The following is a 144,179-nucleotide window of genomic DNA, read 5'->3' as shown; positions in this document are numbered from 1 at the left end:
TTCTATCATATATCTGGAATCCCAGTTTCACTGCTTTTCAAAGAATGACTTATAACAATAAAATGACACCACAGGGTTACAATGTAGAAATCCATCTCCTTATTATCAAACTGATAGAAATCCTATTTATGAATGCTTAACAATGACAGGATATCTCATCCCTAGAAAATCCAGAAATATTCCAGGGGCTTCTAGAATAGTGGTGAGAGACTAATTTGCAGAAAAATTGAAAGACCCATTGTTGGGACAATTGTGAATTATTCTCAAGGAAAAGAACAAAACTAACTACTAATGAAAGAGGTCAAAAGAGAAATGATAAATTTTCGAACAGGAGTTCAAAGATGCGTTGAGTATATTTAATCCAACAGACCATTGCTACAGCAAGAATCTTTATAGAGATAACCCAAGTGTGACCTCTATCCTCTAGCACTATGTTTCTGGGGAAGTGAAGTGAAGCGAAAATCACTCAGCTGTTTCTGTTTGCGACCGCATGGACTATACTGTCCTTGGAATTCTCCAGGCCAGAATACTGGAGTGGGTAGCCTTTCCCTTCTCCAGGGGATCTTCCCAACCCAGGGATCAAACCCAGGTCTCCTGCAATGCAGGCAGATTCTTTACCAACTGAGCTATGAGGGAAGCCATGTGTCTGAGGGATGGGGTCAATTCTTCTCAAGAAGCAGATACCATTGTGGAACAAGTCTCACAGTTACAAAGATCTTAGCACTGCATTCAATGTTATATTCAGAGGATTTTTTCCACCCAGCCTATGTTTTGCCCTAAGTTTGTTCAAGTTTTCTTTAAAATGAATTATGATTTACTGTACAATATATTCTCTGTAATTCTAATTTCTCAGTTTGAAACAGACCATCATCAACAAGCTTATTTATCAGTTATTTGTACCTGGAATTTTGCCAAAAAACAATGAAATATACCAAGGCCACGTGGTCACTGGATTACACAAAGAAATGCACACCTAACATATACACAGACATGCACGCATGCATACATAAAAAAAGTGAATAAGTAAGATTGTGCCAAGAATTTCACTCTGTAGAAACTTATATATTCATTCACCAAATATTTTTGTTTTTTATAATGCAAGGCACAATGATAGACAATAGTATCAACAAACTTTATAAGTTTGTATACGGAAGAAAACGCACCTGAATATTATGGGTATTCTGTATTCGAGTGTGCGTGCTTAGTCGCTTAGTCATGTCTGACTCTTTGTAATGCTGTGGACTGTAGCCTGCCAGGTTCCTCTGTCCATGGGAGTTTTCAGACAAGAATATTGGAGTGGTTTGCTATTTCCTCCTCCAGGGGATCTTCCCAAACCAGGGATCAAACCCACTTCTCCCCTATCTCCTGCATTGCAGGTGGATTCTTTGCCCGCTGAGCCATTAGAGAAGCCCATTCTGTACTATATATGTATTATTATATCATGTTATATGTATTATGTCAGTCTGGAAAAAATGTACTCAAATTGCTAAATTCTGGATATTAAGATAATTTACTATAGAAAAGTAGATTTTTTTCTACTTAAAAAAAAAATTTTGATTCCCAGAATCAAATCAAAAATAAGACGAAGGACTGGAAACTTCAAGATACATGAGTAGTTGCACCAGGCAACTCCCCAAAGTGGGCACATGTTTGCCCATGTGAAGGGCACCTTTGGTAGCTGTGCAGTCAGCATGCATCGGGGGTGTCATGCACAGTGGCTCTGAGACACATCCTGAAGAACTATCAAGAAAAGTGGGAGTGTGTAAGGACAACATCCTCCCAAGGACACAACGTAGGCTTTGGGAATAGACGTGCCTTTGTTAGAATCTTGGCTGCAGTACGACTGACAATATGAAACCAAACGAGTCAATTAACAGTTCGAGAATTTCTGTTTAAAGCACACAATAAAACATCCCTGGACGAGTGGGTTGAATTGATGGTCTGCGTGGTCCCAGTCCTCCTCCAGTGCCGGTGGATGTTGGAGGAAGTCATGGAGAGAGATGTGACTACTGAGGGACCCACTCGCTGGACCTGGGCAATCAGAGGCTCCTCACTCTCTCCCCTGTCCTTGGAGTGTATGCTCTGCCCCCTGGCCCTGCACAAGGAGACATTTCCAAGGCCACGTCCTTAAGAGAGCAATGTGTCCTGGAGGTCTCTGGGTGGTAGACATGACTGAACACAGTTAAGGCCTCTCTGTGTGTCAACACTGCATATTCTTGTGGGTGAGTGCAGAGATCTCCTTACCTTAGGGTGAGTGCAGAGATCTCCTTACCTTGGGGTGAGTGCAGAGATCTCCTTATCTTAGGGTGAGTGCAGAGATCTCCTTATCTTGGGGTGAGTGCAGAGATCTCCTTATCTTGGGGTGAGTGCAGAGATCTCCTTATCTTGGGGTGAGTGCAGAGATCTCCTTATCTTGGGGAGAGTGCAGAGATCTCCTTATCTTGGGGTGAGTGCAGAGATCTCCTTATCTTGGGGTGAGTGCAGAGATCTCCTTATCTTGGGGTGAGTGCAGAGATCTCCTTATCTTAGGGGTCTCTCATATGTAAGTTCCCTCCTTACTTGGTGGCATAAGTTACATTTGTCACCATATGTAAGTGGTAATTTATTAAACCACCTGCCACCTACCACCTAGAGTGGTCAGCCTCTTTCTTGGATTTATCCTTGCCCTCTGAGTATGGAGCCAGTGTGCAAACCAACAGCAGATGAGGAAGGTCGATGCCAACTCTAAGAAGCAGACAACTGGACACACACATTCATAGCAGAAAGGAACCCTCTAGAAGTGGAGGACTCCCTACACTGTTGGTTCCTTAGAATACTAAAAGTAGAGCTACCATATGACTCAGCAGTCCGATGCCTGATACATATCCAAACAAAACGATAACTCAAAATGACACATGTGCCCCGTGTTCACAGCAGCACTATCCACAGCAGTCAATACATGGAACAACCTGAATGTCCACTGACAGATGAATGGGTGAAGATGTGGTCCATGCGATGGGATAGCACTCAGCCATCAAAGGAACAAAACAATGCCATTTGCAGGAACACGGATGGAACTATGCCAAGCAAAGTAAGTCAGACACAATAATCATGGTATTGCTTGTATGTGGAATCTAAAATATGATACAAATGAACCTGTCTACCTGTTTATGAAATGGAAACAGACACACAGACATGGAGAACACACTTGTGGTGGCCAAGGGGGTGGGGTGAAGGAGGGAGGGAACGGGAGGCTTGGGTTAGCAAATATAAGCTATTACATATAAAACGGATAAGAAAGGTCCTACTTTGTTTCTATAGCATAGGGAACTACATTCACTATCCTGTGATAAGCCATAATGGAAAAGACTATAATTGAACACGCACATATAATTGAATCACTTTGCTATACAGCAAAAATTAACAAAAGATTGTAACTCAATTATACTTCATTAAAAAAAGAGAAAGAACTGGAGGACTAACCCTGCTGTATAAGTAGATGAATGTGCCTAAACAATCAGTGAGGTGGTACTGGAAATTCCCTCAGTGGGGATCTGCCATGCTGACATGCAGTTCTACGAATGCAGACATTTTCTCGTTATTTTTTTTTATTTTTTTTATTTTTTTATTTTTATTTATTTTTATTTTTTAAATTTTAAAATCTTTAATTCTTACATGCATTCCCAAACATGAATCCCCCTCCCACCTCCTTCCCCATAACATCTTTCTGGGTCATCCCCATGCACCAGCCCCAAGCATGCTGCATCCTGCGTCAGACATAGACTGGCGATTCAATTCACATGATAGTATACATGTTAGAATGTCATTCTCCCAAATCATCCCACCCTCTCCCTCTCCCTCTGAGTCCAAAAGTCCGTTATACACATCTGTGTCTCTCTCCCTGTCTTGCATACAGGGTCGTCATTGCCATCTTCCTAAATTCCATATATATGTGTTAGTATACTGTATTGGTGTTTTTCTTTCTGGCTTACTTCACTCTGTATAATCGGCTCCAGTTTCATCCATCTCATCAGAAATGATTCAAATGAATTCTTTTTAACGGCTGAGTAATACTCCATTGTGTATATGTACCAAAGCTTGCTTATCCATTCATCTGCTGATGGACATCTAGGTTGTTTCCATGTCCTGGCTATTATAAACAGTGCTGCGATGAACATTGGGGTACATGTGTCTCTTTCAATTCTGGTTTCCTCGGTGTGTATGCCCAGAAGTGGGATTGCTGGGTCATAAGGTAGTTCTATTTGCAATTTTTTAAGGAATCTCCACACTGTTCTCCATAGTGGCTGTACTAGTTTGCATTCCCACCAACAGTGTAGGAGGGTTCCCTTTTCTCCACACCTTCTCCAGCATTTATTGCTTGCAGATTTTTGGATCGCAGCCATTCTGACTGGTGTGAAGTGGTACCTCATTGTGGTTTTGATTTGCATTTCTCTAATAATGAGTGATGTTGAGCATCTTTTCATGTGTTTGTTAGCCATCCGTATGTCTTCTTTGGAGAAATGTCTATTTAGTTCTTTGGCCCATTTTTTGATTGGGTCGTTTATTTTTCTGGAGTTGAGCTGCATAAGTTGCTTGTATATTTTTGAGATTAGTTGTTTGTCAGTTGCTTCATTTGCTATTATTTTCTCCCATTCAGAAGGCTGTCTTTTCACCTTGCTTATATTTTCCTTTGTTGTGCAGAAGCTTTTAATTTTAATTAGATCCCATTTGTTTATTTTTGCTTTTATTTCCAGCATTCTGGGAGGTGGATCATAGAGGATCCTGCTGTGATTTATGTCTGAGAGTGTTTTGCCTATGTTCTCCTCTAGGAGTTTTATAGTTTCTGATCTTACATTTAGATCTTTAATCCATTTTGAGTTTATTTTTGTGTGCGGTGTTAGAAAGTGATCTAGTTTCATTCTTTTACAAGTGGTTGACCAGTTTTCCCAGCACCACTTGTTAAAGAGATTGTCTTTACTCCATTGTATATTCTTGCCTCCTTTGTCAAAGATAAGGTGTCCATATGTGTGTGGATTTATCTCTGGGCTTTCTATTTTGTTCCATTGATCTATATGTCTGTCTTTGTGCCAGTACCATACTGTCTTGATGACTGTGGCTTTGTAGTAGAGCCTGAAGTCAGGCAAGTTGATTCCTCCAGTTCCATTCTTCTTTCTCAAGATTGCTTTGGCTATTCGAGGTTTTTTGTATTTCCATACAAATCTTGAAATTATTTGTTCTAGTTCTGTGAAAAATGTGGCTGGTAGCTTGATAGGGATTGCATTGAATTTGTAAATTGCTTTGGGTAGTATACTCATTTTCACTATATTGATTCTTCCAATCCATGAACATGGTATATTTCTCCATCTATTAGTGTCCTCTTTGATTTCTTTCATCAGCGTCTTATAGTTTTCTATATATAGGTCTTTAGTTTCTTTAGGTAGATATATTCCTAAGTATTTTATTCTTTTCATTGCAATGGTGAATGGAATTGTTTCCTTAATTTCTTTTTCTACTTTCTCATTATTCGTGTATAGGAATGCAAGGGATTTCTGTGTGTTGATTTTATATCCTGCAACTTTACTATAGTCATTGATTAGCTCTAGTAATTTTCTGGTGGAGTCTTTAGGGTTTTCCATGTAGAGGATCATGTCATCTGCAAACAGTGAGAGTTTTACTTCTTCTTTTCCAATTTGGATTCCTTTTATTTCTTTTTCTGCTCTGATTGCTGTGGCCAAAACTTCCAGAACTATGCTGAATAGTAGCGGTGAAAGTGGACACCCTTGTCTTGTTCCTGACTTTAGGGGAAATGCTTTCAATTTTTCACCATTGAGGATAATGTTTGCTGTGGGTTTGTCATAGATAGCTTTTATTATGTTGAGATATGTTCCTTCTATTCCTGCTTTCTGGAGAGTTTTTATCATAAATGGATGTTGAATTTTGTCAAAGGCCTTCTCTGCATCTATTGAGATAATCATATGGTTTTTATTTTTCAATTTGTTAATGTGGTGAATTACATTGATTGATTTGCGGATATTGAAGAATCCTTGCATCCCACCCCAAAACAACGAATTTCACCTTTTTTTCAAGTGCTCATGGAACCTTCTCCAGGATAGATCACATCCTGGGCCATAAATCTAAACTTGATAAATTCAAAAAAATCGAAATCATTCCAAGCATTTTTTCTGACCATAATGCATTAAGATTAGATCTCAATTATAGGAGAAAAACTATTAAAAATTCCAACATATGGAGGTTGAACAACACACTTCTGAATAACCAACAAATCACAGAAGAAATCCAAAAAGAAATCAAAATATGCATAGAAACTAATGAAAATGAAAACACAACAACCCAAAACCTGTGGGACACTATAAAAGCAGTGCTAAGAGGAAAGTTCATAGCAATACAGGCATACCTCAAGAAACAAGAAAAAAGTCAAATAAATAACCTAACTCTACAACTAAAGCAACTAGAAAAGGAAGAGTTGGAGAACCCCAGAGTTAGTAGAAGGAAAGAAATCTTAAAAATTAGGGCAGAAATAAATGCAAAAGAAACAAAAGAGACCATAGCAAAAATCAACAAAGCCAAGAGCTGGTTCTTTGAAAGGATAAATAAAATTGACAAACCATTAGCCAGACTCATCAAGAAGCAAAGAGAGAAAAATCAAATCAATAAAATTAGAAATGAAAATGGAGAGATCACAACAGACAACACAGAAATACAAAGGATCATAAGAGACTACTATCAGCAGTTGTATGCCAATAAAATGGACAACGTGGAAGAAATGGACAAATTCTTAGAAAAGTACAATTTTCCAAAACTGAACCAGGAAGAAATAGAAAATCTTAACAGACCCATCACAAGCACGGAAATTGATACTGTAATCAGAAATCTTCCAGCAAACAAAAGCCCAGGTCCAGATGGCTTCACAGCTGAATTCTACCAAAAATTTCGAGAAGAGCTAACACCTATCCTCCTCAAACTCTTCCAGAAAATTGCAGAGGAAGGTAAACTTCCAAACTCATTCTATGAGGCCACCATCACCCTAATACCAAAACCTGACAAAGATGTCACAAAAAAAGAAAACTACAGGCCAATATCTCTGATGAACATAGATGCAAAAATCCTCAACAAAATTCTAGCAATCAGAATCCAACAACACATTAAAAAGATCATACACCATGACCAAGTGGGCTTTCTCGTTATTTTTTGTGTAGTTTACAGAAGTATTAATATATTTTTAATAAGCAAATATTTTAGTTTACAAATAAACTATTTTACAAATATTTTATTTTATTTTACAAATATTTTAACAAAATATTTACAAATATTTAGTTTCAAATAAACTAAAACTAGTTCTCATCTTTATATAATTAAAATATAAAAATTCTGAATTGAAGAAAACAGTAAAAGGATACATATTTGGAGACGGTATAAAATTAACTATGCACACTCTAATTGGAGTTGCTTAAGCCAACCTATAGAAGCTGAAGGCGACGTTTCACTGTGACCCTGGAATGCTCTAACAGGTTTCCCAGGTGGCTCAATGGTAAAGAACCTGCCCGCGATGCAGGAGACATGGGTTCAATCACTGGGTTGGGAAGATCCCTTGAAGGAGGAAATGGCAATCCACTTCAGTATTCTTGCCTGGAAAATGCTATGGACCAAGGAGCCTGGCAGGCTATAGTCTACGGGATCAGAAACAGTCAGACACGACTGAGCATGCAGCAAAGCTTCAAGAAAAGGAATCCATTGGTTATCAGAATTTTAGGTGTTTCGTTTTCATTTATATTCAATATAAATGACTCAATATTTTAGTCACCTGTTTCTTTGTTCTCTAAACCTTTCCATCAATTACTTTAAAAATTTTTCCAAATCATTTAAGTGTATTAATGCAATTTTTTAAAGTTTTAAGTAAAAAAAAAAAAAAAAAAAAACAGTGTCCTTTGTTAATTCAAGTGCATTTGAACTTAACCTTCTAGTAAATTTGGATGGTTTTATTGGATTATTTTATGAAGGGTAGGTTTGTAATTAGCAACAGCTGTGAATTTCCATTTTGTAAATCGGGGAGGATAAGTCATCAAATTAATCACATTTGGACAAATCTCAAGTTTTTAAAAGAGGAGAGATTTGTGTAGACTTTTTGGCAACATTTTGAAAACACTCAATTAAAGAGGTACAAGTATTTTAGCTAACCTTGTTCTAAAGACAAAATATGAGTTATCTTTCCTTCCAGCCCCAAGTTAATTAGGCCACTCACCTCTTTACCTCATACAGAGATTCCTCATTTTCTGAACTAGTCTAAACATTTATTTTATCACCTCTGCACATCTTTAGATGCATACTCACTGTTGCAAGGGAAACTCTAACTAGATCACCCATCGTCTGCAGAGACGTGGGATTTCAGACCAGCCCTGGAAAATCATCTCACTATCAGGCTATAAGCAATTTTGAAAATGAAAGTACAGCGTATTTACTACACCTGGTGAGTCTCTAATTACAATGGTCTATATTCATTATTTACACACATTTGTCATTTTAATTAATTACTCTGGGCTCAATTCAATCCCTTTGCTGCATTCTAAAATTCCCATTGATTTAAAACGGTATGATTGTTGCCATGGAGTATAGACTTTTGGGAACCTTTTTTTTGTTTATATAGTCAAGAACTTTTCTATCATCTAATGTGGAGTTCAGGTTCCTACCACATAAAATCATTTTGCCTTTCTTTCTCTTACGACTATGAATACAAAGAATCCGAATATTTTAGAAAGTCACTTAAATTGTCTTCAGTCTTAAAAGTCTCATGTTCAACGGCACTGTAAGTATGCATAATGGTTATTTCATTATATATTGTTAATAACTGCTTCAAGCAAATGTTAGAGGCGTATTTGACAGGTTAAATGTTTGCTTGTGAACAAGTTCATTCATAGGAATCAAGATTATGTTCAAATGCCATATAACATTCTCAATTATTTATATATCTTTCACTCTGAACTTTTTTTTTTCAAATTCTGTTATAAGTACATTCTTGGTTCTTAATGTATTTGGTAACTTTAGAGATATAATCCATGTTATGAAAAAAGTGAAAGTGAAAACGTTAGTCACTCAGTCACGTCAGACTCTTTGCAACCTCACTGACTGTAGCCTGCTATGTTCCTGTCCCATGGAATTTTCCAGGTAAGAATACTGGAGTGGTTTGCCATTCCCTTTACAAGGGATCTTCCCAATCCAGGGATCAAAACCAGGTCTCCCACACTGCAAGCAGATTCTTTACTGTCTGAGCCACCAGGGAAACCACATCATGAAAAAGTCATTCACAACCACATGGTGGAATTCCTTAGGTTTGGGGTAATATGAAATTCAGGAGAAAAAAAACATTCTTCAGGGTCCTGAATTAACTAAATCAGTATCTACATTAAAACCAAATTAATTGAAGTTGGCTATATGTGCATTTCCTTTATGAATTACTTCTTGATATTAGCTAAAGTCAAGTATGCATGTTATCATAGATGACTCCTTACAAGCACCACATTTATTGTTTACGTTTAGCCAGTATTACTAGGTTTTTCTAAAATATCATGTTTCCTGCAACATGCCATCTTGTCTCATCTTTTCACTTAGCATATTTTGCAATGATCCACAGGATTATATGTGTCAACTGTGTTCGCTCCTTCTCACTGCAACATGCATTCAACAGCACAGATGTACCAAAATTTTGTTAGAATCAGTGGATGAAAATTTAGATTATTTGGATTATTTCTATGATACTACCGAGATTTGTGTACAGGTGACTATGTGCATAAGTATTTCATTCCACCTGGACAAAGTTCTAGAACTGAGATTATGGGGTCCTATGTGGTATTTTTTCCTTTATTTTTATTGGAGTATAATTGCTCTACAATGTTGTTAGTTTCTGGTCTACAATGAAATGAATCAACCATACGTATACATATATCCCTTCCCTCCTGAATCCCCCTTCCATCCCTCCCCCCACCCCTCAAGTCCATCACAGAGCACCGAGCTGTGCTTCCTCTGCTCTGTAGCAGCTTCCCACTAGCCATCTATTTCACATGATGGTGTAAAAGGAGTCCGTCAAGACTGTATATGGTCACCCTGCTTATTTAACTTATACGAAGAGTACATCTTGAGAAATGCTGGGCTGGATGAAGCACAAGCTGGAATCAAGATTGCCAGGAGAAATATCAATAACACCACCCTTATGGGAGGAAGAGAAGAGGAATTACAGAGCCTCTTGATGAAAGTGAAAGAGGAGAGTGGAAAAGTTGGCTTTAAATTTTACATTAAAAAAAAAAAAACTAAGATTATGGCATCTCGTCCCATTACTTCAAGGCAAACAGATTGGGAAAAAATAGAAAGAGTGACAGACTTTATTTTCTTGGGCTCCAAATTCACTGTGGACAGTGACTACAGCCATGAAATTAAAAGACACTTGCTGCTTGGAAGAAAAGCTATGACAAACCCACACAGCATATAAAAAGCAGAGACAAAACTTTGCCAACAAAAGTCTGTATAGTCAAAGTGATGGTTTTCCAGTAGTCATGTATGGATGTGAGAGTTGGACCATAAAGAAAGCAGAGCACTGAAGAATGGATTCTTTTGAACTGTGGTGTTAGAGAAGATTTTTGAGAGTCCCTTGGACTGCAAGGAGATCCAACCAGTCCATCCTAAAGATCAACCTTGAATATTCACTGGAAGGACTGATGCTGAAGCTGAAGCTCCAATATACTTTGGTCACCTGATACAAAGACCCAACTCATTGGAAAAGACCCTGATGCTGGGAAAGATTGAGAGCAAGAGGAGAAGGGGACGACGGAGGATGAGATGGTTGGATGGCATCACCGACTTAACAGACATGAGTTTGAGTAAGCTCTGGGAGACAGTGAAGGACAAGGAAGCACGGTATGCTGTAGTCCATGGGGTGGCAAAGAGCTGGACATGACTTAGTGACTGAACAGCAAGAGTATATCTGTGTCTACACTGCTCTCTCAATTCCTCTCACCCTCCTCTTTCCCCACATGCCACACACACATCCATTTTCTGCATCTGCATCTCTTTCCTGCTCTGGAACTAGGTTCATCTGTACCAATTTTTAGATTCACAGACATGCATTAATATATATTTGTTCTGCTTCAGACTTCACTCTGTAGGACAATCTGTCATATATACTTTTACATTTAACTTTATCTCTGATGCTATTTTCCAAAATGACTGCAATTTTACATTCCCACCAAAGTATGGAGAGTTCCAGTTGCTCCACATTCTCATCAATGTATGTTTTAAATTTCAAAGTGTCACTAGAGCTTTAATTCGAATTTCCCTGGTGACTTTTGATTATCTTTTTATATGCTTATTGACCATTAAGATGTCTCCTTTTATAAAGTAATTATTAAAAATGTCTACCCATGTTGGGGTTGTTTTATTATTGACTTGACACAGACTTCTAGATATTTAAAATAAAAATCCTTTAAAGGTTCATGGAATTCATCAGGGAAGTCATCTCTTAGCTAAGTTATTTTTTGCAGGGAAGATGTTAATTATGAATTTAATTCCTTTCACTAAGAAAGGTTATTTCTATTAACTTTTTTTTTCCTTATGTTGCTTATGGAAACTTGGACTCTTTAAGGATAATGTTGATCTTGGAATTAGGTTGCTCACAATAGACCCTTATTACTTTATTTTCCCCAGGACCTATAGTAACATTTCTTTATTTTTTTTACAGATTCTGTTCATCCATGTGTTCTCTACTTGTTTGTAACCAGTTTCAGCAGAGGTTTATCAATTTTAATAAACATTTCCAAGAATCGGTATTTGATTTTACTGATTTTTCTCTTTTTTTTAAATTTCATTGAGTTCTGCTCTTACACTGTTTCTTCTTACTGTTTGAATAATTAGCTTTTTTCCTGTGTTTATTAAGACACTTAGATCACTGAATTATGATCTTTCATCTTTCCTAATTTAATCATCTAAAATATTACCTTTAAGAACTGTGTTGGTTGTGCCTCCATAATTTTTAAAGCTGTGCTTACATTTCCATTTAGTTCAAAATATATTGTCATTTTCTATGATTCCTTTCTAGTCTTTTGGGTTATTTGGATATCTTTGTTTAATTTCAAGTGCTTGGGAGGTTTGTAAATGCTTGTCTTACTGTTTTTCAATGTAATTATGTTGGGGGAATTTCAACATATTTTAGTTTATTGATAATTTATATCCCAGCATTGATCTGTCCTGGTGAATATATCATGTATACTTGAAAAGAATGTGTTCAGATTTTTTTAATTGGGGTATAACTGCTTCACAAGGTTGTGTTATGTGTTCATTCCTGCTGTATGACAGTGTGAATAAGTTATTGATAAATATATATAAAAAGCAAGAGAATTAAAACACCTACTTCTGCTTCATTGACTATGCTAAAGCCTTTGACTGCATGGATCTCAACAAACTGTGGAAAATTCTTAAAGAGACAGGGAAATCAGACCACCTTACCTGCCTCCTGAGAAACCTGTATGCAGCTCAGAAAGCAACATTTAGAACCAAACATGGAACAATAGACTGGTTCCAAATTAAGAAAGGAGTACAGCAAGGCTGTATATGTCATCCTGCTTATTTAATTTATATGCAGAGTACATCATGCCAAATGCCGGGCTGGATGGAGCACAAGCTGGAATCAAGATTGCTGAGAGAAATATCAATAACCTCAGATATGCAGATGTCACAACCCTTTTGGAAGAAAGTGAAGAGGAACTGAAGAGCCACTTGATGAATGTGGAAAAGGAGAGTGAAAAGCTGGCTTAAAACTCAACATTTAAAAAGCTAAGATCATGGCATCCAGTCCCATGGCTTCAAGGCAAATCGATGGAGAAACAGAGGAATAGTGACAGACTTAATTTTCCAGGGCTCCTAAACCACTGTGGAATGTGACTACAGCCATGAAATTAAAAGATGCTTGCTCCTTTGAAGAAAAGCTATGACAAACCTGGACAGCATATTTAAAAGCAGAGACATTACTTTGCCAACAAAGCTCCATCTAGTCAAAGCTATGGTTTTCCTAGTAGTCACGTATGGATGTGAGAAATGGACCATAAAGAAGAGTAAGCACCAAAGAATTGATGCTTTTGAACTGCGGTGTTGAAGACTCCAGAGAGTCACTTGGACTGCAAGGAGATCAAACCAGTCAATCCTAAAAGAAACCAACCCTGAATATTCATTGGAAGGACTGATGCTGAAGCTCCAATACTCTGGCCACGTGATGCAAAGAGCTGACTCATTGGAAAGACCCTGATGCTGGGAAAGATTGAAGGTGGGAGAAGGGGATGACAGAGAACTAGGCTTGATGCAATCACCGACTCAATGCACATGAGTCTGAACAAACTCCGGGAGATGGGGAAGGACAGGGACGTTTGGTGTGCTGCAGTCCATCGGGTCCCAAAGAGTTGGACATGACTGAGCCACCGAACAACAACAATATGCATACACGCACATGCACACTCACACACCCCTTCCCTTCTGAGCCTCCCTCCCCCTGCCTCCCACCCCATAGGTCATCACCGAGCACCGAGCTGAGCCAAACAGCAGGTTTCCATCTGCCATTTTACACCTGGTAGTATATATATTTCAGTGCTACTCTCTGAATTCTCCCCACCCACCCCTTCCCCATATTATCCACATGTCTGTGTCTCTTTTCCCAACCTGAAAATTAGTTCATCTGTACCATTTTTTAGACTCCATATATATGCATTAATATATGAAATTTGTATTCCTCTTGAGTGTAGTCTCCAAATATCAAATAGATCAAAGTGGTTGGGTTGTTCACATCTTCTATATTTTTACTGATTTTTAACCTCATTATTATATTAGTTGCTGAAATAGTTGTTAAAATGCCCCAGCTATCATTGTGGACTCGTGTAATTTGTCCTTTAATTATGTGAATATTTCATAGTTTAAAGCTACATGGTTTATCATGACAGTTATTGACAGTTGAGAGTCAATTGACAGTTGGAATTGACACATTAACAGTTATGAATTCAAGGTGAATTGACATTTTCATCATTAGGAAATGTCCCACTTTTTTGACAATAATAATTTTTTAAAATTTAAATCTATTTTATCAAATACTGATAGATCAATTAAAGGCCTGTTACTCTACAGTTCGTATAGCATATATTTCCCAGCCATTTGTTTTCAAACTACGGCTGTCATTGTATATAAGACATGTCTTCTTTTTCATAGCAACTTAATGCCTTTTCATTGAAGGTAGTCTATTACAGTTTAATGTAATTAGTAGTATTGTATCATGTTAGTATAATACTGCATTATTTGTTTCTCTTTGCCAACTCTGTTTATTATGACTCTGACATTTCCTGACTTTTATTGAAATATTTTCATATGTTCTTATTTTCATTATATTTTTAGTAATTTTTCAAGGGACTCCACAGTCTATTTCAAGTTTATGCCACTTTACATAAAATCTGGGAAATGTTAGATCATAAAGGTTAACTTATCCTCAGACTCATTTTTTCACCACAGTAGAAATCGCTTATCATTTGAAAAAAATTAACCCATTACTTTTTCAAATGTTCTTTCTGCTTTCTTTCTGCATTCATTTGCTGGGCAGCCATAACAAGGGATCACAGACTGAGTGGACAGAAATAACAGAAATTTTGATTCTCATAGTTTTGAAGGAAACTTAAATCATTAGCAGGCTGAGTGGTATTTCATTCTCTTTATCTGCCCATCTTCTTTACCCATTCCTCTGTCAGGGGACATCTAGGTTGCTTCCATGTCCTGACTATTGTGAGTAGTGCTGTGATGAACATTGGGGTGCATTTATCTTTCTGAATTATTGTTTTCTCTGGACAGATATGGGCTTCCCAGGTGGTGCTAGTGGTAAAGAATCAGCCTGCCAATGAAGGAGACGTATAAGAGGCAGGTTCAATCCCTGGATTGGGAGGCTCCCCTGGAGGAGGGCATGGCGACCCCCTCCATCTTGCCTGGAGAATCCTATGGACAGAGGAGCCTGGCGGGCTACACTCCAGGGTCACAAAGAGTCGGACACGACTGAAGCGACTTAACACACACACACTGGACAGATACACACTATTGAAACTGTGTATAAATAGATAATTAATGACAATATACATATACCACAGGGAACTCTACTTCAGCACAGCGGGGACCTGAATGGGAAGGAAATCACCTGCAGTGATCCTAATTTCAAAAAAGGGTCATATTCTGAAACACTTGGAGTTAGGGCATCAACATATAAATTTGGGGAAGATAATTCAACCCATAATACTCCTTCTGGGAATCAACTTTGATCTATTTGATATGATCTAACAGGTCCCCAAGACTGCTTTCTTTTTAAATATTTTTTCTAGGAAATAATTTTAACTGGTATATCTCCAAGGTCACTGTCTCATTTCTCACGAATTTTCCCCTGGATATCAGATACTTTTTTTCAAATTTCAGGTATTGTGTATTTTTATAAATTTGATTTCCCTTGTGACTTTTATTGTTTTTATCCTCTCTAGTAATGCTTCCTATATTTTCAACCTTTCAAAGTACAGAGGAGTCTGGTGGGCCACAGTTCTTGGGGTCACAAAGATTAGGACATGACTGAGCAATTAAAACACACACATATTTTATGTTTTAGAAATATATTTTATAAACATATGCGGGGCTTCCCAGGTGGCACAGTGGTAAAGAATCCACCTGCCAATGCGGAAGACATGGTTTCAGTCCCTGGAACAGGAAGATCCCCTGAAGAAGGAAAGGGCCACCCACTCCAGTATTCTTGCTGGGAAATGCCACAGACAGAGGAGCTTGGCGGGCTACAGTCTACTGGGCCACAAGACAGTTGGACATGACTCAGTGACTAGACAGCAGCAACAAATAGACATATATATCTATACATGTAGTTTTCAAATTCTTCTCTGTGAATATCATCATCTATCTTAGATTAGTTCTCAATTAATTGTCTTTATTCTTAAAAATGGTTACCAAGTTACAGATTCTATCAGGTATTTTGGAATTATGCATGCGTGGCTCTGGTGATGTTGAATATATTTGTTGTTCCTAAAAGTGTTTTAAGCAAACATTTATTTTAGCAAAATCTTATTTGTTTAGATGCAAACTGCACACAGTTTTCTGAGGGAGCCACTCATGATCTTCATGTTGGTCTTTACTCTTTAGCTAAGTGCCTTTATTCTGGTCTATAAATGCATGGTTCAGGGATCACCCAGATAAACAGACAGACATGATTGGAGTACTGCGTTCCTGGCTCTTTCTGGTCACAGTTTCTGCCTTCTCTCTCCTGCAGTCATTGTTGTCTTCACTCAAGTCCCTGGATTTTCAAGCCTTAAGGTTTGAGTTTTCTACCGACAGCCTCACTGTTCTATGCAACTGTGCCTACCTCCAGTCTAAAATTAGCAAAACTGGGGGAATCACCCCATTACTCTCTCCTCTGAGTATGATTATCTAACCAGAATCTGCTCTTTCTGGTCCCTCTCCAATGCCTTCAGTGTCAGCTTCATATGTTATTTACAGAGTTTATTACGTGAGCTGTACAAGGGTCAGGCCAGTTGACTCTTACTCCAGCATGACCCAAAGGAAAGCCCTGCCTGACTGTTCTTACTGCACACGCAACCATTTCTCTAAAACTAGTGGTCCTCTGAAATGGGAAATTCCCTGAAAGTTTACCACGTGGATTGTTTTATAGTGATAATTAGAGTAGGGAGTGAGAGATTTAACTGTAATTACAGTAGTAACAGAAGTAATATTAGCACTAATAAAATAGAAATCAGTGAATACTTTGGAAGAGGCACTGCACTGTGTGTTTTTCATACATTCTTTCATTTAATCCTGACATTAGTATTGTAAATATATATTTATAATGACATATATAATAAAGTTATAATTTATCCAAAGTTACATAGCTTCTAAGATACATATTTTGAAACCACATCAGTCTGACTTGATGTGCTCTTAAGTTCTACCTTCTATAGTGGTTTTCACATGTTTTATCAATACTGATTCCCTGGTGACTCAGATGGTAAAGAATCTGCCTGCAGTGCGGGAGACGTGGGTTCAATCCCTGGGCTGGGAAAATCCCCTGGAGGAGGGCATGGCAACCCACTCCAGCATTCTTGCTTGGAGAATCCCCATGGACAGAGGAGCCTGGTGGGCTACAGTCCGTGGGGTTGCACAGAATCAGATATGATTGAGCGACTAAGCACACATCCAAGCTGATTCTATACATTTACAGTTACGGCATAGCAAATATTGTTGGAACAACTTAAAATGCTCAGCAAAGCAAGGTGCTGTTACTGTTCAGTTGCTAAGACTATTTCGTGACCCCATCACTGTAACCCACCAGAGTCCTCTGTCCGTGGAGTTTTCCAGGCAAGAATACTGGAGTGGGCTGCCATTTCCTTCTCCAGGGGATCTTCCCAACCCAGGGATCAAAGCAGTGTCTCCTGCATTGACAAGTGAATTCTTGACCACTGAGCCCCCAGGGAAGTCCCGCAAAGCCAGTACTCACACGTGTCTCATTTATAGTATAAGAAAACACTGAGAATTTCAGAAGTTGTCGGGAAGAACTCTTAAATGTTCACTCAAAAGGGGCGGTTGCGCGGCTGCGGGGGTGGGTGGCGGGTCGTGGGGTGGAACTAGCCTATTACTCTAGGCAAGGAACACACTACTTGAAAGGCCTGAGTTTGGGATCCAATTGAAAACCGACAAAAATGATTCCCACTTTGGTGAGGCAATTTGAGACAGGGTTTAGGGATTCAGGACAGAGAATTTTATTAATTATTTCCTCTTACCTTTTTCATATTTTTCTCTGAATATATTCCCCAAAATTTCAGAATGTAGATACTTAAGCTATTAAAAGCTATTTGCCAGTTAATTAACAATTATTTCAATATTCAAGTATTAAATAAAGCTGTGTTTCATAATAACCTGAGTAATCTGATCAAAACTCTAATTAAGTTCAGAAATTCAGACTGGGCAACAAATATTTAGTTAAAGAGGAAACCAGCCATTTCAATTTGGCCCAGTTGTGTAAATTGGCAAGACTTAGATATATTTTGGATATTTATTACCAATTTTACATAGGAAATTTGGTGTTTATCCATAGTAATCATATATGAGGAAATAAACTTTCATCCTGTTTGAAATAAATATTAAGTTCATTATAAAAAGTTAAAAGCCCAAATATGACAGGGATAAAGCTTTCTATTAATTTTTGTACACTGTACCCTGCTTTACTCTAAGTATTCAATAAGTATATTCACCTTAGAAATTCAGTATAAAAGGATCAGTGACTCCACTGATTTAAATGATTGATGTACATGATTTATGGAATTATATTTATTGTTATTAGATATAAAATATTATATATGAAAGTTCAGAAAAATTCATCTTTCAGATATATTCCATGAGTTATCCCAAATAATCAACACATTCAAGCAGTTTTATATTTTAAAACTTTCTAACGTCATGAAGGAAACCAAATTCAGATTTCCAACTCTACGACCAGGTCAAAATGAGGGCAAATGTACCAACAGAGCAGGAGCCAGAATGTTCCACTCAGCTTCTCATGATAAAGTATAAATGTCCTCAGGGTTGAGAAGCATCAGCCATTGCAGTAAAAAGGAAGAGGAAAATGAGATAGCTGTCAAATGAAACACAAGCCCTGAGGCTAAAAATATTTTAAATAGTGGATTGAAAGGTATTATAGCTGTTGAATCCAAATATTCTCTCAGAATTGAGATTTCTTCTCAACAAACTTTAAGAAGTACTATAAATGCCAGTTTTACCCAGCCTTTGAGAACAAATGTGACCCTGCGTAAATAATCAGGCTTTACATAAAAACTATGTTTTCTTTTTCTTAGCAAATAAATAAATATGTAAAGAATACCTGTTCAAGTTAACAGCTGAATTTCCTTGGAGAAATAAGAGTTCCAAATTCTATTTGCTCTGAAACAGTTATACACACTCAAGAATATATATATATATATATATATATATATATATATATATATATATATATACTTTAAAAAAAAATTGGACATATATACAATAAACTACGGCTTCCCAGGTGATGCAGTAAAGAATTCTCTTAATGCAGGAGAGGCCGGAGACGCAAGAAACACTGGTTTGACCCCTGGGTCAGGAAGATCCCCTGGAGGAGGAAATGTCAACCCACTCCCGTATTCCTGCCTGAAGAATCCCATGGACAGAGGAGCTCGGTGGACTACAGTTTATGAGGTTTCAAAGAGTCAGATACTACTGGATGACTGACTATACACACACGCACAATTAAACTGCTTATCACCAACTGATTTCTCTTTTTTTCTTAATGACCTAAATTCATTTTTGAAACCACATATTTATCTTTGCTGAGAATTTTACATAAACATATTTTTTATTGGCACATAATTGCTTTCTTTGCAATGTTGTTAGTTTCTGCTGTATGTGAGTCACACACAAGTATACATATGTCCCCCTCTTTCTTGAGCCTCCATCGAACCACCTCCATCCCACCCCTCTAGGTCATCACACAGCACCGAGCTGAGCTCCCTGTGTTACACAGCAGCTTCCCACTAGCTATTTGTTTTATACATGGAAGTGCATTCATGTCAATGCAACTCTCCCCATGCGTCCCACCCTCCCATTCCCCTGTGTCCCCAAGTTCATTTTCTAAGTCTGTGTCTCTATTCCTGCCCTGCAAATAGCTCTATCTGTACTATTTTTCTAGAGTCCATATATTTGCATAATATGCAATATCCGCTTTTCTCTTTCTGACTTACGTCACTGCACATGATAGACTCTAGGTTCATCCACATCACTACAAATGACACAATTTCATTCCTTCCTATGGCTGAGTAATACTCCACTGTATGTATACACTACATCTTCTTTGTGCATTCACATTAATGGACATTCAGCTTACTTCCACGTCCTGGCTATTGTAAATAGTGCTGCTCTGAACTTTGGGGTGCACACGTCTTTTTGAATTATGGTTTTCTCAAGGTCTATGCCCAGTAGTGGGATTGCCGGGTTACAGGGAATCCTCTTGCACTGTTGAAACCACATATTTAGACATATCACATCAATGGTCAAGTCCCTTGGCAGACAATCTCTAAGGAGGACCCAGTGGTCCTACCTTGTCTGCCTGGATGATGTTTCATTCCCACCCCTTGGGGTAGGGAAGACATGACTGACTTTAACCAAGAAAGTGCGGTGAAGGTGATGGGCGGTCCCTGCTGTGATTTGTTCCTGCAGATAGATGCCGCCTTGCCGTCTGGTTCACTCACTTGATTTTCTCTTGCCCTTGAGGAAGGAAGCTGTGAATTGCTTATATCCAGAGAGGACGTCAAAGGAGGGGACTGTGGACAGCTTTTAGGAACTGACCTAAGCTTCCAGATGAAAGACAGCAAAAATCAAGAGTTTGGTCAGTCTCGCAGCCATGAGGAAAGGAATTCTGCCAAAAATCTGATCAAGTCTGGGGAGAAGAGAGGCTATACTCTTCCTCAGTCAAGACACCATATGAGGCCACAGCCTGGCTGATCCCTTGAAGGCAGCCTTTTGAGACTCTGAGTAGGGGAAAGATCTAAGAAGACTTAGACTCAACCAGCAGAATCAAGTGAGATAATAAATGTGTGGCTTTTAAAATCACTACATCTGTGGTATGCTAATTTTCTGCACAACATAGGTAACTTATACAGCACTATTTAAAAATCATATTGCTATCCTTAAAAACCCCAGGCTTAACAATTTTACTTATTTCTAGCTACCAATCAATTGGGAGGATACACTAAATTTTTGTTGGGATGTTTGTCCTAAGATGACAGGTAATCATTATTGAATTAATTTATTACTTAAAACTCCATACGTATAGCTTGTTTTCTACAAAGATTTACTGCCTTATCTTGATTCAAGCATGGTCGAGGAGGCCAAAAAACATGTAACTGAATGTATAGTTGTAGGTTTATTTATACACAGGGAGGCCTGGCGTGCTGCGATTCATGGGGTCGCAAAGAGTCGGACACGACTGAGTGACTGGACTGAACTGAACTGAACTGAACTGAACTGACTGATGAAGGAAATGGCAACCCACTCCAGTATTCTTGCCTGGAGAATCCCATGGACGGAGGATCCTGGTGGGCTGCAGTCCACGGACTCACAAAGAGTCGGACACGACTGACTGACTTCACTTTCACTTTCATATACCTGTACATATATATATATATATATATATATATATATGTATGTATAGATATATTTTTATCATTCAAAATTACATGTATTTTCATTGTCATATATATGTATACATAGGTAAACATATATAGATACACATATATAGAAATGTGCATAATACTCATTTTGATAAATTAACCCTCCTTCTAGAGGGTTTATTACCTGAAATTCATGTAATACAAGTGGAGTGTTTCAAATTCAGTTTAATTGACCCTGAAACATGTATCATCTTCTGGATCTGTAAATTAGCTGCTCATACATGTAGGTTTATTTGTACTCAAAATGTTAATGAGATCTGCTTCTGTGAAGTGCAGATGATCAGGGGTCACTATCTCACTATCAACTACTAACAAGGCAAGATAAAGTTATAAAATCACATTTTTTAAACCATTAGAGAGATTTCAAACCAATAATCACCATATTAATTCAATTTATATAGGTGACAGACTGTACAGGTATGAGCTAAGAAAATCAAGAAAAATAGGCTAAACAGAAAACATAAAATACTCTGAAAACCTAAAATGCATTGCCAGTAGTCTTTCAGAGCTAAGGATCCAAAGTCCAACCAGGCTGTCTATTGAAAGTTCTTGAGGAACATTCTGGAAACAGGAGTCAACCACAGGTACTACAAACGCTGAAACACAGCCAGGACACAACCTGGCCCCAAGCTGGGCTATGGTGATATGTCTCTGACTCTCTATGTTAACAGGAGAAGGTATAGGAGGAAGTCTAACCCTTTCATCAGAATGACAACAAAATCTGAAACTTCTAAGGTTCTTTTATACACAGAGTTCAGCATATATCAAAAACATATTGGGTTGTCCAAAAACTATGTTCGGGGTTTTGGGAGAAAACTATATATAAAAGAAAGCAATATCTACATAATAAATTTTAATAAAAGAAACTCCAGATGGCAGAAGTGAACAAACAGGTGACCCAGACAGGAAGAAAGCAAACAACTCTGATAAATTTGTTACAAAAATAAGAAAAATATGGATGAAGTCAATTGATGAAAGGATGAAAAATTTCCTGTAGAATTTTAATTTATGGGAAAAAATTAAATTATTTTCCAGAGCAAATATGTATTATAAACAAATTAAGTCCTCAAAGGATGTATTAGCAAAAGGTTGGATAGCGAAACACAGACTATAAATGGAAGCTCTGTCATGAATAAGTCAATCTGAAGCACAGAAGGAAAATAAAGAGTGGAAATGTGGATAAAAGCTTGGAAGATTAACAGAACACACAAAAATCCTATATGCAATTTAAATAATGGAAGGAGAAGACAAAATGGGTTATCAAAATCAAACTTTGATGTCATCAGTTCATTTCAGTTGCTCAGTCATGTCCGACTGTTTGCAACCCCATGGACTGCAGCATGCCAGGCTTCCCTGTCTATCACCAACTCCTGGAGCTTGCTCAAACTCATATCTATTGACTCAGTGATGCCATCCAACCATCTCATCCTCTGTCATCCCCTTCTCCTCCTGCCTTCAATCTTTCCCACCATCAGGGTCTTTTCCAATGAGTCAGTTCTTTGCATCAGGGGCTCAAAGTATTGGAGTCTCAGCTTCAGCATCAGTCCTTCCAATAAGTATTAAGGACTGATTTTCTTCAGGATGGACTGGTTTGATCTCCTTGCAGTCCAAGAGATTCTCAAGAGTCTTCTCCAACACAACAGCTCAAAAGCATCAATTCTTTGGTGCTCAGTTTTCTTTATAATCCACCTCTCATATCCCTACATGACTACTAGAAAAACCATAGCTTTGACTAGATGGACCTTTGTTGGCAAAGTAATGTCTCTGCTTTTTAGTGTGCTGTCTAGGTTGGTCATAGGTTTTCTTCCAATTAGCAAGCGGCCTTTAATTTCACGGCCTCAGTCACCATCTGCAGTGATTTTGGAGCCCCCCAAAATAAAGGCCCCACCCTAATGCTCTCAAATGTTGCCAAATGAAGGATATGTAAAAATTTAAGAATCCCAACATACCCCAAAAAAAGACAAAATGAAAACAACACTTAGATGGACACCCACTGAGAACCAAATAAAGAGAATATCTTAAAATCATTATATAGATACTGTTATGGGCTGGATTGTGTCTTTCCAAAATTCATGTGGTGAAGCTCTAAGTCTTAGTACCACAGAATGTGACTGTATTTGAAGGTGAGGTCTTTTAAAAGGGGATTAAGTTAAAGTGATGCCATGAGGGTGGGACTTAATTGAAACGTTATGACGACCTCATAAGAGGAGGAAATATGGACACACGACAGATCTGCAAAGGTAAAAGATCACTGGTGAGTGCTGCAGTGATCACTTTTAGTTTGCTAAGTCTTTGCTATTCCTTCTCTTCCTTGGGGATGTCTTTGTTTGGCTTTGTTTGCATAAGTACATGTTTTATTATTGTCTACCTGTGAATCTGTTGCATATTCAGAATATAGTCACACAACTTATAAGTGGTTCTGACCATCTGTAAGTGCATTTAAGAATTTCTATTATTTCACATACTTCAGTAACACCTGTGTCAAAAATAGAGCCACGGTAACAAGACGCTGAAAATCTGTTTGGCTATTTAATCACAATTTTTACAACCTTGAAGGATTAAGTGAAGCTTAGAGTCTTTGGGTTTGTGTTGCTATAGTTGTTTTTTAATTAACCAAGATCACCTTGAAAATAGCGTAAATGTGAAATATGTTATTTTCTTGGACACAATAAATGAGTTGGATTTTACTTTCTTGCTATTTAAATTGATCAACAATTGTATCTTGCCAAGGATAGGTACTTTAACTTGCCTTTTTCTTTAATTATGGTTTAGTTTATTCCTTTAAATCATATTTGAGAAGAGTCAAAGTCAGGGTCATTCCAATTTCATGTGATGAAAAATAACACAAAAACTAGCTAAACATGATTCTCCTTTAACTTGGGGTATAAGTGCTTCATGAACGTTATTTCATGAACGTGAGGAATAACAGAATATAGTTGGACTAAAAACATTTTCTTAAATATCATAACTTTCCATCCACTAGATTCCTTTGTAGAACAAACAGTGATATGATTTCAAGTCAAAGATTTTTGTAATACAATTTTCCTCTTAGTGTTTTCTTTTCCTTTTTTTTTTTTTTTCAGTCAAATCAAAGATTGAATCAGTATTCTTGGCTTTGTATCCCAAAGAAAGTCAGAGTATTAGAATTAAAAAAAGTTTGCAAGGGCTAGCATACATGACTACATTAAGTCTGGGAATCTGGTGAAAACCAGAGATGTGTTCTTTTTGTTTGACACCATATTAGATTTTACAACCAACCACCAAGTCAGTGATGACAGAGTCTGTCCTTAGAAGAAGAAAATAAAGTAACTTGCCTTAGACCATCAGTGTGTCAGTGATACGCCCACACAGTATCACCAGTTTCAAAGAACACTGTTCCCACGTGGTAGTAACTCTAATATAAATCATCTAAATCAGTAAAGAATCAGCCAGTCCTTATTATATTTCTTAATATGAATAACCATTTATTTCTAGTAATTTTTATATGTTGTCAAAATGTCACTTTTCACTAAATTATGTGCCTTTAATCTTACTCTTACTATTTTAAATTCATATTAAAACTGCACTCGTCCTAGTAATTATAAAGTATAATTCACTTGAATTGTAATTAACTTTTACAATACTGGAAAGCTCTGACCACTCAAGAAGGAGTGATTTTTCTATTTTCATAACCTCTAGATTAAAGTATCAAATATTACTTCATTCTGTGAAGCAACAACACACAATCCTTTAAAGCACCATGAATTTCATGTTTATTTTATATTAGCTCATGAAATTTCAATCAGATGAATATCTATTCTTATTTTAGAAAAAAATAATAGAGAAGATGAGTCAGTTGCTTAAAGTTTTGAGCCAGAGAAAGTCAGAGATATCTTCCTAAAGCTGGAGTCATCAGAACATTTTAAATAGATTCACTCTGCATGTGCAGTGGATTAACTGAGAATTAAAAGCTGGAGATAGTCTCATTTCTAAACTTTCTCACTTTTTCTCTTCCTAAACTCTGTTTTCTATTATCTCACACTTAACCAGGACTGCTCCCAAATCAATGTTCATTTTCATAGCTGTCATCTTTAACACATGCTCTTGTTGCCATTAAAAATGCCCCATCTCCTTTCTCCACTTTCACAAGCCCTACTCACCCATGAAATTTCCATGAAAATTACCATCTTCCCAACAATGCACCTTCTCGGTATTCTTCCAAAGAAGGCTGAGCACCAAAGAATTGATGCTTTTGAACTCTGGGGCTGGAGAAGACTCTTGAGAGTCTCTTGGACAGCAAGGAGATCAAACCAGTAAATCCTAAAGGAAATTAACCCTGAATATTCATTGGAAGGACTGAAGCTGAAGCTCCAATAGTTTGACTACCTGATGCGAAGAGCTGACTCATTGGAAAAGACCCTGATGCTCCACAAGAGTGAGGGCAGGAGGAGAATTGAGCAACAGAGGATGAGATGGTTGGATGGCATCACTGACAACGCAAATGAATTTGAGCAAACTCCAGGAGATCCTGAAGGACAGGGAAGCCTGGCATGCTGCCTCCTTGGGATCACAAAGAGTTAGACATGACTGAGTGACTGATCAATGAACAATAACCATTCCTTCTAACCACAGTTGTACTTAGACATTTTTTTGTTATGCCTCCCTTACTGGTGTAACCTTTATAGCATCATATTCACTTTTTTCTCTTTTATTACCCAGCAAGTAAAATCTACCACTATACTACATTTTTCATCAGGTGGAGAAAGGCATTTCTCTGGATTTAGAAAAAAAAAGGAACTCAACAAACACTGATTCAAGTCAAACCTCTGTATTAGTAATCATCAGACCAAAGTGAGTATAGGGCTGTTCTGAACAATGAAAATTAAAAGAATGTCTCTTGGGTGACTAGCATGTAAGGAGCACTCAGTTGAGTTTAGTTCAATCGCTCAGTCATGTCTGACTCTTTGCGACCCTATAAATCACAGCACGCCAGGCCTCCCCGTCAATCACCAACTCCCGGAGTTCACTCAAACTCACGTCCATCAAGTCGGTGATGCCATCCAGCCATCTCATCCTCTGTCGTCCCCTTCTCCTCCTGCCCCCAATCCCTCCCAGCATCAGAGTCTTTTCCAATGAGTCAACTCTTCGCATGAGGTGGCCAAAGTACTGGAGTTTCAGCTTTAGCATCATTCCTTCCAAAGAACACACAGGACTGATCTCCTATAGAAGGGACTTGTGGGTTCTCCTTGCAGTCCAAGGGACTTTCAAGAGTTTTCTCCAACACCACAGTTCAAAAGCATCAATTCTTCTGTGCTCAGCTTTCTTCACAGTCCAACTCTACATCCATACATGACTACTGGAAAAATCACTGGGTTAATACAGGTTCTATCTCACAGATGCTTAAGATTTCAGTGCAGTGAGACCAACCCCATGTCCTAAATGTTGGGTCACACTACCCAAGTCAGTATTGACTTATCGGTCTGGCCAAAGATAACATCTTATAGAAAACCCAATGAATTCTTTGACCAACCCAATACTTCCTCTTCTCTCAAAACTACTGTGCTTAATGGGTTGAAATCTAGAGGAAAGCTTCTACCTTAGATTGCACAAATTTGAATACAAAATAGAACCTTGGGTCAGAAATAGAACCATGGGTCTCCCAGCATAAAGAATTATGAAGCATATCTCTTTAGGGCACTCGGTATTTTAGAAAATGGGCAACTCAGGTAGTGCAACAGCATTCTAATTACCTCATAATAACCTTTATCTTTTACCCATTTTTATAAGTAAACTTCATCTTTAGAACATGTTTATGTTTACAGAAAAATTGATTTCCACAACCCTGCACCCAGTTTCTCCTGATCCAAATGTTTTACATTAGTAAAGACATTTGTTGCAATTAGTCAATCAATACCAATACATATTCATTAACTAAAGTCCAGACTTTATTAACTAAAATCCAGATTTCACTAGTTTTTACTTACTGTCCCTTTTCTGTTAAAGGATCACAACCAGGATAGGTTTAAATTTAAACATCATCTTTCTTGATATCACCTCTTGGCTATGACAAATTTTCAGACTTTCCTTGTTTCTGATGACCTTGACAGCTTTGAGGACTAATGGTCAAGTATTTTGTCAGATGCCCCTCTATTGGAATTTGTTTTTGTCACGATTGCTGTGAGGTTATGAGCTTTGGGGAGGAAGATCACAGAAATAAAATGCCATATTCATCACCTCATACCAAGGGTACAAACTAGCAACATGATTTATGACTGTTAATGTTGACCTTTATCGCCTGGCTGAGGGAGTGTTTGTCATATTTCTTCACTGTAAAGTTGCTCTTTTTTTTTTTTAATCTCGTTTCTGTAACATCCTCCCTGGCAGGAAGTCACTCTGTGCCGCCCACACGTAATGAGTGTGGAGGTGGGCTTCGGGGCTTCAAGGGTGGGTGATCAACATCTAACACTTAGAACGCTCCTGCATGAGACACCGGCTCTGCTGCCCATTTATTAACTGTATTCAGTCATCCACTTACAATCAGATGGGCTCACAGCCATTTGTATCACATGTTGGGTTATAATCGAACACTGTTTACTTTATTTTATTTTGACCCTGGCTGCCTCCTGCGTCTCTCTGACATACTCCAGAGAGAGAAACAAAGTGTGTGTGTGAGACAGAGACCGAGACAGAGAGAGAAAGACAGACAGTTGGGTGGGTGTATGTGTGTGTAGAGCACTTTTCTTATCTTCTGAAACTACAAGATGCTCAGGCACATCTTGTGTGCTTGCTATCCCAGCCCTATAATCAACCATTCATCCTAGATGCCAGAGTTCACTTCATAGGAGAATAAGAACCTAAGATCTGGGTGCTAGGTATTTCTGTTGCTACTTGGGTGTCACTTTATCAGGTTCTCTCAACTAAGCGCAAAAAATCTGTGTGTGTGTGTGTGTGTGTGTGCGTGCACACACTCGTGCTAACCTGTGTGTATACACATATCTATGCATGAGTGCTTAGTAGCTCAGTTGTGTCTAAGTCTTTGCAACCCTATGGGTTGCAGTCCACCAGGCTCCTCTGTCCATAGAATTCTCCAGGCAAGAATACTGGAGTGGGTTGCCATTCCCTTCTCCAGGGGATCTTCCCAACCCAGGGATCAAATCTGAGTCTGCTGCATTGCAGGCAGATACGTCACTGCCTGAGTCACCAGGGAAGCCCCCGATACATATACCTGTAAGTATTTTTATATGCATACCAATAAGTATTCTTATATGTACCCATCTGTATTAGACTAAGCATGGGTTCTTACTTAGCTCTCCAAGTCACTTTCACCACCACATAGCTCATTCCAGCCCCCTCTTCTCATCTGTGAATTCATAGTCCAGCAGTGAGTTTGCTGGCTCCCACCATCTGCCCTGCAGATCTTTTGCACGCTTTCAATTGGTTTGTTTACTTTCTTATTGTTGCGCTTTAAATGCCCATTGTATATTTTGGCTATCCAAAATACTTTCTTTTCAACTGTAGGAATAAAGCTGTCATACCCTTAAAATTTTAGTCCAGGGAGATGGCCATACTAGTTCAGAATCTGGTGATAAACTAATAATTCATTCGATCCACTATTTATACTAGTATTGTTTCACTGTTTTTGTAGAATCTGTGTCATTTTTGCACACGTTACCTTTCATTCTTTTTTTTTTTAAACAGGAGAACCAGCTGACTAGGTAATGTTTCTTCTGCAGCCCTCTTTCCCAGGAATAAACACTGCACTCTCTGCTGTTTCCTTTACTATTTGTATGGCCCACTTCATCACCTGGTTTTACCTCTTTGGGGAATAGAACACATCATATATCTTTCTGAGGCCTTGCTAAATTCTACATTATTTCTTCAAAATGTAAGAAGATATATATAGCCCTTCTAGGTTATTTACACACACCTATAATATATAAAAATTAAAATAATAAATAGCACATAAAATGGATATTTCATTATAGCCTCAGACATCAAAGCAGCAATATACAGTTTAGAAAAATTCCAGAGACAGAAATTATGAAATAATTCTTTTTTTGTGATTTAATATTTACTTATCCCTACATGGCAGACATTCTTCTAATCATTACAGACAGAGCAAATAAACGGACAGAAAATGTCCAAAGTCACAGAACAGCGTTCTCCAAAAGGAGACAATGAGAAAATTAGTGAGTAAGAAAATGTCAATTAGTGACAAGTAGTATCAAAAAATAAAGCAGAAAAAAAATGTAGTAGTTTCTAGTCTGTGATTCCAAATAATAGTAACTTTAATTACCCTTACAACTAAAGCAATTCATAGGCTAAAGACAGCACTGTTTTAATATTCTTGAATTTATCTTCCCTAAGCTATATTTTTTTATACTCAAACCTTAATATGCAGGATGTTTCCAGCATACAATTGAACCTAGTCCTTCTGTATAAAGACTAGAAATTCTCAGGCAATGCCATGTGTGAATATGAGTATATCCATTATCATAGTTACAATTTGCATAGTTTTCCAGAGAGCATCAGAATATTAGAAAAATATATTTCCTATGTAAAAATGTGCTATGCTGTATTTTGTTATTCTGGAGTCAAAGAACAGAGACAAAACTTTTTCTTGGCATGTACAGGGGCTTCCCTGGTGATTCAGACAGTAAAGAATCTGTCTGCAATGCAGGAGACCCAGGTTCAGTCCCTGGGTCACGAAGATCCCCTGGAGAAGGGAATGGCTACCCACTCCAGTAATCTTTGCCTGGAGAATCCCATGGCTAGAGAAGCCTGTGGGCTACATGTAGTCCATGGAGTCGCAAAAGAGTCAGACATGACTGAGCAACTACCTACCACTTTCACTTTCACGTAAGATTGGAATCCCATTTTCTGATCTGAGGGCTCTGCTTTTCATAGCCTTTGAAATAGGGTGTCATGTCACACAATAATTATATGTATTTATACCTCCCCAAATAATGATTTAGGATGTCATCTATGGAGCTGTGTGTACAGCCTGTGGCCTCCGTCAAGAACACTCCTAAGGATTTAGAGCTGAGTGTGTACTTGAATGCACTTACAGCTGAATCATGCCCCTCGACAGAGCCAAATACATTCGAGCAGCCTGCCAAAGTGCTGGTTTATCACCAGTTACATGAATCAAGTGAATGCCTGCCTGATTTTAAAATAATGGGTGGTGGAAATGCTTGGCAGGAAAAACTTAGCTACACCTGGATATTTCTAAGGAATAAGTAAATATATAAACAAACCGCATGTGTATATGAATAACAAATTAATTTGTAAGGAAACCACAACCCAGAGAAATACAGGCCAATCACAAACAAGTGTCACCATGACATGACATAAAAATGTTACCTATAAATTTGAAGAGATGGTATTGCCACACCACAGGGACCTGGAAAATGAGGAGGAAAAATATGGCTTCCAATGCACATTTCTTTCTAGACCTGATTGTAAAGGCCTCATGTTTTCAGTAGAATCCATTAAAATGTATGACAGTTTTAATGGTTCTAAGGAGACATTCCTTGTATTGAAATCAGTAAACGAAAGAATTCACACCAAAGGCCCCAGATCAGGTCTAAATCACATACCAACACGGTGTGATACACTGAAACTTAAAAACACTTTGGCAGAAGCTCAAGTTTTGTGGGTCATCTGTCACCATAATATGGACATATGATTGTGAAGTGGTGATAAATTTGTTTTTTAGGGAATCTCAATGATTTGGATAGTTGACATCTCACCTCCAAAATGCTTCAGCAGGGCCGTATCACTTACATAAAAGTCAATATTAGAAAAAATTGCTTTTCTAAGGATTTCATATCCAATTGCTTTAGGATTTTCTGTTGGGGGCAGAAATGAGAATCCCTCAGACAGTGAGGGGGAAGGTAGGGTAAGATTCCAGGGACATATTTCTGCTGAGGAGTTGGTGCTGGTCATTAATTAGACTAGGTAATCCAATACTCTAAAATAACGCCTTTTCAAAATCTTATGTTCATATAATATTTTACATATTATCTAACTAAGTTCTGTGACTGAGGCAAGAAAATGATATTGCTTTTGTAAATGTCAGTAAACTGGTCTCAAAGAGGTTTTGTGTCTGGCTTCAAATCAAACCTCCAGTCAGTGATCCCCAGACACACGGACACTCATCTCTTACCAGGCCCATCAGTATCACGCCACACACTGCCTTGTTACAAGAGGGAGGGTAGAGCTGGTGCATTCTCTGTCCCAGACACTGTACCCAAATCAAACAACACATCTGTGATTTAATCAAACTATATAGTAGGTTGGCCAAAAAAGTTCTTCTGGGTCTTCTATAAGATGTTATAGAAAAACTGAGCAAACATTTTGGCCAACCCAACGTTAACTACGAGAGAAGGAAAGTCAGATTTTTCCTTTATTATTGACATTTTAAGTATTTTCCTAGGTATAATCTTCCTTTTACAGTCACTTTTATTTTTAAAAGGTACAACCTAGTACAGCAGAAATAGTATTAGAATAGATCTGAAGATGACTCTAACTGGACCAATAACATAATAAATATTCTTGAAACATTTTTCAATTTATTTAGCTTCAGCTATACAGACTGAGAAAAAAACATTAGCTGTTAACTGGTGCTATTCAAAAAGAGAGCAATCACTTCCTTGTATAAATCACCTAAAAATACAAACCCAAAACATTAGCACAAATGCCATCCCTTTGTTTTTTAATTCAGAAAGATTTCATTATCCCAGTCTCTGGTATTCTGCAGGATGCTGCAAAGTCTGAACATGGTGGTTTACAGAAAAACATCCATGATCCATATGTGGATGAGAAGCCCACTCTAGGGCTTTCGTCAGTGCAGTGAAGGGAGTGCCCTGGCTGGAGTGAACTGCCCAGGCACCTCCGTCTAAAGCTACACCCCACGCTTCCTGGGTTCCATCATCTGACAGGAAAGAGTGCAGAACCTCTTATGGTTTTAATGTCATAATTTCAGTCAAAGTGCAGAAATAGAGTAAAATCACAAAATTTTGCCTCTTAGGACATTGGTTTAAAATTCCCTGGAGAACAAGAAATTTTCCACTAGTAATAAAGGATCCTTTCTGAGGGAGGGTATGGCAGTGAAGGATGTGGGAGACCTCAGAATCACAATGCTCCCTAATAAGGGGAGTCGTGCACCTCAGACTCCAAAACAATCTATGAATATCTGTCACCCAAGGAATAGCAACCACATACCGTTACCTGGGGAAGGTGCTAATTAAATGCTTAATAAGATAAATATCCAATTAAAAACCTCTACATGTTTTCGCATTTTTATAAGAAAAAGCAAGACCTGAAACTAGCAAAAAGAATGTTGGTCAAAGACCGAATTCATCAAAGTTTAAGTTTGCCTTTTTCTCCTTAGGACCTAAAGAATATCAATATCCCATCTACTTGGTAGATCTTTTTTAGTATTGCTCTACCGAACAATGATTATTTGAAAAACCCTTTAGAAAATTAGCCTTTTTTTTCCCAACATCCTTAGTCTGAGTCCCACAAGACATGTTTTGTAGATAATAGGAAGAGTTCCAAAACTCACACTGACTTTTTATTTAATGAGAGATACATCTGATTTCCTCCTGCCACTTAAAGAGGAGATTTATTCCAATACTCTCTTTGAATCTGAACAAAAGTCAACCCAGGCTCATTTTAGGGATACAAAGAGTCATTGTAAAAGAGTAAGCCATCAAGTCAGTGAACTATCTAACCCACACGAGCATGGTGTGAGTTGCTTGCTTCCTTGGGAGTGTCAAGAGCTGTATTGTTGCCAGGAATTCTGGAAGGGGAAAAATAAGGAAATCCCAGCAAATAGAAATTTGCTATCTAGAAGGCAACCAGATCTTCTCCATGGAAGATTTTACCAAAAATACACATTTTGCAAATTTCATGTTCCTTATCTGCATATGAGACCTCACCTGGCTAGAGGATAAAATAAATATTTTTGAATTTCATTTGTCCTCTAAGAAATAACAACAATTTACATTCTTGAGACATATTTTTGTCTTAAGAGATGGTGGATTTAATGATTTCTCAAGGTTCATATTTTAGCGATGTTTCCAGGATATTGTATCTATTAGAAATACATTTAGAAGCAGTTCATATAACTTTACCCTGGAATAGGAAATGGCAACCCACTCCAATATTATCGCCTAGAAAATTCTATGGAATGAGGAGCCCGGCAGGCTACAGTCCATGGGGTCGCAAAGAGTCGGACACAACTGAGCAAAGACATCCTGTAATAAATACAAATGTATGAAGAAAAATTTGCAGTATCTCTATATGTATGTGTGTGTATATACCTGTGTGTGTATATATATATGTGCCGCTGCTGCTGCTGAGTCGCTTCATATCATGTCAATTGTTATTTTTATTTTGTTGGACTTTATTAACAGGAAAGAAAAATAAATATTACTTATCAGAGAAAGATAAGTCCAAAAGTTGAAAATTTTAGTTGTAAAACTCTTGATTTATTATAGTGGGGCAAGACAACACATACTGGATCACATTTGGTTTAATGACATGGGCATTGGGAGAAGAAAAGTCTGACTCAAAAATTTATTCTTTCCCAGGCAATTGCTGTCAGCAAACAATAATTAGATTTAATATAAAACCATGTTTTCAGTTCACTTCTATAACTCTCTAGTGTTGCTCTGTCTTTAAGTAATAGGTAATTGGAAAAGGCATGATGCATTTTATAAATGTTTTCCCTTGGACTGTTGAAAAGGTGACTTTTTCAAAAAATAAAAGCCAAAGCATTTCTTAGAGAAATCTCATATAATTAAAGCCTCCAGCTGCATGCATTTATAATACCACAGACAACATAGTAATTGACATATGTGATTCTGGATCACACTTCAGATTTTAAATTATTTTAGCCTGCTGAAATGTGTTTAAGTGTACTATCCAGATATACTTTCAGTCATTCAGCTGTTAATGACTATCCTTCACTTCAGAGCTACTTTGATGTTAAAATAGTCTAAGAAATAATGTAATTTCCCCACATGCTGGTTAGGTTATAGTCAGATGTTTCTTAAATATTTCATGTAAGCACTCTCCCTGACCCCTACCACTGTGAAAATGTGAGGAGATTTTACTTAGAATAATTTTATATCTTGTAGTTCACTAAATTAACTGGAATGATCAGGACCTCAACCAAATTGATTGCTGAACCAAAAATAAGATCAAAGCAATAAATCAGAAGGACACAGCACATGTAAAAATATAAATTACAATAATAAGTTCAGAATAATTAATATCTGCAAAGCTTCTCTGCTAAAGATCTTAGAAGGTATAAAGCTCATAGAACATTAAAAATCGAAATTTTTAAATAGGCTTCTGAACCCAAAAAAGACTACTAATTCCTACTTATTTGCTGAAAAGCTAATAGACGTGATATCATAGAGCCTTATTAACAATTATACTATCTACTTTCTCTAGTGCTGTAAACCTCTTGCTGCCAGTCTATTCAGACATATGAGATTATTCAAAAGATTTCCAATCGCTTATTGTATATATCAGCCAAGATTATAATTTCTACATTCTTCTCTTTAAATTCTTTAGACAAAAATTTATATATAAAAGAAAAGCATAGAGTACATTACTTAATTAGTTAAATTTAATAAGCATCCAATAACTCTCATTATTAGGGAACTATCAAATTGTTTATGTATATGAAGAGATAAAATCAAAACTATCATCGTCAGACATCAAGAGAATGGTTATTTGTGTTAATAGAAAAGATCAGCAAAGGAAAGAAAGGATATTGTGAGATATCTGGATGTTTTTGACCTAATATAAGGACCGTAGTCATTACATAAAAAGAAAATTCTTATACATTTGTAGTCCCAGGAAAAATTAGCTCTTAGTGTTGAAAGATATTTGATGAAAAAAAAATTGAATTTAATGTATTTTAGTTGATCATTAAATACTGATACTAAAAGACGGACATTGGTATGCAAAAAGTTCACTGAGTTGTAACCTCAGGATAAGTCTATTGGAAATTCCTACAGAATTTCAAGGGGTTCTGAATAGCCAAAACAATCCAAAAGAAGATCATATTTGAAGGACTCACATCTCTTGATTTCAAAACTCACTCCAAAGTTACAGTAATCAGGACAGTGTAGTCTGATGTATTGACAGACACTTAGACCAATGAAACAGAAATAATGAGCCCATATATCAACTCTCGCATGAACAGTCAAATGATTTTTGACAGGAGTGCCAAAAAATTCAACTGGGGAAAGGATAATCATTTCAACAAATAGTGGGAAAACCGGATATCACATCCAAAAGAATGAAGCTGGACTTTATCTTATACTGTATGCAAACACTACATACTCAAACTGGATCAAAAATCTCAGTGTAGAAACTAAATTAACAGTTTCATGACATAGATTTTGGCAATGATATATTGAACACAACAGCAAAATAAAAGAAAAAATTAGCAAACCAAACTACATCAAAATTCAAAACTTTTGTCTGAAAGATACTGTGAAGAGAGGGTCTGTGGGCAACCCCCAAAATAAAAAATTATTTGAAAATCATATTTAATAAGGATTTTATATCTAGGATATGCAAACTACCACTGAAAATCAACAACAAAATACCCAACAATTCAATTTAAAAATGAAAAAAGATTTTAATAGACATTTCTCCAGAAAAGATATACAGATGGCCAATAAGGACATCGGATGATACCAAGTATTACCAATTTTTAGGGAAATGCAGATCAAAATGACAATGAGATATCCCTTCACACCCATTAGGAAAATAAGTAGTAATGAAGGAACCGTTAGAACCATTAGGGCTTAAACCATTAGGAATGTAAACTGGTACAGCCACTTCTGAAAATATTGTGGAAGTTTCTCAAAATATTAAACATATCATATGTTTAATTATCATATGATCTAACAATTCCACTCCCAGGTTTATACCCCAGAGAATTAGAAATAGGGAGATACCTTTGTATACCAATATTTATAACAGCATTATTCACAATGGTCAAAAACAACTCAAGTGTCCATCAACAGATGTATGTTTGCAAAACGTTGCATATACATACAATGGAGTATTATTTAGTCTTAAAAAGGAAGGGAATTCTTTATTTTACTGCAACATGATGAACCATGAAAACATTAGGCTAAGTGAAAGAAACCCAACATCAAAACACAAATGTCACATGATTCTGCACATATGAGTTGCTTAGGGTGGCCATGAGACAGAAAATACTCATGTTTACTAGGGTTGGAATGAGAGGGAGTTGGGTAGGTAATGTTCAATGGTCAGAGTTTCAGTTCAGGATGATGAAAAAATCTTGGAGATGGAGATGTTTGCGTAATAATGTGAATGTGTTTAATCCTACTGGATCGTATGTGTAAAAAGGTTAAGATGGAAAATATTATGTATCGTTTACCATAAAAAAAAAATCTAAAAGAGGAAAAAAAGAATGTGCTGTGGAGAAGGAGGAGGATGAGCCGAGGGGCGCTCACTACAGGGAGGGCAGAAGGAAGACCCAGCACCTCCACAGTGAGTGCTGGGCCCGGGATGTCCCTTCAGAACTGACTCATCTTGAGGACAAGGTAGGGAGCTTTATATCAACTACGCCTAAGAGGCATGGGTAGGGGCTGCATTCAGAAAATGAAGCATGTCTACCGTGGCTACTCCATTCATCAAGATTCCAGTGCATGAATTTAAGTGCTCATCATCCGCCACCAGCACTCCCGGCAGCTGAGGGGGCTGCCCCAGACCTTTAGGAGGGATTTGGCCAACAAACCACACCACTCATTACCATCCCCAATTGGGTCCCTGGATTAACCCTCCACCCTAACAGGGGCATCGCTCCTTCACTTACTGGTGGCTTTTCCCAGCACTATGAGAGCTATCCTGGATGGTGATTCGTAAAAGGGAGTGATTCCCTGCCGCTAACCTACTTCACATACACTCTGAGATTTCTGCCCATCTTAACCCAGCACACTCAGAACCCCACTCCTTTCATACACCCTCCAACTCCTCTTGTTACATGTTGAATAAATCCTATAGCTCCATCAGTCCTGAAATATAATATTACCTCCTAGCATAAACTCATAACATTTGTATAATAATAATTCTGATGACTTTTTAACCCATTCCTTATTTCTCTTTCGGAACAACTCTCCTAATTACCCAATTAACCTCCACTCCCTGAAGACTGCCTCCTTTGTTGATAAGAAAACAAGGGCAACATTTTTTTTTTTTTTTTTACTTTCACCATGGGGTTGCAGAGTCAGACACAACTGAGTGACTTTTACTTTAGATGTTTTACCCTACAAATATTGTTCTTATATGGGCTTCCCAGGCGGTTCAGCAATGTGAAGAATCTGCCTGCAATGCAGGAGATACAGGAAATGCAGATTCAACACCTGGCTGGGGAAGATCCCCTAGAGGAGGAAATGGCAATGCATTCCAGTATCCTTGCCTGGGAAAGCCCATGGACAGAGGGGCCTGGTGGGCTGTAGTCCATGGGATGGCAAAGAGCTGGACACAACTGAGTGACTACGCACACACATTGTCCTAATAACTGTGAAGAAAATTTTATCTCAACTTTACAGAATAAGAACCTGAGACTCAGAGAAATTAACTGACTTGAAAAGGATAAATAGCTAATAAGTAGTAGAGGAATAATTTGACTGCTGAACCATTACCAACTACTTTCTTATTAGTAATAACAAAGATATTTATTGAGCATCTATTAATGTTTATACAAAGTGAAATTTACTCATGTTTTAAATTTAACATTTAGAGCCACCATAGAGGAAATAAGGATAAATAATGTCATAAATAATATTATTCCAATGTTTATAGCTGGAAACATGAACCTCAAATAGGCAAAATCCTTAACAAGTTCACTCCATCTACCATCTTTATCCCAAGATGCTCTGTTTTATGGACATGCCATATGAATCCCTTAGAAACTTAGGTGTGTTCAGAAGCATCAAAGAACTTATATCTGTCTCTCTATATATATACAGATAATTATATATGTATGGAATTGTTTGGGCTTCCCTGGTGGCTCACATGGTAAAAAAAAACCTGCCTAGGATGCAGGGAACCTGGGTTCAATCCCTGGGTCAAGAAGATCAGCTGGGAAGGGAATGGCTAACCCCTCCAGTATTCTTCCCTGGTGAGTTCCATGGACAGAGGAGCCTGGCAGGCTACAGCCCATGGGGTCACAGAAAGTTGGACACAATTGGAGCAGCTAACACACACACATACGGAACTATTCAGTTATAAAGCATTCCTTTTATGGATGTATAGCATCAATTTCATTGAAAGTATTTTGGCTTAGAAAAAAGTTCACAGAATAACTAGCTGGCAAATTTAAACAGCTTTTTCTCCACCACAAAACAGTTGATTTGTGTCACGTCCTATTTAATATGAAATATAAAGTACACAAAACAGTATGTGCTTAGAAACTAATATATAGAATATTCTATGCTAGTTTTATGCTACTCAGAAAAATATCTCCATCTCCTTTATAGGGTTACTAAATGCATTATTTTTCTCCCTCACAGATAAAATGGAAGTTTACTATGATTTTAATCAGGCTTGAATGATTTAAATTGGTAAGGCCAAATCACTTTATCACGGCTAGGACTGAAAACGTCATTGAGTTTTGTGTAATTAGTGTGTGTGCTAGTCACTCAGTCATGGCTGACTCCTTGAGACCCCGTGAACTGTAGCCAGCCAGGCTCCTCTGTCCATGGTATTCTCTAGGCAAGATTCCTGGAGTTGGCTGCCATTCCCTTCTCCAGGGGAACTTCCCAACCCAGGGACTGAAGCCAGGTCTCCAGCATTACAGGCAGATTTTTCAAGGTCTGAACCACCAGGGCCAGGGTTGTTAGCAGTACAATCTAATGGATTAAGCTCTTCTCCTGAGGGTTCCCAGAAGCAGGGGTGAACCACAGTGGTCCCTGCCTTCCAGGGTTAATGGAGTAAGAGCAGTGTGTGAAGATGACCTACCTATGCCTCTGGTTAAAATCAGTATGATCCCCAACGTTATATTAACTTGCAGGTGGGAAAGCAAAACCGTAAAGAATCACCAAAACTGAAATAAAATCTGAACACATTATCTAAAAAATAGTCTATATGCCAGCATACTATTTCAGATAATGAATAACAACTAGAAAATCTTGAGGAGGTCAGTTCAATGTGTGGTGCCAAAAGCCTTGATTAGAAAAACTTTCCAGTGACAAACTCCCCCCATGAGAAGGTGGGTACACTGTAAATGCACTCTTCATTTAGAAATACATGAACTAGAGATTATATTTCCTGTAATACAGGTTCAACTTCAGATGTGTTAATTTTATGAAGTTCTTCCTAAAATGGCCTTGATAACTCTTACCTGTATAATCATGCTTTATTTAGCCTATAAATATTCACTTGGAGATAACAAGTGGTAACTGCCACATATTGGATTTAGTCCTTTCAATCCTGTGCAGAAAAGACCAGGAATATTAGAAGTAAAATGTGATAAAGCCGCATAATCACTGAAGTTTTTCAACGAGAGTGAACAACACTTGCAAAACTTCCCTATCTGAATCATTGTAACTCAAAAGTTTTAATAAACAAACTGAAACAACAAGAGTTCTAAACAGAATATATGACATCATGGAATTGATTACACAATTACAGAATCTGGGGAAATGAAACCATCTATTCACTGAACTGTTAATGTTTTGGGTTTTATTTTTTAATAATATGACATTTTCTACATTTTAGCAGAGAAATCAATCAGAAGGGAAAGGAATTGAACAGAATGAATTTTCCCTTGCCAGGGAAGAATGAAGTTGAATATGACCATTGGTAGAAAGTAGTAATCTCTCTTAAATATGACTTTGTTCATGTTTCTCATTTTACACTGCAAATATGAGACTTTTCCAAATCTTAGAGTTTTTTCTACCAAAAAAAAAAAAAAAATTAAAGTAGTAGTTTAAAACAAGGATAATGTTTTCTCTACATTATCCATATAAATGTCTTTAGTTGCTAATTATATCAATCCTGGAAAAAACATAAAGTGAATTAGACTGCAATCGAAAAATAGTCTAAGCCATATAGTTGATTTAAAAAAATTATGAATGTGGCTAATTTTCCCAACAAGTCAGGAAGGGCATGTGTAAGAAAACCCTGAGAAAAAAGCAGGGAATGCAACCACAGGCTCAGGCGGAATTTGTATAGCTCCACCAAGCAACAGACAAGCTATTCTGACTTGATTGTTTCGGGATATAAGCCTATTATACTCGGCAAATGAAGACACTGACATTTTGCTGTATTGGTTGACAAGATTAACAGTTCACAAAGAATAGGACCAACTGTGCCAAATTAAAATATTAAACTCTGAAGGCTTTACATTCAATATGCCCTCCACTGTAAATGCACACACTGCTGCTGCTGCTACTGCTGCTAAGTCGCTTCAGTCGTGTCCGACTTTGTGCGACCCCATAGACGGCAGCCCATCAGGCTCCCCCATCCCTGGGATTCTCCAGGCAAGAACACTCGAGTGGGTTGCCATTTCCTTCTCCACTGCATGAAAGTGAAAAGTGAAAGTGAAGTCTCTCAGTCGTGTCCAACTCCTAGCGACCCCATGGACTGCAGCCCACCAGGCTCCTCCGTCCGTGGCATTTTCCAGGCAAGAGTACTGGAGTGGGGTGCCAATGCACACACTGTATACTTTAAATGTGCTTGGCAGCTCCCTGAGTGATGCAGTGGTGTGTCAGCTTTGAAGATGCGTTTAAATCTTTGCTATTCTGTAATAAAATATGGCAGGGTGTGTTTCTGCACCATTTCTGAGTATGCCTAGTGAAGGTCTTCCCAGGTGGCTCTGATAGTAAAAAAATCCTCCTACAAGGCGAGAGACCTGAATTCAATCCCTGAGTTGGGAAGATCTCCTGGAGGAGGGCATGGCAACCCACTCTTGTATTCTTGCTGGAGAATCCCATGGACAGAGGCGCCTGGTGGGCTACAGACCATGGGGTCGCAAAGTCGGATACAACTGAACGACTAAGCACACAACACAGTGATGGGCAAAGAGTGAAGCAGGATATGTTTAGAAATGCACACACACACACACATTATACATACAGACACACTTACTAGGTCACTCCTGCCCTGGCACACCTGAACAGACTCAGGAAGCAAAAATAGTTATATAATAAATATTTAAATTTTCATACACAGTTAATACATTTTTAATCCATCTTAAAAGTCTTGATGACTTTAGTTTTTACTCCTTTCAATTCAAAGTTCCCTTTAGTTATTCATTTCTTTTTAAAGAATTTGTCTCCTTTCATATGAAATAGATTCCATGGAATCCTAAGTTATTTTATCTGCTTCCACTTCATTCTCCTCGTATGTCAGGTACTGACATTCACACCAAATCTACAGATTTGAAGTGGGGATTAAATCATGTAATATTTTAAAGCATTTGTTAAATATTATAATGTCTAGCATAGAGGAGGAGTCCAAACACGTTATATAATAATGCTAATGATAATAATCAGTATCTCACACGTATATTGCATGATCATCTGGTATTTATTTTAAAAAACCTTAGAGAATTGAAAAACTTGTCTAGACTCTGGAAAATATACCCTGCTTTGCCCACCTCACTTCAGGTGCTCCCGATAAATCATTCGAACTAACCTCACTGCTTCCTCTCCTGTAAGACAAAATTCAGCACTGTGTTATATTTTCTCCACTAGAAATACATAATATCCCAAAAGGCTTTTCCTGCCTGCCTTGATGAATAACACAAAGCATGAGAAAACCAGGTTTCCTACTCACATGCAATCAAACCACACCTCCCATTATAGCTATAGGCAGACTTTCTATGCAATTCCACATGTGTTAGAGAATTCTGCATCATTTTTAAATGCAAAACTGCATCCAGCCCCATGCTTTTATGCATGTATATATCAAAAGCCACATTTGCATATTATTCAATATGATGGCTTGTCTTAATAAAACTTCATGGTTGATATTTTCAGAGTCCTGAAAACTAGCTTAAAATGGGCTACTTCCAGTGGTTAGTGAAGTTGCTCAGTCGTGTCCAACTCAGCAACCCCATGGAGTGTAGCCTACCAGGCTCCTCCATCCGTTAGATTTTCCAGCCAAGAGTATCGGAGTGGGTTGCCATTTCTTTCTCCAGGGGATCTTCCCGACCCAGAGATCAAACCCAGGTCTCCTGAATTATAGGCAGACGTGTTACTGCCTGAGCCACCAGGGAAGTCCTAATTTACAGAGGTTAGGAAGACACTTAAACTGATTTGGTAAATCTGTAGACCCCAAACTTCTTGCAACTGCCAATTATAATGAAATAAAAAATGAAACAGGATGAAGACAATCCTGGACATCATTTAGTAGGAATTTGCTAGCACCTTCCTAGATTGGCATCAGATCCTATCATGCATCAGATAACTTCCTAAACTTCCCCACAAAAAGACGCGTGCACCCCAATGTTCACAGCAGCACTATTTATAATAGCCAGGACATGGAAGCAACCTAGATGTCCACTGACAGATGAATGGATAAAGATGCGGTACACACACACCAGGAAGTATTACTCAACCGTGAAAAAGAATGAAACTAGGCCATTTTTAGAAATGTGGATGGACCTAGAGAATGTCATAAAAGTGAAATCAGAAAGAGAAAATAAAATATGGTATATTAACACATATATGTAGAATCCAGGAAAAAAGGTACAGATGAACCTATGTGCAAAGCATAAACAGAGGCACAGATACAGAGAATGGACGTGTGTACAGAGGAGGGGAAGGGGAGGGTGGGATGAATTGGGAGGGTAACACTGACATATATACACTGGTGCTGCTGCTGCTGCTGCTGCTGCTGCTGCTGCTGCTGCTGCTGCTGCTGCTGCTGCTGCTAAGTCGCTTCAGTCATGTCCAACTCTGTGCGACCCCATAGACAGCAGCCCACCAGGCTCCCCCGTCCCTGGGATTCTCCAGGCAAGAACACTGGAGTGGGTTGCCATTTCCTTCTCCAATGCATGAAAGGGAAAAGTGAAAGGGAAGTCACTTAGTTGTGTCTGACTCCTGGCGACCCCATGGATTGTAGCCCACCAGGCTCCTCCGTCCATGGGATTTTCCACATATATACACTACCATGTGTAAACTACCTAGCTACCATGTATAAAATAGCTAGCTGTTGTATAACAGAGGGAGCTTAGCATGGTGTGCTGTGATGACCTCAAGGGTTTGATTTTATTTGAAAATGCAAACTACTTAAAAATGTGACTCAGGTCATTAAAGAATTAATGTGTGTGTGCGCGTGCATATGTATATTGAGAATACCAAGCAGAAGCAGATTTTTAAGCCACCAAATCAAAGCTTTAATACCTATCCTAATATCCCAAAGGCTGAATACCAGGATTTAACTTTTTATATTTTTATATCATCTTTCTTCCTGCCCCTCTACATAAAGAGAATCAAACAGTGCTGATTATAGAATCTTTATATTGCATATTCTCAAGGATGTTGATAAGACCCTTGGGGAAAAAAGTAATTACTGAGAAGGCATGGCTTGAACCATCACTAGCTTGCCTTTTTTTGTCTTTTTTTTTTTTTGGAATATAATTGTTTCACAAAGATCTCAGTGTGTGGAATATGTAGAAAAACTAAAGTCTGTTTTCCACCCAATTCACAGTACTTTAAATTCTGAATAATCATTAATATTAGCTGATGAATTTCAAAGGGCTAGATTTAAAAGTGACAAAAAGTAAAAAGCCAGAATATGGATGGCAAATACTTCTTCAAAAGACTTTGAAATGTCCTTCCTGACTCTAGACAATCATTTATAAAGTAATATGTTTCATGTCAATTATTTCAAAACACTTAAAATTATTACATATGACTGAAAACTGAAGAAATTCTCTATGCTGGTGACCTTCTAAATATACATCTCTCAAGACATAATTATTTCAGCATTTTTCAAATAACCATTTCAGCTTGAAATATAATATTTACCTCCCTTACCTATATCAAGTAGGTTATAATATTTTAACATTTTAAAGAGATTGGGTTGTTTGCATTTAATGATTTTATAAGATATGTTTTAATACTTTTTTGAAAAATATGTTTTTGAAAAATGCTGTAGAACAGAACTGAATCATTTTGATAGGATTTTCTGTGAGAGAAGTTATTTCCCTTTCTAAGATGTAAGATGGTGCTAAGTCTTTTATGATATTTATATTTTTTAAATGTCTGACCAAGACAGCCATAATAAACTGCATAAAGACATAAAAGATATAGGTGCCTAGATATATAGATATGACTCTTAATATGCATTATTTATAAGTTTACTTTCTGGATCAGATTTTTAAAACATACATAGAAATATTAGCTTTAAATATTCATAGTTTTATACATATTCTGATACTTTTCTTGGACAAATGTGAATTTCTCTTTACAAAGCTACTGACATCATTAGAAATCTTGCCAAAAGAATCACCTCTTATCAAATTTGGCTTGCTGCTTCATAATTTCATGTCATCTAAGCAAGAACTGTTTACAGAAGATGCTCCATAGATATCTCACAAATACTGTCTCCAGCAAGGCCAACACCCATGGCAGACAGAGCCTGAAGCTCTGTACAAAAGATCAGGCCCAGCTAGGCCACTCATGAAATCCAGTGTTGTGATGCTGTATGAAAGCGCAAGTCACTCAGTCGTGTTCAGCTCTTTATGACCCCAAGGACTGTAGCCTGCCAGGTTCCTCTATCCGTGGGATTCTCCAGGCCAGAATACTGGAGTGGGTAGCCCTTCCCTTCTCCAGGGAATCTTCCCAACCCACGGATTGAGCCCAGGTCTCGAACCCAGGTCTCCCACATTGCAGCATTCTTTACCAGCTGAGCCACCAGGGTGATGCTATATATCCTAACTATAAGCTGACTAGACTTTAAACAAACCACATATAATGAAAGATGCATTATGTAACCACCTGTAAGAGTATATTTGCATATAAACAACCGAAGGGAAATATTTAAGTCAGAACAAAGCAGTGATTATGAATTTGTGATTTAAGAATCAAACATTGAGTGGCAAACTGATCGATTCTATTGCTAAATAACAAACCTCTCATTTCTGTGTTAGATATCAATTTCACCTTTGCTTCCCCCACAGACAATCAGAAAGCTACGCATTATTACATCAGCTTAGTCATTCAAAATATTGCTGTCGTTTAGTCGTGCAGTCGTATCTGACTCTTTCACGATCCCACGGACCATAGCCTGCCGGGTTCCTCTGTCCATGGGATTTCCCAGGCTAGAATACTGGAGTGGGTTTCCATTTCATCCTCCAGGTTATTTTCCTGACCCAGGAATTGACCCCGTGGCTTCTGCACTATAGGCAGATTCTTTACCACTGAGTCACCATGGAAGTCCGTTCAAGACATTAGCAAGCAACAATAAGGAGAGTAATATTAGTTATATATTTTGATTCACGAATTCACTAAGCTTTGAACACAAAATCTGAATATATCTCATTCTACATTTAATAAGCTTGCCATCTAAACGTAGTATCAACACAAAGGAGTTAGAAAAAAAAGTTTTGACAATCTTCGAATATGTTATCAAAATTATGAGTGGCTTTTAGTAAGCTGGTCATGTTTGTTTTATCATTTAGAAAATCTTTCACAGGATACCATAAATACTTTTAAATGTATCTCAAAAACCAGATCGAATAAAATTTGAAAATACTCCTTTGAAAACTACTCTTTGGGAAAACCATAGCAATTCTCTCCCTCAAGTAGAAGAGATCAATTATACTGACATTCAGATCCATGGAGGAGTCAACCCTGAGGTCTTACAACGACCAGTTCTCTTAGAGGAGGTCAGAGTGTCTTGGGGTTGATAAAATTTCATCTTCCAGTAAAACAAAAAACAAATCCTTTCTACGAGAGAGTATCTCTCTCCAATTAAACCCTGGTTCATGCAAATTAAAATCCAGAAGGATTTTTTATCCAGCAAAGCAATTATTCAAGACTGAAAAAACAAACAAATGTGCTTTCAAATGTACAAAATTGATTTTTTTTTTATCACCACAAACACAGTCATACTGAAGGAGCCCCTAAAATCCTACCTTCAGAGAGAAGGAAATCAATCTGAAAAAAGGCTTTGTTGATTTTTGCTATGGTCTCGAAAAAAGGGCTGCAATGCACGAAGGAAAGGTAAACAAATAAACAAACAAACAAAAAAAAAAAACCTGTTGAACCTACAGGAAAATCCAAAATATTGTCCCTGTATATCATATTTTATGGAATTAAGAAAAAACAAAACTGAAATACACGATCACAAGAGCCCACTAGCAGGCATTGTCTCCAAGTGCTTAATGCAAAATAGGCAGCAGCAGTAAAATGCTGCCAAGCGAAAACAACGGTCATTATAAGATGCATGCAGTGTGAGAAAAAATGCCTATTTTTAAAAAATAAACTAATATAACTGTCCCTCAAGCCATGTGGAGATTTATCAGACATATTTTTGCAGTTTCACATTCTTAAGAATAATGTAGGAAGAAGAGATTTTCCTCTTGGTTCAGTTACTCAAGTTATTCAAGGCTTATGTCCCATCCTCCTAGTAACCCTCACTCTCCCTGCAGACTCTGGGGTGGATGTTTTCTTGTGATGCCCTTTTCCATCTTTATGAATTACTTTCCTCAGCAAAGAAGATCAGAGGTCCTACAAACACAATGTCTCATTCCCGCTAGTGCAGCCCCTGCAGTGAAGTATCAGCTTTATCTTCCAGATCAGCAGGATAAATATGAACAGAACAAGCTGTGTATTGTCTGAGCAATATCGCTAGATAACTCAACACTGCCAAAAAATTTCTGTTCAAAATAGCTTTGGTGGATTTCTTTGTCTTATCACCTGTTACTTAATATTCTACGTCAAAATTGAAAATCACCACAAAAACCAAGTTAACAAGACGCTTTATGTATTTTATATACATAGATCAAGATGTATAAATAATCATTAGAAATCATAAAACCACCCCTTTGTTTCATCTGCAGCATAATGTTACAAATATAGATTTGTGTCCTCCTCGTTGTTTTAATTACGGCCTCACATTGCCATTATTTGGGCAAAACATTATTGAAGATGTGAATAAGCATCTAACCATCTCAGAGTTACTTGTACACTGTTTACATTTTTAGTTAGTAGGAACACTCAGGAGTAAAGTGGTATCAACAGGGTTTTACTTATTTTCCCAATATTATGAAATTTGGGGTCATGAGCAAATATTATTTTAATTCTTCCAGTAATCAGAATTAGTAACTTAGAAGTTTTGACTCAGTTTCCAACTGGCAATAAATATCCATCAAGTAAATGTAGATCCTAACAAGGCGCAGGTTTTCGAAGTAGCTAAGCTTATCAGCACCTTAGGAAGGAGACTGAAAGAGACGCCTGTGGACAGAGTCGCTGCTGTGCTGAGTCCCAGCACTGTACGGGAACTGTCCAATGGACAGTTTGGGAAGTGCGCTCTCCTCCTGAGCCCTAGAGAGAGGTAACACTCCTGGACAGCCCTGAAGTTGTCTGTATCCACAGAGTTTGGAAGGGGGAGCAGACTCTTGTCCTGATTCCCAAGTAAGCAAGAGAAATGTGATGTTGAAATTCTTTGGTAGTGAACTGAGCCTTCACTGGAGAACTGGTCAAGGTAAATGATAGGTGAGTCATTTCAGTCAGGTAAACAACAGAACCAGATATTCTGTCACGTGGGAGGAGGGGAGGCAGTCTGGAGTCTGTGTGACTTGTGCTCAAGAGCATTGTCTGGGTTATAATGAAACTCAAGCAAAGAGTTTTCCATGAAGGAAAGCCCTGAAAAACTGGGGTCTTAGAGGGAGTCATATGCAGCAGGAAGGTATCCACAACCTATGACAGAAGAGAGTCCAAGTGAAGGATCCCCAAAGACACCATTTTTTCCCAAAATGACAAGCAGTTTAATGAAAAATGACATAGAAGTACAGCCTATCACAGGGGTTTATAAAGAGGCCAAAACTATGATAATTTTATAAAATAACAAATTAATAGCTGGGTTACAAAATGGGAAATTAGAGCACCTAAGGTCAGTAGGCCATCTTTCTGAACAGTTTGTTGGACCGTGAAATAAACTATTTTTTTAAGGGAAGCAAATATGGTCACCAGGCATCTGAAAGGATGTTTTCAACACACCACTGTCATCTCTTTGAGCACCCACTTCCTGTTAACTCTTTACTTTCTTGTCCTCAGAATGGAGAGGGAGAAACAGTGTAATTTTTTTCCCTTTGAAAAAATAGGAAAAGATTAGGAAAATAAATTCTCCAGTTACTCAGGAAGACAGATCACAGACTGGGAAAGTTCCCCAGTCCCTCTAAGGAAAGGTGAGACTAGACTAGTAACTAGTGAAAGTCAACTGTAACCATCTGCCAGGCTTAGAGAACATCGATTCATCTTAGAGAAGTGTTGGCTTTAAGTAAGCACTTTGCTGTATGAAACTCTAGCCCTTTGCCACGCCCCCTTCCCACTCCTACTTGGTGGGTTTTGGGAGAAAAGTGAGCATCAGAGAGAGAAATAGGTCGCCACTCCTATTCCCGAGTAGCAGGTGACCTGCCTGAAGCTGGTGCCATTGTCACAGTGAAGACCTAAATTCATATCTTTGTGTATTATAAAGGACTGGGCATTTTAATTGCTGACTTCATACTGTGTACAATCTAACATCAACACGGACTCCCCTAAACTGACCAGAAGAGTTACAGGAACCACCCAAACCTTCATGTAATGGCAAAACAACCCTTCCTCATTTAACAGCATTAAACGCATACCAGGGGCAAATAATTTGCAGGTATATTAAGAAATAAAAAATCTCACCAGTCACGTTCATTCAGTATCTGTGTGCCATTGGCATCAATGATCTTTTTTTTTTTTTTTCTGCTCAAAGAAGGACAAACTATATTTCAACCATTAGATCAATTTAGCCTATAAAGACAGTGAAGTGGGAAAGAAAACATTATCGGAGTCCTCTTTGTTCTGTGCTGTCCTTCTTAGTATCACCATCTGGCAGTTATCCTGTGACAATTACTGTAGAAACAAGTGGCTCTTATCCCAGTCGTCATTGAGACACACAATAGACATTTAGAAGAAAGAGAAGCTCCAATCACACGCAACACAGATGTCAGAAATGTAAACTGGGTGGATGGAGTTTTCTTTCTCTTCTCTCAAAGTTGTACAAGGCAAACAACAGATTTCAATCACCCTTTCCACCGGAGGGCAGTGATTCATCAAAAAGTGGAACTCGGTTTCTTCGCAGTAATCACATTCAGGGCCAGCCAACACTTTGTTTCACAGGGCTGTGTGTATCGGCAGCTTTAGCAGTATCCCTGGCCTTCATCCACTAGATTCTGGCACCTCTCCCCACTTATGACAACTAATAATATTGCAGACATCATCAAATATCCCCCAGGCAATAACATTTCTCTCCACTCACCCCCACTACCATGACAGCTACAGGTTTACAATCAGCTGGCATACAAAAACGTTGGTTTGCAATGGAATGCTAACATACTTTATTTTTTTAACATACTTTATTTTTATTGAGTAGTTTTTAAAAATTCACAGTCTAATGACACAATGCAATATAAATTGTTAAATCTCATTTGGAAAGAGTTGATACATTAGAGGAGTGTTGAAAATTAGAAGATTTTGTTTCCCTACAACCTACCATGCATATGTGTGTGTGCTTAATCGTTCAGTCGTGTCTGACACTTTGCAACCTTTTGGAGTGTAGTCCACCAGGCAGGTAGGTGTCCTTGGGATTCTTGTCCTTGGGATTCTCCAGGCAAGAATACTGGGGTGGGTTGCCATGCTGTTCTCCAGGGGATCTTCCCTTCACAGGAATGGAACCCATATCCTATGTCTCCTGCCTGGCAGGCAGATTCTTTACCCACTGAGCCATTGGGGGAAGCTCACCAGGACTTTCAAAGACAGACTTTTTGCGGTACTATTAAAACATCCTACAAAGTTTAGAAAACATAGAATCACTTTCATAAACAGCCATTTTATTGAAAATTAAAAAGACTGTATCTCAACTCTAAGACTCTAATGTGACCTGAAGAGCAGCTAAAGTTGCTAATCCCAGCCTGAGTTGAGCAGGGTCAAAGCATCTATTATCATCCCTAGATTACCTGAATGTCACTATCAAGGACACTCTTCTTGCTATAATATATCTTGTTTCTTTTATATGCAGCCATAATAAAACAATCTCTCCTGATAATCTAATATTTTATTGCTTTATAAAACTGCTTGTTTACTAAATATTGAGGATCTCAGTCTTAGTATGAAGACCAAGTGTCTTGAATATATTTTGAGTCAAACTAGATAAGCATGGTCTAAATTTTCATGACTTGTTGACATTATTCAGACCATATTACAAATTATCTGATGTACTAACCACAATTAAACATTTTTTAACTTCTAAAAAATAGCTTAGTCTGTAGATTTTACTAACTCTCTTGTAATAGAAATGGAATAGTCAGGGTCTCAGCAAACTAGATTTCTGTTCTTGAGAACATTTTTGTTTTAGATTTCCTAGGAATGATTACTCTAGAAATTAGAATGAAAATAGTTAAGAAAGTGAATCAAAACAATATAGATCAAACGTGTATACTATTATGATGTCAATCCACTTTTGATCAAGAGAGACCGTCACTATTACATTCTGATAGGTTATTTTATATTATATATTGATACCTATTTATATTATAGTTATTTATTTATATTATATATTGATATTTATATTTATGTTATACAGTTACATATTGATAGATTGTTTTATAAAGAACAAGAAATATTTTAAAGGATCCTGTTTTAATGGACAAATTATTTTAAACAGGGAACAACATAGAATTTCTTTTCTTTTTAAAAACATATTTTCTTCTCTAAGCTCTATTTCCTCAATTGATATCAAGTGGAATCATATGTCAGGCCAGCAAGTGTTCCCGGCACAGTTAGTGTACATACCGTCTACTTCTCCATCCTTAATTCCTAATGTGAGTGTGAGTGAGTCTGAAATTGTGTGCAGGTGTGTGTGTACAATATAGGTTTCTTCTGAATAAGACAGGAACACAATGGTGTAAAAACAAAGGCGAGATATGAAGTAATAATGGCCTTTAAGAAACTGATCTAGGGTATTCCATGAGCAGTGATGTATCAAGAAGAGATCACATATAAAACTTTACATACAATTATAGAATGCTCCAACTCCCTCCTTCTCAAGGCTAGAAAACTGAGACCCTCTGGGTAAAAATGACATTAATAAGGTCCTGCTGAAAAGCAGTGCTTTCACCAGGACTACAGAGAATCCACAATCATTTGCCTCCTCAGGAGACATTTCTTTCATCACACAGCTTGCTGCATATAATGCATTGAATGGAGAGGGAAAAAAATGTATGTTACTTCAACAAAAACTTGAAAAATAAGCACTATAATAAGTGCTAAAGTGCAGGAGTGAATTTGGGGACATTAAAACATTCAAAGATTTATTTCTATGTCATAAACAGCCCTCAGTGTGCTTACGATGCCCTATAGTTTGAACTCCTGGTAGCTACTCCATTTGCTATGAACTTCACCTACATAACCAACATTGCAAGCAAAGAAATGACTATATATATATATATATATGTATATATATATATATATATATATATATAGAGAGAGAGAGAGAGAGATACACACAGAGACTAAAAGTTAACTGTATTTTTAGATATTATGGGTGTGATAATTCAATGCATGATGGAACACTGTGCAAATGAAAGGACAAGTCACTTAAGCAATAATATAGCTAATGTGGTGGCTGAGAGTGAAATAAAAGAGGAAACAGTCGTGTGAAACACTGTCATGACAATGCAACAAAGGAACAATAGAATAAGCTAAACGTGCTCATTGCGCTCCTATGAATAGTGTCACCAGACAAGGACACTGTTACAGACAGAAGTTCAGGCTTCAGTGAGACAACTGCCACTCACCTCAGTGACAGGCTCCACGCTTATTTGTTAAATTTCCAATGAAATCTTTATAAACAAACACAAATTCTGATCAACCAAGAGTCATTTTACAAAGGGAAACCAATAACACTTCTAACCTGCATTTTTCCCTTCAACACACACGCATACAGATCATCATATGGAGTCCATTTTTGTTTGCAAAGTGAAAATGTGAGTCACTCAGTCATGTCCGACTCTTTGCGACCTCATGGACTGTAGCCTGCCAGGCTCCTCTGTTCCTGGAATTCTCCAGGCAAAAATACTGGAGTGGGGATTGCCATTCCTTTCTCCAGGGGATCTTCCCAAACAATGGATCAAAGTTGAGCCTCCCACATTGCAGGCAGATTCCTTACCGTCTGAGCCACCAGGAAAAAATATTAATGCAAGATTTGTAGTAATACTGTAACTGACATAATCTCATGAGAAAATGAGCCATGGCCTTTTTCTTTAGTCAAAATAATATGTGTTATTATTTGGGGCTTACTGGTACTACCTTCAAAAACACTTAGTCTTGAGGACATGCTAGATCAGGAACCAGAGGGTTTTAGAGACTGGAAGTGTAACTGGAGATCAATCATCCAGCATTTCACCATAACATCACTGGTTAACTATGCCTGTTCGCATTCAACAAAATGTGCATTGAATTACAATGCACATTTAACCACCCAAGGACCCCGTGGCCTGAACTGAGTTGGTAAATATAAATAAGGAACAGCCATGAGTCCAGTGTGTCTGCCGTGGAATCAACAAGGGAAAGGGAGATAGAAGAGGAAATCAAAGAGAACAGGAGGTGGAAAGGGAACATTTGTATCAGCAGATCATTCAAAGCCACAGGCCATTGTGAAGATCTGGGTCATATTCTGCAGGCCCAAAGAGGCCACTGGAAGACGTGAAGGACAGGAATAGCATCATATGATGTTTCCACAAAGAATCTCTACAGGCTCAGGGGTAAAATACATAGAGAATGGCTTGCAACTGTGAATCAGATGAGCCGAGGGTTTGCAACAGGCCATATGAGAGATGATCATGACTTGAGCTATTGGAAGACCTGGGAAGACCTAGCAGGAGACTGGACACATTTTGAAAACAGATAAGTTTATATACCGGGAGTCAGATAGCTTGAGAGTTTGGTTGAAAGGCATTCTCCAGTGAGCTCTCGATGCTGGGAAAGATTGAAGGCAAAAGGAGAAGAGGGCAGCAGAGGATGAGATGGTTAGATAGCATCATCAACTCAATGGACATAAATCTGAGCAAACTCCATGAGATAGTGCAGAACAGAGGGGCTTGGCATGCTGCAGTCCACGGGGCCGCAAAGAGTCAGACACTACTTACTGACTAAACAACAGCGATTCTCTAGCAAGTTTCAGAGCTGAAATTAAACATACTTCTCTCATGTTCCTCAAGAACATGTTCTTCTCATGATTCAGTGATTTCAACCCAGAATGATCAACATCATGCATAGCAGTACTGACAAAATACGGATTCCTAATTTCAAACAGAGTCTCGCTCCAGTGCTACAGAAGTGGACCATCTGGGAAAGGGGATTGGAAAATTATTATGTTAGATTTTCAACAGGGTTTGTAAACCACCTCATATACTGTGCAGTGATCAGTATGATGGATACGGATATAGGATACAGCCCTAGCACCATGAAAAATGACTGTATTTTTGACATGTGAAGACAACACCTGAGTCAGAGTATTCCACAAAAGCAAATCATAATCAGAGCTTAAAGCACAAACTGTAGTTTCTGAACGAAGAATAGATTCAAAGAAGTAGATTTCAATCTGAAGTCTCAGGAGGAAAACTCTTTTTAAATTCTTCTGAGTCCAGGAGAGAGAATAGAAGAATGGAGATAGGTAACAACACATTTTTTAAAAGACCAGTATCAAATCAAGTTTAAGTCAGCTGATCTCTACTCTCTCTGTAAAACAGAAGATGAGTTTAGCTGTTGAAGTAGCAGATGATGATGTATATTGGGGCAAGAGGCTTGGGGAAACAAAATTTTTTGGATCATGGCAGAAGATAATGAGGAAATGGCCTGGAATGAAGGGCACCCAGGGTGAAATTTTAGCAAACACACTGTAGTGTAGAATATGCTGAATAAATTACATATGTATCTGCTTGACTATGTGATTTTTCTTTACAGCCTGGCATGTGAAGGAAGACAATATTGAGGGCTGACCCAAATGTGAAGATTTATGGTGAATCTCACAAATTTTACAGGTAAGAACACATGTTTGGTTTAGGGGCTCTGTGAGCTTACGTGATTCATTTAACTTTGTGAACCCCAACTTCATTTGCACAATTGAGATAAATCTTAACTCACTATGCTGTGGGAATTAAGTTAGATAAGCTAAATTGATTCCTGTATGATAAATGGTAAAGAGTCTAGAACTGATAATCATGATTACTACTCCCATTGCTATGAAAGTATATTCTTAAGTGGAATACATATAAATGATCAGTATAGAGAAGGCCAAGAATTAGGATAGGTTTTTGGAACATCAAGAGGAATGGGAGGAGGCCTCATGAACACATGGAAAACTGACGAGAAGAAAGTGAAACTATTTTTATGTCTTTCCAGTTTGCTGGGACCATTGTGCAGCCATAATCCTGCCATCCCAATAGTGTAATGCGTTTGCTCTAACTTCTGGCTTTGATTCATTCATAGTTTCCCTTGATTTACTTTTCATATGATCACAGTGATTTATCTAAGTCTTTGGGTTTTAACTCCCAAGGGAGAATGAGAAGGCAGGGAGGGATGTTAATACATTCGGGTTTTTGTTCCCTTTTGCTTGTCACTACAAGATGGCAGGCTTTCCCCTCCACCTCCTGTTCACGCACATGCATTCCCAGTATGGCCCCTAGCCCCATAGTCCATCGAAAATGCTCCTCTAAAGTCACACACACACTATGTTACATAAAATAGAGAACTAATAAGGACCTACTTACTGTATAGCACAGGAAACTACTCAGTGCCCTGTAATGACGTATATGGGAAAAGAATCTTGAAAAGAGTGGATATGTGGAACAGGTTCACTCTAATGTACGCCTGAAACTATTGCAACATTGTAAATGGACTATATTCCAATAGAAAATTTTTTAAAAGGCACAAGTGACAACTGTGTAGCCACACAGGACCTTTTCTACTTCTCATGTTTCTGGACCTTTCAACTGCTCCTTGAAAGCCTCCCCCAGGCGTCTGGGATATACTCTCTTCTGGCTTTTCTCTAGCAGCACACTGCCCTGTCAACATTTAGACATAGCAAGTTCAACAGACACTAAGGGATCATCTGGCAAATCACATCTAAACTTGGACTCCTTAAATGCTTATAAGAAATATGATTTCTCCCTACAGACACATGGGTATGTCCATCCCTTTCAAGGTAGAGTGTGTCAAACCTACTTTTGCTCCTCTAATGTGACCTCCATATTTTAACATTTTTTCCAGAGTATGTGCAGACCTTTCTTTTCATGCACATTTTCTGCAGAGAGAGGCTGATCATCACCCAAGGAACCTTAAACCATTTATGCACCAATCATCTTTAAGTGACGCGTCTAAGTGGTCTGCTCTCAGCTCTAGACTGAACAGTTCAAAGGGTCTTCACTGCTTCACAGGTGCCTCAAATTTAATATATTAAAAACAAGCAAACAAAAAGCAATTGAGCTTTTACATTGAATCTGTATTTTCCATTTTTCAAAAATTTATGCTTTTGTCTCCTCTTTTTCTATAAATCATGTTATATTAATTATAAATTAAATTACTATTAAACAACCAGAATATATCTTTAAAACACAGATATAAGCATTTGCTGTAAGCCTTCAAATAGCTTCCCACTATACATCAGAGATGGAGAAGGAAATGGCAACCCACTCCAGTGTTCTTGCCTGGAAAATCCCATGGACGGAGGGGCCTGGTGGGTAGAGTCCATGGGGTTGAGGAGAGTCGAACACAACTGAGTGACTTCACTCACTCAATCACTCAATCAGAGAAAATCCAAACTACACAATAGACCCGAAAAGCCCCCCAGTCTGGCCTGGGACATGTCTCATGAATCCCTTTCTATATCCGCAATATTGTAGGAACGTGGGCCTCCTTCCAGACACCTGAAGACATACAAGTTCCTCTGTCCACTTTAGGGAACATAGACCGTACTTGGTCAGCTTCCTAGAACCCTCTTCTCTCTCCTTGACTGATTCCTTCTCATGATCCTAGTCTCATATTAAATGTCACCTCTTCAGAGAATATACCATTAATATCAATCTACTCCATTATTATCCATCTCTTCATCTTGCTGTTTCCTACCTGGTATTTATCACACTTTTAATGATATGTAGTTCAGGTTTATGGTCTGTTTTTCTTCCCTCTACACACAGACACCATGGCCTTGAAAGAGCCATGTGCCCGACATGCTGTTTCCCATTCACCACCCAGCATATAACTCATACCTGGCGCATGATAAGCAAACCAATACACTCCAAATGCATGAATACATAAAACACCAGCTCACTTTCTAGCCTTGTGAAATGGATGCTTTTATGCACAAAGCAACTTTGATTAGTTAACAGCAGAAAAAGCTCCAAGAATATTGTATCTGTAAATCTCCCTAAACAATATATCACTTTATTTTTATATTTTACCTTACCTTTGACATAGACTTTTCATCTCATGATCCAGAAAGAAAACTGCTTTTTATTAGGGAAGAAAAATGTCCAAAATCTATATAACATTCGACCACGTTAAGTTTTATATTGTATTTATTTTTATGAGAAAGGTTTTCATTGTAATAGCCAACTCTAAAGGGAAAGTTATATTAAATATTACATATACATTTACGATTTAGGATTGAATTCAGTTTTGAATCTTGAAGCAAATTCAAATATGCTTAGGTTGATATTTCATTGGAATAGTATATTTGCCAAACCTCTAGTGACCCTAGTCAGCTTTTCCTTCTAAATGCCAGAAAATGCATCAGAGTTTGATTAGAACCTACCTTAACACTGGTGTTTATTTCTTAATAATAGCATTATCTTGTTAATAATGAAAATCATTTTGTAACTAATACAGCACTTTTGGAATGAGCAATAATACTTCCCTAAAAATGCTTATGGACTACAAACTAGCATGGCATAGCTTGCTTCAGATTTCTGTTTTTGTTATTGGGAAGGTTTTAATATATCTTAATAGTTTCATTAAATAATTATATTAGTTCATATAAATGTCAAATAATAGACTCAAATTATACTTTTATGTCCTCCAAAATTGTTTTGAAAAAAAGACGTATGAGTCAACTGTTAGCTAACTTTTCTTATGTAAAAATATTTATCCAAAAATAATCATAATTCTTGCCACAATGAGACACTGAAGCTGCCAGTCATTGCCCACGGTATAAAATTGCATGTGAAAAAAATTTCATATTGTAATTTCATGGTTCTTCTTGAACATAGAAAATCTGATTGATTGCAATCATTTACACAGTCAGAGAAGAGAAGAATATTAAAAAAAATTCAAATATATCATTTTAAGCCTCTATCTACAAAGCTTTGGGAAGTGAACTAAAATGAGAAATCCCACACTCCATCCAGATTGCATAAAGCAGCTGTGAATTCAGATTCCACACTTCATCTTTCATTTTGATGTGCATTCTTTTGATCCCTGGAAAGAAATATGTTTATAATTTCCAAAAGAACTGCCTCAGAGGTAAGTGATATCTAAATATTGTTCTGCAGAGATAAAAAATATACAATGTCAGTGGTATTTGGCTATGGATTGATGATGTATTGCACAAGAATATAGAGACATCATTCCTGTAAAACTGGTACAACATGATGGTTTAGGGACTATTTAACCTTTAACACAAATCACTTTTATTTTCCCACTGGAATTTAAGGCATTTTATTCTGTTACATTGCATTTCCTTTTGTTTCCCCATTTTTTCCTGCACTAAATCCATGGAAAATTTTGTCTTTGGCAAGCTGTAAATAAAAGAATAAAGAATGTGACTGCAAGGCAAACAAACTGAAAAAGATATAGAACCAATTTCCAGAGAAGTTATATTTTAATGTAAGTGGGCTTAAGTCCATGCCAGCAAAAGATTTTTCAAAATTAGAAATAAATTGATTCTATGTTTTTTCTGAAGAGTTCTGCCAGATAAACTTAAGTGCAAACAATAACAAATTGACAATACAATAAACAAACATACTGGCAACAGTACATTTTATCCTCGTATTTTTCCTACTCAGTGTTATAGATTTACTTGAAAGCACATCATTGACAATAAAGAGAAGAAAATAAGACAATAAAGAGAAGAAAAAGTGACCTTGAAAATTAAAGAAAGGGCAAGTCAGAGATAACTTCATTTCATAAATAATCTGACATCAGTGACAATTTTGAGTCTTCCTTTTGCTCTACTTGGTGAAGACATTTGCATTCCTTTAAGGAGTTCTGCAGAGGTATTGCACATGGATGAGATTTAAACATGTCTTTCACTTTCACTTTTCACTTTCAGGCATTGGAGAAGGAAATGGCAACCCACTCCAGTGTTCTTGCCTGGAGAATCCCAGGAATGGGGGAGCCTGGTGGGCTGCCCTTTATGGGGTTGCACAGAGTCCGACAAGGCTGAAGTGACTTAGCAGTAGCAGTTCCTTTGTAACAGAGTAACACTGTAGTTGGTACACAGTGTTAAAGAGAAATAAATAATAAATGTTTTGAGTTCTGCTGGGATGATAAAAGTGATTTGCATTAAAGGTTAAATAGTCCCTGAACTATAATGTTACAAATTTTATGGGAATGATGTGTCTATATGCTGGAGCAATGCATCAGCAATTCACTGCCAAGAACCATGACATTGTACATTTCTATCTCTACAGAACTGTACTTGGATAGCAACTGCCTCTAAACAGATCTTTTCAGATATGGGAGCAATCCAATAATGAAATGAGGGATCCTGACCCTAAATGGCACAGATCATTCATCATAAAGTTCATTGGTGAAGTTTTCATCATCTGACTCCATTTTGTGTTTCATCAACTGTTCAAGCAAGCTAGTTTTTCTTTTTTTTTTGCATCAAGTGGGGAATAGCTTGATTTAATATAAATTAAGATTTGAAATAATTAACTTTGCCTTTTTCAAAAACATCCTTGAGGTGTGGAAGTTTTTCAAAGCTTACTAATTAATTATATTTAGGAGGCAGTTTTATAAAAGGATGCACAGAATTGGCAATTATCTGTGGAAGGCAGGTTATACAAAGTCATTCAAGGAAACTTTAAATATTTTAATTATATGAATGTCAAATGCAAATATGCTCCATACAGTCAGAAAAGTCTAAATGGATATTAAATTATTTCTGCATATGGGAAATGTGTCAGACTCCTTAAAATAACTGTAAGAAATATGACTTGATAACCTCTATTGTAATGTAGTTAACTTGTGTTTCTTCCCAAGTGAAGACATTCACAATAAGTAAATAAAATTTTTAGTGGAACATTGGTGTATTATATTAGAATATTTTTCACAAAAGTCCTTATATTTTAAGTACATTTATCTTAGACTATATGTTTAGTAGAGCACAAAATATGATGTATACATCACTTTGATAAAGCATAAAAGATTAAGGATATGTTTATATGTAACAAATCAAGTTAATTAGTTTCTGATATCACTTTTCAGAATGATAAAAGCCCATTTTTAGGTATCCTTAAGTCTAAGATCTACATCATGATGTGCAGGGGGAGTTATATACATTTTTTCCAAATTCTCCTGATCATTAGCTTGGAAGTTATCAGTTGATTTAACTTTAGATCTAGAAGCAGATGGCGAGATGAGAGGCATATAATATAAATGAGTAAAATAGATTGGTTGGTTAAAAAAAAAAAGTCAACTGTCATATCACAAACATTCAAACTGTATGTGTTCTGAAATAGGTTGTAATTATATTGTAACAGAAAAAGGAGGTTACTGGAAAATGTAAGATCAAAATCTAAAAAAAAAAAAACAAAACAAAACCATCATTATTATTTCCTTTGATTTGTAAGGTAAACCTGAGACACCCCCACCCCCGCCTCTGTTTTCAAGTTCAGGCCTCTTACTTTATTTCCACTGTGCTGTGCTTACACATTGAATGAAACTTGGCTTTCAACCTCTTAACAGCAGTAATATTTAATTTTATTCAGTTTCTTACTGGAAAACAGATACTTCCATAAAACTAAGATACTTCCCTACACAAAATTTTTACATCATAGCTCTTATATTTAGAATAGCTATTACAAAGTTTTCTGCAAGACTCAGACATTTCAACATTGCTGCCTTTAATGTTTGAACCTGCATTGCACCATGATAAAATTTCTAACTCTAGCTCTTAACTCTAGTCATATTATATGACTGAACACTGTGGGGTCATTGTTATCAGTTTTAAGTCTGAAATTGTATTTTTCTTTCCTTCCTTTAAAAAAAAAATTTAGGAGTTATTTAGACAATCCTGTTAATTTCCAGAAGAAGGTGATTTCTGATAAGTAGTATAAGCCAGGTTAGTCTTTGACAAAGGGTTTCCAAAGGCATAATTTCACAAGAAATTGGGCATGTAAATCATACACTATTTCTTGCTACATAGTATTTTATAAGGTACTTAGAAGATGAATAATAACAAAGGGATAATGTCATTGATTCCATCTTTACTTGGAAGCTAAGATGTGTTTTTATCTTAGATGATAGAAACTCATTGCATGTCACATCTCAAAGAAGTTGTTCAGTATCAAATGACAAGTCAACTAACTTCCAGGCAGTTCAGTAGACAATGGCAAAGCCAAGGAAACATAGGCAGATGACTTAATCTTAATCTTAGTCTTAAACTTAATCTTCCTTTACAGCAGGAGTTCAATTTCAACTTCTTACTTAAAGCAGATCAAGGTGAATGATGAGGGTAACTACTTTGTCATCACAACATGTTTCTAAATACTATTTAAGACATATATTAAGTCCAAAATTAACTGATCACCTTTGGAACATTGCCTTGAATCATTTTCCTTGGCAGTTTTATGTTAAACCTTTCCAGAATGGTCCAACATACAGGCATACATATAAACACATTCACACACAAAATCATGTTGTGAGGGAATTGTGGTCATGAACCTCATGTCCATAAATTCCAAAACACATCACAATTCCACTGATAATGCGTCACAAATATGTGACATCAACAGGTGAAAACAACACAGGTCAGTTTCTTTTCTTATTTTTTTTGCTTAATTCAAACTGGGTGTGTTCTGGGTATGCTCACCCGTACTTTATATTTTCAGCATTCTGGGCAATAAGCATTTAAGTTAATCTAATATTTGGCAATATTTGCTGCATTTCTGTATTTTTTCTTCATATAATAAGAACATCTCCAAACTAATCAGTTTAGAAATGTATTGATATAAAAAAATTGTTTTCATTCATGATATAACTACCTCTCAGACTAGCAATACTTCCACTAACAAATAAACCCTCTTAAAATTTTAGTCTTTTCCTTTCAGTTCATTCTTTTTCATGGCATGTCATTTCTTCATGTAACATCACTATGACTGTTGTTTGTTTAAAACTGGTGCCTTGAATTGCAGTACTTTTTTTTAAATTTTTTAATTTTTTTTAATTTTTACTTTATTTTACCTTATAATACTGTATTGGTTTTGCCATACATTGACATGAATCCGCCACGGGTGTACATGAGTTCCCAATCCTGAACCCCCTCCCACCTCCCCCCCCCCATATCATCTCTCTGGATCATCCCCATGCACCAGCCCCAAGCATCCTGTATCCTGCATCGAACATAGACCGGCAATTCATTTCTTACATGATAGTATACATGTTTCAGTGCCATTCTCCCAAATCATCCCACAGATGTACTTGGTTTGCATGTTAAATACGTAAGAATATTATTTAGTTCCACTCACTAAATAATATATAATTTTCATAAAACATTCATCTTCTTGGTTTAACATTTATAAATTTTCTTTTGTTAGAAACACTTATGTATTTTTTAAAAGAAATCTTGTAAGTGCAGTGACAAATGGAAATATTGTTTAATTTTGGTGTCAGGAGGAGGAGGCAAGAAGATATTATGGGAACTGTGGTCAACTACAGATCAGCCAGTGATCAGTCCTACACAACCATGGCCAAGAGAAAATGTTGGTTTTCAGTTTGGAGCTCTTCCAATGTTCCAAATGAACCTGGGAATTGGAATTTTGACCTGGTATCTCATGGTTTTTGAGTGTTGATTCAAAATTGTTTGATTTCTGTGGAGGAAACTAAATGTGATGAAACCTTGATATGACTCAAGACCTGTGTCTTTGATGTCTAAGCATCCCAAACCAGCCTCTATCTTTTTATAAAAGAGGAAACTAAGATTCAGAAAAATGAGGTGATTTGCCCAAACACACAGGTTGAGGTCATCAAGTTAAATAAACTATGATACAAGAAGATATAATGGGATACACCACACTTAAAATGTGTTTAACATTAATATTTTCACTGTGATTCACTTCAAAATCAACAAGTAAACATTAAAGAATACCAAAGATGTAAACTCTACTGAAATAATGCAGATCACAATCTGTCTTGGGTTATTTCAAATTCAATCTAAATGCAGGTTTAGGAGAATTTCTGAATATTTTTGCAGCTGTAGAAGGAAAACGGCAGAACTCCCAATTATATTTTAAACTAAATGCCTTATGGAAAAGTAAATTTCAAATCATGCAATTACTCTATGACTTCAGATGGGAATTAACAACTAATGTGGGCCCCAAATTCGGCCTAACTAAATTGTGTTAACTGGCTCTTTGGACAGCATCACTGTTAAACCTAGCTGCCTGGTTCCACCCTCTGGCATTTAAACAGCAAGGCCAAAAGAATCTCATTTAAAAATGAAATGCATTTGGTAAACATTCAGGAGAGCCAAGGCCAGCTGGAAAATGGAGTTCTGTTGATTTTGCCAAACTGATTTTGGTGAGCAGATGAAAAGGTTATGAACAGGTATTTCTTCTCTCTCAGCATTACTGTATCAAAAATATGTTACTTTTCTAGGCTAAAGTAAGTAAAATTGTGCCTTGACATAAATATAGTGTAAACTGTGCGGGTTTAAAGACAGTGAAAAACTACTGGATACCTTTAGGTTAATTAGTTTAAAAGTTTTAAATGCTAAATACCTAACATATAGCCTTTCAAAATTGCCTTTTCCTCAGCACATAAAATAAGGATAAAGTATTGTTAAGAGAATGTTTTTAAAATCAATAACTGGCACTCAATAAATTCCCCTATTCTTCCTGCAATTAGAACTGTCTAAAAAGAGGAGCAGCAAATCTCAGCATCATTCTTTCTTCCTAAATATACCATGTTAAACTCTGCCCTACAATTTGACATAAAAGGAGATCCTGAGGCATAAGGATCTCAGCTCAGTTATAGCTCCTTCTGTACTGAGGTATTTTTCCCAAGCACAAAATTCTCTTTAAATTAATATGTCCCATGAATGCATGTGTGGAAATGGAAACAAGTAAGAATTATACACTGTAGTCAACTTTCCTCAACTGCACACAATAAGGCTGAGGCATGAATTTTTAAATCACACTGTACCTTTGTCTTTGGAAAACACCTCATGCTAGATATAATTCACCGCAGATATCTGTAAAGATTTGGTGATGATATTTCTGTAGGGTGACAAAGCCCTGTGAGGAAGAGGATCTGAATTTTTGTTGCATTCCTTCTGATATCCCTTACTTACAACTCTTTTTGTTTCAAAGACTATCTTGGCACTAGTGGTAAAGAATCTGCCTGCCACTGTGGGAGATGCAAGAGACATGGGTTAGATCCCCAGGTCAGGAAGATGCTCTGGAAGAAGAAATGGCAGCCTGCTCCAATATTCTTGTCTGGATAATCCCAAGAACAGAAGAGCCTGGAGGGCTACAGTTCATGGGGTTGCAAAAAAAGTTGGACGCCACTGAGCACACACACACACACATGAACACACACCCATCTTGGCTGACTTAGCCGTTCAACAAGCATTTCTTAAGTGCCTGCAAAGGGCAGGGGCTCTTTTAGTTCCTACACACACAGCAGTGAACAAAAAGGACCACATTCTTGCCCTGAAGGGCTAACATTCTTGTGGGGAAAGCCAGATTTAAAACACACACACACACACATACACACGCACAAGGACAGTAGACACATACAGATCACATGGCCACAACTGCAATGGACAAAAATCAAATTTGGTCAAAAGATGGAGCAAGCTGATGTTGATCTTTGAAAATAGGAGCTAAAATTTTACTTTTCTGAGCTTTTTATCAAGAATCCTTAATCACAGTATCAATATCTTCATTTCTATACCTTTTCCGTCTTGCTGTTCCTCTCAGTAATGGGTCTTAAGTTTTACGTTATGATAAATAGGAAGGAAATGGCTTGAAGAATAAAGAGCCTACACTACTTGGTGTTATAGTTCAGGCATCAGGGTGCTGCAGTTTACTTTGGATTCATGACAGTGAGGGACCACTTCCGCCCTGGTATCATCTTTCTTGACAGATTTTCATCCTAATAAATCAACAGTTTTCATGTAATGCACACAGTATGGTCAGGGTGGGGGGTTGTTCTCATTCATTCTTCTGCCACTAAGTCATACATCACCTTATCAGTCGTCCACTTGACGTAGGTGAGTAAGAGTGCTTTTCTGAGGCTCGAGTTGAGATCGGAGGCTCTATTAGTCAAGTGGAAAGAATCCTCCAGAGTGAAATTATCCTCATCCTCACTACTAAACTGACTTAGATGAAAGTGATTTTGCACTTGAATAGTGCAGCTGGGCTTTTCGGAGAATATTAACACAAAAAGTATATGAAAGACTGAACAATGCTTCTAGTGAAATACAGCTTGTTAGAATGCTTAATCCAGGACACGTGCAACACACAGAAAACAATTGCTTTTACATATATATACATATCAAAAACATATAGAACCTCTAGACATCTTTATTTAGATTAGGTATAGATTATAACTGAATGGGCTCTGAATAGTATTAAGTACCTCACTTTTGCATCACAACTTGCTCTTTAGCTATGTCTGTCTTAGTCACTTCATATGAATTTTTAATTGTGTGACAGAGGAATAATATTCAAATGTATCTTTCCATCAGGAAAAAAAAAAACTACCACTTAAAATAAAAACTAAGGGTATTAGAAGGTTTTTAATCAGCACATTTCTAACAATTCACAGTTGCCTACGAGTAAAAAAGAAAAACTACATACCGTATGTCGAGACAAAGTTTAGACAGAATGTAAAGGGATTTAAGAAGACGCAAGGACAGTCCTTTGAGCAAACTCTGGAAGATAGTGGAAGACAGAGGAGCTGGGTGTCTACAGTCCATAGTGGTGTGAAGAGTCAGACACGACTCAGTGACTGAACCACAAAGGATAGTTCACATACGGACGGATGCAGAGTAAATCTTCAAATGTGTGTGTCTGCATGTGTATACCTGTGTGTGTATCTGTGTGTGTGGGTATCCATGACTGTATGTGTGTAAGACAGGTCAATTTGTGGATCACTCCTTCTAAAGGCAATATATATACCAATGCGGGGTTTTATTATTATGAATGAGTCAGATCATGAGACTGTATACAGGTAGGAAGCAGGGTTGTAAAAGATTAATTAGCTCATTATTTCAGATAGATTCCCAGGAAAGAACAGAGATAAGACATCTACAACACCTTTATCTTGAAGATTTGTAATACTTTTAATGAAAGGGAGTATATATTTACCAGGAAAAGGACTGATGGAAAAGAAGGGGACCAAGATAGCTAATGACCACCAAGTATTCTTATATTATTTAAAAACTAATATACTGATTTCTGTTGTGTGATTTTGTCATATTGCAATTCTCACATATTAGTGCCTCATTCTTTAACCTTTGCTCCCCCACCAATGAAACAGGGGGCAAACCTGACCATGTTTTACTTTTGTTCAAACTGGATGAAGTCTCATTAGTAGTAAATGAGGAAACTAGTTCACTAAAGCTGAGAATGCTCAGAGAGCAGAGAAAATGAGCTTGGTTAAGCTCCAGTTGGGCTAAGCCTGTAGCATTAGGGAAAGTATTCATTTCTTTATAGACAATATATTAGGAGGGCAAGAGAGAAGACAGTAGCAAAAAATCACCTTAACACTGCTCAAGATTTACTTAAAAATCATTGATTTTGAGGGGCAGAGGGGAAGTCAAGACTTGTTGCTAATCATTCAACAATCTTTACTGGAAATCTAAAGTCATGGCATGTAGTCCCATCATTTCATGGCAAGTAGATGGGGAAAAAGTGGAAGCAGTGACAGATTTTATTTCCCTCAGCTCCAAAATCACTATGAATAGTGACTGCAGCCATGAAACTAAGATGCCTGCTCCTTGGAAGGAAACATATGACAAACTTAGATAGCATATTAAGCAGAGACATCATTTTGACAACAAAGGTCCGTCTAGTCAAAGCTATGTTTTTTCCACTAGTCATGTATGGATATGAGAGTTAGACCATAAAGAAGGCTGAGCACCAAAAAACTGATGCTTTTGAATCGTGGTGCTTGAGAAGACTCTTGAAGTTCCCTTGGACAGCAAGGAGATCAAACCAGTCCATACTAAAGGAAATCAACCTTGAATATTCATTGGAAGGAATGATGCTAAAGCTATAGCTCCAATACTTTGGTCACCTGATATGAAGGGCCAACTCACTGAAAAAGACTGTTGAAGGGAAAGATTGAAGGCAGGAAGAGAAGCAGGTGACAGAGGATGAGATGGTTGGATGGCATCGTTGATTCAATGGAAATGAATATGAGCAAATTCCAGGAGATAGTGAAGGACAGGGGAGCCTGGCGTGTTGCAGTCCATGGGTCACCAAGAGTCAGATACAACTTAGTGACTGAACAACAAAATCTTTACTAGAGAGATTTCTATCTCTGCCATGGTATTTCTAGCTTACACCAAGTAGTAAATATTATCCCAAACTAGACAGAAAAAAGGAATCTAACATATTTAGAATCAGTTCAGATCCCAGTCTCTGAGGTTTATGTTCACTTCGACTTCCATATAGAAATGTTTTGAGTTAATAAATATTTACCTTTTGAGTTAATTATTTTTATACTGATTCAACTCCATTTGAATCTCAAGTTTGCTAAGCATTCTCTGTTATGATGTAGTCCTTCAGGTACCCATCCAAGTTCACAGCCTTTGGAATCCAAGCATGACTTTCAGCCACACAATTCTGCTGTATTTATAACCCTCTATAAATTTAGAGCCTTTTCCAAGATTTCTTCAGAGAGCTCAGACATCTAATCAGTTTCCCTTTGTAGAATGTGATTCAACAGTTCAAGGGGATAGAGATGTTACAAGTATTCAGGTCAGCTTGGTGACTACCCAGGCCCTAATATACTTAGTATATCATATACCCAGAAAACTTTAGAACTTCCATAAAACTTTACGATTCCCGGTTTTCTTTCTCCTGCAATGTTTTTACCCCTCTTCCAAAGCTTGTAATAAAATTTAATATGAGAAAGAAGAAAGGGTAGGAAACAAAACAAACCTAGACCAGGGATTTCAAAAAGCCAGCCTTATTTAAGAGGATAAGGATTTGTTACCCAACTAATAATTTTACTGAAAGCACAATGACCAAAATTAACTTCTGCCTTTGCTAGTTATGAATGTGAATACCTGAAGGCTGATCCTCAGCTGCAATATTCTCTTAAAGTATTTTCAGTGGAGTATAGTAAAATGTCTATAAACAATGTTATTAAATTGCCCTCATTGTTTACAACTCTCACAGAAATAAACTACAAAGAAATGCATTTTAGGCATATTAGCAGAATTTTATTATCTAAAACCCATAGAATTTCCAAACATATAGAATTGAGAATTTTAAATTTAGCTTCAAAAACACTACTCATGTCACCAAGAAAACCAATGTGGTGGCCTCTGAGTAGATAAATCACAAAATGAGAGATTGGTAATGAACAAAAAAGCTTACAAATAAATAATAGCTAATCGTTGAGATAGAAGTGCTATTAGGGTATTTTGCACACTGTCTTCCCGTATTGGTAGAATTCACATTGAATGATGAACACTCTGCTGTTAAAACCAACTGATTAACCTATTTTATGAAGATGTGTATTTTTAATTGCACTTAGTTGATAATCCTACCTTGACTGAGAAGTGTAAACTTCAGTAACATGGAAACATTACAGAATCCCGGAATGAATCTGGCTTTTCTTTTGTTTTTGTTTTGTTTTCCCCTACATGCAGAGTGAAAGAATACTGCATCTAATCCAAGAAGAAAAAGAAGTGTGATCTCAAGGAAGTGCATTTTATTGGTTATAGCAAAGGAAGGGGAATGTTCAAGCCTAATGGCTTACACGATTCGGTCCTGATACAGATGAACTTCACTGAGGACAAAGTGAGTATGAGGTAATACTGCCATAAATAATTGCTTGAATCAGCCCAGGATTCAAAGCTTGGATTATAGAAGCTTGGATTTTATAAAAAGAGAAAGCCCTGTAAATGTGAGGCAAGCTCTTAAGGTAATTGAGGATTTTCCACTGGACAGAAGCTTTATGTAACACATGGCTTTAAATCTCAGTTTGGAATTTTGTCTAGCTAATAACTGCAGATCAAAGCAGCTTTCAAATTTTTCACTACTAGCTTTAACTACTACAAACAGAATTAAAGGGGCTAATGGAACAGACACAATTAAAGAGGCTTCCATCCAACTTTGTACAGCGTCACAAGCAGGAGTGGGTGTTTGTTACAAATAGCTAAAAAGCTTTTAAATGTATTTCTCATCTGAATATTGAAATCAATATTGATCTATACATTTAAGAAAGAAAAATCCAACAATAGGTTTAATGAAGACCGTTAAGATAGATGAGTAGAGTTTCCAGGATTTATTCTTGCCCTTTTTGGGAACACCTAATATTAAAGATCGAGTGGAAAATGTAATACCATTTATATGGTAATTTTGCTATTTTTCCAAAATGCCTTCTGACCTCAATATAGAAAGTTTAGAATACTCTTATCATCCTGCTTCTTTCACAGGGAGATTAAGAAATTTGCTTCAAGACACACAGCTGGCAAGTAGCCACCAAGCTATCAGTCCTATGGAAGGCTATGTCACTTTTTATTTTTAACTTAGAAATAAAGACAAACTTGTAATCAAAACAAAATGAATAGTAACAGTTCTATTATGGCCAAATCTACATCAACATTTTCAAAGATTTTACTTGTTTTTAACTTACAATTGAACAAAGTTAATTAATCGATAATACTAGAAGGCAGGTACCCTTCTCAGTGACTCACATCTCTCATTTCATTTCACCGGAAACACTTCATGAGAAATCATCTCAGTTTCAGAGTTGAGGTAACCATAGCGTGGAGAGGGTCCACCCTGTGATGAGCCCAACAACCAGCCTCAGGAGTTCACCCCGACCCAGGAGGCCGCGCCACCAGGGGCTCAGAGTACAGACTCTGCAGACGGACGCTAGGGTCTCACTTCTGCCACTCATCACCTCTGGGGCAAGTTCGTGGCTTGGACTTCAGTTTTGTCTTCAGTAAATTAGGGTAATGGCTTCAAAGGTTTATTTAAATATTAATCATACTAATATCGCTAAGATGCCATAAAAAAGGATTGGTAAATCAACATAGGACATTTCTGAATTTTCAAAACAGCATTTTCCTTTATATTTTATGATACTGCCCCTTTCCTATCTTCCCAAAGTGGTTTGTTTTTGTTGAATATATCATCTATTGGGCTTCCCTGATAGCTCAGTTGATAAATAATCTGCCTGCAATGCAGGAGACCCTGGTTCGATTCCTGAGTCAGGAAGATCCCCTGGAGAAGGGATAGGCTACCCACTCCAGTATTCTTGGGCTTCCGTTGTGGTTTTAGTTGGTAAAGAATCCACCTGGGTTGGGAAGATCCCCTGGGGAAGGAAAAGGCTACCCCACTCCAGTATGCTGGCCTGGAAAATTTCATGAATTGTATAGTCAATGGCATCGCAGAGTTCGACATAACTGAGCGACTTTCACTTTCATCATCTATTAAGTATGTATAGGAAGCAACTTGGGAATTTATGCCTTGCTAAGAGTTGATTTTTTTGTTGTTGTTGTTAAATGAAACTCGTTTAAGAGACAGTTTGTGCCACTAATGAAAATAATATAAAAGGAAGATTCTAATGTGTAAACTTGACAAACCATCAACTTCAAAAACATCTATGAGAGAAAGCCCATTTTTTCTTTTTAGCAAAAAATAAGATATTACTTCATAATTTATTTAAGAACTATACAAGTATCTATAAACTCACAAGAATGACTTAATAGATTTGTAAAGTAATTCTTATCTAAAATAGGATTTTCCCAAGATTACAAACACTAGCCTCTATTACTCCCTTAAAATATTTTTCAAAAAGTTCTATCATGATTTAATGTTAACCTGACATTTATATAATTTCCATTTGAAAATAGGACTTATATTTTTAAAAAATTCCCAGAAGAAACCTAGGATTATTCTCACCAAAAGACACAGAAATAAAATGGGATTCCTGGATGCAATTTTGTCTACAAAAGCCTTATTTTTTATCTATAAAAATTATGCCAATAAATTACATATATTTCAGTTGCTTGTTCAGAAATGTATTTGATTGTTATATACAATAAATAAGTTCCTAATTGTACAAACTCATGTGTCTTGCACTGCAGGCAGATTCTTTACCATCTGAGCCGCCAGGGAAGCCCATAATATGAGGCAATACAGCGTAATTCAAGATTATGTCTTTATAACATAGACAAAGTACGAAGACTAAAATGTGTCATCAGAACATAGACTAAAGCTCAGGATTTGTTTTACTTCTCTAATTCTAGCATAATAAAGGAGAACTTTCTAACCTAATATTGTCTTTTTGTATTTACTTAGTCCATAGGTCTAAATCAAGTTACACGATTAGTATCAGGCAATTCCCTTTTACATTTAATCACAGATTGGCATAGGAAGCAGTACATCCTATAAATATTTAAGAACATGAAATGAGAGTGAACTGAATAGTGTTTCAACCAAGTAATAAAGGTATGATATATCGATAAATATAATGTACTAAGCAGATTACAGATATATTTCATTTTACTCAACAGATGCCTAAAATCTTGTATGTAAATCACATTTTTTTGTCCAAACTGAACCATAATTTAAATGCAACTGAAGAACTTGTAGAGAGTTCTGCTTTGCCTCTCACTTCCCTTTCTTCCTCTTAAGGTAAAACTGCCTGTAACTGCAAAAAAGGGGAAAAAAAACTAAATAGAAAAAACTCTCAAAATACTTTTGTCTCTTCTCATGTTGCAGAAAAGAGGAGCAAACATTACAATGGAAAGGCAAAATCAAAACTATTTTTAAGTAGAATTGCATGACCCACTACCAGATCGTGGTCACAACAAAAGGATAAAAAACTTTGAAAGGTTCTAGGAAATCAAAATGCTTAAGAAATAAACAAGTAGAGAACTAAATTGTACAGGTTAAACTAGAATAACCAAATATGTCAAGTCTCTCATTGGATAACCTACAATGGAAATGACTAAAATACAAAGATATCTTGAAATTAAATAAAGAAGGGAGAATATTGAGAATGAGTGAAGAGCTAAACTATTAGTTTTAAGAAACACCATCAGATAACAGTCTCATCAAGAAATATGAATATTTTCTCCTAGGTTCTAAGTTCTGGTATGTCAACCACATGGAGAATCTTCAGTTACACAGACATGTCTTTAGATATCATGAATACAACTCAGGATCAAGAAAGATTCCTGAAATATATTTTTATACAACTATCTTCAATAAAACCAAGTTCCTTTCCAAGGTTGAGTACTCATGTTATACTACTGAACCGTCACTAAGTATATCGTACAAAGAGAACTGGATACCAGGCCCTGTTTTGTAGATGTGTTGATTAATAAGGTGGCAGTAATTTTTTAAAAGTACTGAAGTTTAGTTCTTTGGCCCATTTTTTGATTGGGTCGTTTATTTTTTTGGAATTGAGCTGCATAAGTTGCTTGTATATTTTTGAGATTAGTTGTTTGTCAGTTGCTTCATTTGCTATTATTTTCTCCCATTCCGAAGGCTGTCTTTTCACCTTGCTTATATTTTCCTTGGTTGTGCAGAAGCTTTTAATTTTAATTAGATCCCATTTGTTTATTTTTGCTTTTATTTCCAGAATTCTGGGAGGTGGATCATAGAGGATCCTGCTGTGATTTATGTCGGAGAGTGTTTTGCCTATGTTCTCCTCTAGGAGTTTTATAGTTTCTGATCTTACATTTAGATCTTTAATCCATTTTGAGTTTATTTTTGTGTGCGGTGTTAGGAAGAACTAAACAGAAATTTCTCCAAAGAAGACATACGGATGGCTAACAAACACATGAAAAGATGCTCAACATCACTCATTATTAGAGAAATGCAAATCAAAACCACAATGAGGTACCACTTCACACCAGTCAGAATGGCTGCGATCCAAAAATCTGCAAGCAATAAATGCTGGAGAGGGTGTGGAGAAAAGGGAACCCTCCTACACTGTTGGTGGGAATGCAAACTAGTACAGCCACTATGGAGAACAGTGTGGAGATTCCTTAAAAAATTGCAAATAGAACTACCTTATGACCCAGCAATCCCACTTCTGGGCATACACACCGAGGAAACCAGAATTGAAACAGACACATGTACCCCAATGTTCATCGCAGCACTGTTTATAATAGCCAGGACATGGAAAAAACCTAGATGTCCATCAGCAGATGAATGGATAAGAAAGCTTTGGTACATATACACAATGGAGTATTACTCAGCCGTTAAAAAGAATTCATTTGAATCAGTTCTGATGGGATGGATGAAACTGGAGCCAATTATACAGAGTGAAGTAAGCCAGAAAGAAAAACACCAATACAGTATACTAACACATATATATGGAATTTAGGAAGATGGCAATGACGACCCTGTATGCAGGACAGGGAAAGAGACACAGATGTGTATAACGGACTTTTGGACTCAGAGGGAGAGGGAGAGGGTGGGATGATTTGGGAGAATGACATTCTAACATGTATACTATCATGTGAATTGAATCGCCAGTCTATGTCTGACGCAGGATGCAGCATGCTTGGGGCTGGTGCATGGGGATGACCCAGAGAGACGTTATGGGGAGGGAGGTGGGAGGGGGGTTCATGTTTGGGAATGCATGTAAGAATTAAAGATTTTAAAATTAAAAAAAAAAAGAATAAAAAATAAATAAATAAAAATAAAAGTACTGAAGTATTCAATAAGAGGACAGAAATAATATCCATAAACTAAACATCACTGAAACAGTGGTGAACATACAGAGGCATTTGTATTTCCTTGCTACCAATTTCAATTAGCATCACACAAAAAATAGAATGCATGTACATGATGGTGGTAAATCTTGCTATAGTTTCCTATCATGGTTTATGTCCCATTTTGAACATTTTTTACACTGACTTTTAAAGGGCTTCTTAAATAGAAAGTTCTTCCCATTGACTACTTCAATGAAATCTATATAATATATATAAAAAAGTATATCAAGCTTATAACATGGAATTCAGGTTGAAAGTGAAATAAGTGTTTGTTGCTCAGTCGTGTCCAACTCTTTGCAACCCCATGAACTGTAGCCCCAGGCTCCTCTGTCCATGGCATTCTCCAGACAACAATACTGGAATGTGTTGCAATTCCCTTCTCCAAGGGATCTTCTGGACCTAGGGATTCAGGTTAAGTCTAGAAAACTCTATCCTTTTTTTTCTCGCATGCTTGGAACAGCAGACCATGCTCCAGTGACTGTGTCAAGAATTAATAATACCTTATTATGTGACTGCTGTTTTATATATATAAATTACATAGGTCACCTCCCTATGAGAGTGACATGAATCACTGCTGAAAAATCAAAACCATGCTTGCCCTCTAACAAGCAGTCAGGATATCTAATTATTATTAACCCCATAAAACAAAGAGATTCCCAGGTAGTGTAGTGGTAAAGAATCTGGCTGCCAATGCAGGAGGCACAGGTTCAAGCCCCTGGTTGGGAAGACCCCCTGGAATAGGAAATGGCAATCCACTCCAACACTCTTGCCTGAGAAATCCGGTGGACAGTTACATGGCCGGCTATAGTCCATGGGTCACAAAGTCTGGGACATGACTAAGAACATACAAATAAAACAAAATTCATGCGAAGAGCTGACTCATTGGAAAAGACTTTGATGCTGGGAGGGACTGGGGGCAGGAGGAGAAGGGGACAACAGGATGAGATGGCTGGATGGCATCACCGACTCGATGGATGTGAGTCTGAGTGAACTCCGGGAGGCCTGGCGAGCTGCGATTCATGGGGTCACAAAAAGTCGGACATGACTGAGCAACTGAACTGAAGAAAGCTGCCCAATTCTTCTTACAGTTCTTCAAAAATATCAAAACGAAAATAAAATGTGCAAATAGAAAATGGTATTAAGGATTGTTTCACAACATAGTAGTGATTAAATTTTCACAAGTTATCATACTGCCAACATGAAAGGAAAATGTTCATTTTAGTATGTAAATATACAGCTTCTTGTCACCAAGAGGAAAAAAAGTGATTGTGTGTTGATACATGATGTCTCAGAGAGTGTGGTATAAAGACCACTCCTTGTCTTCTCGCAGCTTTCAGTCTGACAGAGAGCATCACTGTTGGGTAAGAGGAAGGTCTATAATAGAATTATTCTTACTAGCTGAAGGGCTGAATCACAATGCCATCACCTTATGTTAACAATCTATATCAACAGCTCCTGGAGAAGCTGTACCTAACTTTGCTCTCAGTGGTCTCAGCTGAAACTTTACTTTTCATCATACAGTTGATTCACACCTGAGCCCTCTCCTGGGCAGTAAGTTCAACAGGAGTGGGGATTGTTTCCTTGCTCACTGTTACATCTTTAGCTTCTAGCGCACCGCCTGGCCTATTTGGAAGGGATGAGTGAATGGCAGCAGAGAGACGAGAGAGGGAGAAGCAGAAAAAAACAAGCCTGACAAAAGGGGGAAATTCAGGTCTAAGGGTGAAAATTGCTAGAAGTCAACAATAGACATTTTTTTTTTTTCTGTAGTGAGGAAAAATACAGTGTTTATTTTAGGCACCAAGCAAAGAATATGGTCAGCTCATGCTTAAACAATGGACATTTTTAAAAAGCAAAAAGATTTTCATTTGTGTCTATTTTCTGAGACCCTTTCAAAATGGTCAGCAGTGAATTAGACCTCATGTTACATTGTTCTCTAATCAAATTTTAAATTTTATCATTTTAATTTAAAACATAAAGAAGTATAGTTTTGTCAAGTATCCTATCTTCAAACTTTCAGAAATTTCTCTCAATCATTGCAATGATTATGTTTTCTACACGTTAACTTCTTGAAGTGGAAGAGACAACTTCTTTTATTTGGTCTACCAACCCTCATCTCCAAACTCTGAATATTTTTCTACAGTCACATCTTGAACAAATCCAATTTTATTGAACTCAGAGAGGCAGGAAAGGGAAATGTCTAACATGAACTGGGAGGTGATTAACTGTAGCAGCAGCAGCCTAGCGTGGCCCTAGACACACCTGCCCTCCTCCCCCTGTGGCTTTCCATTAATGCTGTACTGTGTTCAGTGAGAATCACACTTGATGCTAACAGGTTAACAGTCTCCCAGTGAGAAAAAGCATCTATTCAGCTGTCAGCTCCCTAGCAGTAGGCTGCAAGTTAAGTTATTGCCATCTTCCCTAACATCCTCTTTCTTTCCACCAAGCTGCAAAGGGGCAGCTGATGACACAGAAAGAGAATGTTTTCTTTATGGTGGAAATCCATCACCTGAGAACTCGCAGGTAGAGTCCAACTACCCTAATGGCATCCAAAATATTCTACAGACACAGTTCTGCACATAAGAGACTTGCTGAGCTGAACTTTGTGTGGCCATGTGAATCCTTTAAGATATAGGAAGAGACGCATTATAACGTGCTGAATTCCTATAATGGGAACTTCTTCCTGTGTGCAAACTGAAATACATAATCATCATCTGAGGGTTGGGAAGAGTTGGGAAACAAAATCAAACACACAACTGACAGAAACTTCCTTGGGTGAACAATAATTGTGATGACATATTCCCAGATGGCGCTAGTAGTACAGAATCCATCTGCCAATGCAGGGGACATGGGTTTGACTACTGGGTCGGGAAGATGCCCTGGAGTAGGAAATGGCAACCTGCTCCCATACTCTTGCCTGGGAAATCCCCAAGGACAGAGGAGTCTGGCGGCTACAGTCCATGGGGCTATAGTCCTGGCAGGCTACAGCCCAAAGACTCAAGACATGGCTGAGCGACTGAACACACGCATACGCACACACACGGATAGCTATCTTACACCATTTATAAAGTATTGTCACATATTTATAATTTTGTCACATATTTCATGACATTCACCATTTCATTACCGTAATCCAACTTTGACAGTTGAGACCCCTGATTCTTTTTTTTTTTATTTTTATTTTTACTTTATTTTACTTTACAATACTGTATTGGTTTTGCCATACATTGACATGAATCTACCACGGGTGTACATGCGTTCCCGAACTTGAACCCCCCTCCCACCTCCCTCCCCATAACATCTCTCTGGGTCATCACCGTGCACCAGCCCCAAGCATGCTGTAGCCTGCGTCGGACATAGACTGGCGATTCGATTCTTACATGATAGTATACCTGTTACAATGCCATTCTCCCAAATCATCCCACCCTCTCCCTCTCCCTTTGAGTCCAAAAGTCCGTTATACACAGCTGTGTCTTTTTTCCTGTCTTGCATACAGGGTCGTCATTGCCATCTTTCTAAATTCCATATATATGTGTTAGTATACTGTATTGGTGTTTTTCTTTTTGGCTTACTTCACTCTGTATAATTGGCTCCAGTTTCATCCATCTCATCAGAAATGATTCAAATGAATTCTTTTTAACAGCTGAGTAATACTCCATTGTGTATATGTACCAAAGCTTTCTTATCCATTCATCTGCTGATGGACATCTAGGTTGCTTCCATGTCCTGGCTATTATAAACAGTGCTGCGATGAACATTGGGGTACATGTGTCTCTTTCAATTCTGGTTTCCTCAGTGTGTATGCCCAGCAGCGGGATTGCTGGGTCATAAGGTAGTTCTATTTGCAATTTTTTAAGGAATCTCCACACTGTTCTCCATAGTGGCTGTACTAGTTTGCATTCCCACCAACAGTATAGGAGGGTTCCCTTTTCTCCACACCCTCTCCAGCATTTATTTTTTGCAGATTTTTGGATCGCAGCCATTCTGACTGGTGTGAAGTGGTACCTCGTTGTGGTTTTGATTTGCATTTCTCTAATAATGAGTGATGTTGAGCATCTTTTCATGTGTTTGTTAGCCATCCGTATGTCTTCTTTGGAGAAATGTCTATTTAGTTCTTTGGCCCATTTTTTGATTGGAGACCCCTGATTCTTAAAAACAAATTATTTTATAGCAAAGCTAGGAGTCAAATTCCAACCTTCTGACTCAAGTTCATTGCCTTTTTCATTATATGACCTTCTCCACAATCTCTCACCCCTTTGCTCTTCTATAGTAAAGTACTTTTGAACTATGAGAATTCTTTAAGCTGAATCTGTCTTTTGTTTTCACTCCTGAGATGAAGCGATGTGTATCAGAAAGGAGAAACTACTCAAAAAATGAGGGCATCATAGCTAGTCAAGTTAGATTCTGGTCCATGCACTGCATCCAGGTTGTTAAGATCATTTCTGAGTTTTCTTTTTCCTCTTTTTTTTTTTTTTTTTTTTTTACTGTATGTGGGACTGTGGGTAAAATTTTACTCTGAAGCAAGAAGCAACTTTAGCACTGTGCTGAGTAAACAATCTGTTTGATGTAATACCATCATAAATACATTTAAATTAAATTACCAAAACTGCCTTAATCTTTCCATTTTAATCCCCAGACTATCTTTATGGAAAACACTTCAAGTGCAACAATGGTAATAACAAGCATAATATGAGCAATGTTGAAAATCCTTACTCAGTAATGAAAGTTTACATGACTTCTGTCTACTAAGAAATAGTATAAAGTGAGTATTTCCCATTTCTGCAAATGTAAACTGTCCTTTGTTATCACTGGCTTCAAAGATGAAATGGAGAATTATAATGACTTTTTTTTTTTTTTTTACGAACTGATGTTTACCAGCCTCCTCCTTTCTATAAAATGAGGTAACTTTGCTTCTGTTAATGTTATAGAAACTGCCCTTTTTTACATCAAAAGGGGCTTCATAGGATATATTGCTTTATAAATCTTTTCAGTAACCGAAATTACATTACCTAGCATTTAAAAATTCAATCAGAAACTGAGAACTGATATTGTTAATGATAACCCTAAATCTGTATACCAAGTAAATAATTTTAAAAAGCTAAATAAAAGCTAAAATTGATCAGTGATGCAATGTCACATGGAATAGCAAAATAAAGACTTTCAAAAATCTACTCTTCCATAAGAGCAATGATAACACCATAAACTTTTTCAAAATCAGTGTGACCACAACTCTGAAAATTAACCAAAATCTTTCAATACTCTAGCAATATTTATCCAAGAAGGCAACGGCTGAACAATAAACACTGCGACATTTTAATCTGCCGCATTCCAGTATACCAGCTCAATGGTAGCCTTGAAAATCAACAGCCTAGCAACTATAGTACTCATGAAAACCAGCAGCCTACTAGCCACTGGAAGGGGTGGGGAAGACTTGGGTGGGAGCTACCCAAAAGGGTCATCTGCACAGTGCTATGATCATCTGACAGTTCCTGGACACACTCACACACACATAGGGCTTGTCTTTATTTGACCTGACTCAAAGCTTGCTTCCTGGAAACAGCTTTTTCCTAAGGGAGTTTGTCAAAAACAATCAGCGGCAAATGTCTGAAATGCTGAACAAAAAGGATTAATGTGCAGATACTCAGAGATCCATGGAGACACAGTTAAGTATACTAATACAAACATAATAGAAATCCCAAAAGCAAAGGAGATAAAAGTGGGCCCAAATAATATTTGAATAAATGATAGAAAAACACTTTATATATTTGAAAAAAAAGCATTAAAATAACCTATCTGGAAAATGCAATCTCTAAGTAGGATAAATTGAGATCAGTTCAGTTCAGTTCAGTCATTCAGTCATGTCCAACTCTTTGCAAACCAATGGACTGCATCATGCCAAGCTTCCCTGTCCATCACCAACACTCAGAGCCTGCTCAAACTCATGTCCATCGAGTCAGTGATGCCATCTAACCACCTCAACTTCTATTGTCCCCTTCTCCTCCTGCCTTCAATCTTTCCCAGAATCAAGGTCTCTTCCAGTGAGACAGTTCTTTGCATCAGATGGCCAAACTATTGGAGTTTCAGCTTCAGCATCAGTCCTTCCAATGAAAACTCAGGACTGATTTCCTTTAGGATGGACTGGTTGGATCTCCTTGCAGTCCAAGGGACTCTCAAGAGTTTTTTCCAACACCGCAGTTCAAAAGCATCAATTCTTCAGTGCTCAGCTTTCTTTATAGTCCTACTCCCACATCCATACATGACTACTAGAAAAACCAAAGCTTTGACAATATAGACCTTTGTCAATAAACTAATGTCTCTGGAGAAGATTCTTGAGAGTCCCTTGGACTGCAAGGAGATCCAACCAGTCCATCCTAAAGAGGATCATTCCTGGGTGTTCATTGGAGGGACTGATGCTGAAGCTGAAACTCCAATACTTTGGCCACCTGATGCGGAGAGCTGACTCATTTGCAAAGACCCTGATGCTGGGAAAGATTGAGGGCAGGAGGAGAAGGGGATGACAAAGGATGAGATGGTTGGATGGCATCACCAACACATTGGACATGGGTTTGGGTGGACTCCAGCAGTTGGTGATGGACAGAGAGGCCTGGCGTGCTGCAGTTCATGAGGTCACAAAGAGTCAGACATGACTGAGTGACTGAACTGAACTGCTATTTAATATGCTGTCTAGGTTTGTCATAGCTTTTCTTTCAAGGGGCAAGCATCTTTTAATTTCATGGCTGCAGTTACAATCTGTAGTGACTTTTGGAGCCCCAAAATATAAAGCCTGCCACTGTTTCCTCATCTATTTGCCATGAAGTGATAGGATTGGATGCTATGATCTTAGTTTTCTGAATGTTGAGTTTTAAGCCAACTTTTCACTCTCCTCTTTCACTTTCATCAAAAGGCCTTTAGTTCTTCTTTGCTTTCTGCCATAAGGGTGGTATCATCTGCATATCTGAGGTTATTGATATTTCTCCCAGCAATCTTGATTCCAGTTTGCGCTTCATCCAGCCTGGTATTTTGCATGATGTCCTCCGCATGTAAGTTAAAGAAGCAGGGTGACAGTATACAGCCTTGACGTACTCCTTTCCCGATTTGGAACCAGTCTGTTGTTCTATGTCCAGTTCTAACTGTTGCTTCTTGACCTGCATACAGATTTCTCAGGAGGCAGATCAGGTGGTCTGGTATTCCCATCTCTGGAAAAAATTTCCACAGTTTGTTGTGATCCACACAGCAAAGACTTTGACATAAAAAATAAAGCAGAAGTAGATGTTTTTCTGGAACTCTCTGGCTTTTTTGATGATCCAACAGATGTCAATTTGACCTCTGATTCCTCTGCCTTTTCTGAATCCAGCTGAACATCTGGAAGTTCACAGTTCACATACTGCCGAAGCCTGGCTTGGAGAATTTTGAGCATTACTTTGCTAGCATGTGAGATAAGTGCAATTGTGCAGTAGTGTGAACATTTTTTGGCATTGCCTTTCTTTGGAATTGGAATGAAAACTGACCTTTTCCAGTTTTCATATCTCATATAGATATATTTATATCTATATATTTATAATTGAGAATATAGATATAAACATGTATATTTGTATATGTGTGTATGTATCTTTCCTATCAGATTTAAGATACAGCTACATAAAGCAATAATCATTAAGCTGTAGTTTTTGATAACTACATAATATACAAAGATGTAACTTCTATAAAAATGACATGGAAAAGTGTATATTAGAAACTAACACAAAAGAACACAGTAATGGCAGAATGCAGGCTACAGTCCATTGGGTCACAAAGAGTTGGACACAACTGAGCAACTAAGCATAGCACAATAATGGAGGAACACAGGAAGAAAAAAGATATAGCATGCATGCATGTTAGTTTGCTCAGTCGTGTCCAACTCTACAACCCTATGGACTGTAGCCCTCCAGGCTCCTCCGTCCATGGGAGTCTCCAGGCAAGAACACTGGAGTAAGTTGCCATGCCTTCTCCAGGGTATCTTCCCAAGACATAGCATATATATAAGATATAGCATACAAATAGCAAAATGGAAGGTGTAATTTCTATTTTATTGATAATTATATTAAATGTAAGTGAATTAAACACTAATAAAAATACAGAGATTTGTAGTATGTATTTTTTATACATATATACACATTTTTCCATATTCTTTTCCATTATGGTTTATCACAGGATATTGAATATAATTCCCTTACTATATAGCAGGATTCTGTTGTTTACCCATTCAGGATATAATAGTTGACATCTGCTGATCCCAAACTCCCCATCCATCCCCCACCACCCCCGGCAGCCACAGTCTATTCTCTATGTCTCTGAGTCTGTTTGTGTTTCACAGGTAAGTTCAGTTGTGTCATACTTTAAATGTACAAATGATGTCATATGGCATTTGTCTTTCTGCTTATTTCACTTGGTATGATAAGCTCTAGGTCCACCTATGTTGCTGCAAATGTCATTTCTTTTTTATGGCTGAGTAATATTCTGTTATGTATGTGTACCACATTTTATTCAGCCATTCATCTGTAGATGGACATTTAGATTGTTTCCATGTCTTAGCTCTTGTAAATAGTGCTGCTATGAGCACTGAAGTGGTATGTATCTTTTTTTTTTTTTTGGTAACTGGACTTTTTTTTTGTTGTTGTTTTTTATTTTTTTAATTTTAAAATTAAAATGTAGTATGCATTTTTAAAAAGATCAAACTCTACACTGTTCACAACAGATACAATTTAGACCAACGCACAAACTGGTTGAAAGAAAAAGAGAAGATATCCCACACAAAGTCCATGGGGTCACAAAGAGTCAGACATGACTGAGTGACTACATGCAGCACACAGCACCATACAAACTACTATAATAAAATCAATTTTAAAACTAAAATTGTTGGGCTTCCCTGGTAGCTCAGCACAAAGACTTTGCCTACCAGTGCAGGAGACACAAGTTTGATCCCTGATCAGGGATGATCCACATGCTGTGGAGCAACTAAGCTCTTGTGCCACAACTGTTGAGACCATGCTCCAGAGCTTGAGAGCCATTACTACTGAGCCCATGCACTGCAACTACTGAAGCCCATGTGCCCTAGAGCCAGTGAGCCACAAAAGAGAAGCCACCGCAATAAGAAGCCTGCACGCCACAGATAAAGAGCTCTGATGAGCCCCCCCGACCTCACTGCAACTGGAGAAAAACCCATGCAGCAATGACGATCCAACACAGCCACAAATAAACTATTTTAACAAATTTAAATCATCACTAGAAGCAAAGAATATTTTATATTGATACGAGAAAGAAATAGAATATATGGATACACCAATTCAAGAATATATGGACACATATATGGATACACCAGTAATACATTATTAAGAAAGAACAACTACATGGAAAGTCAACAAGCATCTAGAAAACTTGAGCAATACTGTAAATCAAGTAGGCCTAGGTCCCAGCTATGGAATACTCAGCCCAATAATGGTAGCAAATACATTTCAAGTGCACAAAGAATATATTCTGGATGAGCCATATATTACATCATAAAGCAAATCTGAATTAATTTACAAGTTAAAGTCACATAACTTATGCCTCCTGACACAGTGAAACAAAATTAAAATTAAAATAATGAAAGGAAAATTAGGACATTTGTAAATACAGTTGACATTTGAACAATATGAGGGTTGAGGTACTGACCCTCCACAAAGTCAAAAATGGACATTAAACTTATAGTCATGCCTTCAGTAATTGAGATTCCCCTGAAGCCTAGGGTCTACATTTGAAGATTTAATCCACCTTGGATCATGAAATATTATAGTATTTATTATTGAAAGAAACCCATGTATAATGGACCTGTGCAGTTCCAATTCATGTTGTCCACAGGTCAATTGTACATAGAAATTAACACTCCTAGATAACTAATATGTCAACAAGGAAATCACAAGGGATATTGGAAAATACTTCAAAATGGAGGAAAATAAAAAAAGTATACCAAAACTTATGAGATGCAGCCAAACATAATAGAAGAAACACAGGCATTTATAGCTATTAATTTAAAAAGAAGAAAAGTCAAGTATCAATAACCTCATTTTCTACCTTAAAAATAGAAATTAGCAAACTAAATCTAAAACAAAAAAGAAAGAATAATAAAAATTAGAGAGGAAATAAATACTAGAAAAATAATGGAGAAAAAAAATGGCTCTCTGTATATATCAATAAAATTTAAAAACCAAGAACTTCCCTGGTGGTCCAGTGGTTAAGAATCCACCTCCCGATTTAGGGGGCATGGATTCAATCCCTGGTTGGGGAACTAAGGTCCCACATGCTGCAGGGCAGCTAAGCCTGTCTACAGCTACTGAGCCCACAACTCTGGAGCCCACATGCCACAGCAAAGATCCCCCATGCTGCCACTAAGACTTGATGCCGCCAAATAAATACATGTTTTTATTTAATGGAAAACTTTTAGTTCAACACAGCAAGAAAAAAGAAGACAAGAGACTAAAACCAGGACTTGAGGAGAGATCATTATTACCGATGTCACAAAAATAAGAAGCATTACCAGGGAATATGATGACCAACAGCCTGCCAATAAATTAGACTGCCTAAATGAAATGGACAAATTCCTAGAAAAGAAAAAAGAAAAGAAACAGTGAAACTGACTCAAGAAGAGATAGAAAGTCTGAATAGATTTATATCAGATGGCTTTGCTGGTGAATTCAACCAAGGACTTAAAAGAAAAGCATCAGTTCTTTACCAACTACTGCAAAATAATGGTAAAATACTGAACGCCTTCCCCTTAAAATCACAAACAAATGAAGATGCCTACACATGTCACTTCTATTAAATATACTGGAGGTTTCAGGTAGAGTATTAGGGCACAAAAATAGGAGGTAGGGGAAAGGATTTATACAGAAAAATCAAAACACTCTTTTCAGAGATGAAATAAAAAACCCAAATAAATCCAAAGGAATCTACCAAAAACATTATTTGAGCTAATATATGTTTATTAGGTTGCAGGTACAAGATCAATAAACAAAAATTCATTGTCCTTCTATATCCTCACAATGATGAATCAAAAGTTTTTATTATGAGAAAATATTCACATATTAAAAATAGAATACTTAACAATAAATTTATTAAAGTAAATACAAGTTATATACCCAAACTTACAAAATATGTTAAAAACAATTAAAGAATATCTAAATAAAAGGAAAGACTTCCCATGTAAATGGATTGGAAACTACAGCTTAATATTGTAAAGGTGGGAGTAACATCCGAAATCAACCTACAGATTTGATGAATTTCCTAACAAAATCCTGTAGTTTTTTTTTCCATTTTTATACAAATTGTTAAGTACATCCTAAAATATATGAGGAAATGAAAGAGACCCAGAATTGCCAGAAACATCTTTGAAAAAAAAAAAAACAAGTTAGAGGACTCACAGTTCTCAGTTCAGAACTTTGTACCCCATTGGAATAATCAAAACAGTGTAGTACTGGACAGACACATATATAAATGGAATAGAATTAAAACTCAAGGTATAAATCCTTACATTTATGATCAACTGAAATTTAACAAGGATGTCAAGAAACTTCAGCAGGGAAAATAGTACTTTTCAATATATCAATATGATGCTATGATAATTGGATGTCCACATGCAAAGATGGAAGTTGAACCTCTAATGCATGCCACTTATAAAACTAACTCAAAATGAATCAAAGATCTATATGCAAGAGCTAAAATTTTAAAAATCTTAGAAAACATTGTGATAAAATTCTGTGAATTTGGTTTAGGCAAATTTGGTTTAGTTTCTTGATATGACACTAAAATTACAAAACACACACAATTTTGACTTAATTAAAAAAAATAGTCTGTGCTTCAAAGGGCCCCATCAAGAAAGTGAAATAACCAACAAGTGAGAGAAAATATTGGTGAATTATGTATCCAAGAAGGAGTTAGTATTGAGAATGTATAAATAACAACAAAAAGATTAATAACCCAATTTTAACATGGGGAAAAAATACTGAGTTGATATTTATCCAAAGAAGATATACAAATGACCAATGAGTATATGAAAAGATACTGGACATCATTAGTAATGCTGCTGCTGCTGCTGCTAAGTCACTTCAGTCATGTTCAACTCTGTGCAACCCCATAGATGGCAGCCCCCCAGGCTCCCCCGTCCCTGGGATTCTCCAGGCAAGAACACTGGAGTGGTTGCCATTTCCTTCTCCAATACATGAAAGTGAAAAACGAAAGTGAAGTCGCTCAGTCATGACTCTTAGCGACCCCATGGACTGCGGCCCACCAGGCTCCTCCATCCGTGGGATTTTCCAGGCAAGAGTGCTGGAGTGGGGTGCCATTGCCTTCTCCATCATTAGTAATGAAGAAACTCAAATCAAAACTGCAATGATGTATTGTTATATTCTCACTAGGATGGCTTTGATCAACAAGAGAGCAACAATAAATTTTCGTGACAATGTGGAGAAATTGAAACCCTCATACACTGCTGGTAGAAATGTAGAATGTAAAATGGAGCAGCCACTTGGAAAAACAATTTGGCAGTTCCTCAGGAGGTTAAACATAGTTACCATACGACCTAATGATTCCATTCTTAGGGTGGAAAGAACTGAAAACATACAACCACGTAAAAATTTGTGCATGAATGTTCATAGCAACATTATTAATAACAGCCAAAAAAGTTGATAAAATATCCAAATGTTTATCAATTGTTAAATGGAGAAACAAAATGACATCTACCTATCAATATATAATGGGATAACCATCATAAAAGTGAGTGAAGTACTGACGCATGCTACAACATGAACAGTGAAAACATGTTAAGTGAAAGAAGTCAGGTGCAAAGCCTACATTTTATATAATTTAAGTGTCCCAAATAGGCAAATTTATGATGACAGAAGCGCTTCCCTGGTGGCTCCGTGATAGAGAATCATTCTGCAATGCAGGAGACATGGGTTCAATCTCCGGGTCAGGAAGATACCCTGGAGAAGGAAATGGCAACTCACTCCATATTCTTGCCTGGGAAATCACATGAACAGAGGAGCCCGGTAAGCTACAGTCCACGGGGTCACCAAGAGTCAGACACAACTTACTAAAACCACTAGCAACACCATGATGACAGAAAGCAGATTAGCAGTTTCCAGAGCCTGGAAGGAGGGTCAAATGGGTGGTAACTGCTTATGAGTATGAGGTTACCTCTCAGTGTGATGAAAATAATCTGGAATTAGACAGCTGTGGTGATGGTTGACTTAAATATACTGAAAACCTTGGAAATGTATATATATTTTATGGGGGTGAATTTATCACCAGCTCAATGGACGAGTTTGAGCAAACTCTGGGAGACAGTGAAGGACAAGGAAGCCCGGTGTGCTGCAATCCATGGGGTCACAAAGAATCAGATATGACTCAACGACGGAACAACAATATCTCGATAAAACGGGTTGCTCAGGCCAGCCCTCATAGCTCAGTTGGTAAAGAATCTGCCTGCAATGAGGGAGACCCAGGTTTGATTCCTGTGTCAGGAAGATCTGCTGGAGCAGGGATAGGCTACCCACTCCAGTATTCTTGGGCTTCCTTCGTGGCTCAGCTGGTAAAGAATCTGCCTGCAACGTGGGAGACCTGGGTTCGATCCCTGGGTTGGGAAGATCCCCTGGAGAAGGTCACCCACTCCAGTATTCTTGCCTGGAGAATTCCAAGGACTGTATAGTCTATGGAGTCTCAAAGAGTCAGACATGACTGAGCGCCTTTCACTTTCAGGCCAGCCTCTCTGTCAAGCTTATGTTAGCATGTTTTGAAATAGTTAATCCATAACTGAGGATGTAATAACCTGCTAACCAAACACAAGCTAAGTGCTTGTGAGGTATAGATACTTCTGTATAGCAATATGTGCTTCAAGCCTGATAAAATGGATTGCTATCAGCCAGGACAACAGTATTCCCTTTAGCCAGGTAATCCAGCACAGCTTCTCTGCCCTCCTTTCTGATCGAGGTACCTTTATTTTCTAATCATGGTTACAGAAAGGTCTCCAGTCTCACTTGTTCTTCTATAGCACAGTTTGTCCTGGTAAACCTGGGTGTCTGTTAGTCACTTAGTCATGTCCGACTCCTTGTGACCCCATGGACTGTAGCCTGCCAGGCCCCTCTGTCCATGGGATTCTCCAGGCAAGAATACTGGAGTGGGTTGCCATTTCCTTCTCCAGGGGATCTTCTTGACCCAGGGATCGAACCCAGGTCTCCCACGTTGCAGGCAGATTCTTTACCACTTGAGTGATAGGGAAGTAAATCCACAGGTGAACCTGGGAGTTATCTGATATCAAGCGGAAAGTCTCATGTTGTCAGAACCCAAACGTGCACCAGAAACACATCATCTATTCTGTGCCCGATCTAAACTCCAGACCCACACAGACTGTGAGCTCCATATAGTGATTATTTTACCACTCTATTTTGGAATGACTAGTTAATTAGCATCAGCAGTGGGATGCTGTTGACTCACCTGTTCTCCTATCCCTTGACCCTGAGTTTGTGTTTGAAGACCCTGAGTATCTTTCCTGCCCCTGTGTTGCCTGAAATCTGTGTTCCCCTTGCTTTACATCTTTAATTAGAGCTCTCTGCTTATCTGATTATTGGTCCTCTTTCTCTCTGCTGCTCCATTTAAGTACTTCTACAGCCCGCAGCAGCAATGAATGAATTTAATGTTGTTCACTTCACAAATTTATCAAATTCAGTCGGATCTGTTCTGACCTTTTTGCAGCCAATGGAAAATGAAATTCAACTCTTCACATCATGTAGAGACAGTGATTAAACTCTGCATCTGTGACACTGAAGGAAAAATATACATGGGTCACTCGATTTTAAAACTCTTAAGAGTAATAATCATCTCTAAATCTCTAGAAATAATTTTTCTAACATTTGATTTTCTAGGTACTCACTACTGATGTCAAAGACGTTGTTGGTGGTGGGGTTGTTATTTAGTCATGTCTGACTCTTTTGTGATTACATGGACTGTACCCCTCCAGGCTTCTCTGTTGATAGGATTTCCCAGGCAAGAATACTGGAGTGAGTTGCCATTTCCTTTTCCAGAAAATCTTCTCAACTCAGGGACTGAACCCACATCTCCTACATTGCAAGTGAATCCTTTACTGCTGAGCCAACAGGGAAGCCCAATGTCAAAGATATATTTGTCCTCAATTTTTTTTTTCAGAGGCCCAGGGCCCCTTGTCCTTAATTTTTAAATAATTTTGAAAATAGCATTAGTCTAGGGGAAATTCATCTGCCTTTACAATAAAGGTACGGTTTACCTTTATATAAAAGGGACATTAAGCAAAACACAAAGATGAATCTAATTTACTGCATGGTTTATATTATTGTAGTTTTGAAAGTACAAGAAAATAGCTGTTTGTACACAAGACTTTGGGGAAAAAGTACATGTATTAGATCTTTAAGCAAATGATCAGAAATATTTATATCTGTAGCATGATTCCTCATCATTAAATTCAAGCAAAAACACAAAAACATGTGAAATATTTATTTCTTAAAATTTTGAAGTGTCTTTTTTCTCCCAACCTGACACTCAGAGAAAAATGTTTTCTCCCAGTGTCAGAAACTCTTGTTTTGTTATAACTGTGTAGGTTCTTTGAACTTTTCATACTGTAGCTATCTTACGAGAATTCACTTCAATATATTTCCAGCCTCATAGCAATTCTGCAATACCCAACATTTTACAATGCCTTCTGCCAAAATGCTGCAGACATGAGACAGAAAACAAAGAAGAAAACAGATGGATAAAAGTATACACTTCAAATCTCCTTCATTGAAAACAGAAGGCTAGAAAATAATTGGCTATTTTTTTCATAAATAGATATTTTTGATCAGATGAAGTGAGAACCTTTGTTGTTCATGACCCTATTATTATTTATATAGTCAAATAAGTTCCTGTTTTCAGAAACATGAAGCAAAAAATCAAAGCATCGTAACCTCCTGTGAAGATTTTGAAACAGCTGTATCTAAGTAAATATGCTATTACCTTCCAAATGACTGAAATTGAGTCTAGTCTTAACTTGGTACCAACGTTTTAAATCCTGGACAGGTCGTTTCAAAGACGAAGTGAGAATAAAACTTAAGTCTATAAAATACTGCTCAGTCTTTAAAATCGAACAAATACTCAATACAAGTTCATTAATTTATAATTGCTATCATTAAACCCAAAATGAGCAAATTGCTAGTTACTAAAATATTTACGAAATATAGGATATACAGGTCTTAAAGCTTGCAATGTATTATCTTCACTTAAGGAAGCTTTTGTCAAACCCAAAGTCTGTCTCTTTGCATTTAATATCACTTGAAATAGCAGAGTTGCTTGATAAAATTAATGTAGATAATCTTATTTTTATCACTTGCTCAAGAAAATATCTTTGTTCTTGATTCAAAGCAAAATCTCACTTATCTTTATAACTTGTATTTAACATTTTATATTTTTACTCAGATATTTTTTCTTACTTCAAGTCAGCCTTTAGATTTACTATATCTTCCCCAAATTGATATGTTCAAGATTACATTTTTCTCTCTCTATTTGGACTCTTTCTCTCTCCATCTCTTGCCACATGTAAGTCAATCTACCTCAAAGATTTGCTGATGTTCCTTGAAAGGTGAATGGATAAAGAAGCTGTGGTACATATACGTAATGGGATATTACTCCAGCATAAAAAGAAACACATTTGAGTCAGTTCTGAGGAGGTGGATGAGCCTAGAGCCTATCATACAGAGTGAAGTTAAGTTAGAAAGAGAAAGACACACATCGTATATATACATATATATATGCAGTCTAGAATGATGGGACTGATGAACCTATTTGCATGGCAGCAATGGAGATGCAGAGGGCGAGACAAGTTAAGACAGTAGCATGGAAACATATATATTACCATATGTAAAATAGATAGCTACTGGGGATTTGCTGTTATGATGCAGGGAGCTCAAACCCAAGCTGCTATTCTGTGACAATCTAGAGAGATGGGATGGGATAAGGAGGGGAAATATGTATACCTATGCTGATTCATAATGATGTGTGGCAAAGACCAACACCATATTGTAAAGTAATTATCCTCCAATTAAAAATATTAAAAAAAAAGATTTGTCTCTTTCAGAGAATGTGTCTGCTAGTCAAGGATAATTAGGTACATGTTTGTTTGCTCCATTCAATATTTTTAAGTAGTCCACAACTCAGCAGTGGCCGCAGGACTGGACAAGGTCTGTTTTCATCCCAATCCCAAAGAAAAGCAATGCCAAAGAATGTTCAAACCAGTGAACAACTGCATTCATCTCACACACTAGTAATGCTCAAAATTCTCCAGGCTAGGCTTCAACAGTATGTGAAACAAAAACTTCCAGATGTTCAAGCTGGATTTAGAAAAGGCAGAGGAACCAGAGATCAAATTGCCAGTATCCAGTAGATCTTAGAAAAAGCAAGAGAATTCCAGAAAAAAAAATTTACTTCCACTTCATGGACCATGCTAAAGCCTTTGACTGTGTGGATCACAACAAACCATGGAAAATTCTGAGCAATGAGAATACCACACCACCTTACCTGCCTCCTGAAGAAACCTCTCTGCAGATCAAAAAACAACAGTTAGAACTGGTCACAGAACCATGGACTGATTTAAATTAGAAAAGGATTACATCAAAGCTGTATATTGTCACCCTGCTTAGTTAACTTATATGCAGAGTACAACATGAGAAATGTCAGGATGGATGAAGCACAAGCAGAAATCAAGGCTGACAGGAGAAATATAAATAACCTCTGATATGCAGATGATACCACCCTTATGGCAAAAATTGAAGAGGCACTAAAGAGCCTCTTGATGAAAGTGAAGGAAGAGAGTGAAAAGCTGGCTTAAAACAACATTCAGAAAACAAAGATCATGGCATCCGGTCCCCTTACTTCATGGCAAACAGACGGGGAAACAATGGAAACAGTGACAGACTATTTTCTTGGGCTCCAAAATCACTGCAGATGGTGACTATAGCCATGAAATTAAAGGACATTTGTTTCTTGGAAGGAAAATTATGACCAAACTAGACAGCATATTAAAAGTCAGACATTACTTTGCTGACAAAGGTCTATATAGTCAAAGCTATGATTTTTCTAATAGTCATATGTGGATGTGAAAGTTGGACCATATTGAATCCTGAGCACCGAAGAACTGATGCTTTTAAACTATGGTGCTGGAGAAGACTCTTGAGAGTTCCTTGGACTGCAAGGAGATCAAACCAGTCAATCCTAAAGGAAATCAATCCTGAATATGCTGAAGCTCCAATACTTTGGTCATCTGATGCAAGGAGCCAACTGATTTGAAAAGACCCTGATGCTGGGAAAGATTGAAGGTGGGAGGAGAAGGGCATGGCAGAGGATAAGATAGTTGGATGGCATCACCGACTCAGTGGACATGAGTTTGAGTGGACTCCGGGAGATGGTAAAGGACAGCATAAGCCTGGTGTGCTGCAATCCATGGGTTGTAAAAATTTGGACACAGCTGAGTGACTAAACAACAAATTCCTTTTTCTCAAGTAGTATTTTCAGAGGTTCATCCCTACCACTATAGTCTTTCCTCAGCTGTTTTAAATTTTTGTAGAGGAATACGTTTGCTATCACAGAACTCGGTAGCATCAGTTAAACTTTTTTCAAGAATAATTTCTTTGGGTCTTTTCCAGAAAAGAAAAAAAAAATGTAACTGTTTACAATATGCACTAACTTGACATTTCCAAAATGGCGAAATTTCTTTATTGTTCTCCTGTGGAATCATCTGCACGACAACTAAGTTTTCAAGTGCATTCTATTATGTTCCAGTGGAATCAGCTAGTTCCATTTTCCATGTTTCACCACCTTTGAAATCTTCGAACAATTTGGCAAGTCTTTCTCTAAAGTAAAATTGAGATCCCATGTGTAAAGTATTGTAATTTGGCATTCTATAGCTTGGTCATGTTCTTTAAAAACTCCAACTAAAAAGTTAGATTCTAAAGTTTGGCGGAGGGTGGGATGACTTCAGAGAGTAGTAGTAAAACCTATGCACTACCATATGTAAACAGACAGCCAATGGGAATTTTCTGTATGATGCAGGGGACCCAAAACTGGTGCTATGTAACAACCTAGAGTGGTGAAATTGGGAATGATGTGGGCAGGAAGTTTAAGAGGGAGGGGACATATGTATACCTTTGGTTGATTTATGTTGATGTATGCCAGAAACCTTCACAATATTGCAAAGTAATTATCCTCCAATTAAAAATAATTTTTTAAAAGATGCCATTTAAGTGAATTATCTCTAGATGATTTATGAAGCATTTCTAATTACTTCTAAATTTTTCTCCCTCAAAACTCATTTGCACCAGCAAGGGAAACCCAGCGTTAGTATCATGGTCCTCAGTAACAGCACAGTCCAACCACATGACTTCTTAAAATTCCAAATACAACTTCATCTAGGTAGAAAGCCATCTGAAATGCTCTTATCTCTAGGATCAAAGTAAGAAATACTTTCGATAAGAGTTATGTTTTTAAAAGTGAACTCCATAGTAGACAGATTAAAAGATTTCCAAAGACAGTCTCTCCTGGACAAGGTACTGAGCAGAGTGCTACGAGAGATGCCAGCTGCCACCACAGACCATCTTCCAGGTCTTCATCCAGGAAGCTTAGCAGGAGGATAAACATGCTCTGAACATTTTCTCAAGCAAGAACCTAGTTGATTTTTTCCAGCAACCATGGACATAGTTTAAAAAATAAATCAAACAATAACATATTCCCATAAAAAAAGAAAATCAGAAGATTGCCAGTTTAAAAAAAGAATCTGTATTTGTCGATTTCATAATTTACTTGATTTGTCGTTCTCAGTCTGAACTTTTCAGTGGGAAGTAATGCCTGGACTCTACATGACAGATGCAACATCAGCCCCCTAGCTGCAGCATTTTTAAACCATCTCATCCTTGTGCATTCTGAGGTTTCTAGTTTCGTCTTCAGCATCTCTGCAATTCCCTCTTGGTTTCGAGTCTACTTCTACAATTCTGTTGTGAACAATTGTGTTTGAATTCTCTCGCCTTCAGCTGACACAGTGCACAGACTCTCTCTGCAAAACACGACAGCTGATATCCACGACACACTGTAAGCTTACAGCCCCCGATCCCTTTTCCTGAACAGGCCTGTGTCTCCTCCCACCAGTCGGCCGCATGCTTACCTAGACTTTGCTGTGCTCTCTCCACACAACTTTGCTTATGACAAGGGAGACTGATTTTGAATTTATGTGATTCACCCAGGTATTTCTTAATCAAATGTGTGTTCTTGTGAATAACTAAGCTGAACATATTTAAAGACCAAATATACGTGAAGACCACCCATCAGACCTTCAAGATAAATCAAACATTGAAAGAATTGAAAGGACAAGTGCCTATACAATAACAATAGGGGAATTCAATATTCCACTTGCAATAATGACTATGCAACCAAACAGAAAATCAACATGGAAATGGAGGATTTGAAAAATATTATAGCTCTATTATAGAGCCAAGACACATTCAGAACATTCTACCCAACAATGGCCGAAGACACATTTTCCTCAAGTGCACATGGAACATACTAAAGGACAGGACTCCTGTGCCGTGAAATAAGTCTCAATAAATGTAAAAGTTTAAATGATAAAATTATTAGAAAAATCATTTCTAATCACAGTGGAATGACATTAGAAATCAGCAGCACAATTATGTGGAAATTAAACAACACCCTCTAAAGAGATCAAAGAAGAATTTACAGGGAAAGAAACCCAAAGGTAGCAGAAAGTAGGAAATAATAAAGATTAGAGCAGAGATAACAAAATAAGAGACTAGAAAGTCAATAGGGAAAAACAATGAAGGCAAGATTTGATTCTGTAGCCAATAAAACTGACTTTTAGCCAGACTGAACAACCTCAGCAACAAAATAGTTTCAAACAGAATCTGAAAAAACTAATAAATAAATAAATAAATAAATAAATAATCAATTAAAAAAACAAATAAACAAAAAAGACTGAAATTCTTAAATATAAAAATAAATAAATAAAAGATTACCAATGATTTTACAAAAGGAAAAAGGATTATAAAGAGAATGCTTTGATCAATTGTATGTCAAACAATTGAAAGCATGTCAAACAACAAAAAAATACCATTAATCATTAGCAAGATACAAATAAAAACCATCACTGAGATACCCTACCAACATTAGGATGACTGTTACTGAAAATAAGAGCAAAAAACAAAAAAATAACTAAAAATGGTTGGCTACAGTGCAGAGAATACTGAACCCATGTACGTGAACTGTGCAAATGCTGCGGAAACCAGTATGGTAGTTCCACAAACAACTGATGAAAACAGAATTATTTTATCCAGGAAGTCCACTTCTGGGTCTATACCCAAAAGAAAACAGGAACGCAAACAGATATCTGTACAACCATGTTCATAGCAGAATTATTCACAATAGCCAAAAGATAGAAGCAAACCAAATGTCCATGATCAGAACAACATGGTACACATTCAGTGGAATATTAGCCAGCCTTAAAAGGACATTCTGATACGCACTACAGCAGGTACCTTAAAGACCTTGTGCCAAGTAAATAAGTCAATCACAACAGAGTATTTTATGATTCTACCTATACTGCATATCTAAAGTAGTCCACTTCACAGAGACAAACAGTAGAACGGTGGCTGCCAGGGGCTGGAAGGAGAGAGGAATAGGAAGTTATTGTTTAGAGTGGGAAGAAGAAAAAGTTCTGGAGATGGATGTTAGTGATGGCTGTACAACAATATCAATGCAATTTAATAACACTGAGCTCGACACTTAATGGTAATATAATGGTAAATTTTATATTATGTGTATTTTACCACAATAAAACAAAAACGGAAAAAGCATTTATGCATCTATACATGAATATATAGGATGCACCACTTTCTTTTCATTTCTTTAGCATTTGCTTTTATTAAGCCCGTATTCTTACAAAATTAATATTACATAAAAATTTTAAAAAAGGCACGTTGGAATTAGAGACACCTCCAGGAAAATCTTAATATTGCTGATTACTTGTTCACCAGCTCTGAGGCATTTTCATTATCGTAATAAATTATATCATTATATAATTATCTATAATTCTATCACACAACTATAATTCTAACTAAATGAACACTTCCTAAGCAAGTAAAATACTCCAGGGGCTGTGCATAAGAAAAAGATATTTTCTTTTACTGGCTTTGTCCCTTTTTAATTTTGAGAGGACTGTTTGCCTTCTTTATCTTTCGATGCTGAAAAAACTTCCTCTTAGAGAGTAAGCTTTCTCTCAACTTTTCCTCTCCTGTACCAACTTTATGAACCTTAGAAGTTTTTGCAAATATCATAACATCCTATTAAAAAATGAAAAGAGGAGCCATTATAGTAATTCTTATCTCATTTATTTTAAAAAGTCCCAAGGTATTTATATTTATGGGACTCAAAACAGACATCCTGTTAAACTGTTTGAGAAAACATAAAGAGAGAAACACAAAAGCTTGAAGGCGAATAGTGAGAGAACTTCAAAACATGTATAATGTATTTTGATGAGGAGAATCAAAGGATCCCAGATTTAATCACACGCAGGACTTTAAAGTCTAATTAGAGCAGTCCATCATCTGGAGCCAAAGGCCAGAAAACTAATTCTTACTCACAAATGCAACTGAATTGAAGCTCATTTTGTGCGAGTGTCATCTGAGCTTCGTGGAGCCATGGCTGTTTCAGCCCTTCCCTGATTTTCTTTGTTGGCAAAATTCTACTGGAATATAAAACAAATTTCGGAGCTTGTCAGTTAGAAATTCTCTAATGCATTTTCAGAAAGGGAAGAACTTCCGACCTAAAGCAATTTCAATCCGTAAAATTACACTCAGTAACCAGATTAGGCTGGTAAGGGAGAATAGCACTGGCAAATGGAGTCTTCAGAAATACTCGTAGAGCATGGATGGGTGGATGACAGACAGATAGATGGGTATTTTTCTCTAGAAATTAAAAAGGTTTGTTTGTTACAATACATAGAAAACTAAAAGAAAAAATATAATATATGCACAAACAATAAAGGAACTCAAAATTAATCTGAAAATTCACTAAATAACAACAATGTGCAAGTTTCATTAATAAGAGAAAAAATTATAAAATGAAATAATTATTTTGAGGTAATAATCTAATTTTGAGGTCAGTGGTCTAAATGCTGGAAAACAATTAGTCACCAAACATGAAAGCTGACTACACAAGGAATTTCTCATTGTTTTTAGTGAAGAATACACTAGGTTGACAATGAAGAAAATAGCATACAAACTGACATTGAACCTTTGGTTTGGTTAGTTCATGGGCATTTCAAGGAACTGTTTCTGGTGCATTTTTTAAAACTGATATGTCTCATCTGCTTAAGCAATGCTTGGCACATACTAGGTACCTAATAAGCACTGGTCAGTAAGTTTGTGTCTGGATGTGGTCGTGACAGCACCTCAGTTACAAACAAAATGGGTGACGTTTTGCTCATTGGTAACAGCACCCTTGTCAGTCCCTGAAACCGGAAATCACTGTTCATTGGGCTCCACAGTGTTCTCATACTGTAATAATCGACCACAGCATCAACAATAAGATGTCTTTGTGGAAAAAGATGCTAGCATCTTCCTGTTCTAAAGTATCTGAATTTCAGACTATCTTCCAACTAGTTCTAGAAATAAATTCAGCTATACAGTTCCCACTAGAACCTGGGAAGACTCAGAAGCCCCTGGGAAAGGGTGAATTTCTGAGAGCTCCTTTCAGAAACTGGTGCCATTCCATACATTCACCTAAGAGTTACAGACTCTCAGAGCTGAGAAGCATTTCTATCATAAAAAGTTGTGATTATGCTTTCTGATAACATTAATATTCCTTTCAGAAGATGCAATAAAAAATAAGCAGTTGATCATCATTATCTTATTAGTGTTTAGATAATAACTGTAGGTGATAAACCTTTGGGGAGGGACACTCTTTTTCCAATGCCCTTTTGTGTATTTGGCATTTTTTTGTTTGCTTTTTACCTGGGAATCAATCATGTACTTTTTTTTTTTTTTTTTTTTTTTTACAAATATGCTACAAATAAGCCTAGCAACAAAGTTTTGCTGCAACTGAGTACAAACCATGAAAGCGGTAAGGACACACTGAACTTAGCAGGTTATGGGACATAGTTTTTCTGCATTAATAACCACTTGTCGAGAACAAAAAGTGTGAAGAGTAGACTAGTGTAGCATGAAAACGATTCCAAAGCAAGGTTTCCTCCATGCCAGTACGTACCTTGCCCCAGGTGTATGTGAGGGGTGCTTATACCATGCTGACATAATCTCTACAGCTTTGTTTCCTATTTTTGTGAGCCCTTGAAATCCAGAGTGATAGTACAAAATCTAACGGAGGATATGTTACTTTGATTTTCACTTAAATGTCTGTTTTTTAATTTCTCATGTCCTTATTCTTCCGAAAAAGTTGCAGTAGTTAATTGCTGCTGCTGCTGCTGCTAAGTCGCTTCAGTAAGTCGCTTCAGTCGTGTCCGACCCTGTGCTACCCCATAGACAGCAGCCCACCAGGCTCCCCCGTCCCTGGGATTCTCCAGGCAAGAACACTGGAGTGGGTTGCCATTTCCTTCTCCAATGCATAAAAGTGAAAAGTGAAAGTGAAGTCGCTCAGTCATGTCCAACTCTTCACAACCCCATGGACTCCAGCCTACCAGGCTCCTCCATCACATATTTATGATTCCCATTTACTTAATTCAATGGAATGAACAATACAATACGTTGTATGTTCATACCTGTCACTATATCTATTTCTCATATTTTTAAAAAACAAATTATATTTGATGTTATGCTGCTGGGAATATAGAAAATTGCACACCAGCAGCATAACATCAAATATTATTGTTTTGACTTCAGTTGCCTTGTTTTAGGCATTAGATCTTCTATATCCATAATAAGACTAAAACAAAGAAATAACTCTTTCTAAATGAAGAATGAGTGAGATGTAGCAAATACCCCTTGAGAAAAGGACATGATTTAAAATGGCAAAATAACTTTTATTCTCATATTGATGGACTTTGGTAAGTAAGCATCCTTGCCCAGGGCTGGGCAACTTCAGGATAGTATATTGCTTTTATTTATTTATTTGTTTAAATTATGAAAGTCAAATTAACTTCTGTCCTATGGTTCATGGTGGACTGCCTACATTGTCTGAAAGCCTTCTTTTAAGATTGCTTCAGGCCTCAAATTCGAGTTAACAGCACCTTGTAGAACAGCAGCTCTGGGCTCTAATAGGGTTGATAATTTTGCCTGAGTAAGAATTCACAGGGTGGCAGACCATGAGGATATAGGGTTTTTGAAATGCCTCAAAAGCTGTGGCACTGTGCAGCCCCACAATAGGAAGAATGCTGGTCTGAGACATTTCATTTGATTAGAAAGAAAAGATTAGCTTAGAAAATATGGTTGGGGCTACTTACATGAAACATATTTACAAAATTTTTTCAATAAAATAAGCAAAAATGTCTAAATAATCTCAATAGAAGTTAAATGTTTCTCCCTAAGAGAAATAAAAATTATCAGTTTGGACCACAGATAAGGAAGAAAGGGAAGGAACAAAATTTTAGAGATATATATCATCAAGGAGAAGCTTCCAGAAGATTTCTTCTACCCTCAGCACAAAGTGAGTTTTCATAAAGAATTAAATCAAGTGACCTTACTAGGCAATTCTCTTCGTCTGGGTCCAGGGCATAAAAACATAATTGAAATAGACTAATATAACTCCTCCATGTATTAATGAAGAAATGAGGTCAGTAACTATGGCTACAGGCCAAATCAAGCGCTCTCTTTTTCACAAATAAAGTTTTATTGGAACACAGTCGTGCTCATTCACATGCATGTTATCTAGTCTATGGCAACTTTTATGACGCAATTAAATAGTCACAGTGGAGGTTATACATAAGGCCTACAAGCCTAAAATATGCATGATCTAATACTTTATAGAAAAAAACATTGATCTCTGAGCTCAAACCTTAGGAAAATGTTCTTGACAAAAGTGAGTCCGGAAATTTCTTAAGTGTTCTTGAGGAAAAGGAAACTAGGATGTACTGAACAATGATGCTAAATCGTGGGATACATTTATTTCATGTGTGCTTTTACACACACACACACACAAGTACCACATGTGAACGATAAGGTAACTTTAAAAAATGTTTGTGTTGTATTTGAAGACTGTTTGCCATAAATCTAAAGTTTGATCTTAATGTATTTCAATTTGGTATGCTAAAAAAAAGTACTGAATTAATGTAACAGTCTTTTTTAAAAAAAATCAATATTGTAAGTTCAGAATTTAACTGAAAATATAAAACCCAAATGATTTCTATATAGTAAATTGAACTGTAAAGGTAACTTGTGTGTGATTCTGAATACACAGATAAAATGTTTTTAATTCCTCAAAAAAAAAAATAAAAAAATTAAAAAAAAATAAAAAGTCTATGAGATAGGTGTCAGCCATGCAATAGGTACAAATGCAAATACAATAGGTACAAATACCCAAACTGAGGGTCAGCTTCTACACAATGGCGCCTTGTCTGGGGTCCCTTCACACTGCTGTGGGGGTTGTACATATGTGTATCGCATTTTGGGAAGTGTCATTGGCCCACAGACATGATGCATTTATATATTTATGACAACAAGTATCTGATAGATAGCACTAGTATGTATGTTACAACAAAAGCAGCTTAACAATTGCAATGAGATAGGGCATGCCTATTTTGAACTCACATGGAGATGCCAACTGGGCTATTGATAATGATTCATAATGTAGTATTATATCAATACCAAACTGAAATAACACATCAGCATATTAGGTTGGGATGAGAAACCAAATAAACAAAACATGAATGAGGATGTGAATTAGCAGCAAGCATGGTATGTGTTTTGGGCTTCCACCCCACCCCCCACAGTGAAATGGCATCAGAGCATTAAGTTATAAATGAACACTGGGAGAATGAAAAGACAGCCTCATATTTTGCCACATAAAATTGTTACCTATTCTTTATGGAGGCTGCTTTTGTGTATACCGTGCGTGATTCTTGTGGTGCTATTAAAATGCAAATTTTGTAGCAACATTAATAACTGAGAATTTCTGTGAAATACATGCATCTCACATAGAGATGGTATCCTTTTGATGTTTAAGGAATATGCCTTCCTTACATTTTAATATTTAGATTATATGGCTCAGCTTTAAACATAATATATAGACCAAATATCTCCAGTAAAGAAAATTCTTTGGAAAGGGTATCTCTACTTGCAAACTAAGGCCAATCTTGTCATTTGGTTCACTTTTAAGATCATTATATTTTACTACTAACAGTAGCATTTTCACAAATTCTAATGAAAAAAAACTGGACCATTTATATTAGTCTAATTCTAATATACACATGCATTTACATGCATATTACTAAAATGATTTCTAACTGAATATTTAACTTTATATTTTTAGAATATTTTTTCTTCAGTAAATTTAAAAATATTGTTATAGTGATAAATGGGCTTTTTGGGGGCTCAGATAGTATCTGCCTGCAATTCAGGAGAACTAGGTTTGATCTCTGGGAGAAGGGAATGGCTACCCACTCCAGTATTCTTGCCTGGAGAATTCCATGGACAGAGGAGTCTGGTAGACTACAGTCAATGGGACTGCTGAGTGATTAATACTTTCACTTCACTTTTCATAGTGATAAACACATTTTAAGACTACTTGTGATATATTTCAGAAATAGGTACAAAATAGCACAAAGGAAGAAGAGTTTATTTAAACTGGGGAATTTCACAGTGGGGTTGATATCTCAACTGAGTTTTAGAAAACAGGTAGGATTTAGACTGATAGAGCAGGAAAAAAGCAAATGTATCTCAGGCAGAAAGCTGTTGAGAAGATAACTAGATAGAAATTCCCAGTAGGCATGAGGGAAGATGATGACTCTTAGAGAAATCAGCCCAAGGATGAACATTTGGAACGCATTTCTGTGAAGAAATCAAAACCAACTTGTGTGTGTAAGATCACGAAGGGTGAGGGTGTTGAAAAGAAGAAACAAAGAAATGCAGAATATTTGGGCGATATCCACGTTAGAGAGCAAGAAAAAGTTGAAAGACAGCATGTGAAGAAGCCAAAGTATGAAACATGTTGTCAGAGAAGACTACAGAATTTCTGAGCAGTATGGGCAACCCCACGTGCTGCAAAGCAAAAGTGAAGGTGGGATGTGAGAGGGTGATGGAATCTGTCAACTGCAAAGTTAAAAACCGTATCATTAGGGAAGCAATTTCAACAGACGGCCAGTTCACAGAGAGATGCAGGTCCCTGCTCTTGAGGATCGAGGGCAGAGGCCACACAGGCACACATCTGTCCCTCGATGGTTTATAGCAAACTCAGAAACGAGGGTCTAGGAAAATGTAAGCGTTCTTAAAATGATCGTTTAGTGTACATGTATGTGTGTATTTGTGCTTAACCTGGAGACAGGTGAAATCAGATCATACTTTAGTTACTTGAAATTAAAGATATGAGACTAAAGAGAGTTGATTGTTAGAAGATATATATATAGATATATAGATATATATATAATGAAGAATATACTTGCTTAGTTTGAATGTATAAGAAAAAGCAGATAAACCAAAAAGAAGAGCATACTGGTGAAAATGTAAAGGAAATTGAAGGGTTCTTTGAAACACGCCTGCTGCCTGGAAGGAATAAATCGAGTGCCATATACACAGGGGTGTGTGTGTGTGTGTGTGCGCGTGCGTGCTCAGTTCTGTTCGACTCTTTGCAACCCCATGGACTACAGTGTAGACCACTATGCTCCTCTGTCCATGGAGCTCTCCAGGCAAGGACGCTGGGGAGGGTAGCCATTTCCTTTCCAAGGGATCTTCTGGGCCCAGGGGTCAAACTTGCGTCTGTTGTGTCTCCTGTATTGGCAGGCAGGTTCTTTACCACTGCACCACCTACAGACAACTGAGAATCACAGGATTCATTTCCAAGATTATCTACAGGACCTAGAATATCTTGGTATATAAGCTGGTTCTTTTGTTCTGTTTAAGGAATTCAGCAAGATCTTATGTATATTTAAGTTAAGAAGACATTTGAGACCTATTAAGAAGCTATTTTAAATTATCTTTCAAAGACATGAAACTTTACCCAGAATGAGCATCTTTTAAAAATTTCAGAATTGAAAAAAAAAAAGTCTAACCACCTCACCCAAAATTAAGTTTTAAAAAAAGTCTCTTTGAGAGTGAACCAGAAAAGGAAAAATCATCTTTGAACACAAATCAAATTTTCAAAGAAAATATATTAATAGGAAATTGGACACTCACAGGCCCAGCCACTTCTGAAGTATTTCACTGGAGTAAGGAAGCTTACTGTCGCTAGTAGCATACTTCTCACTTCAAACTCAAATCTCCACAAACTCCCATCTTTATCTGGAGCTGTGTTTCTGTACCATTTTAACCTATACAACCTCGTCCCTTAGGACAAACAAGCATTATCAAATTTCTTGGCTTACTTACTTTTGAAAATGAGGTCACTTTAATTCTAGGTCAAGGAAAATACAGACTTTCAATCCATAAAGGAAGAGCTCCAGGACTTTTGTAGGAGACCACACATTCATTCTCAATTGTATTATTCTGCATTTGTAGTACTTTTAACAACAATCATTCAGCTTCGGAATCCTTGCTTCTAAACAGATCATATTTCAAGGCAATTCACTCCATTGCAATTAGGCAGAAAGTCCCCCAAGGCCTCGGAGGCAGGAAGAAACAGGGAAGCCTAGGAGGGCCCTCTCTGGGAAGAAAGATCTGAGAGTCCACAGGCTGTCTAGACTCTTTTAACCCTGAGGCCTTCATTGGCCCACCCTGCCGAGTCTGAGCTCTGTCTTGAAACACTGAGCCTCTGCCCAGGTCTGCTTGATTCTGATGGCTCTCAACAGGTGTGTGCTCACAGACAGCTCAGCTCCTAGGGGCATTCCCCTTATCCATCACATATATTTAAATCAACAGCTTTTTAGCTTACCTCTTTCTGCCTCGCATCTGGCAAAAACATCCCTTGAGCAAATAGAAGAGGGGAAGAGATCGGGGGCTATTTTCACATTGTTTAATGATTCAAAGAGAAATGTCCTTCCTTTATCCATGCCACTACCTTTCAACAGGCAAACAAACTGCATGCAAATGTAGGTCAGCTCTAGCATAGGGATACCTCTTCCATCCTCTCACAGAGGATGAGATGGTTAGATAGCACCACTGACTCAATGGACACGAGTGTGAGCCAACTCCAGGAGACAGTGAAGGACTGGGAAGCCTGGCGTGCTTCATTCCATGCATCACAAAAAGTCAGACATGACTGAGCCACTGATCAACAACAGTCCTCTTCCATTTGGGAACAGAATGCAGAAGAGCCTGTCAGGCTACATTCTATGGGGCTGAGAGAGCCAGACACAGCTAGTGACTAACCCAGCAATGGAGGGTCTAAACAGTAGTCTCACAGTTGCCATATGGTGGTCTAAGACACGTCTCAGTTTTGCCCTTTAATGATCCTTTTAGGGAGATGAATTAACTTGAAATTCACAGTTAACTGTTTCAGCCACATGGAGGAGGTGGGGGGGGAGCACAGTGACAGACTGGGGGGAAGTGCAAAGAGGAGGGAAAAGAAGGGACCAAGTTCCTCCAATCTTCCAGGCATAAACAGCAGAGGAAAATTAGGTAAATCTCATAGCCAGTTCAAATTTGGAATACAGTAGAATTGTATCTTATATACTCTGTTTTTATGATTCTTCGGGGCCTGTGAATTATCAGAATGCATGGTACATTTGTGGCCATTGCAAGGAACACGGAGCATAATTTTACCATTTAAAATTGCATAAATTTATAGCTGTATCCCTTACTTTATGACATATTTTCAGTCATGTCTATGATTTATTTGCTGCTTGGTCTACCATATAATGTCAAATTGCAACATTGTTCCCGTGAGGGAACATAAAACCTTTATAACAGTCTGTTTTACACTCACGTTTCGAAGAGTACGTTGTGGTGACAAGTTGGTACTTGCCACAGCAGTTTTATGAACTCTCCTTGGCATAGATTTATGGCTAAAGAATAAAATGCCCCTTGTGAATATTTAGCAGTTTATGCAAACCAAATTTTAAAATATTGAGAGACATACTGTGTTTTAAACTTAACCTTCAAATCCCTGTTTTAGGACCTCTCTGTTCTCCTGGCCTGAAGGTAATTAGTTTCCTAAAGACGTTATGTGTCTTATTCATTTGACACCTAAATGTAACCTGCCTTGTATTGCTATTGTACTTGCTGAGCCTTTCTTTAGAATGCCATCAATACAGTATTATTTACATAGGAAGACTACAGGTAGTTAGAATGAATTAAGAAACATTCATTATATCGCTTTTAGAAAAGGCAATTTACCTCTTCCCCATACAAACACACAAGAATTATGACTTCTTAAAAAAAAACACGGTGATGTAACCCTCAATTTGTTCTGATTTCATAACATTTGCAGACTCACAAAAGAACGTAAAATCACTTAGCAAAATAATGAACTTGACATATGAAGCAAAAGTTTAAAAATATTAATTACAATGATCACTATAATAGGACATGGTTTTAAATATTTTAGAGACATTTATTATAGTAAGTCTTACTTATTTTTATATGGAAAATTAAGGTATTTAGAAGACTTTGGGCACAAAAACATGCTAAATTCCTTATTAAATTACTAAAGTACTGTTATGCAAATATTTATATTTAAGACATATGTCCTCTCATAACATTAAGGTATAATTCCAACTGTAAAGAAGTTTTGCCAGCAAATGTCTAAGAAAGAAAGAAAATGAAGTCGCTCAGTCATGTCTGACTCTTTGCAACCCCATGGACAGTGGCCTGTACCAGGCTCCCCCATCCATGGGATTTTCTAGGCAAGAGTATTGTAGACAGAAGCTTTACCATCTGAACCACAAGGGAAGTAGATGCAAATGTCTAAAGGTCTTCCCTAATTTTATATATAAAGTAAAAAAAAAAAAAAAGGCCAAAGTTAGTAGAAGGAAAGAAATAATAAATATCAGAGTGGAAATAAATGAAATAGAGATTAAAAAAATAAAAAGATCAAGAAAAGTAAGAGGTGGTTCTCTGAGAAGGTAAACAAAATTGGCAAAGTTTTAGCCAGACTCAAGAGAAAAAGAACAGGACAAATTGAATACAATCAAAAATGAAAGAGAGGAGATTCAACCCACACCACAGAAATACAAAGGACCATAAGAGGTTATTACACACAATTTTGTGCCAGCAAATTGGACAAGCTAGAAGAAAAAGATTAAAAAGCAGAGACATTACTTTGCCTACAAAGGTCCATATAGTTAAAGCTAAGGTTTTTCCAGTAGTCATATATGAATGTGAAAGTTGGACCATAAAGAAGGCTGAACTACAAAGAACTGATGCTTTTGAACTGTGGTGCTGGAGAAGACTTTTGAGAGTTCCTTGGACTGCAAGATCAAACCAGTCACTTCTGAAGGAAATCAGTTCTGAATATTCATTGGAAGGACTGATGCTGAAGCTGAAGCTCTAATATTTTGGCCACCTGATAAGAAGAGACAACTCATTAGAAAAGACCTTGATGCTGGAAAGACGGGAGGAGAAGGGGACAATAGAGGATGAGATGGTTGGATGGCATCACCGACTCAACGAACATGAGTCTGAGCAAGCTCCAGGAGATGGAAAGGGAAGCCTGGCATGCTGCAGTCCATGGGTCACAAAGAGCAGGACATGACTGAGTGACTGAACAACAACAAAGAAGAAACAGATAAATTCCTAATAACATACAATCCTCCAAGACTGAATCAGGAAGAGACAGGAATTTTGAACAGACTGATCACTAGTAATGAAATTGATTTGGTGAAAAAAAAAAAAAACTCCCAATAAACAAAAGTCCAGCTTCATAGGAGAATTCTACCAAATATTTGAAGACTCACACCTGCTCTTCTCAAACTATTTCAAACAAGAGGAAGAAACACATCAAAGCTCACTCTACAAAACCATCATTACCCTGATAATAAAACTGGACAAAGATATCACACAAAAAGAAAACCACAGGCCACTAACTCTGATCAACACAGATGCAAAAGTTCTCAAAGTATTAAAAAACCAAATTCAACAATATGCTAAAATGATCATACACCATGATCAAATGAGGCTTATTTCAACAATGCAATAATGATTCAACATCCATAAATTAGTCCATGTGACACATCACACTAACAGGACAGAGGTTAGGAATCCTATCATATCAGTACATGCTGAAACAAAATCAGCATCAGACACAATCCAGCATCAACTTATGGCAAAAGTTCTCAATGAGGTGGGTTTAGAGGAAACATACCTTAACATAATTAAGGTGGACTGTGGCAAAGCCTTTGACTGTGTGGATCACAATAAACTGTGGAAAATTCTGAAAGAGATGGGAAATACCAGACCACCTGACCTGTCCCTTGAGAAATCTATATGCAGGTCAGGAAGCAACAGTTACAACTGGACATGGAACAACAGACTGGTTCCAAATAGGAAATGGAGTACATCAAGGCTGTATATTGTCACCCTGCTTATTTAACTTATATGCAAACTACATCATGAGAAACACTGGACTGGAAGAAGTACAGGCTGGAATCAAGATTGCCAGGAAAAACATCAATAACCTCAGATATGTATATGACACCACCCTTTATGGCAGAAAGTGAAAAAGAACTAAAGAGCCTCTTGATGAAGGTGAAAGAGGAGAGTGAAAAAGTTGGCTTAAAGCTCAACATTCAGAAAACTAAGATTATGGCATCCTGTCCCATTACTTCATGGCAAATAGATGGGGAAACAGTGGCTGACTTTATTTCTCTGGGCTCCAAAATCACTGCAGATGGTGATTGCAGCCATTAAATTAAAAGATGCTCACTCCTTGGAAGGAAAGTTATGACCAACCTAGCTGCTAAGTCGCTTCAGTCATGTCCAACTCTGTGCAACCCCATAGACGGCACCCCACAAGGCTCCCCATCCCTGGGATCCTCCAAGCAAGAATGCTGGAGTGGATTGCCATTTCCTTCTCCAATGCATGAAAGTGACAAGTAAAAGTGAAGTTGCTCAGTCATGTCTGACTCCTAGCAACCCCACTGACTACAGCCTACCAGGCTCCTCTGTCCATGGGATTTGCCAGGAAAGAGTACTGGAGTGGGTTGTCATTGCCTTCTTTGATAACCAACCTAGACAGTATATTAAAAAGCAGAGACATTACTTTGCCAACAGAGGTCCGTCTAGTCAAGGCTATGGTTTTTCCAGTAGTCGTACAGATGTGAAATTTGAACTATAAAAAAAGCTGAGCACTGAAGAATTGATGCTTTTGAACTGTGGTGTTGGAGAAGACTCTTGAGAGTTACTTGTACTGCAAGGAGATCCAACCAGTCCATCCTAAAGATCAGTCCTGGGTGTTCATTGGAAGGACTCATGCTGAAGTTGAAACTCCAGTACTTTGGCCACCTGATGCGAAGAGCTGACTCATTTGAGAAGACCCTGATGCTGGGAGGGATTGGGGGTAGGAGGAGAAGGGGACGACAGAGGATGAGATGGCTGGATGGCATCACCAACTCAATGGACATGGGTTTGGGTGAACTCCGGGAGGTGGTGATGGATAGGGAGGCCTGGCATGCTGTGGTTCATGGGGTTACAAAGAGTCAGACACAACTGAGCAACTGAACTGAACTGAACTGAGACAGATCCACAGCAAACATGATACTCTATGATGAAAATTTGAAATCTTTTCCTATAAGATCAGAAATAAGAGAAGGATGACCATTATCACCACTTTTATTGAACATAACACTGGAAATTTTAATCACAACACTCGGGTAAGATTAAAAGCATCCAAAATGGAAAAGAAGTAAAATTGTCAACTATTAGCAGATGACATGATATTACACACATAAAGAAAACCCTAAAGATGCCATCAAAAACTATCAGAACTGATCAGTGAAACTCAGTAAACCTGCAAGATACAAAATCAATATACACAAATCTGTTGCATTTCTATACAGTAATAACAAACTATAAGAGAAATTAAGAAAGCAATTCTATTTTCATCTAAAAAAATAAAGTATCTAGGAACACATTTAACCTAGGAAATAAAAGACATATCTATACATCAGTTTATAAGACACTCTTGAAGACATTGAACATGACACAAAGCAATGGAAAGATATATCATGCTCATGGATTGGAAGAAATAATGATATTAAACTATCCATACTCCTCAGAGCAACCTAGATTCAATGCAATCCCTATCAAATTATCAAGGGTATTTTGGCAGAACTGGAGCAAAGAATCCTGAAATTTGTATGGAACCACAAATCACCCCAAAAAGCTGAAGCTCCTTTGAGGCTGGGATGTGTAATGACATTGATCTACCATTAGAGGGTTTTGTAAAAGTTTCACTGCTTTAGAAGCCTTGCTTTTACTGCACCCACCAAATTTAGATAAGCTGTGTTTACATTTAGTTCAAAATATTTTCAAACATCTCCTGTGATTTCTTTTTTGACCTATGAATAATTTAGAAATATGTTGTTTGAGTTTTACATGTTGGAATTTTCCAGTTATGTTTCTTTGTTTTTTGTTTTTTTTTTTTATTTTTTTATTTTTTTAGTTTTTTATTTTTTAAATTTTAAAATCTTTAATTCTTACATGCATTCCCAAACATGAACCCCCCTCCCACCTCCCTCCCCATAACATCTTTCTGGGTCATCCCCATGCACCAGCCCCAAGCATGCTGCATCCTGCGTCAAACATAGACTGGCGATTCAATTCACATGATAGTATACATGTTAGAATGCCATTCTCCCAAATCATCCCACCCTCTCCCTCTCCCTCTGAGTCCAAAAGTCCGTTATACACATCTGTGTCTCTCTCCCTGTCTTGCATACAGGGTCGTCATTGCCATCTTCCTAAATTCCATATATATGTGTTAGTATACTGTATTGGTGTTTTTCTTTCTGGCTTACTTCACTCTGTATAATCGGCTCCAGTTTCATCCATCTCATCAGAAATGATTCAAATGAATTCTTTTTAACGGCTGAGTAATACTCCATTGTGTATATGTACCACAGCTTTCTTATCCATTCATCTGCTGATGGACATCTAGGTTGTTTCCATGTCCTGGCTATTATAAACAGTGCTGCGATGAACATTGGGGTACATGTGTCTCTTTCAATTCTGGTTTCCTCGGTGTGTATGCCCAGAAGTGGGATTGCTGGGTCATAAGGTAGTTCTATTTGCAATTTTTTAAGGAATCTCCACACTGTTCTCCATAGTGGCTGTACTAGTTTGCATTCCCACCAACAGTGTAGGAGGGTTCCCTTTTCTCCACACCCTCTCCAGCATTTATTGCTTGCAGATTTTTGGATCGCAGCCATTCTGACTGGTGTGAAGTGGTACCTCATTGTGGTTTTGATTTGCATTTCTCTAATAATGAGTGATGTTGAGCATCTTTTCATGTGTTTGTTAGCCATCCGTATGTCTTCTTTGGAGAAATGTCTATTTAGTTCTTTGGCCCATTTTTTGATTGGGTCGTTTATTTTTCTGGAGTTGAGCTGCAGAAGTTGCTTGTATGCAAGAATATACAATGGAGTAAAGACAATCTCTTTAACAAGTGGTGCTGGGAAAACTGGTCAACCACTTGTAAAAGAATGAAACTAGATCACTTTCTAACACTGCACACAAAAATAAACTCAAAATGGATTAAAGATCTAAATGTAAGATCAGAAACTATAAAACTCCTAGAGGAGAACATAGGCAAAACACTCTCCGACATAAATCACAGCAGGATCCTCTATGATCCACCTCCCAGAATGCTGGAAATAAAAGCAAAAATAAACAAATGGGATCTAATTAAAATTAAAAGCTTCTGCACAACAAAGGAAAATATAAGCAAGGTGAAAAGACAGCCTTCTGAATGGGAGAAAATAATAGCAAATGAAGCAACTGACAAACAGTTATGTTTCTTTGATTGATTTCTAGCTGAAGTCTATTGAGATCCGAGAGCAGACATTTTATATTTTTGTTCTTTTTCACTTGTGAAGATGTGTTTTATGGCCCAGAGTGTGGCCTATCTTAGTGAATACTGCATGTGACTTTGAAAAAAAAAATATGTATCCTCCTGTTGGATGAAGTATCATATAGATGCCATTTATATCCAGTTGATTGGTGGTGGTATTGAGTTCATCTATGCCTTACTGGTTTTCTACTTTCTGGATCTGTCCATTTCTGAAACAGAGTAACGAAATCTTCTATTCTAACAGTAGATTAATCTCTTACCCCTTACATTTCTATCAGTGTTTGCTTCTTGTAGCTTGACGCTCTTTCAATAGGCACATACACATTACGAATTGCTACCTTTTGTTGGAGAACTGACCTTTTTATCATTATGTAATATGCTCTTTTTATCCTTTACTTTTAAGTCTGCTCTTTCTTAATATAGCTATTCTTGCTTATTGTCTGATTAGTGTTAGCACAGACTATTTCTCTCCATCAATTTTCTTTTAGTCAAAAGCGTCTTTATATTTTTTTTTTAATTTTAGTTTTTTATTTTTTAAATTTTAAAATCTTTAATTCTTACATGCATTCCCAAACATGAACCCCCCTCCCACCTCCCTCCCCATAACATCTTTCTGAGTCATCCCCATGCACCAGCCCCAAGCATGCTGCATCCTGCATCAGACATAGACTGGCGATTCAATTCACATGATAGTATACATGTTAGAATGTCATTCTCCCAAATCATCCCACCCTCTCCCTCTTCCTCTGAGTCCAAAAGTCCGTTATACACATCTGTGTCTGAGTCAACATAGACTTGGGTCATGTTTTCTGATCCACTCTGACAACCTGTCTTTTAACTGGTACTTTTAGAACATTGATGTTCAAAATCTTTCCTTTTCTCCTTGGCTTTTCACTTCTCTACTTTTCACAGCTATTTGTAAGGCTTCCCCAGACAGCCATTTTGCTTTTTTGCATTTCTTTTCCATGGGGATGGTCTTGATCCCTGCCTTCTGTACAATGTCACGAACCTCATTCCATAGTTCATCAGGCATTCTATCTATCAGATCTAGGCCCTTAAATCTATTTCTCACTTCCACTGTATAATCATAAGGGATTTGATTTAGGTCATACCTGAATGGTCTAGCGGTTTTCCCTGCTTTCAATTTAAGTCTGAATTTGATAATAAGGAGTTCATGATCTGAGCCACAGTCAGTTCCTGGTCTTGTTTTTGTTGACTATATAGAGATTTTCCATCTTTTGCTGCAGAGAATATAATCAATATAATTTCGGTGTTGGCCATCTGGTGATGTCCATGTGTAGAGTCTTCTCTTATGTTGTTGGAAGAGGGTGTTTGCTATGACTAGTGCATTTTCTTGGCAAAACTCTATTAGTCTTTGCCTTGCTTCATTCTGCATTCCAAGGCCAAATTTGCCTGTTACTCCAGGTGTTTCTTGACTTCCTACTTTTGCATTCCAATCCCCTGTAATAAAAAGGACATCTTCTTGGGGTGTCAGTTCTAAAAGGTCTTGTAGGTCTTCATAGAACCACTCAACTTCAGCTTCTTCAGCGTTACTGGTTGGAGCATAGACTTGGGGCATAGATATTGAATGGTTTGCCTTGGAAACAAACAGAGATCATTCTGTCATTTTTGAGACTGCATCCAAGTACTGCATTTTGGACTCTTCTGTTGACCATAATGGCTACTCCTTTTTTCCTGAGGGATTCCTGCCCGCAGTAGTAGATATAATGGTCATCTGAGTTAAATTCACCCATTCCAGTTCACTTAAGTTCGCTGATTCCTAGTATGTCGACATTCACACTTGCCATCTCCTGTTTGACCACTTCCAATTTGCCTTGATTCACAGACCAGACATTCCAGGTTCCTACGCAATATTGCTCTTAACAGCATCGGCCACAGGACTGGAAAAGGTCAGTTTTCATTCCAATCCCAAAGAAAGGCAATGCCAAAGAATGCTCAAACTACCACACAATTGCACTCATCTCACACACTGGTAAAGTAATGCTCAAAATTCTCCAAGCCAGGCTTCAGCAATATGTGAACCGTGAACTTCCTGATGTTCAAGCTGGTTTTAGAAAAGGCAAAGGAACCAGAGACCAAATTCCCAACATCTGCTGGATCTTGGAAAAAGCAAGAAAGTTCCAGAAAAACATCTATTTCTGCTTTATTGACTATGCCAAAGCCTTTGACTGTGTGGATAACAATAAACTGTGGAAAATTCTGAAAGAGATGGGAATACCAGACGGCCTAACCTGCCTCTTGAGAAATCTGTATGCAGGCCAGGAAGCAACAGTTAGAACTGGACATGGAACAACAGAATGGTTCCAAATAGGAAATGAAGTACATCAAGGCTGTATATTATCACCTTGCTTATTTAACTTATATGCAGAGTACATCATGAGAAACTCTGGACTGGAAGAAATATAAGCTGGAATCAAGATTTCCGGGAGAAATATCAATAACCTCAGATATGCAGATGACACCACCCTTATGGCAGAAAGTGAAGAGGAAATAAAAAGCCTCTTGATGAAATTGAAAGAGGAGAGTGAAAAAGTTGGCTTAAAGCTCAACATTCAGAAAACGAAGATCTTGGCAACCAGTCCCATCACTCCATGGGAAATAGATGGAGAAACAGTGGAAACAGTGTCAGACTTTATTTTTTTGGGCTCCAAAATCACTGCAGATGGTGACTGCAGCCATGAAATTAAAAGACGCTCACTCCTTGGAAGAAAAGTTATGACCGACCTAGATAGCATATTCAAAAGCAGAGACATTACTTTGCCAACTAAGGTCTGTCTAGTCAAGGCTATGATTTTTCCAGTGGTCGTGTATGGATGTGAGAGTTGGACTGTGAAGAAGGTTGAGCGCTGAAGAACTGATGCTTTTGAACTGTGGTGTTGGAGAAGACTCTTGAGAGTCCCTTGGACTGCAAGGAGATCCAACCAGTCCATTCTGAAGGAGATCAACCCTGGGGTTTCTTTGGAAGGAATGATGCTAAAGCTGAAACTCCAGTACTTTGGCCACCTCATGTGAAGAGCTGACTCACTGGAAAAGACTTTGATGCTAGGAGGGATTGGGGGCAGGAGAAGAAGGGGACAACTGAGGATGAGATGGCTGGATGGCATCACTGACTCGATGGATGTGAATCTGAGTGAACTCTGGGAGTTGGTGATGGACAGGGAGGCCTGGCATGCTGCAATTCATGGGGTCGCAAAGAGTCGGACACGACTGAGTGACTGAACTGAACTGATGTTCAAAATGATTACTGGTATGGTTGGATTAATATTCACTATTTTTGTTACAATTTTCTATTCATTGTGCTTGTTTTTTATTCCAGTTTTCATCTCTCACTCTTTTTCTGTTTCGTATGCTTTTAATTAACATGTAAATGATCAATTTTTTTTTCCTTCTTTGGCATGAACACATAGAGGTGAATGGGGCCCATAGATAGCAAAGGAGGTTCATGTGCCCACTTGCAAGTCAAGGAGCGAGGCCTCAGAAGAAACCAAACCTGCTGACACCTTGATGTTAGACTTCTGGTCTCCACAACTGTGAGAAAATAAATTTCTGTCTGTTGTTTTAGCTCCCAGTCTGTAGTACTCTGTTACATCAGCCATAAAAATCAGCAGAGATCAGCCATAAAAATTAGCAGAGTAGGTATACCATAGGAAGGAAATAGTTGGAGGATTCACTGTAAGCAATGACATACACTTAAATTCTCTTAAAAACGAGGGAAGAGCAAAGATATTCTCAAAGACTCAAGAAGTCGGTAAATGAGAAACAAATATATATTTAAAAACTAAAGTATATGCTTCTGGCAGAAAGAAAATTATTCCATGTGGAAATATGTAAATGCAAGAAGCAGTGAAATAACCTGAAAATGGTAGCAATTATGGATAAAATTGAAACTTCCTCTGCTAAACAACAATTGCAAGTTCCTATAAAGTCCAACAGTATGTACCTCAATAGACATATTCATGATAATGCAAAAGTTGAGAAAGGCATCAATAGAGCTTAATGGTTTGAAGGTACTACTGGTATTGTGGGAAGTGGTAAAAACAGTAATTTACTTTAGATTCAATACATTAAAATCATGCTCTAATCTTTATGGTAGGTGGTAAAAGGACAGTAAAAGGATGAATAAATAGTAAAATAGTAGAATGCAAAATGAAATACCAAAACATATTCATAGTTAATCAAGTGAAGGCAACAAGTGATGGGTCAAAGAAAAAAGATAAAGTAAAATGAGTGGTATCAGTTACACCAATAAATGGAAATGAATTAAATATGCCAAATAAAGCACAAAGAGCATCAATCAGCACTGGGAAAAATTAAAAAAGCATTTTGTTGCTAAAAAAAACAAACATGGAAAAAAAATGGACTCTAAAGGTTGAAAATAAAGAGCTAGAAAGAGGAATTCCATGAAACTATTAACAAAAATAAAATGAATCTATCTAGACTAATAATCATAAATTCAAATTTAAGCAGAAAAAAAAGTCATTACTAGAGAAAAGGAAACATTTCACATGGTAAACAGGTAGAGCTGAATGATTGTACTGATGACCTCAACTGGGCACCTCTCCCTGAATCTATGGAAATTCACTGAAGTACACAGTTGGAGTATATTTTCTTACTCCTCTACTTTGTGCCTCCTGATGCTACTTGTTTTGGTGAAAAGAAAAAAGAAAGATGGCCAGACTGACTGACTGACATCAAAGAGGGGCTTGAAGAAGTACCTGTGTGTTACAATTTTGTCTCACTTCTCTGTAGTAACCATGAGAATACATCTAAGATATCCTTTTGTAAGGATTTTAGAGACAAATGCATGAGAGAGATGGGTTAATCCAATCAAGCCTGTCATTGAAACGTCAACAGACAACTTCCAGAAATGGGCAAATGTGAAGGAACAGAAAGGAAAAAAAAAAATCTACAGAGTCAATGAGCCAATCTTCCTCTGATTGGAATCAGAAGTTAATCTGAAAGAGAGCAGGAGAATCACTCAGTCAACTAGTTGACACACAGGAAATAATACAGCATTTTTAAGCACATTATGTTCGGAGATGATTTGTTATCCATCATTACTGTATAAAACAGATAATATTCAAGACAAATTCACTCACGTGACTGTCATAGAAGGTTTGCTGGAAGGTTGGGATTAACTGCTAACAGTCAAGCAGTCCTCCCTAGCTTGATGGTCTGAGGGTAGTCAGACTATTATTTATATGGTGACTCAGAGCTGGGTTGGGAAGATCCCCTATAGAAGGAAATGGCAACCCACTCCAGTATTCTTGCCTGGAGAATTCCATGGACAGAAAAGCCTGGTGGGCTACAGTCCATGCGGTGACAAAAAGTCAGACACAATGGAGTGACAAACACTTTCTTTCACATTCAGAGCTCCAAATGAGAGGCCTTCAAGAAGCTCCAAGAGAAGCCGCAATGTTTTCTATTCTTTTAAGCCCCAGAACTTCACTTCTGTTGTAGTCTGTTAGTCAAGGAATTCATCTAGGCCAGACCTGATCTGAGAGGGAGACAATTAGACACAACTTGTCAATAGGAGAGTGAGGCAAGAATTCACGCCACTGTTAACCTACACATTGGATGAGATCAAGCAGAGACGGCAAGAGTGAACATTGACATCTTAAATCAGTGAACTGAAATGGATGGGAATGGGCAGATTTCATTCAGATGACCATTATATCTACTACTGTGGAAAATAATCCATTAAAAGAAAGGAGTAGCCCTCATAGTCAATAAGAGAGTTCAAAATGCAGTATGTGGGTGCAATTTCAAAAACAAAAGTGACCAAACCATCTTGGTTATCCAGGTCATTAAGACCTTTCTTGGGAGAAGGAAATGGTAACCCACTCCAGTATTCTTGCCTGGAGAATCCCAGGGACAGAGGAGCCTGGTGGGCTGCTGTCTATGGGGTTGCACAGAGTGGGACATGACTGAAGCTGAAGTTGAATGGTTCTGTGAAGACCAAGACCTTCTAAAACCAAAATCAACACAAACACACACACACACAAAAGTCCTTTTCCTCATAGTGGATTGGAATGCAAAAATAGGAAGTCAAAGGATACTAACAGGCAAATTTAACCTCAGAGTACAAAATGAAGCAGGCCAAAGGCTAATAGAATTTTGTCAAGAGAGCACACGGTCATAGTGAACACTTTCTCCAACAATACAAAAGAAACTCTACCCATGGACTTCACCAAATGATCAAAACCAAAATCAGATTAAATATACTCTTTGCAGCCAAAGATGGAGAAGCTCTATAGATCCAGCAGAAACAAAACCTGGGGTTGACTGTGGCTCAGATCATGAGCTCCTTATTGCAAAATTCAGATTTAAATTGATGAAAGTAGGGAAAACCCATTAAGCCATTCAGGTATCACCTAAATCAAATCCCTTATGAGTATACAGTGACAGTGATGAATTCAAGGGATTAGATCTGGTAGAGAGACTGCTTCAAGAATTATGGACAGAAATTCATGACATTATACAGGAAGCAGTGACCAAAGCCATCCCAAAGAAATAGAAACGCAAGAAGGCAAAGGGGTTGTCTGAGAGCTTTTACAAATAGCTGAGGAAAGGAGAGAAGCAAAAAGCAAAGGAGAAAGGGAAAGATATTCCCAACTGAATACAGAGTTACAGAGAAGAGCAAGGAGAGATAAAAAGGCTTTCTTAATAAATAATGCAAAGAAGTAGAGGAAAACATAGAACTGAAAAGACTAGAGATCTCCTCAAGGAAAGTGGAGAGATCAAGGGAACACTTCATGCAAAGATGGGCACAATAAAGGACAGAAAAGGTAAGGACCTAACAGAAGCAGAAGAGATTAAGAAGAGATGGCAAGAATACACAGAAAAACTATACAAGAAAGGTCTTGCTGCTGCTAAGTCGCTTCAGTCCTCTCTGACTCTGTGCAACCCCATAGACGGCAGCCCACCAGGCTCCTCTGTCCCTGGGATTCTCCAGGCAAAAATACTGGAGTGAGTTGCCATTTCCTTCTCCCAGGAAAGGTCTTAATGACCTGGATAACCAAGATGGTGTGGTTACTCACCAGAGCTGGACATCCTAGAGTGTAAAGTCAAGTAGGCCTTAGAACTAATTACTATGAACAAAGCTAACCAGAGGTGATGAAATTCCAGCTGAGCTATTTAAAATCCTAAAAGATGATGCTATGAAAGTGCTGCACTCAATATGCCAGCAAATTTGGAAAACTCAGCAGTGGCCACAGGACTGGAAAAGATCAGTTTTCATTCAACCTTAAAGTAAGGCAAAGTCAAAGAATGTTCAAACCACCGTACAATGGTGCTCATTTAGCATGTTAGTAAAGTTATGCTCGAAACCCTTCAAGCTAGGCTTCAACATTACATGAACCTAGAACTTCCAGATGTACAAGCTGGGTTTAGAAAGGCAGAGGAATCAGAGATCAAATCGCCAACATTTGTTGGATCATAGGGAAAGAAAGGGAATTCCAGAAAAACATCTATTTCTGCTTTATTGACTATGCCAAAGCCTTTGACTGTGTGGATCACAACAAACTGTGGAAAATTCTTGAAGAGATGGGAATACTAAATCACCTTACCTGTCTCCTGAGAAACCTGTATATAGGTGAAGAAGCAATAGTTAGAAACAGACATGGAAGAACAAACTGGTTCAAAATTGGGAAAGGATTACCTCAAGGCTGTATATTGTCACCCTGCTTATTTAACTTATACGCAGAGTACATCATGCAAAATGCCAGTTGGATGAATCACAAGCTAGAATCAAGATACCTGAGAGAAATATCAACAATCTCCAATATGCAGATAATATCACTCAAATGGGAGATATTGAAGAGGAACTAAAGAGCCTCTTGATGAGAGTGAAAAAGGACAGTGAAAAATCTGGCTTAGAGGTCTACATTTAAAAAGCTAAGATCATGGCATCTAGTCTCATCACTTCATGGCAAATAGAAGGGAAAAAAGAGGAAACAGTGACTGATTTTATTTTCTTGGGCTTCAAAATCAGTGCAGATGATGACTATAGCTATGAAGTTAAAGACACTTGCTCCTTGGAAGGAAAGTTATGACAAACTTAGACAGCATGTTAAAAAGCAAAGACATCACTTTGCTGACAAAGTTCTGTATAGTCAAAGCTATGGCTTTTCCAGTAGTCATGTACCAATGGGAGAAGTAGACCATAAATAAGGCGAAGCGTCGAAGAATTGATGCTTTCGATTTGTGGTGCTATAGAAGACTCTTGAGAGTCCCTTGGACTACAAGGAGATCAAACCAGTCAAACCTGAAGGAAATCAACCCTGAATATTCATTATAAGGATTGATGCTGAATACTCTGGTCACCCAATGAAAAGAACCAATTCACTGGAAAAGACCCTGATGCTGGGAAAGACTAAAGGCAAAAGGTGAAGGGGTGGCAGAGGATGAGATGGTTAGATAGCATCACCAATTCAAAGGACATGAATTTGAGCAAACTAGAGTAGGTAGCAAAGAAGAGGGAATCCTGGCATGCTGTGGCCCATGGGGTCATAGAGTGGGATAAGACTTAGCAACTGAACAAGAACAGCAATCGACCTACACAATTACAAATATTAGTGTGAAAGGTAAATTCCTGGTTGATGGGAATGTAAAATGGTTTTGAAAATTGCTTGGTAGTATGCTCTAATTGTATGCCTAACTGAACACACAGTTATTATACTCTTGGATAATTACATAAATGTTAACATATGTTCTCCAAAGGACATGCACTAAAATAATGATTGTAGTGCTATTTTGTCTCAAATGAGAGAATATAGGAATGTCTTCTACTAGTATGACTAAAATGTGTGTGACTGACTACAGTGTCCCATCCAACACATTCTTACTTAAAATAAGATTTTGACAATTTTATTCTGGGGGCGGGGAGCTGTACATGCCCCCTCTCCCCCTGAATCTGAGTGGGTTGATGGTTATCCTTAGAGTGACACTAGGTGACTTTTGAATCTAAGTCATGAAATAACACTGAGTCCCAACCTGATTTTCTTGGGATGCTCACTCTTAGAACCAAGCTCTGTGCCGTTAAGGGAGCCCAAGCGGGCCACTGAGAGCCCTCACCTGGAGAGAACGGCCTGAGTGCTGAGCTGCCAGCTTGGGCCAACATGCTTGAAACATTGGTGCTGGGACCCAAAACCAGATGGAGGCCTAAAGGCTTCCTGAGAAAAGTGTCAGTGAGATCCTGAAAGGCATCAGGGAGGCTGTGAGTGAAGACCTACAGGAAGGACAGGTCACTGGAAAGGGGAGGCAACAGACCCCGGGTTATTGGGGCTGGACTGTTGCAACGCTGACGCTGACACCGGCAGGCAGGACTGGGGAGAGGGCAACACCGCGGAGCGGGAAGGCTGGCCAGGAGCTTTTCAGGGAGAGTGTTTGAAGGGCCATCTGTTATCTTCTCACTGTTAGGATTAAATGTGAGAAGAGAGGCACAGCTTCAGAAGTGCTTAAACAGAAAAAAGCCAGGAGTTGTAAAAGAAAATTGTTTCTCATTTCCAACCTCTCTTCATGGCAAAATACTCTCAAATTATGAATCGTAAAGACATTATCCCACAGCTGCGTTACAGAGACAGGAAGGCAGAGAAAAGCTGTAGATTTTGCCTGATACACATATAATGTATATCTATAAAACTGGTGACACTTGTATATTCCAGGCACCATCCTTCTGTACAAATACTTTTCCATTATAGCATTCTGTCTTAAAAGTTTTACAGTTATATCATGATGAGGATTAAATTAATAACAGGCTATTTTGCTTAACTCCAAGAGTCTTAAAAACAACTAAAAATTACAGGAGTAAACAGTGTAGGTGTGTATTAATATGTTGAAGTTATAGAAATAGTATCCATGTAGATTTAATAAGTCCAGTGTGTTTTCACATTTTAAAATACATCGATACCTATTATCCTCTAATAATGTAGCCTGTGACAGGATCATATTTGCACACATACATACATATATATACACACACATATGTATCACATATGACTGTTTTAAGCCATTTGTCTTCTCAGTCGTCTATAGTGCAGCAAGAATCACAGGAGCACTGTGTATTCACACAACACAATACTAGTAAAGGGCAATGAAAATGGCAAACATTATGGATACAAACAAAAGAACATGGATGATTCCTCAGTAAGGTTAGGACCAAGACATCTACATAAGGCACGAACCAATTTTTAAGGTTTACAAATGGACAAAATCATTTGAATTTTAGAGCTCATATTAATGGTTTCTCTTGAAGATAGTAAAGACATGTATGGGTATAATATAAATTTTTCCTGCCCTAGTTACATTCTGTTTCTTTATGTGAGTCCTGTTCATAAGAGTGAGATCATTTTATAAGATTTTATCACGTTTTGTATCTGCAGCTTGCACTATATGTGTGATTGTCACACCTGTGTCTGTCAGGATTCAGCTTTGAAAATAGAGGGAGATCAAATGTGGTTAAAAGTGCTCTGGGTCCCAGCCTCGCCTGAAGAACATTAAAGTACAGAATTACGTTACACTAATAATTTAACAATGCCTGGGATGCATGCTATGATCTGGAAGGTAACAACCAAAAGGGAAGGTAACCACTGGCAGGAAAATGTATCCTTGACAAGCCAATGTTAACAGTAGAGAAAAATCAAATAGATATGATAAACACAATATTGGTCCAAAGGATGGCAAGAGAGAACAGGGAATGAATGAGAGAGCTCTGACAAAGAGAACAATGGTGAGTCAGAAGATAAAGCAAATGTAAATATGCCGGTAACTCCTGGACTCTAAGCGATGTAAATTAGGTGTAAGAAAAATGCAACATATCAAAAGGGAAAATAGCTTCCCCGATAACCCTCATTCTGGTTTGTGAAACTGAGATGCACAGGGATGTGTGGACAACCACAAGACAGGTTTAACAGTGAAGAGGTCAATCATCTCTCCACCTCTTCCGGGCTCAAAAAAATTACTCTGAATTCTTCCTGTGCCTTTAAATGAGTTACTTGGATTATTTTACACTTCTGTTTTCCTCATCTATAGAAGACATAATAATATTATCTGCAAAGTATATGCTTTGAGAGGATTAACTGAAGAAAAGTTCTTTGCAAATTGTCAGGTAGCTAATAACAATAGATGGTGCGCAATGATTTTATTACTGTTATTTCTACATATAAAAGGACTCAAGGCTCACCAGAAATAACATTAGCTTGCTGAGTTCTTTAATTTATCTCTAATTGTCTAGATATTCTTGTCAAGGAATTCTTCTTTTCCTTTTTAAAAAGAGTTCATGTTGCTATATCTCTAAGTTCTTTTGTGCTTGTATGGGAATAATATTGTGATTGCGAATCATATTCTTGGGTCATATTTTCATTCCCTTGGAACTTTGAAGACACTGTTTCATTGTCTTCTGACTTTGACTCTTACTATGGAGATGCTGAAGACCTGGCTCATTTTTCCTGCTTTTAGGTGATATTTTTTTGGTGTGATTGTCTACAGAATTCTATCTTTATCCTTGAAGTTCAATAGCTTCACTTCAGGCTATCTGGAGCCTTTGTTAGAATGTGCTGCCTTTTGTTAAATAAATGCTGTGTAGGAGAGTCCATCTCTGTTAATTTTGTGGTATAGCCTCATCCCATAGAAGGACACCATCGGGCTTCAGGTAAATTCCCCAACATAGTAGGTGGGTCTCTTTGCTGGAAACAGGCAGCCGTGTTTGATTTATCATTGCTGCTCACTTTCCTAGCTGTTTCTCCTCTTCTTCAGGCAGAGTGGGGAAGAGAAAGTGTGCTCTCACTTCAGTCCTCTCCACACTTGAACATGCTAATGGAGATTCCTTGGGACCATCATTTTACCAGGATGGGTTAAGAAACTGTGGCTCTTTTTAGCTTTTCCTGCAAAATTCAAATTTAGAGAATCTTACTTTATGCCTTTGAATTTTTGAACATGATTTCATTAAATTATATCTCTTTCTTTATTTTATTTATGTGTTTTATTTTATTTATTTCAGGCCTTATGAGACTTTTTTTTTGTTCACTTGTTATTAGCTATTATGGGTTTTTGTTCATTTTATCAGGATTTGGGACAGGCAATTCTATCAAGTTTTTAGTTCACTGTTATAATTATTCTCTTTTGTACAACTGATCAAGAAGGCAATTAAGGATGAATTTATTTGAAGGAGAAAACAGATTTGGAGTGCCCTATCTTAACCAAAGAACTTCCAAGAAGTCAATAAAGGAACTTGAAAAAAATAATGAATCTTTATCAATCAAAACTGAAAATATGGGGAAATTTTCTTGAATATACGAAAAGAGTCAAGAACTATGTGTATTTTGTACAAGCATAAAAATTTTCAGGTTATAACCTCTTTAATGGCATATAAGCCACTATTTCCTGATGTGCACTCTTCATGGAGTGGATGAACTTAATGATTTTCCCAGAGTGACATCAATAACCTAGATGATACGCACTTGGTGGCACCACTAAGAAAGAGAGTTGAAATAAATTACCACCAACACTCCAGAGTACATTTGTACAATGAAAACATTGATTATAAGTGTTAAGGAAAAATAAAAATAGAACTTCATGAACTGTTAGAATCTTTCTTACATGTTGACCCTTGTACTCTAGGGCTGCTGAATACATACTTTTGATTAGAATTTTGAAAGTATCAATTATTCTTTTAGCACCATGGTCGGTATCCCTAATACTGGAAAATGTTATGAAACATGATATCCATTTAAATGACTTGATCTATTTTTTAATTATAAATTGCTTCCTGGCTCTTGAAAAGAAATAAGACATGTAATTTGAGAGAATCTCAGAATGTTAGACCTACATGGGACCATAAAGATCAGATACTATAAATGCCATCTTATAGATAAGAGTCTCATAGATATGAAGTCTTATAAGCTTCCTGCTCACATAACAATAAACAGAGGTTGTTGTGACTCTTTCCATATCGAAGCGTAGAAGCATATTCTCATTTTAAAAGAAATCATAACTTCTATTTTCATTCTTAGAATAAGAGCAAATCACTGCATAATAATTGCTCCAAATTTTACATTTCCAATGTTATAAAAATTTAAACCATTTCAGTAAAAATTAATAAGTATTTTCAACATTTGCTAGATCCTTGGCCTCCAGCTTGTCTGATGCTTTGTGGTCATACAAGGTGGTGTATTTCAGTCCCACCAAGAATTAACACATGCCTAGAGCTGGAATGAGGATCTGAGATGTGAGTTGTAAATTCTCACCTCCTAGAATCCTCATCTTGCTTCTAATGGTGTGTCCACAAACTCTCTGTTGAGCAGGACTAATGCTTTGAAACTGAGAAATAAAATTTCATAGTAGAGCATTCCTCCTAGAAATAACCCATCTCAGTAATTGAAAATGAGTGTGCAAGAGTGATATTCTGGTCAGCTACAACTCTCTGTTTACAACAACAAGAAAAGTCTCAGATTTATAAGGAAGTGTACAACATTTGGAAGGCAGGAAATTCTGTTTTCTCTCAAAACAAAAATAAGCAGACACCACCTAAGACCTATGAATTTGAATACTATCATTCTGAAAACAGAAACATCCTCTCATTAGAAGAGAGTTCCTTTAATGCTTTCACTGGTACTCTAACAAAAGTATAACAGCACAAGTTCAAAAAGACCTCAAAATTCCTTAGTGGCAGTTAAACAAATTTTCTAATAATAATAACCACCCTAGAGGCAGATGAAGTGCAGCCCTCTTTTCCTAGGCTTTGGAGTCCAGGAAATCAGCATGAAGCCAGAGAGAGAGCTCCAAAGTCAACTGTGTCATGTTGCGTTTCTTTGGTTTTAAAAGTGTATCCGTGGATCTAGCACAGATAATGAGCATCAACAAATGAATGCATCTATTTTCTGTAGATTATTATGGCAATTATCTCTAGTTTCTCTGCACAGCTTTACAAGCAATCCCTGGTCCTCTATTACACTGTGTACATAATATTTAAAAATGTAACCAGCCTCATATTGCCCATCTTCACAAATGCACACATTTATACCATCATTGGACCTCTTCCAGGTATTATGAGGCAATCTATAAATTTGTTAGAGTTTATTGTCCTGATTATGTTCTTCCTTACTTTCTTTCATCAACTAACTGTAAGAACAAACTCATGCTCAAATTAGAAAAACTCAGGATATAAAAAGTACATACTAATTGCAGACTACTCGCTTCTTTTTAATAATCCATGCTCAACTCATATGGACCCCCTTCCTTCTGTACGCCTCTGCCAGTCAGTACTTCCAGTGTAAACCCAAAATATTTGGATTTACAACTCTGACACTACAATGCCTTAATCTACTTAACCTACTTGTATTCTGAATCTATACTGCAGTGATTCCCCCTGTGCCTAGTACTGATGTCTCCTTACTTGTCCGATTTTAGTCTTGTTTCTACTCCTTTTTCTGCACAGAGTCAAGGATATTATGTATCTGTTTAAGGATCACAGTGTTTTCTCTTCCCTTTCAACAAATGTAATACACTGTTTATGATTTCATGCAACACTGAACAAAGTTCCTAGGAGGGCCTAAGTCTCTAGACTGACAAGGACATGTAAAATAACCCACCATCCATGCCTCACCCCAGACACAAGGTTGGCAGAGTGATCCTGCATAATGTTGATAAAAACTGACTTTTCTGATGTGCAAAGCAACCCTGGGAAGCAGAGGGAATGGACATGGTATCCTCATTTCACAACAGGATGCTAATCTAGTTTCGTTCAGTCAAATCACTCAAGAGACAGAAATACAAGTTTAATGCAATAAAGTAACAGGAAGAACCTTTATCAAAGTAATAAGGAAATCTTCTATTTATGAACCACATTTGATTATTTCTGCATGTTCAGACCTACTCCTTTACTCCCGCAGTCTGATCTGTTCTTCCCTTCCATGACTCAAGAGGCTCACTTCTAAATTCTAGGCAACTCGGTATTTCTGCCTGCTGGTCTTGGTTTTTCCTATTATTATCCTATTACTTCCCCAATTCTTGCTTTTGTTTGATTGATGTTCTTACAATCCTGCTGTCATGAAGAAAGATCAGGCAGGAAGATCAGAGCCACAAAAGTGGCTGAGAACAGAGGTCCTGAGCCTCAGTTCCTTGGAGGTATGTCTGTCCTAGCCCTCATTTCGGTATTGGAAATATAAAATAAAAAGCTATAAACTAGTGGTACACTAAAGGCAGAATGCAAGAGGAAGAATCTCACACAGATGGCAATGGATTACCAAAACTGATAATTTAGTTAATTCTTTAAATAGGAGGGCTGAAATGAGCAAGACTAACTGACATGATAACTTGATATACGGAGTTGCTGACTCCTGAGAAAAAATGAATGTCTTTTCAGTGCTATGAGAGTTCATTGATGTGCTTGGCTTTCTGATATACTTGCAAAAAATCTGAAGTTGAGATAGTAAGGAAAGACAACAAGGATGCTTCCAAATGTTTTACACTGACTACAGTGTTTTAGTGAACTACAAACTATATGTTGGTCTATTTGAATCTCAGATGAAATGCTTCAAAATAAGATTAAAAAATGCAAAATAAAGTTTTAATATGATCTGCAGGTTTTTTTTGTTTTGTTTTTAATGTGGAAACAGGGTCATGGTAATGTTAAATCAGGGGATATATTGTAGGGAATTTAATTGAAATGACAAACCTTTAAAGAAGAGAAATTTACCTTAACATTTAAGAAAGGAATAATGCTAATAAAAATGAAGTACAAAACACTGATTCAAAATAAGATTTACAAAAATATCTGGAAAACAAATGTAAATAAATTATAAAATGTTAAAAATAGGAAAGTGTCTAAATCAGTAACAAAAGACCAGTGAGATTTTTAATGGACTGTAATTTTAAAAACTTACAAATCCACTATGGAAAAAGAAAACACATTTGTTTCAATGTCACTTGGGTGCTTGTCTTGTCTTGACTGACTGCTGGGTGCTATTCAGGAATACTCTCTCTCCCCCCGCTGTGCCTCTCATGGGAAAATGTTTAATTTATTTTCAAATCAACTCCCTTCAGGATGGTTGTTTATCTCCTATTTCCTTTCCCCAAAAGATAACTAGGCTTGGGTGGCTATTTTTGCTAAATTAAACATCTCCTTAAGGCATTGCTTGTTTATTTCTAAATGGTCTTTCTCTAGGGTGATGTATGGAACATTTGCTTTGTCTATAATAAAGAATGACTGTTTTATTAATGAACAGTGCATGTTAGCATAGGAAGACTATATACACAAAGTAATACATTCTGAAACTTGTACATGTGAATTTTTTTTTAGATTTGAATCTATAGCATTTACTTCATAAACTCTGCCAATGCTTACACTATTAGAATAAACCAAAAAAGGAACACACACTCTACTTTCAAGCTTTTCAAAACCGTTTTCACACTAGAGGAAACAGCACTTTACAGAGACAATGGTTCTCAACAGAGGCCAATTCAAATGCTGGTAGAAAGATAACCAACACAGTTTTATAATGTTTGAGTATATAGGCAAAGAACAAAAATCTCTAGCTAATTCCTACACTCCTTTATCTTATATAAACTTCATTCAAACTAATCTGCCAAGAAAATCAGGTGAAGTAACTCAAGGTATAACAGTAATTTTTAAATATATTTACATATATTCTGCAATAGAATGGGTGATTCAGCCTACATTTTCTGCATTCATTGTATAATCTAATACTAGTTTCCTTTCCCAGTGAAATAGAGTTTAATGATCTGAACTTCCACCCACCAGATTCCATCGTAAGGTAACTTCTGTATATCTGGCTGATTAATTTTAAAAGATTCTGGGCACCTGTTCAACTACCTTTGCTTCCCTTTTAGACTGTGATTCTGATTGACACTTCCCTGGGTTCTTCTACTCTGGCCAGGCAATTTCAAGTTAAAGCATTAGGTTATTTTGAGCCAGAAGTTTGTATCAAAGTCAAGTATTATCACTCTATTAACATTTATGAGTCAAGTCTCATCCATCAGCAAGTTTTCTACCAGCTCTCCCTGACTTAACTCTTACAACAACTTCCCAGGATGTTATATTATTCTCTTCTATGCAGGAGAGCTATAAAACTAGTGATCTTCATGTAAACATGTCAATGAATATTATATGAGTTGAAGAAAATATGTATCGAGTACATATAGAAGTTTTACTAATACTAATCAAAAGAAAGAAAACAAGTATATTCATTTCTGAAGGAGTAGACGTCAGAAGAAAGTTATCAGGGAAAAAGAGGGGCATTACAAAATGATAAAAGGTCAAGTCTCAAAAAAGACATAACCCTTAAAGTGCATGTTCTTAAATACAGAGGTTCAAAATACCTAGGGCAAAAACTGATAGAACTGTAAGGAGAAATAGATGGATCCATTATCAGACTTCAACAATTCTCTGTCATCCAGCTGGCAGAAGCACGCAGTTGTTCTCAAGAGCACCATCAATCAATTGGATATAGTTGGTATTTATCAACTGTATTATTCGACAAAAGAATACACATACTTCAAGCTCACATGGAACATTTATGTCCAGACCACATTCCAGATCAGAAATCACATCTTAACAAATTTAAAAAGGACATAAATCACACAAGGTCCATTCTCAGATCATAATGAGACTAACCTAAAAATCAGGAACAGAAAGCTAGCTTGGAAATGCCAAAACACAACCAGATTAAACAATCCATTTTTAAGTAACACATTAGTCATTGGAAATGTCACTGGAAATTTTAAAACATATTGAATTAAAGTAAAATGACAACTTATCAAAAATAATGGGATGCAGCAAAAACAGCACTTAGAGGGAAATTTATAGCAATAATTCCACATATTAAAGAATGAACATCTGAAATCAATCATCTAAGCATTCACCTTAGAAAACTAGGAAAAGAACAAACTCTAAAACAAGCAGACGAAAAGGGTCCATTAGATCAGAAATTACTAAAATTAAACATACAATCAATAGAGAAGCACCAATGAAACTAAAACCTTCTTTTTAAAAAATGGTCAATAAAACTGACAACCATCTAGCCAAAGAGAATGCAAATCAGTAATGTCCTAAATGAAATATAGACATTACTCACTTATCTCATGGAAGCTGAAAGAATAATAAAGGCACATTATATATATCCTCATGTCCACTAATTTGAAAACTTAGATGAAATGGACCAATTTGTTGAAAGACATTATCTGACAAAACTCACACAAGAAGTAGACAATTCAAATAACTGTATCTATAAAATAAATTGAATCAAAAATTAATAAGTTTTCAAAACAGAAAGTACCTGGTCTAGTTGCATTCATTGGTGAATTCTAGCAAAAAGAAGAAATTATACTAATACTCTAAACACTCTTTCAGATGAGAGAAGTAGAAAGAATATATCCTAGCTCATTCTCTAAGGGCAGCAAAATCCCAGTACCATAAGCAGACAAAAACATCACAAGGGGAAAAAAAAAATCTACATACCAGTATCTCTCAAAGAATAGATGAAAAATATCCTTAAAGCATTGGCAAACTGAATCCAACAATATGTAAAAAGAACTCTACACAATGATCAGCTGAGATTTATAGCAGGTATGCAAGGCTGGTTTAACACTCAAAAATCAATGAATGCAATCCATCATGTCAATAGGCTAAAAAAAAAACCACATCATTTCTTAAAACATTAAGATTTCAACAAAGCATAAAGGAAAAAGTGAGGCATGCCCGTAATGCCAGTATTAATGACACTTTGAAATAGAGACAATTCATGATTTTTTTTCCCAAAATATCCCCAAAGACTTATTTTTGTGTTGCAATTGTGGAATGTACTGGTAGCAAATTATGAACTGGGTCACATTTCTCTCGGTCACTCCTCCACCTCATAGTCTCCTCTGGTTACTCTCTACTCCAGTCCTGGGTTTTCTCCAGTCCGTTCCTGGGTCCCTTTCCCAAAGGGCAACTCTTAACTAGTCTTCAGCTCTGGTGGTGTGACAGTTTCCTGGCAACCAACTTTGGTGCTGCCTCTGTAGTTGGAGGAATAGATGATGAAGGACCCAATGGAATGAATCTCATAAACTGCTTTTCAGGTTTAGTGGCAAGAGTCTGTGTTATGGAATTCTACCCAGCATTCTTCATTGATATAGACCATCCTGGCTTTCATCCATTTAAAAAACTTACCCTGACTGAGAATCACAGCTGTCACCTCTGAAGTAACCATGGCTACCATTCTTTGATCATCCATGGATAAGGAATAGGAACTCCTGAAGAATATGATTGTTTTTCAACAAGATGTACTATAATATGAATGGAGTCCATAAACTGAAATATTGTTAAATATCCGATTTAATGCTGCAAAATAAAATTAAATAGATCTTTCACTACTGAGAAAATTCTGAATCCCTTATTGTAATACATTATGTGACTTTCATGGGCTTCCCTGGTGGCTCAGACAGTAAAGAATCTGCTTGCAATGCAGGAAACCTGGTTTCAATCCCTGCGTTGGATTCCCTGGAGGAGGGCATGGCAACCCACTCCCACTCCCACAGAGAAGCCTGGCGGGCTACAGGCCATGAGACTGCAGAGTCAGACAGCCTGAGCAACTAAGCACACGCACAGCACACATATGCTTTTCATAGTTCATAGTGTCAGCTGCTGTATTAATATTATCTTTCATTCTTACCAAGATACTTTTGCTCAGAAAGCTGTGTGAATTGCACAGTGTCATTGTTAAGTAGAAAAGCCTACATCCAATCCTAGCTTTCTTTTTAATGACCAGAAATCTACTCTTTTGCTGGATCCAGCATTATATCAGATGACCTTCAGATGTACATTTATAAAGTAATAGTTTAACTTCATATTTTCAATTCATCATGCACTTCTGAGGAAAAACTCTCCTTTAAGCTACTTATTATTTGATAAATTCTGTATTAATATGAAAGAATAATCCCTTTGGGCTCTATGTTTCCTTCATTCTTTTTTGCTTGTTTGGCTTTTTAATGTTACTTGATGATTAGGATTTCCCAGTTAGTGCAGATGGTGAAGAAGCTACCTGCCAATACAGGAGATTGAAGAGACACACGGGTTCGATCCCTGGGTCAGGAAGATCCCCTGAGAGAGCAGTCGGCAACCCACTCCAGTATTCTTGCCTAGAGAATCCCATGGACAGAAGAGCCTGGAAGACTACAGTCCATAGGGTTGCTAAAAGTTGGACACAACTGAGTGAGCACAGCTCACAATCATTAGTGCATCTCAAGAGTGGCAAGTGATGTAGAGAAGACATTATTTTTTCAAAACAGAGAAAAGTTTAAGTCCATTTCTTTAGAATGCAATGGTGACAGTATTTAAGACAGGGCGGTACTGTAGAATAAGCATGTTCAAAGGATGTGGTTCAGCCCCACAAACAACAGGCTTGTAAGGACTAATATGGAGAGAGAGAGCCTTTTTCAAGTCCAAAGCATGACTTTCATCATGTTCTTGGCAGGTAATATCCTAAAGACAGTCTTTGAAAAGTGAGTTCGGGATTTCTTTCCTCTCGCTAATGGTTTGAGTGTCCACCGTAGATATCTAAGTATCCACTTCCTTCCCCCTCTGCAGCCTGAGCAAGAACTCAGCACACTGGGTTTATCCGATGCAGCTATTTGTGCTCTCCATCTCTTAGCAGTTCCACAGGCTCAACGTCATAGCTCTTTCTTGTGTATGTTTCGGGTTGGTTCAGATTATTTTAGTGACAAAGTTCCTAAAATGTTTTTCAGTGTTTAATATTTTTAAAGTCTTTACATTTAGTATATACATCAAATCATTTTCCCCTCCAGTCTGCTGCTGAGAACTATTTTAGTACAATCTTGATTAAGGTCAACTACATGGAAATATAAAACACAATTACCTTTCATCTCAATCTGTAAGGTGCTGCCATGGGTCATTTTCCCAGAAAAGAGAGTCTGGGACATAAACATGGACACACTGGTAGATTATTGGGCTGTTCTTTCAGAAACAACCTCTTAAGGGGCAGAAAGAAGCAAGATTGAACAGAAGAAGAGGTTGATCATCGGTACAGTTTAAAGAAAGACCTCCGCTGATGTCCTCAATACAACAGCCTTCTGGAGATGTACAAGAATGTATTTTGTAAGCTATCATTTTTGTAAGGCAGAGAATCTTGTTATTTAGATGGCAACACATTGATTAAATTTTTGGAGGGGGATCGGGAGGCTAGAAAGCAGAGACTTTCATAGTGCAAATTTTTGTACCATTTTCATTTATACAGTGTACATGTATTGAATAGTACCTATTCAAAATTATTTTGCTATACAAATAAATTATGCATTATAGTTTCTTAGATCTCATTATTTAGGGCATGCATGTAATTTTTTGTTTCAAAAGAGATAAAATGAAAAGGTGGAACAATTAATTTTCTCTAAGAAATAATAGCCACAATTTAAGCAGTACTTATTTGTCAAGAGTTTAAATTTGTTATTTACAATCATAGATAAAAGGATATAAACAATTGTTTGGATGAAGTCAATTAAATTTAAAGGTATATTATTTTTCAAGGTCACACATGGCATTGAAAAAAAAGAGGTAGGCAGATTTTAATCCAAATACAAAGCATACTGTTGGCAAGTTAGACACCTCTCCCATTCAGAAAGCAACTGACATAAGCAAACATTCTATTTAAGGTCTTTTAGCAACCAGAAACCTGCCTGTTTCTTGGGAAAGAATTTTGAAACTCCATGGATGTGGAACTCACGGATACGGAGGGCCATCTCTAAAGTCACCACATCCACTGCTGATACCCTGCACCTCCTCAGCATCACTGATCATTAGTATTATTGCAATAATCTCTAGCATATTGATTCACTTCTTCCTTCATCCTTAGTCAGCTGCAGTGTAGCTGCAGCCATTATTTTAATACAAGACAGAGCACATGCTCCTCTGCTCCATACCCAGTTCAGTTCAGTTGCTCAGTCGTGTCCAACTCTTTGCAACCCCATGAATTGCAGCACGCCAGGCCTCCCTGTCCATCACCAACTCCCAGAGTTCACTCAGACTTATGTCCATCAAGTCAGTGATACCATCCAGCCATCTCATCCTCTGTCATCCCCTTCTCCTCCTGCCCCCAATCCCTCCCAGCATCAGAGTCTTTTCCAATGAGTCAACTCTTTGCATGAGGTGGCCAGAGTACTGGAGTTTCAGCTTTAGCATCAGTCCTTCCAAAGAAATCCCAGGGTTGATCTCCTTTAGAATGGACTGGTTGGATCTCCTTGCAGTCCAAGGGACTCTCAAGAGTCTTCTCCAACACCACAGCTCACAAGCATCAGTTCTTCAGCGCTCAGCCTTCTTCACAGTCCAACTCTCACATCCATACATGACCACTGGAAAAACCAGAGTCTTGACTAGACGGACCTTTGTTGGCAAAGTAATGTCTCTGCTTTTGAATATGCTATCTAGGTCGGTCATAACTTTTCTTCCAAGGAGTAAGCGTCTTTTAATTTCATGGCTGCAATCACCATCTGCAGTCATTTTGGAGCCCAAAAAAATAAAGTCTGACACTGTTTCCACTGTTTCTCCATCTATTTCCCATGGAGTGATGGGACCAGATGCCATGATCTTCGTTTTCTGAATGTTGAGCTTTAAGCCAACTTTTTCACTCTCCACTTTCACTTTCATCAAGAGGCTTTTTAGTTCCTCCTCACTTTGTGCCATAAGGGTGGTGTCATCTGCATATCTGAGGTTATTGATATTTCTCCTGGCAATCTTGATTCCAGCTTGTGCTTCTTCCAGCCCAGCGTTTCTCATGATGTACCTGGTAGTGGGTCCCTATTTTACTCAGAATGAGAGGCCAAGTCTTTACAGAGGCTTAATGACTAATAAGCCCATGAGTAATCTGGCTTCCTACCACCATTCTCTCTAAGCCCTCCTGACACCCTCCCCTCAGGTTACCCCACTTCAGACCAAGTCCTCATATAACACTCAAACATACTTACAAGACTCCCATGTGGGGCCATTGTTTAGCTGGTTCCTCTATGTAGGATATTCTTCCCAAGATATTTCACTGGCTTCAGTTCTCTCTTCAACTCTCCCCCAGATCTTGCGGGTCTTGACTACCTTGCTTAATTTTGCCTTCACCCACTACCTGGCACTCACATCTCACATGTTTTCTATCTAGCTCACTACTTCAGGATTCACATCTTCATGACACCACAGTTTCATTATCATGCTTATTTTTATTGTCTACCTCCCTTTGCCTAAACATAAGATATGGAAGATTCACAAGTCACATTCTGTTCCCTGTTGTACTACAAGTTTTGGAGATGTCTAAAGTGGTACCTGAAACCCACCAGATGCTACAGGTGTTGTGATCCAACACTGATAAGATATTTTCAAAGGCAATGTTATTTACCATTTCGTGTTGTCCTTCTTCCAATATTTTAACTTTCATTTAACGCATTAAAAAAAAAAACCTTTAGCCTTATCAGCAACATGCTGCTAAGTCACTTCAGTTGTGTCTGACTCTGTGCGACCCCATCAGCACATAGCAGTGTATATATAACCTCTTGGACCTTGGCACTCAACAAATCTGAATTTTTAAAATTCTGCTCATGGCTTCTGAATGGAACTTCTAGGTTTGCACTAGATCCATTTACGGGGACTATCACAGAATGGTTAGCAGGAGACTACACACCATGAAAAAAATAATTATTTTCATTAGGGGAAAAAGAACCTTTGTGATGTTTAGTGACAGAAGAACATTTAATTACCCAGTAAGTGGTACCTAGTCCAGGGCATCCTTCTGGCCACAGCTGCCACAGCGATGATTAATGGCTAATAAACAAGTGGGCATTGTATGTAATGCACTGCCTTTCATTATGGGATTACACTTGAAAATGTAGGAGGTAAATCAATTCTAATTTTATCAAAATAACTTCACAAAGAAAATTAATTACATGTCTTAGTGTTGTGTTTATCAATTTGCATTAGAGTAAAAATTAGTCCCCTTCTTCGTGCCCAGTGCTTCCTTAATAAATATTTTTGTTACAAGCAAATGACTAACATGCAAATAGAAGCTTAGCAAAAATAAAAACAGCAAAACTGTTCTATGTTCAAATCTTTCTACAAATATTGACTACAGTGTTAAGAAGGATATGAGTGTTTTCCTTTAAGAACATCAATCTCGTTATGATGTGAAGAATGGCTAAGCGAAGGGCAAAAATTGGACCAAGAAAGATAAACTTGGCAATATGGCAATATCCTACAAAACACCACAAGGTCATAATTTATTTATTATGACAGTACTCCTGAAAAATTATGGCATCTTAAACTATTAACAATCTGAAAAAAGGACAGAATCAAGGTCTGTGTTAGAATCACACTGGTCTTGACTGGAAATGGCATCAAGAGGCTTTCTGGATATACTGCCAAAAAAAAAAAAAAGGTTGGCATATGAATAAGAAAAGAATATAGAACAATATATTTTTAGCAGGAGCTATTAGATAGTTGCACAACATATTGAAAAACTCAGTGAGGACAAAGTCTAGAAGGAAATACTAATGAGTTTTTTTTAAAGTTGAAATACCTATGAGATACATACGTGGAAATTCAGAGAAATTGTGACTTGTAGAAGAGGTCTTGGCCAGAGATAAAACTTGGGAACTATCACACACTAAGAACATGGATGAGAAGTTTGGGGAAATGCATTTAAAAATAAAATATGCTCTCAGCACAGAAAACCTCTCCAAAGTAGAAGAGGAGGAAAATGATATTACTGAATAAGCATTAAATCAGAATGTGAAGGGCATCACAGGCAATCCACGAAGAGACTTCTGACACAGCAAGAGATCTTCCTTTTATAGAGCAAAGCAGGTATCACCCATCACACACACATCCTCAACAGTCACTAGTCCTCAAGAAACAGGACCTGACCACGCATTTTACCACACTAAATTTGCCAGGCAACTAGTGACTATCTGAGTCAGTTACTTGGCTTCATACAAAGGAAATGAAAATGAGGGTGTTTATCATAGGAATCAGAACTTAGGCTGGACACAGAAAAAGTTCTCTGGAAACAAAATCAGATAAACTAAAAGCCCACACTCTGGGATAGTTTATTCACATGCCTGTTGCTCTTACCAAGGAATAAGACTCGTTTCAGTGCTGTGGAATGACCAAGAGATCAGAATTCCAGGAATAAGGTGAGTTAGCTATGACAGCATAACCCTCTGGTAAGTAGATTTAAGTAGGAAATGGCAACCCACTACAGTATTCTTGCCTGGAAAGTTCCAGGGACAGAAAAGCCTGGCAGGCTACAGTCCATGGGGTTGCAAAGAGTCAGACATGACTGAGCAACAGAGCGCACAAGCAGTTGGGGAGTTCTGTCTTTGTGGAAGTGCTGGGAGCCCTGATCTGGAAGCAACAACCAGGAACAAGGAGAGGAGTCCTGATGCCCACCTGCTGAGCTTCAGGAACGTGAGATGCGAACAAAACTGGACCCGACTTGAGAAGGTTGTAAAGGTGACCCTTGGGGCAGTAGGCTGACAAGAAAGCCACCTTCAGAGATAGAGGGATGTGTGGCTCCACTGCTGAAGGCCTCCAGCACGGGGGAGGAAGTGGGTATCTCTACCGGCTCATGTGTTGGACATCACCAAATGGGAAGGAGGGTCTGAGTCAGAGGTGACCTCCAGGGAGCCCTGAATTTCTCTCCCAGGTGAAGGTACACCCGGTGTAAGCCACAACTGGTGTACTTCAGATGGGTCTCCACTTGAGGTGATCGGAACCACTGCTCTGGACCCATCTGCTCCACTCTGTTTTGTGTGATGGCCTCTGAGATGCTGTCATTCAGTGGTGGACACTGATTACTCTGTACTGAACCGGGTCCCTCCAAGATTTGTGTGTTGAAGCCCTAGATCCCAATGCAATGACACTAGAAGATGGGGCCTCTAGGAGGTTCTGAGGGTTAGATTATTCCTAGGGGAGGAATAATGATAAGACTAGTCCAGGACTGACCCATTATGCCTGGATTGAGGCCAATAAGTTCATATACATATACACATCTATGTGTCTGTATACATGTATGTGTCTATAGGTGTATGTCACGTGTATTCATATCCTCCGGTAATTTTAATAATCTACCAAGTTTGGAAACATAATTTAAATTTTGTCACCCAAAATGTGTTCTGTGGCAGCCATGACAAATTCAGGACATAAACATAATTCAGATCTACAGAATTGAAGTATTCATTTTAATAAGACCCAGAAGTGGTCTTATTAAACATGGTCTTATTCACAACATGACAGGTTGTGAAGTGCTGTTCAGAGATACTCAAAATATTGCATGGAGAAGAAACGCAGTGAAGGATACAGAACAGAGCTTCAGGACATTATGGCAAAAGTAAATACATGAAAATCAGACAAAATCAAAACACGTGAGATGGAATGATGAGACACCAGTAAGGAGATTTAACCAAACTAAAACCAAGATTCAGTGAGCTAGCTGTGTGATGGGAAAACATGCTCTTCAAGCTGTAAGAAGATGAGGACATCTACCCAGAAAAAACTGTAATTCAAAAAAGATATGCATCCCTATGTTCACAGAGATGGATTTAGAAAAGGTAGAGGAATCAGAGATCAAATTGCCAACATAAGCTGAATCACAGAAAAAGCAAGGAAATTTAAAAAAAAAATCTACTTCTGCTTCATTGACTATGTTGAAAGCTTTACCTGTGTGGATAACAACTGCCTCCTGAGAAACCTGTCTGTAGGGCAAGAACTGTACATGGAACAATGGACTGGTTCAAAATTGGGAAACGGGTGCATCAAGGCTGTATATTGTCATCTTGCTTATTTAACCTATATGCAGAGTACATCATGTGAAATGCCAGGCTGGATGAAGCACAAACTGGAAATCAAAATTGCCAGGAGAAACATCGTACAGATGATACCACTTTAACGGCACAAAGTGAAGAGGAACTAAAGAGCCTCTTGATGAGGGTGAAAAGAGGAGAGAGAAAACTCTGACGTAAAACTCAACATCCAGAAAACTAAGATCATGGCATCCGGTCCTATCACTTCATGGCAAATAGATGGGAAAACAATGGAAACAGTGACAGACTTGATTTGGTGGGGGGGTGGGGGGGGCTCCAAAATCGATGGTAACTGCAGCCATGAAATTAGAAGACCATTGTTCCTTGGAAAACAAGCTGTTATAAAGCCAGACAGTGTATTAAAAAGCAGAGGCATTACTTTGCTGACAAATGTCCCTATAGTCAAAGCTTTGAGTTTTCCAGTAGTCAGGTAAGGATGTGAGAGTTGGACTATAAAGAAAGCTGAGCAGCAAAGAATTGATGCTTTTGAACTGTGGTGTTGGAGAAGACTCTTGAGAGTCCCTTGGACTGCAAGGAGATCAAACCAGTCCATCTTAAAGGAAATCAACCCTGAATATTCATTGGAAGGACTGAGGCTGAAGCTCCAATACTTTGGCCACCTGATGCAAATAGCTGACTCATTGGAAAAGACCCTGATGCTGGGAAAGATTAAGGGCAAGAGAAGAAGGGGGTGACAGAGGATGAGATGGTTGGATGGCATCACTGACCTGATGAAAGTGAAAGAGGAGAGTGAAAAAGTTGGCTTAAAGCTCAACATTCAGAAAACGAAGATCATGGTATCTGGTCCCATACCTTCATGGGAAATAGATGGGGAAACAGTGGAAACAGTGTCAGACTTTATTTTGGGGGGCTCCAAAATCACTAAAGATGGTGACTGCAGCCATGAAATTAAAAGACACTTACTCCTTGGAAGGAAAGTTATGACCAACCTAGACAGCATATTAAAAATCAGAGACATTACTTTTCCCACAAAGATCCATCTAGTCAAGGCTATGGTTTTTCCAGTGGTCATGTATAGATGTGAGAGTTGGTCTGTGAAGAAAGCTGAGCACCGAAGAATTGATGCTTTTGAACTGTGGTATTGGAGAAGACTCTTGAGAGTCCCTTGAACTGCAAGGAAATCCAACCAGACAATCCTAAAGGAGATCAGCTCTGGGTGTTCATTGGAAGGACTGATGCTGAAGCTGAAGCTCCAGTACTTTGGCCACCTCATGCGAAGAGTTGACTCATTGGAAAAGACTGATGCTGGGAGGGATTGGGGGCAGGAGGAGAAGGGGACAACAGAGGATGAGATGGCTGGATGGCATCACGACTCAATGGACATAAGTTTGGGTAAACTCTGGGAGTTGGTGATGGTCAGGGAGGCCTGGCATTCTGCGATTCATGGGGTTGCAAAGAGTCAGACACAACTGAGCGACTGAACTGAACTGACCCAATGGACATGAGTTGGAGCAAACTGCAGGAGATGGGGGAGGACAGGGAAGCATGGCGTGCTGCAGTCCATGGGGTCGCAGACAGGCAGACACGACTTAAGGGATGAACAGCAACATGTTCATAGCAGCACTATTCACAGCAGCCAAGACATGGAAACTGACTCAACATCCATCAACAGAGGAATGCGTACAGATGTGGTACATATATACAATGGGATTTTACTCAGCTATCAAAAAGAATGAACTAATGCCATTTGCAGCAACAGGGACTGAACTAGAGCCCTCATACTAGGTGAGGAAAGTCGGAAAGAGGAAAACAAATACCATATGATATTACTTACATGTGGAATCTATATGAGCCTCTCTCCGAAACAGAATCATGGGCTAGAAAACAGACTTATGGTTTCCAAGGGGGAAGAGTTTTGGGGAGGGATGGATTGGGGTTGGGGTTAGCAGATGTAAGCTGTTATATTCAGGATGGGTAAACAAGAAGGTCCTACTGTATAACACATATAACACAGGGAGCTATATCCAATATCCTATGATAAACCATAATAGAAAAGAATATTATAATATACATATGTATAACTGAATCTCTTTATTGTACAGTAGAAATGAGCACAATATTGTAAATCAACTATATTTCAATTTTAAAAAATATGAAAAAAATGATGAAAGTGAAGTCGCTTGGTCCTGTCTGACTCGTTGTGATCCCATGGACTATAGCCTATCAGGTTCCTCTGTCCATGGGATTTTCCAGGCAAGCATACTGGAGCAGGTTGCCACTTCCTTCTCCAGGAGATCTTCCTGACCCAGTGATTGAACCTGGGTCTCCCGCATTGTAGCCAGATGCTTTACTGTTTGAGCCACCAGGGAAATCCAAAAAAATAAAAATAAAAATGAAAGACACACAAATGGGAAAACCAAGAAAATCTCTTACGATTATATCCTAGGTAATGGAAGTACAAAACAATATATACGTCTTAAACATCCGAAGATTGTCTATAACATATTTTAGTAAAAGGTGTGGTCTGAAAGAGATCAGAAATAAGACAAGGGAGCTGGCTCTCATTTCACTTCATGTTTTGGGTTATGGGAAAGTATTACTTCAGGAAAAATAAAGAAAAGGTTGAAAAAAAGGAGGGCATATGTAAAATAATCCTATGTGGTTTGCTTGGAAAGCATGGTTAGCCTTGTTTGGTTGATCCTGTATTCAAAGTAGGAACACAGAGTAGAGAAGCTGGCAGTTCGTGACCGAGGTCTGACTCTTCTGGGCTGCTTTCTGCAGAAACCGTGGTCCTTGTCCTGTTTTCATGGATGGTCTGCCCATTGCCCAGGTTACATTCAGCCTCGCAAAAGGCAGAATACACAGTATAGGACTCACATGGCTCTCCTAGGAAGCATCAACTGTTAGGATGGAGAATGAAACTGAAGAATCAGGATGTTCAATTATAAAGGTTTTCATCAGTACTCTGAAGAATGGGAACTACACATTGGAGCCACTTGTTTAAATGTGATTGTTTAGAGCAATTATTTTCTGTCTCAAATTAGCCTCCAAATTATTCTCCCTAAGTTCAAATGATAACTGCCATCTTGCCAATATCTATATTTAAATTTAATCTCTGATAGGTTTAAAAGTATTACCAAAGGCATCTTCATCCAAAGTCTGTGCTCCGAGCATATGTTTTACCAGCAAAATGATGTTAGTGTTCTGAATTAACAAGTGTCGGAGATTGTGTTATAAAAAGATATGCGATGAGGATGGAACTATAATCAGGAAATTTTACATCTACCACTCAGCCCTAGCGTCAGACTCAAAAAAGAATCCACATACATTTTGTCTAATTTCCATTCAAAAAGAGCCCAGGAGCTTACTGGAACTCTTGATGGTGTGAGCAATTTATTCCAGAGAAAGGGAGGCCACAGGTGGCTTCAGGGAATGGGGTTTTCAACTCCTTTGTATTAATTGGAAGAGGCAATTTGGAGAGGAGGACACTGAAAAGAGAAAAACCTTGCTCTGAATACTGTTTAACAGGTATTGTTACAATCATAGAAACGGAAGCTGTGATACAGCAGTCTTCGTGAAGGCATATTGACATGCTGGGGCTTGGAAGGAGTCTGACCCAGCAGGCGGCTTTCAAGAGCCCCTAGATTGGGAACCCCAGGCTGCCAGTGCGGCTAAGCCCCTGCTGAGGACCAGGCAAATGAGAACTCTCGCAGCAGGATGGGGCCCACGCTCCACGCCAGAGGACAGCAGCCAGAACCGCTAAATTGTAATAAAATTCCAGATGCAAGCCCCACGTGTCTGAGTGACTTGAATGGTGCTCTTTGAGACTTTCAAATGAATTATGTGTTTGTATTAATATATTGTCATACATTTGGATAATGTAAATCACATTTAAATACCAGTGGACTTTGGACAAAATTAATCCACTGTATGATGCAAAGTAGAAAGTTCTCTTTCTGATTGATGTGATTTTAGACACTTTCCTATAGTCTGATAGTCTGATAACTATATATGAAGATTTCTACAAGACTAAGTCAAAACCATACACTGCCTGCATGACTGTTAAGCAGAAAGTTGAAGGTGGTAACAAAGGATGGCAAACAAGTTGCTGGAAAAAATCCCCTTCCTTTCCTGTTGCTACTTCCAGGATAGGAAAAAAAAAAAAAAAAAAAATCTAGGAGTGGGAAATTTTCCACTCTGAGTGACTATGCTTTTTTCCCCTAAGGTTAAAGGCAACATGATATCCTTGTTAATTTAGAGAATTTTGAACAGTTTTATATGGCCTCTAAACATACCTAGGGCTTCCCAGATGGTGTCCAGTGATAGAGAACCCGCTGCTAATGCAGGAGACTTAAGAGACGTGGGTTTGACCCCTGGGTTTAGAAGATCCTCTGGAGAAGGGCATGACATTCTACTCCAGTATTGTTGCCAGGGAAATCCCATGGACAGAGGAGCCTGGCTGGCTACAGTCCATAGGGTTGCAGAGTCAGACATGACTGAAGTGACTTAGCATGCACACAAACATACTTAAGATTATCTGACTAAAGAGAACCTCTAAAGGAAGGGTTATTAGAGTTTGAAAATGTTCTTGACAATTGTACAAAACCAGTTTTCTGTTCACAGCCACTTTCTGAGGAGTAAGTTTCTACTACAGGCTCAAAGCAAACATGTGACCCAATAATTCAGAAGAACTAATGTGAAGGGATGTTGTTCAGGAGCTCAGTTGTGTCCGACTCTTTGCGACCTCATGAACTGCAGCACGCCAGATCCCCTGTTCTCCACTATCTCCCAGAGCTTGCTCAAACTCATGTCCATTGAGTCAATGATGCCATCCAACCAGCTCACCCTTTGCCACCTCTTTCTCCTCCTGCCTTCAATTTTTCCCAGCACCGGGGTCTTTTCCAGCGAGTCAACTCTTTCCATTAGGTGGTCAAAGTGTTAGCGCTTCAGCACCAGTTCATCCAATGCATATTCAGAACTGATTTTCTTTAGGAATGATTGGTTTGATCTCCTTCCTGTCCAAGGGACTTTCACAAGTCTTCTTCAGCACCACAGTTCGAAAGCCTCAATTCTTCAGTGCTCAGCCTTCTTTATGATCTGACTCTCACATCTGTGCATGACCATTAGGGACCTTTGTCATCAAGGTGATGTCTCTGCTTTTCAATATGCTGTCTAGGTTTGTCATGGCTTTCCTTCCCAGGAACAAGTGTTTTTTAATTTCATGACTGCAGTCATCATCCACAGTGATTCTGGAGCCAAAGAAAATAAAATCTGTCACTGTTTCCACATCTTCCCCCTCTGCTTGCCATAAAGTGATAGGACCTCATCTGAAGTGTAAGTAACGATTTAGTGGCCTTTACAGTGAATCCAACACTCATCTGGTACCATTTTAAAGATCCTTCTGAGCACAGTATTTCTATCTTTTTGTCCTCAATTTTCTCATTAGAAGACATTAGACAGTAGAGTTAATTTTTAAAAGACATGTAGTAAAATGTACTACTTGACTCATAGGTCTGCTACACCTGTTATATGTTGAATTATGTCCCCCAAGGAGATACACTGAAGCCCCAATCCCCAGTATCTCAGAACATGACCTGATTTGGAAGCAGGGGATCATTTATAAGTGTAATCAAATTAAAATGAGGTCTTTAGGCCCCAATCTAGGTTGATTCAGTTCAGCTCAGTCATGTCCTACTCTTTGCAACACCATGAATTGCAGAACACCAGGCCTCCCTGTCCATCACCAACTCCCAGAGTTCACACAGACTCATGTCCATCAAGTCAGTGATGTCATCCAACCATCTCATTCTCTGTCATCCCCTTCTCCTCCAGCCCCCAATCCCTGCCAGCATCAGAGTCTTTTCCAATGAGTCAACTCTTCACATGAAGTGGCCAAAGTATTGGAGTTTCAGCTTTAGCATCAGTCCTTTCAAAGAACACCCAGGACTGATCTCCTTTAGGATGGACTAGTTGGACCTTCTTGCAGTCCAAGGGACTCTCAAGAGTCTTCTCCAACACCACAGTTCAAAGGCATCAATTCTTTGGTGCTCAGCTTTCTTCACAGTCCAACTCTCACATCCATACATGACCACTGGAAAAACCAGAGCCTTGACTAGATGGACCTTTGTTGGCAAAGTAATGTCTCTGCTTTTGAATATACTATCTAGATTGCTCACAACTTTTCTTCCAAGGAGTAAGTGTCTTTCAATCTCATGGCTGCAGTCACCATCTGCAGTAATTTTGGAGCCCAAAAAATAAAGTCTGACACTGTTTCCACTGTTTCCCCATCTATCTGCCATGAAGAGATGGGACCAGATGCCATGATCTTCATTTTCTGAATGTTGAGCTTTAAGCCAACTTTTTCACTCTCCTCTTTCACTTTCATCAAGAGGCTTTTTAGTTCCTCTTCACTTTCTGCCATAAGGA

Source organism: Ovis canadensis, chromosome 26, assembly GCF_042477335.2.
Source record: "Ovis canadensis isolate MfBH-ARS-UI-01 breed Bighorn chromosome 26, ARS-UI_OviCan_v2, whole genome shotgun sequence".
Taxonomy (NCBI): domain Eukaryota; kingdom Metazoa; phylum Chordata; class Mammalia; order Artiodactyla; family Bovidae; genus Ovis; species Ovis canadensis.
This window is presented reverse-complemented; position numbering follows the sequence as displayed.